Consider the following 141,636-nt stretch of genomic DNA (forward strand, 5'->3'; position numbering starts at 1 on the left):
CCTGGCCTGGAGCAGGAGCTCAGCCCCCAGAGGAAAGTCACTGTGTCCCCCGAGGCCTCCCCTGTCCCGTGTCCCTCTCACCGCTGTTCCCGTGTCCCTGTCCCGTGTCCCTGTCCCTCTCACCGCTGTTCCCGTGTCCCGTGTCCCTGTCCCGTGTCCCTCTCACCGCTGTTCCCGTGTCCCGTGTCCCTGTCCCGTGTCCCTGTCCCGTGTCCCTGTCCCTCTCACCGCTGTTCCCGTGTCCCGTGTCCCTGTCCCGTGTCCCTCTCACCGCTGTTCCCGTGTCCCGTGTCCCTGTCCCGTGTCCCTCTCACCGCTGTTCCCGTGTCCCGTGTCCCTGTCCCGTGTCCCTCTCACCGCTGTTCCCGTGTCCCGTGTCCCTGTCCCTGTCCCTCTCACCGCTGTTCCCGTGTCCCGTGTCCCTGTCCCGTGTCCCTGTCCCGTGTCTCTGTCCCTCTCACCGCTGTTCCCGGCCCATTCCCGGCCGGGCCCCGCTCCCGTTGCCACGGCAACCTCTGCCGACGCCGGCCGCACCCACCAGGCGCGGGCCCGTGGGGGGAGCTCGGTTCCCCCCCTCCCGCGGGCTCAATGGTAGCGCCCAAGCGGCCGCTTTCCACTGAAAAATGGAATTATTTCCATTGAAATGTGGAGTTGTCTCCATCGGAAAAAGGAATACGCAGGGGCTTTTATCTCATTCTCTATTAAAACTCCATTTTTCATCACGTTTTCGCGCCTCCAGTGAGAAATAATAGTACCGAATGAGTTTTACTTGATGAGATTCGTAGTGTCCGGTTCTGGGCTTCTCGGTGCAGGAAAGACAGGGAGGAACTGGAGGGGAAGAACTTCCTCCCATGGAGGTGGAACAGCTGCCCAGGGAGGTTCTGGATTCTCCAGAGCTCTCTGGAGCCACCCCAGCCCCACCTGGATGTGTCCCTGTCACTGCTCCAGGTGAGCCTGCCTGGCCAGGGGGGTTGTTCTGGGTGGTCTCCGGAGCTCCCCTCCCACCCCAACTATTCTGTGAGTCTGCAAATGACAAAAATCCTTGTAATTCACATTTCCTTTATTTTTTAGGGATTCGCTTTCACCCTTCTGGAGCAGGAAGTGTTCCTGTGAAGTCCTGGAGAACTCCCAGCTCTCCTGCTGCCCTCATTCCAGGATTTGGGCAGTCCCATGTGGAACATCCCCTTCACGTCTGAAGGCTTCACAGAATCATCAAAACATAGAATAATTTGGGTTGGATTTCTGTTTTGGGTTTCTTTTGTTTTTTTTTTTAATCCTTTGGACATCAGGCTGCTTCCCAGCTTGGTTAAAACCAGCTGGAAATCCAGGTTTGGGGTCACAGGGAGAAAATAAAAGTCACAGTTGGTTTGTAGCACCTGGGATTCCCTTCTCAGCCCCGTCGTCACGGAGGAGGTGACAAAATCAATCAGAAATATCTTCACTGGGGCCTGGATGTCTTCACAGGACTCTGATTGCTGCTGGGGTTGATGAGCTGTTTGTGGCAGTGGTTCATGAAACCCCTGAGGGTTCCAGGAGCACCAGTCCCATCTCCCTGTCCTGCTGGGTGACAAGAGCACCTCCAGGTGGCTTTGGGATGGAGCTCTTTGTCCCTTCTGCTCCTTGAAATCAAGATCCCTGAAAACTTGAATACAAATATCAGGAAACGGCAGTTTCCACAGTTACACATCTGTCTCCCTTCCACACTTAAACATTTCCTCACTTATTGCTGTGTTTTCATTGCCTGGATTCTTCTCTGGGTTTTCCAGATTCTTCTCTGGGGTTTCTAGATTCTTCTCTGGGGTTTCCACGTGTCCTTCTGTTACATATTGCATGTTGGATTTGGGATTTACACCTAAAACACAACAATTATTTATTAGGAATTATTAATGTCTTCTCTGGCCGCAGTCAGTAGCAATTGAATAAAACAAGAATTATTTATGTTAATTAAAGCTTTTTACCTGGTCCATTCTCCTCATGGCTTGGGCTGTCTTCGTTAGATCTGGATTTGTAACTCTCCAGTGTCTGCTCTGAAACATCATTTTCTGTGGAAAAAACAAATTTTATTAGGAGAACGAGATTGTTTTCCGCATTGCTCTTTCTCACCCTCTGCCTTAAGCATAAAAATCCTGAGAGAAGAGTTATTAAATATTATTAATTATTATTAAATACTATAAATAGGGTTATTAAAATAGCCTGACCACCTCAGGGATGGGCTCAAGGCCAGTCCTCACCTCTCTTCCACACCCCGTGGGCTTTCTTCAGCTTCGCCATGAAAAGCAGGACAATGATGAGCAGCACGAAAATCAGAGCAGCCACCAGGATGGGCAGCAGGAGATTCTTCTCCTTCTTGACGATGCTTTTGGATTCAGGATTTTGCTCTGTAACAGAGGTTTGTGTTGGTAAATGTCCTGTGGGTCTCTGGTAATTGAGAATGATTTCACTTGGATCAGTGTGGTGGGAGAGCAGAATTCTCCCAAGGAATTGTGAAAAATTCACCTTAATCACAAATTCATTAAGTTTTGGACTTAATTTTAGGATGTGAGGTCAAGTTATTTTATGGCATGAAGAAGAAAAACTGGACTCGGTGGCTTTGGCACAGCAAACAGTGAAATTTAGCTTCCATTTTTTTTGGATGATACAAATGGTTGTGTTTCTGTGGCATCCCCCAGGAGCAGAGGATTAATTAATCCTGTCAGAGGATTTGGAGGGGGTTTGTGCTCAGAGAGAATCAGAAAGGTTTGTAAACTCCTTCAAGTGTTCCTACCGAGGGTGAGGGTGGAAATCACTGTTATTTTTTCACGTGGTGGTGGCACCTCTGTCCTGGGAGGCTCCTCCTCGGTGCCATTTCCACTGGCTGCTGTTTCAGTCCCTGGAGGAAGGGAAAGGAGAACAAAATTTCTCTGAGGGGATGGTTAAGAAATTCTCATTTCCCCAGCAGCTTCAGGGCACCGGGGACTGCCCCTGAGATGAGGTCTGCGCTCACTTCCCTAACTCTGTGTTTAATTTTATTATTTTTATTTTATTATTTAAAATACTTTGCATTTTATAATTTAAAAGACTTTGTATTTTATTTTATTCACTATTTAATTTTATTTATATTTATTATATTTATTAACACATTGCTAGAGAAACAATTTACAGGCAAATCAAAACCAAGCTGAGCTTGGTCGTTTTGGAACTTTCCCTGTCCATTATTTTACTCCTCTTGCCTGAAAAACCAGCAAGGAGCCCAAATCCTTCTACTTACAGCAGATATTTTGGTATTCATGGCCTTGACTCCTCCTTTCCTGACAAGCCCTGTCCTTTGCCACCACCCCCAGTGTGTGATGAGGCAATTTCTTACCATTAAGCCCCCCAGAACTCGATGAACCTCCCAATTCTTCTGCTGCTGTTGTTTCTTCAGGCCCTGTGCAGACAGAGAGGTGAGCTCTGCTTTCAGACAATACGTCCTTTTGTATAATTACATATAAATATATCTAATCATTAACTTTGATTTGCAGTGCTGAAATGATGGTGTGTGCTGTGTGTACCAAAACTTTGCATTAATAAGAGATTTTCCTTTCCTTTTCACACCCAGTAAAAGCCACAGAATTCCAGCTTGGTTTGGGTTGGAAGGGACCTGAAAGCCCCTCTGGTTCCATCCCCTCTTAAGGAATTAAGGCTCTCTTTCCATGGATATTGTCCTGACACGTGTCAGGGTTTATCAGCCTGTATTTATCAGTTTTGAGCTGTTTGCAATTACTGATACATCACTTTTAAACCAACAGAAACGAAGAGTCCGGGCGTTCCTAAAGCAGCAGTTGATTTGTCACTGCAGGGCCTGGCGTGCTAAGCAGGCGCAAAATTCTTGGTGGGGTTTTGGGCGATTTATTTGGGCTGTGGAGCTTTTGATTGTGCTGGGAAAAAAATTCCCGAGTCCTGTGCAAGCACGGATGAAGAGTTGTTGCGCAGTGCCATCTAGTGCAGCCCATCCACAGCATCCCAGCCTGCTCCAAATCCAAGGAGAGGGATTTGGGCTGCTTGCACGGCTGGGAAACGCAGGGGAAAAAAAAGGGAATAAGCAGGAAATGCTGTGCTCTGTGTCCCAAACTCCTCTGTGAGATACCTGTAATTTCAGGTTTGATAAATTCAGGTGCCTGAGACCAAACTCACCCTTAGATGTGAAACCTGTGAGGTTTGGCTGAGCTGGTGTTGAGCTGGGAACTGCTGGATCTTTTGGGGATGCAGAAAAGCTGGAATCTTCTGAATTCTCTGGGGATGCAGAGGGGCTGGAAACTTCTGGATTCTCTGGGGATGCAGAAGAGCTGGAATCTTCTGGATTCTCTGGGGATGCAGAAGGGCTGGTCCCTGCTGGATTCTCTGGAGAACTGGAACCTGCTGGATTTTCTGAAGGGCTGGGAAATTCTGCATCCTCTGGAAGTCTGGTTGGTTGTTTGCAGCCTAAAGAAACCAACCCCAAAAAATGACAAAAATCAGAAGAGGCTTTGCCACCAAAAAGATCCTTGAAAATCTACCCTGCCCTGCTCCATGCTCTGGATTGTTTGGGTTTTCTGTCTGATCAAGGCTTTCCCTTTCAGCCCCATCCTCCCACCCTCAGCTTTCCTGTCCTCAGGATATATTTTCTGCTCTGAAATGGGGAACAAAATGAAACACTTTGCTGTGGGGAGCTTGGAGCAGGTGCTGCAGCTCAGATCTGCCACCAAGGAAGAACTCCAAACCCTTTTTGCCCCAGGTTTCTCATTTAAGAGCAGATCCCAGACGCAGGGACTCTGTGTTTATCTGCAGTACCCGTGCTGGGGAGGTCCTGGCAGTGGAAAGTTGCCATCAGCTTCTGTGCCCTGAGTGCAGGGTGCTGGATGATGCAGCTGGCTGTCGCTTTGGGGCTGCAGCTCAGCATCCTCAGGGTGCTGCTTGTGCTCCATTTCTTCCCATCAGCTCCCAGCTGGTGCCTGGTGTCACCTGCACGCCCGGTGGGAGAAAAAAGGTGAGGGCTTCTAGTGCAGAGCAATGAATAAAAGCATTTTTATCAGCCTGAAATGCTGTTCTCCATCGCTCCCACAGCGCAGGTTTGACCCTTCCCCTTTTCCAGCTGCTGGAAGTCAAACACGAGGATTCCTTGCCTAAGGGATTAGGGGGAGTTTGGTGTGATTCCCAGCCCTCCAGGTAATACTGATGACACAGAAAAATCAAGTTGTATTTGATGTGACCAGAGATGTGTTTGAACAGCCCTGCTGGAGCGGGAGGTGTTTCAGATGTTTACCTGAAGGCACAAATATTTCTGTTTATAGTGCAGAGGTTCTGATGCTCCCCCTTGCTCTGGTACCTTTAAATGAAAGAAATCCCATTTCCAAATGAACCTTTGCAGATCAGCATTTCTCAACCCTCTTTTCCATCCCCAGCAGGGCCAGGTAAGAGCTCCAAAAGGATTTCAGAGTGGTTTTGCTGGGAAGGAAATCATCTTTGTCAGCACCAGCTCAGTAATTACTGCTGGTTTGCCCCTGCTGAGCCCTGGTGCAACTGAGGTGTTGCCAGTAATTAAGATTTATTAACTATTTTCTGATTAGTGTAAATATTTGCAGGAAGTGATTAAAGCTGGGAATGGAAGGGGGAGGAAGGAGAGTTCCTCCAAGCCTTCAACCACTGGAGAAAAACACATGCAGAAATGTGAGAAATAGTGGATTAGGGCAATGATTCTTTATCTTTTAATTAAATTTGTGTCTCCCACCTCTTCACCAACCCAGCAGACACAGCTCAGGCCCTGGGGGCTTTCCTGGGAGGTGACAGCTCAGGTATTTCCTCTGCTCCAAAGGCAAGGAGGAGACCAAGATGAGGAGAGGTTTTTGTTAAAATATTGGAGAAATGCTGGTTTAAAGGAGGTGTTTAGTGTCTGAACTCTGCGTTGTGATGTCACAGATAATTCACTTTATCAGGGTGCTTTTGGGGAACCTCCTGGTTTTAGAAAAAACACTGAGAGAAACAGAGATAAAAAATCAGGGGGGACATACTGAGGATTTTATCACTTCCCAGCTGGTGTTCCCCAGGCCCTCACACACAGCCCAGCTCTTCCCAAACACAGGCAGGATTTAAAAACCTTCTTTTCCACCACCCATGCACTGCTCTAGAGCACCTTTTTTCCATTAATACCCGTGTATCCGCCAACCTGATTTATTTTTATTATTAACACTAATTTCTCTCTATATTCAGGCCAGAAAACTCAATTCTCTGCTGTTTTCTAGAGCTCTTATTTAAAAATAAATCACCTTGGGGAAGGGGAGGTTACAGGTTCAGCTTTAAATACGTTGCTTGGTGATGCAAAACACAAGTAAGAGCTTGTTGATGTGTGAAAGAAAAGACATTTGCATCTGTGAGTGTTTTTCTCACATTTTGATACAAATGTGCACTGGGGCTGATAGGCAGCGAATTTTAGAATAATGCTATTTCTAGCACTGTTAGAATGGCAGTTATTTGTAGCAGGCAGGTTAAAGGAGAAGAAAAAGCTGCTGGGGCTTTGCAAATCGAGGCTCCAGGGTTTTATCCCAGTGGAATTCGGTGCTGAGGTTCCAGGGGTTTGGGTTCATTTTATCCCAGTGGAATTCAGTGCTGAAATTCCAGAATTTTGGGTTTATTTTATCCCACTGGAGTTTCAGTGCTGAGGTCCCCAGTGGAATTCAGTGCTGAGGTTCCAGGGGTTTTGGCTCATTTTATCCCAGTGGAATTCAGTACTGAGATCCCAGGATTTTGGCTTTATTTTACCCCTCTGGAATTCTGTGCTGACTGCTCCCCAGACCTGCACCAAGTTGTAGGGATGAGTGGCAGACCCAGCTGATATTTCACCCTCCAGTGTCTTCAAACCACCCCAAAACTGCCAAAAAACCAAATTTTAGTGCTCAATCCCCAGTCTTTGAGCTCTTACCTGGGAGCTCTATCCCGTTGTCCAACAGCCAGGAAATCTGGGGCTGGGGTTTGCTGCCCTGGCTGTAGCAGGAGAGTTTGATGCCTCTTCCTTCGTCCTGGAATATTTCCAGCACTGGAGGGGAAGGAGCAGCTGCAGCAGGAAGATTTGGGATCAGTTTAGGGGAATTTTCTAATAGTATCTAATAATAATATAATAATATAATAAAATAATAATATAATAAATGTATATAATTAGAATTGTATATAATATATTATACAATAATATATAAATTAATTATATATTATAAATAATTATAATTATAACTATAATTATATAATATTAATATAATATATAATTATTATATAATTTTAATTCAATATAACATATTATACATATTATATTATATATTATATCTATAATATATTAATATATTATATATAATAATATAATATAGTGTAATAATTATAATATATTATAATTTTAGTATTAATATTAATACAATATATTATATAATAATATGTTATTATATGATAATGATTATAATGATGATAATGATAATGATAATAATAATAATTTCTAATAATATCTAATAATGTCCATCGTTTTTATGGGCATTATTGGAGGGGACTGAGCTAAAAGCAGAATGATGTGTTGAGCACCTTGGGAAAATGCAGGTGTGGATTTGAGGAGCTGCCTCTGTTCTGCTCCTCTGGAAAAAAAAAAACCAAACAAAGAGATGAGGGAACTTACCCAAAATCTCAACATTGTGGCTGTTGCTTTGGAAGTACCTGCTGTAGTAGAAGCAGCTGTAAATTCCCTCGTCCTGCACTGTCACGTTGGACAGCTGGATGGATAATTCATCCTTGGAATAACGGAGGAGTTTGTACCTCTGGTCTCTTAAAACTGCGAGGAAAAGAAAAGCCAGCACACCACAGGGGTTGGTACAGAAGTCAAAGCATGAGGAGAGTTTTTATTTTATGGCATTTTAAAATTTTAAGTTTTTAATGAAAGCATCTCCTAGAGCACCTCTACTCTCTCTCTCTCTTGATTTTCTAATCTTTAATTTTTTCCTCTTGCTGCAATAATTTACAGGAGCCCTCAGGGTCAGCCCAACAATGAACTTTTCCCACAGCTGCAGCACAGAAAATTCAACTTTCTGCCCTGGAGCTGATGCCTCAGGATTTCAGCTTTTCTGTTTGTCACACATTTGTAATCCTGCCATTCCTCAGTGTGGAACTCCAAACTCCACACACACTGGGAGCTGCTGCTTCCCCACTTTGGGCAGACACAACAATTCCTCTCCAGGCCTGGCAATCAAGGACACCTCACTGCCTCAGGCCCCCAGAGATGGAAACAAAAGGGAGTTGGGGGCAGCAAACTTGGGGGAAATTCCTTCATTCCCTGCAGCTGGAATTGGGAGATGAACCCCAATGTGCAAATGGAACAAACTTAGAAAAGTGTCAAACCATTTTTGGGTGAGTTTTGTCTGCCCTAAATGCACCTGAAGGCCCTTCAATAAATATAAATAAACTGCTTTTTATCCTCTTAATTTTATCTGGCCTCTGTTTTTAGGTTTTTAGCCCCAAAAGGGCTCAGTTTCTGGTGACCACAAAGTGCCAGAAGGATCTGAAGGATCCTCTGGACCGAGTAGGACCCAGCCACGGCCCCCCTGTGCCGGCACTTTGGGACTTTTGGGACAGCTGGGTGTCCCCAGCCCTGGTGGGAAGTGCCACCAAGCTGGGGTTTCACACTTACCCCTCTGGGTGTTGAGGAAAATGGTGAAACCGTGAGGGTTTAACCACTGCAGGGTAGAGTTGTTGTTGTTGTTGCTGGGGGTGCTGAAGGTGCAGTGAAGATTTAGGTTTTCTCCTTCCTTCAGAGTCACGGAGTCACCGGCAGCCCCTGGAAACCCCCCTGCCACGCAGCAGGGGGAAAAACAAGTTGGAAATTGTGACATGGAGCAAAGCACTCATGTTTTGCACAGGGTGAGGTGTTAATTTTCCTTTTTTTTCAATGTTTTTTTTTAATATTTCTACATCGCCAGTATGGTTGTAGGGGTATAAATAAATTAGTGACACTGGACACTGGCACTGTGTGACAAAGGTTTGGGATCTTCACCTGCCAGCACAGCCAGATTTAATTATTAAACCAGTTTTAGTTATTAGCCAAGAAAGAATTTCATTATTAGCCAATAAAGAACTGAAGCAGATCCATTTTGTACACTCTCTCCCTGCACTTAAACACAAACATACAATTTTCACTTATTTCATTATTGTAATTAAATAATACTTAAGGTCCCTTCCAATAAAACCATTCTCAAATTTTATGTCCCATTATGGAGCTGTTAAACCTGATTTGCTCAGTGTGTGAATAAGCAGTGAATGATTTTCCAACACTTCTAAAAATGAGGCTTTTTTATTCAGAAATTAAATGTATTTGGGAAAAAAAAAACCCAAACCTGGCCTGGCACAGGTTACTAAAATGAAATTTCGCTCTCTCTTCTCCCAGCCCATTTCACAGGCAGGCAGTAAAATGTATTTTTTCTCTCCAGACATTCTAAGGCAGATAAAACACTTTGTGAAAATATTTGATGACCTGGAATGAATTGCTTTCTCCAGACAAAAACCATGCCCTGGAGAATACTAAGATTGGTGCCTGGCTTGAAGTTAAGTAAATAGGCAGCAGAAGAGTTTTGTTTTTATTCCTGTTTTGTGTGTTTTGATTTGATTTTCCAGGTAGCTGTTGGCTGCCAGTTCTCACTGCATTTTGGGGAAATGAATCTTTCTGGGCTTCGGGGAAGATTTTCACTTTCTTAAAATGTTTAAATCGCTCAGAAATGAAGTTTTGTTTTTTGTCGGGAATTTTCCTGGAGCTGATTTTTGTCCCTCCAGAGTTGGCCCTGTAAGACAGCAGCTTGCCCTGGGGATTGTGGCTGTGCCTGTCCTTGAGAGGAGCTGTGGCAGGAGGTGAGAGCTGTTTAGAGGCAGCTGGGGGATGTCTGCGGTTTTGCACAGGCCCCTGGGGTATTTCTGTCCCCTGATGGTTTCCTGTCACCAGCAGCAGCAGCGTGGGGTCTGGCAGATCACACCTTTAGGGGTGACAGCGGCGAGAAGAGGTGAGGGTGTCACAAGCTTTTCCAAACCTGGGCAGAAATGTAATTTCCATGGGGGACCACTGGAAAATGGGTTTTATTCAGAGCATGACTCACAGGGCAGCTCTTCCCTGCACGGGGGCTCTGCTCTGCAGCCACTGAGGTCACTAAATGTGGGACACGTCCCCATGGCAGCTCCAGGGATGTTGTACCATGTGGATCCCACCTGGAAAAACCTCTCTGCCATCTACCAAGTGATAGATCCGCCTTCTTGGCAAGAAAGGGCAGCAATTTTGTGCTGGAAATCGCAGGATGCTCCGAGCAGAGGAGTTCTACTCTGGTTGCCATTCTTGGAGACCCCAGGAAGTGATTGAGAGCTCCTTGATCTGAGACTTGAACAGAGAGCATTGGTGCAGAGTTTTCTGTGAGGCTCTAACCCACAATCACCTGTTTAATGAGTTAGTTTTGGTGCAGTTTTCTGTGAGGCTCTAACCCACAATCACCCTGTTTAATGAGTTAGTTTTGGTGCAGTTTTCTGTGAGGCTCTAACCCACAATCACCCTGTTTAATGAGTTAGTTTTGGTGCAGTTTTCTGTGAGGCTCTAACCCACAATCACCCTGTTTAATGAGTTAGTTTTGGTGCCGTTTTCTGTGAGGCTCTAACCCACAATCACCTGTTTAATGAGTTAGTTTTGGTGCCGTTTTCTGTGAGGCTCTAACCCACAATCACCCTGTTTAATGAGTTAGTTTTGGTGCAGTTTTCTGTGAGGCTCTAACCCACAATCACCCTGTTTAATGAGTTAGTTTTGGTGCAGTTTTCTGTGAGGCTCTAACCCACAATCACCTGTTTAATGAGTTAGTTTTGTTGCAGTTTTCTGTGAGGCTCTAACCCACAATCACCCTGTTTAATGAGTTAGTTTTGGTGCAGTTTTCTGTGAGCCTGTAGCCCGCAGCCACCCCGTTTTATAATGAGTTGTTTTCTGTCCTGGCTGCTGACCTGTGAGCGGAGCTGAATTAATTCTGGAAGTTCAGGCAGCAGCTACAAATTCCTCCTGCAGGAGCCTGGCAAAACTGGGGAGAAGGGTTGTACTGAGAATTAGCAAATTGTCAAGAACAGCCCTGCAGTGGCTCCAGCGTCTGTCGAGGAGGGAGAGGGAATATTGCTCCAGTGCCAGGACCGTGCATCCATTTCTCCTGCAAAGGTCAGGAGTGAAGCCTGCAGGGTTCCTGGCCATGGATTGCTGCCTTGCTCCTTCCTTCCTTGGATCTTCTCTTAGATCCTTTGAGATCCTCTGACTGTTTGATGCAGTCAAATATGAACCTGCCACACTCTCCTGTGTCTGAGGAGATCTGAATACACTGCCTCCTCCAGCTGGAGCGAGGAGATTGAGCATCTAAAGCACTTCTCTTTTTCAAAGTACTTTGCAAGTTCTCCCTAAATTGCTCTGACTCCTGTCAGCCTCTCCTCACACAGAGCACGAACAAATGAACACTCAGATTTCTGATCCAGGCAAAGCAAGCAGTGATCTTTCCAAGGCTGGAAAGCCATCTGTCCAAATTGAAGGCAGAATCTTTTGATACCCCAATGCTGCTGGTAGACTTGACCTTACAGCTCCTGGGTTTAGGAGTCAGTGAGCTTTGGGAACAGGGTGATGATTTTGTTTCATCACCCACACAGCCCTGGGAGCAGCGTTTTCCCAGCTGGAAAGGAGAGCTGGAATGAGAGCATCCCCAAGCTTACCTTGCAGCAGGAGCACGGTGAGCAGCACCCGGGCCACGGTCATGCTGTGCTGAGCTGGGCTTGCCTTCCTCCCTCTGAGGGGCTGCTGTGCTCCTTTTGAACACATTCACCGTGACTTCCCTCCCCTCCTCTGCCCCACCTCGTGTTTCCCCTGCTCTGGGACATCCGTGACCTCACGGCTCCCTCCGAAGGAACCGGTGGGCGACAGCAGCGGGGGATTTCGGCTTTCAGCGCTGCAGCTCCGGGAGGGATGCTCGGGAGGGATGCTCGGGAGGGATGTTCGGGAGGGATGCTCCGGAGGGATGCTCGGGGAGGGATGCTCGGGAGGGATGCTCCGGAGGGATGCTCGGGAGGGATGCTCGGGAGGGATGCTCGGGGAGGGATGCTCCGGAGGGATGCTCGGGAGGGATGCTCGGGAGGGATGCTCGGGAGGGATGCTCCGGAGGGATGCTCGGGAGGGATGCTCGGGAGGGATGCTCCGGAGGGATGCTCCGGAGGGATGCTCGGGAGGGATGTTCGGGAGGGATGCTCCGGAGGGATGCTCCGGAGGGATGTTCGGGAGGGATGCTCGGGAGGGATGCTCGGGAGGGATGCTCGGGAGGGATGCTCGGGAGGGATGCTCCGGAGGGATGCTCGGGAGGGATGCTCGGGGAGGGATGCTCGGGAGGGATGCTCGGGAGGGATGCTCGGGAGGGATGCTCCGGAGGGATGTTCGGGAGGGATGCTCGGGAGGGATGTTCGGGAGGGATGTTCGGGAGGGATGCTCCGGAGGGATGCTCGGGAGGGATGCTCGGGGAGGGATGCTCGGGAGGGATGCTCCGGAGGGATGCTCCGGAGGGATGCTCCGGAGGGATGCTCCGGGAGGGAGAAGCTCAAAGCTCACAGAAATGCGGGTTTGGGCTCTGTGATGCCGCCTGGTTCCATCCCGAAGGTCAGGAGGCACCCGGGAAGGCGGCACTTGTTTGGTGGAGGTGGCAAGGCTGCTGGAAAACCCATTTTAAACCCCTGGATTGACACAATGTCACTTTGTGCCGCTGCGCTGTTGCCCCAGGAGGATTTTGGGACATCAGCAGCCCCCAGGGGACACAATTCAGGTTTCCCCTGTCCCCTTGCAGATCTGGATTATTCCAGCTTTGTGCCCCCCCAGGTGTGTGATAACCACTGACCTCACATTTATCCACGTCTATCTTATGATTTCTGATTTCCAAATAAGATTTTTGGCAGATCCTCTTCTGGCCCTCCTTTGCAACTGCTCAAAATTTGGTGTGGACAGCAATTACTGTCGAAATAAACTGAATTTAATGGGATAATTATGGTTTAAAACCTGTGTGTGCTCAAGTGAAGTGGATAAATTGATTATTTATAAACACATTGTGTGTTTAATTCCTGATTTATTAGGATCTGTTTCCATGAAACTTTCAGGTGCAGGGAATTGCATCGCTCAGTGGATATTTGGTTGATGAAAGCTGTGGCTTTTGTGTTCATCATCATTAATCAATTTTACTGGAAAACAGAGCTGCAGGTCACGAATTTAAAGCAGCTGGGTTGAAAAATAAAACTCTTGCTGGATTAAAAAATCCAGGTTAAGAAAGATGTATAGGAAAAGTAAGTTTGGTTTGAAAGTTGTGCCTTCAGTTCCACACATCCAAACCTGAGAGTGAAATAACTCCGGGGAAAATCTGATTCCAGAGGGAAAAGCCCATCCCTGAGCATGGAAAACAGGACTCCAGAGATTTTTGTGCCATCTGCTGTCAAGTGAATGAATTTCAGCCTCAGAAAAAGAGAAATGCAGCTCAGAATTCCACCACACTCCAGAGGAAATCTGGAATAGGAAGGGTGCTTGGCATCTTTATTAAATCACCTACGAGATATTTTTGTCTGACTTCTGAGAATTCCATTTAATGTGAGAAGCAAATTAAAATGCAGTGGTTGTTTTAACAGTTGTTAGCACTCAAAACTGGGATTAAAAACAACCACCCACCCCCCTGCCTGCCCCACTCCCAAAATAAAAAAATACAGATGTCACGGGTAATTACAGCTATTTTTGGCAATACAATTATTGGGTTTTTTTAAACAGCAAACATTTTTTTTTTCTTCTCAAATAAATACAATCTGCTCACACTAAATAAAAAACAAAAACCATTATAAACAGAATGATACAACAGGTTGAAAATGAAACAACAACAACAACAACAAAAAAAGGAGCTGTTGATAACATCAAATCTGAAGAGATGTCATGGAGAGAAAGAAAATACATTTCATACGTTCAGAAAATACATTTTAATGGGACACAATAAAGGAACTGGCTGAGTATTTTCTGTTGTGGGTCATGAAGATTCCCTGGGGAGCAAATTTGAGGAAGTGAGGAGCAGCAAGAAGTGATTTAGCAGCCAATCCCAGCCACCCTTAATGACATTTCTTTTGTTCATTTATCACCATCCCAAGCACTCCTATTTGTGACTTCAAAATCGTTTCCTTTGTGCTTCTTTTTAAAGAAACAAACCCAAACCACAAACCCAAGCCATTATTTAGGGATAAAAATGACGAATCTTATTAAATTCACTAGAATTTAATAGCAGAAGGAGTCTCCTGGCCTCAGTCAGCTTCTGGCTGAAACTGCTCAGTCCGAGTGAAAAGGGAAATACCAATTTTTTACTGAAGTTATCACGGTCTGGATCCTCATTTTGCATAAAAAGGCAAAGCTCTGTTGATTTGAGTGTAATGCTAATTTAATTCTTGTCTTTTTCTAAGCCATACATTGCGAATGATGAAAATAAACAATTTATTCTTGGCAGGTTTGCAGCTTTTTTCCTTAATTGTGGAGAGAAGGAAAAACCTGGGAAGAGCTGTTAGAATAAAACTTGGGGTCTTCCACAGCTCACAGTGAAGGAAAAGATTTTGGAGAGATCAGGTTTAATGTTCTGGGACAAAACACTGGAGAGACATTAAATCCACAGGAATGAGCAGCAGTGGGGTGAAATCCTTTTGTTTTCTTAACCTCTCAATTACAAATTTAAATGGAACAACTTTTTTCTCTTTCCTTCCCCCCCAAAAAGCCTTTTCAACACGAGACTGCTCAACACAAAACCCCCAAGAAAACTGAAAATTCTGAAGAAAATAAGATTTTTCTCCCTGTGATTCTTGACACTGAATTCGAGACAATACTACAATTGTCAAAATATTTCCCAAACATCCAAAAATATATATATATATATATTTAAAGAAGAGTATTTTAATATCTACCTCCTCAACCAGAACATTTTTTTCTCTATTACTATATCAAAGAGCAGCTAACACCACTCAAATTGTGCACTCAGCTTTTGCCCCCTCTCTGTTTCATGTTTAATGTGTTTAACTCCAGCAGGATCTGAGCAGCCTCCACTCTTTCTACAGGCAATAAATATTAGACTATAACAATATTTCTTGCCTCAATTTGCACCTTGCTGGCATGAAACAAAAAATCTGGAGAATTCACACGCCTCAGCAACCAAAATTTTTTGTGTGTGTGTTTGATTGTCAAATATTTAATTTAATTATTTTTTTTTTAAATATTTTTTTTTTCATGGAGGAAAACAAGCCAGAAACGCTCTTCAGAATGTCTGTACACAGCCAAAAAATAGTTTAAATGGCAATTAAAAATTAACCTGACAGCGATAAAACCACACAGGAGCAGGTTTTTTGGTGTTTTTTTTTTTTTCCCCTGCCCTGTCCTAAATTTTCTCCCTGACTTTTCAGTTCCATCCCTGCTCTAATAAAGCACCTACAAGTGGCCTAAGGTGTGTTACACAGTCCTAAAGGTAGAAATAATGGAATATTCCTATGGATTGTGGGAATATCTGGGATTCTGTGAATACAGACAGGATGTGCTCTGCTCTCCCTGGCGAGCTCAGAACTGAGCTCAGCCCCTTTGGATTTGCCCCATCCCAATTGTTTGGCCTCTTTTGGGAAGAGGGAATTGCAGTTTCTCACTCCTTGGTTGTTGTGGCAGCACCAGCCCTGCCCAAGGGGAAAATCCACCAAAACACCAGCCAAAAGTTGATTTTTCTATGGTTAATAAACATCAAATCTGGTCAGGGCTGACTTCTGTGCCTCTCACCCATTTCAAATGAGGGCGTTGAGCAGAGCTGGGCAAGGATTTCAGAGATCAGAAATGAAATCCTGCCCCACCTCAGCGTGCCCTGGTTGATGCTTTTTGTTTTAGTGTTTGGTGCTTTGCATTTGTTGCCCAGAGCAGCTGTGGCTGCCCCATCCCTGGAAATGTCCAGCCTGCTCTGTCCCATGGAACTGGATGAGCTTTCATGTCTTTTCCAAACCCAAACCATTCTGGGATGGTTCTGTTTGTGGGAACACTCAGACTTGCACCCAAACCAAGAAAGGAGTGTGCCTAAATCTCTTCCATCCCATTTAAACCCAGTTTTAAGTAGCTGCTGACAGCAAGCCTGCACTGCTGAAGTGCCTGCAGCTACTTTTTGACCCAAGGCTGATAATTTTAGGTAATTCTGATCCTAAAAATCCCTGCTCTGACGCCACTTCTTGTTATCAATACCCACTGTGGTGTATTTTGGGGTGCAGCTGCTTTGAGCATCCTGCAGGCTCTGGCACCAAGAGGATCCCCCTCGTGATCCCAAACATCCTGATAGAGATGGGAACCCTCCTCTCCCACTTTCCCCAGATCCCAACCCTTCCCTCCCTGGATAAACAGCATCAAATGTTGTTCCTAAATTGAAGTGTTCTGGGTTTTTTTAGACAGATGGCAGTAAGGAAGCAAAGCACTCAGAATTCCAGCTGAATTCCAGCAGCTTTTTCATCCCATCATTCCTGGATCAACCTGCTGGCTGCACAATCTCACCAGGGCTGCCAAAGGGACACAGAGCCACTCCTGGGTGAATGGCCAGCACAAAAATCCCAGTATAAAAGGGGAAACCCCTTTTCCAAAGCCTTTTGAAGGGAATTTCAACAGCACAAACCTTTTAGGCTGTGTCTGGGCACACAGGTGGATTTCAATAACCAAAGTAAGGGAATAAAAACCCAAATCTGAACTTCTTAAATCCCTCAGGTTTGGTTGGAAAAGGCTTCTTTTATCTCCACTTCAAAGAAATTCCTCTCAGCTTTTGTTGCACTGACTTTTGATGCTCAAACTTCACCTGTAACTGATGTGAAATTCGGAATTTTCCTCTGATTTGGAGATTTTCCTCAACATCAACCAATCTCCACACAATATCCAACACATTCTGGAGCGCTCCCACCTCTGTCTGCTCATTCAGAGGGAAGGAATACCCTGGTGCAGCCTGCAGAGGCAATGCTGGACTCATTTCCAGCCTTGGGGACGCGTTTTTATTTTTCTGGAAGGCTCTGAGGTTTTGGGGGCTGGGAGCAGAGCGAGCACGAGGTGCTGAACAAGCCTGCAGACACTTTGCAAAAATAGCAGTGAGAAAACAAGCCCAGCATCCTGCCTGACACAGGGCTCAGTGTTTCTACCATGGTGCAGTGAAAGTGTCACCAGAGCTCCCTTCAAGGTGGGGAAACCAACCCTCGAGGCTGTGCAAGAGCCTCAAGCTGTATTTTAATAACTTTTTCCCCCCTCAAATCAGCCCCTTTTGTTGTAAATGTTGTAAATTTTGTTTCTGCACGGCTGTGGCTGTGTGAGATGTGCTTTGAGTGAGCCACTGGACAGATGAAGAGGGTTTTTTTTTCCCGCTGCCAATAAAACACAAGGAAGAAGAGACATTCTCCAACGCTGGGAAAGGCCATGGGCTGTCCTTGCTGGGGTTTTCCCTACTCCTGCAGGAGGGTTTCTCTCCAGTTAAAGCCTCCAGTTGGTCCATGTGTGAGAGGGAGGATGGGAGGGTCTGTGAGCTGCCAAACACCAGTGTCCCCCAGTTCTTCGCAGGAGCAAAACCCCAGGTAGGGAATCTGTGAGGAGAGAGATGGGAATTAAGGCAAAAAGCAGGGACTGAGCTGGGCAATCCCAAGGGATGAATCCCTGCTCTGCTACTCCAGGATTTCACTTTTTTTTCTTTCTTTCCCTCTCCCAAATTCCACTCTTCAGAAAAATTCCATTTTTCATTTTTTTTGCCTGTGCAAAACACTGGGAAAAACCAGATTATACCCCTGGAATGTGGGTTTAAAAATGTACTTTGGAAAAAAATTTAAAAATGGAATGTAAGTTTAAACAGGGAGCAGCTCAAGACAAATGTGGTCCCAAACCAGCACAGCTTTGGGGGAAATGTGGATGTTCCTGCAGTTCAGGGGTTCCCAGATGAGCCCTGAATATCCCAGGGAGCCTCTGCAAGGCTGGCAGAGGGCAGGAAAGGAGAGGAAGTAAAAAACCCGTTCTAATTTCCAGCCTTTTGATGGTTAACATCTCTTTAGATGAGAAGGGGAAGTGCTGTAGGGCTGAAGTGCTCGGCTCGCTGTGCTGAAGGGATTTGGAATTCTCTGCACAGCCCCTGGTACCCACAAAACACCAAACAATCCCTCCAAACCCATCCAAGGAGGGCACTGACCCCACAAAACACCAAAGAATGCCTGCAGACACATCTCAGGAGGGCACTGACCCCACAAAAACACCAAACAGACCCTGCAATCCCATCCAAGGAGGGCACTGACCCCACAAAACACCAAACAATCCCCCCAAACCCAGCCCAGGAGGGCACAAAACACCAAACAATCCCTCCAAACCCATCTCAGATGGGCACTGACACCACAAAACACCAAAGAATGCCTGCAGACACATCTCAGGAGGGCACTGACCCCACAAAACACCAAACAATCCCTCCAAACCCATCCCAGGAGGGCACTGACCCCACACCCTGTCCCAGCCTCTCAAACCCTTCTCCTTCACCCTGCTGACTCCCAAAATGAGTAAAACTCAGAACAAAGCCTGCCCCAGCAAATTTGTTTTGTGTTTGCAGAGCCAGGGCTCTGCTCCTTGCTGGCATTTACCTTTCGGACCATCTGTACAAAATCCTTGGAGTTCTGAGGCGAGAGCCCTTGGAGCTGGCAGGTACAGGCCTCCAGGGAGGATGCATGAGCCACTATCAGGATGTTATTTCCTGAAATAAAATGAGAAACACAGGCTGAGAAGGGAGGAAAAGCCAGATTTAGGGGCTGGTGCCCGAGATCAAGCAGCCATTTAAAACACTTTATCAAATAATAACACGTCCAACTGTGAATTAAGGGGGAAATGTGATTTGTTAACACGTTTAGAGCGTTTCTCAATTTTCAGGGTAATGGTTAACTCACTCCTACTTGGTTTAAAAATGCTTTCTGGAGAAAACAAGAATTCCAGCAAGATTTCAGCTGCCTTGGGAAGCAGATGCTTTTTGCCTACGCAAAAATTAATTCCTGTTACAACAAACACTTTAATTTCACTTGCTGGCTTTCCACAGTGGCAGCTTTACATTTCCAGCTCCAGGATTCTTTACAACCAATGCCCCACTGTGCTTTTGAATTTTGTGTGCAAACTATTAAAATCAAAGCTTAAAATGCAGAGACAGGTCAGTGAGATGAAATCAGTGAAAACACCAGAGTTTAGGAATTCTCAGATTGCTGTGGATGAACAATAACAGCTAAGGGTTTTTTAAAAATTTCAATATTGTGTTTGGAGAAATGGTCTAAAGTTTTTATGGGAATAGAATTTGGAGGAGGAGCTTGGACAGGGGAGGGAAAATATCCCATTTAATGCTGGGAACACACATCAAAAGGCAAATAACTCATTTATTCCCTTGGGAAACATCTGCCATTGGGTTGGGGTCCCTAAAATCATTCTGCTATTTAACTTTATGGACCTCTCCTCTGAGAGTATCTGAAATAATAATTCTGGTGCAGGACTTTCCAATGATTCTGGGAGAGAGGATGAGAGATTCAGGTCTGGGAATTCCCTGAGAGGGGAAGATTGGTCAGGAATATTGGAATTCACATCCCAGCCCCTCTCTGCAGCACTCACCTTTGCCTTTACATTCACTGATGATCTCCTTTGTGACTTGGTAGCTTCTGCTTATGTAGGTATCGTAAGACTCAGAAACCACCAACTTGCTGACAGGAATATGAGGTCTGTGAGGAGAAAACCACATCCAGTAAATTGTAAAAATAAAGAATTGTAAGTGCAAGGCCTGTGAGCAGAAAAACACGTCCAGTAACTGATAAAGGAAGATACTCTAAGAGCAAGCTGTGATTCATCTGGAAGTACCTGTTCTTAAACTCAGTCCCCAAGGAGCTCCTTGGAAACCTGAAAGACCCCAGGAAAAGGAGTACTGGAAAGAAAACCTCCATGATCAGGAGGAACTGCCAGTTGATGTGGGAAATGGGGTTTACAATAAGCGAAATTTTATTTTATATATATATTTTATATATAATTTTCAGGTCATGTTCAGCCCAGCAGCCTCAAGCCTGCTCCAAGTTGATTTTGGGAACCTCAGCAGCTCTTCCAGTCAGTGCCTGAAGGTCAAAACTCAGCAGAGTTTGGTGTTAAATCTTGAAATGAGCGACCCCAGACCCTGTCAGCCCCTCTCTGTGCTACCTGTAGGTTGTATCAACGCTCAGAGTAGCTGCAGCTAAATCCACAGGGGGGATCCAGGCTGGCAGGGTGCTCCCAGACACCCACTTGGTCCACTCAAACAGGCCTGGCTCTATCCGGATTTTCAGGTTGTTCTCCTGTTGCATACCTGGAAAAGAGGGAGAGGAGGCCAGCTAGCAATGGAAGTAGCTGGGGAGGGTGAGAGAAGCTTTAATACTTCGGTTTGATTGTTAATTTATTTATTTTCTATGGGAAATTACGTATTTCATGTGTTTATTTAACGTATGACAGGGAATGTCAAGCTCTGGTGCAATTAGAAAAGAGTTCCTTATGGATTGTGTTAATAAAAAATATATTCCTATGGAAATCATAATTAGGTCCATGGTTTTTACCTGCTTGTCAGTGTTTTATGGAGAAAATGAGGAGAATTCAGCCTCTGCCCTGTGGGTTCTTACCTTTCAGGATGTTGTGAGCTGTCTGGACACACCGCAGGGACGGGGAGCTGTAGATGTAGTCTACAATGGTGTTTGTTTCTAGCAAAGCTTCACCTGCAAGAAAGTTTGGATCTTTGTGACTAAATCCAGGTAAATGGCACTGCAAGGAGCTGCTTCTCGTAGGTCTGGCCAAAAAGCAGCCAGAAAAATTGTAAAGGTCTTGGATTTCATTTCGTTTCATTTGTAAGGCGTAAATCAAATGCTTCAACACAACTCAAACCCAGGTTAATTCAATTGGCTGGGTTCTCTGCTAGCATAAATCACCATTTCATTACACAGGTGGGAGATCACTGCAAACGAGATAAGAATCAACTCCACTGTCAGGGTTGTTAATGTTCCTGCATCAGGGTTTTTAATATTCCTGCAGTGCCTGAGGGAAGCAAAGGAGAGCAAGCTCAGGCTTGCAGGGAGCGGCAGCCACGTTTTCCTCCTGTTGGGAGAGTGGCAGCAAGGAGGGGACATTGATCCTGACAGGGCTGTCACCATGGCAGGCTGACCTGGGAATGTCTTGAGAGAAGTGGGGTCATTTAGGAGAGGGACATCTACCTGCCCCCTGTGTCACAGGGAGCTGCTCACGGGCTTTGGTCATCACAGGGATTGTGATGAGGGAGGTGAGGTTTCCTTCGGAAGAGAGAAATAGCTGGGGAAGGTGAAGGGACTTGGCAAAGTTCCTTGAAAGATTTAAATCCCGTTAGTTCAGGGAATCCAATCCATTTTTTCCTGCCTTGACTTTTCCTTTCTCTGATGGGGGATGTGGGAGGAAGATAGAGGAGGTCACACGGTGCCACCAGAGCTGCAGCCGCATCCTTGGACCCTTGAATGCCAGAACATGTCCTTGGAACCTTTTAATGCCACCAGCAAAGTGTGTCCTCAGACCCTTTTAATGCCACAGAAAATGTGTCCTCAGACCCCTTGAATGCCACCAGCAAAGTGTCCTTGGACCCATTCATTGCCACCAGGAAAGTGTGTCCTCAGACCTCTTTAATTCCCCCCAAAGTGTGTCCTTGGACCCCTTTACTGCCACCAGCGAAATGTGTCCTCAAACCCTTTTAATGCCACCAGCAGTGTCCTCAGACCCCATTAAAGCCACCAGCAGTGTCCTTGGACCCTTGAATGCCACACAAAGTGTGTCCTTGGACCCCTTTAAGGCCACAAATTGTCCTTGGACCCCTTTGCTGCCGTTAACGAAGTGTGTCCTTGAAGCCCTGAATGCCACAGCAAAATGCGTCCTTGGACCTCCTCAAAGCCATCAGCAAATTGTCTTCAGAGCCCTTGAATGCCTCCAGGAAAGGGTTCCCACAGACCCCTCTAATGCCACCAGCAAAGTGTCCTTGGGGCTCTTCAAAGCCACCCAAAGTGTGTCCCTGGCCCCTGGATGCCACCAGCAGAGTGGGGTGCTGGCAGCCTCCCTCTGTCCTGTGCAGACTGCAAACCCTGCTGCCATGTGGCTGGGAGTCTGAGCATCCTCCTCCTCCTCCTGCTGCTGCTGCACAGTGATTTACTTGTGTTCCAAAAAGCCAGGATAATTTTAGCTGCCCTAGTTTGGATGTGACCAGCAAGGAGTGCTCGGAAGGATTTGAGGCTCAGGGCTGGAGCTGGTGTCTTTAAGGGGCTGGGCTCCCCTCGTCACAGCTCTCAAGATGTGCTCTTTGGCTGGCAAAGGATTTTCTGTCTGCACACAAACAGGCTCAGAAGCCAGGGATGAGGGTGGGGAGGGTGGGAGAACACTGGAAATGGTTTGGGCTGTGTTTGTGACAATGTAAATCCAGACAGGCTGATAAAAGGACACCGGTGTGGCAAACTGGATGGAAAAAGCACATTTTGCACGAGGTGACAGCCACACTGCTGCATTTCTCCCCAGCGTGGGTAATAACAAAATCTTCCCAAAGCACCCATCCTTTGAGGGCTCTGATTTCACCCCACGTCCCACATTTCTGCTTTGCCTTTTCCTCAGCTGCAGCAGCTGAAGGAGATGAGGTTTCCTGTGGAAGAGAGAAATTGCTGGGGGAGGTGAAGGGACTTGGCAAAGTTCCTTGAAAGATTTAAATCCCGTTAGCTCAGGGAATCCAATCAATTTTTTCCTGCCTTGACTTTTCCTTTCTCTGATGGGGGCTGTGGGAGGAAGATAGAGAAGCTTCCTGGGCAAGGTCTTCATGGAATGGTTTGGGTTGGAAAAAACCAAAAACCTCAAGGGCAGGGACACCTTCCAATACCCCAGGATGCTCCAAACCCTGTCCAACCTGGCCTTGGACTCTTCCATGGATGGAACCTGCACCACCCCGGCCTCCCCCCACTCACAGGGAACAAATCCTTCCCAAAACCCCACCCAAACCCCTTCTCCTTTCCCTGCTGAGCAGCACTTACCCACGAGCCTCGCCTGGGTGCAGCCCAGCACGGTGATGGGAGCGTCTTTTTCGTAATCCCTGAAACCACCACTCCTCTGAGGTAAGTTGTGAGGCATATTCAGGTTACTGCGCATGTACCTGCCTGCAGGGAGAGGTGCCAAGCTGGAATTATTCCCTCAGACAGAAGCAGGTACATCACCCCTGGTTTTCCCCTCTCCCACCACCTCGGCTGTGCTTTGCAGGTCCTGCCTAGACCTGGCTCTTGGGGCAGTTTTTTCCCATGTAAACCCATCAGGAATCTCATAAAATTAAATTAAACGCCTCTCACCAGCTCAAAAGCAGCACAGGATGTTGCTAAGGATCTGGATTTTTTTTTTTAGGACTGATTTCCCCAAAGAAAAGTCATTTCTATCCCACAGCAAACATTACACTTTTACAGGAGGCCGGAACATCAGAGCTCTTCTGCCAGAGTTTAGAAAGAAGAGAGTTGTGAAATCATCCTTTCACCACAAGGTTTTGGTGTTTTTCAATAGAACAAAGACTTTTAGGACACATTTCTGATCAGCTCTAAGGCCAACAGAGCCTAAAGTTATAATTTGTTCATTACAGTCTGAAACCTGAGCATAATACTGGGTTGAAAGCACCAATTTATGCCCCAAAACCCACTCTGAGCAGTGTTATTTTCATTTAGGACTGAGAGCCAGCAGTGCAAAATGTTTTCTTGATGGCAGAGAATGTTTTCACTGAACACTGACTACCAACATCATGGCTGCATTTTCTCTTTGGTGGTGCAACTGTGGAGTGTAATCACTCCTGCCATATTTTCCCAAATATTGGCAAATGGACTATTTCCTCCTTGGATGAATTTTTGCTGCTGGCTGCGCAAAAAGCATCATTTTATGTTAAAACCCACAGCTTCCACCAGGCAGTGGCCACTTCTCCTTCCTCCATCAAATCCTGGGATAGCCCCGGGCTCACCTTTGGCATCGAAGCACTGGGACAGCCAGTACTTCCCAAAAACCACATCCATCCTCTCGCCGTGCCTGCAGACGAACAGGCAGCGCTTCTGAGGGCCTGGCTGGCTGCTTATCCTCAGGGGCTGCAAAGGAAGGTGATGCCTTCAGTTTTATCTTTCACAGTTTCCAGGTTGTGCACTGGTCCCTAACTCTGAACTCCACACAAAGTGTCAGCGAGTTCTCCTCACAGCTCAGGCACACACAACAATCCTTCCCCAGCCCCACAACCAAGGGCAGCGCTGCAGCTCCAGGCCCAAAAAGCACAAGCAGCAGGGAATTGAGGAGAGCAATCTGGGAGGATGGGACTGCATCACCTGCAGCTGCAATTGCACAATTCACCCCGAGATGGAAATGGACCAGAACTGATCCAAGGGTGAAACTCCTGAGCTGGGGCCCATCTTGGGTGGAGCCACGGCCGGGCTCTTGCAGTGCCCAGGGTGATCCTTGGAAGGGCTTTTAATAAATCCCTGCTTTATTCCTTTAACTCTGGCCAGCCCCTGCTCCAGGAGCCTCCCCAGGCATCAAAGTGACAGCAGGTTTGACCTTCACCAGAGTGGAGAGACTCTGAGCAAGCCACAGGAGCCAGCACCAGCCTCCTCCTGCTTTGCCCTTGTGCAAACATTACAGGGAAGGCTGCAGGATTTATTGCTTTTATGGGTTTGGGTTTTTTCCCTTCTCTTTGGGAATTTATAATCCTGGTAAATTTATGGTGGTCTAAAGCTGCTGAAGGGGGCAGAGGCCTGGGCCCTGCTGAAGAGGCAGTTTGGGGACGAGGTTGTGTCATTCAAAAACTTTGTAACTTGTGCTGCAGGGAGTGACAAGATAAATTTTTGGGGAAAATCCATTCACTGGAAGCTGTCCCTAATGATTTCTGGCTGTGGGGTCCCTACCTGCACGTTCTGGCAGATGATGGTGAGCGGCCCAGCGTCCCCTGGCCCTTGGTCCTCCTGCTGCCTCCTCTCCAGAGCTCCATCAGCAAAGGCTTGAAAGGATGGGGAAGATGTGGTGTTCAGAATGGAGTAGGACCTGCCAAAAATAGAAAAATATTGTCTTTGGGCATGCTTTTTGTGCTCAGGCTGCTCTCAGGACCTTTCTGCGGCCTTCAGGAGGTGGTAATTACTGTTGTTTCATTATTATGAAACATTATTATGTTATTTCATTATTACTGGGTTTTAGTGCTGCCCAGAGAGCACAGTGCCAGGTGATGCACACACGTGAGGAGACAAATTCCATCTCCACAGGCTGTTTCCTTAGAAACTATTTACAGAACAATTCCCAAACTTTGGTTGGGGAGGCTCTCTCCACCCTGGAATATTGTCATGGAAAATGCCAGGACCTTCCTGAGCACCACAGGATGCTCACTAACATCGCCTGGGGACCAGTCCATATCACTGACCACAGACTTGTGGTCCCAAGTTTGGGAATTAATGGCTACAGGGAGTTTTCACTCACCTTTATAGCACAAGCTGTGGCTTCAGCAGAAAGCTGGGGCCTCTCCCTGGGCAGTTTTCAGAGTTCCTGTGCCCAAAACAGCTTCTACCCCTGCCAGGGACCTGGCACACTCAGCCCTGTTGTTCCTGCATTTTTCAGTGCCCACCTGCCTGGGAATTTATTCCCCCAGTGCTTCCTGTTAAGTGCAGCCAAAGGGATTTTACAGACCCCACTCTCCCTCGAGGGCCTTGCCTAATGAGGTCCCTCTGAATAAAGCTCTTATTCCCAGACATTCAAGGACTTTGACCAAAACCCTGGGGACCCAAGTGTGACAGGCAATTACAGAAGCTGCCTGACCCTCTGCTGACTCAGTTACCTCTGCTTAGTCATTTAAAAAAAAAATAAAGAACATTATCAGGTAATGGATGTGGTCATTTACTTTGACAGAAAGAGCCAGAGCTGGCACTTTTCAGTGCCTTAAATACATCAGGAGCTGCTTCCTGAAAGCAGGAATAGGATAAAATCTCAGAGGGGTTTCACAGCTGTTAGGGTAACCCCGAGTAACTCTGCCAGTGGGACAAAAATAGGTCACCTGTGTGGTTTATATGGTTTAAAGGAGGAAAAAAAACACTATGATGTTGGTCCTGGTCTATTATCTGGTGGAATTAGGGTGCAAGGATGACACTGAGTTCCCAACAAGGGCTGGCCCTGCCCTGAGGAATTGTTCCCCAAATTGCCCAAATGCTGGTGGAGCATTGGAGTCAGCACAGATCCATCCTCAGTGACCCCAGAACTTGAATATCTCAATGTGAACAGAACCTCAGTTCTTACTTAGGACCCATCTCTATTTCTGCTCAAAGTGAATTTTGTCCAGCTGTCAGCCCTTCCTCCCATTTAATCCCTTTCCTGCCTTGCCCCTATGATATTTTTTAGGGACACTGGTCTGGAGAATACCAAGGATGTTTTGGTTACCCCACTTCCCTTTGCCCCCAGGAGTTGCCACACAATTTCTGAGCTTTTCTTTCTCTCTAAGCCTTTTAACAAAGGCCACAAACGCTTCACCATCTATTTATAGATGACAGGACTTGCTGGGAATGGTGATGAGGCAGAGGCAAACTCTCTGTGTGCTTGGAGAAGAGCCACCAGCCTGTCTCCAGTGCTGCTGGAAAACACAAACTGCTGAGGCTGTTCCAGCTTAGTCATCTCCTAAGGACAGGTCATTGTTTGGAGGCTTTTCCCCAAAAATCCTGGTTCCATCTCCTGTCTGCTGGACGCTGCCTTGTGTCCCCTGCTCTGGCAGGGATAAATGGGGGGTAAATGGGTTCTGTTTAATGAATTCCCACCAAAAGCAAGAGGCATAGCCTTATTCAAAAGGTGAGGGCTGCATTCTCACTGAAGCCAACAGCAGGCTCCTAAAAACCTTGCTAAATATCCTAAGAAACTGATCCCAAGTCCTTTTCAGCAGGGAATGATGCAGGGAAGACGTCTCTTCCCAAATTAAAGCTCAAGTTTACACCTTGCTGATCCCAGGCCTGCCCCAGAGGTGCCTGCACAGCAGTGCCTCCAGCAGCCATCTGCTCCAGCCCCAGCAGCCCTGCGAGTCAGAGAGAGCTGCTGCAACATCTCAGCTAAAAAAAAATCAGCTTGTCCTCTAATCCCACGCTAGGGGAGAGCATCTGCTGCTCCTTGGCCGATGAGATGAGGCTCTGTGTGCCAGCTCCTTCCCCTCAGCGCCCTTCTCAGCATCCCTCCTCGCTTCCCCAGCTGAAATCCCGGCTGCTGAGCCCCTTTTTGCTGCCATGGGGCGGGGAGGGAGAGGCTTGACCTACCCGTGGAACACCCAGGTGCCACATTCATCCGCCTTGGTGATGTAGTTCTCAGGGAGCAGCCCCGAGCAGCCAGTGGCAAGGGAAATGCCATAAATCCAACCCTCACTCGTGCTGGTCTGCTCCACTGGGGACATGAAAATGAAATCCCCTGGGACCAGCTCCAGCTCGTCGTCGTTCTGGGGGGTGTAGGGGTAGATCACTTGCAGAGTCTGGGGGGTGAAAAGCACAGGAGGGTTGTTAATGGAAGGGGATCTCCAGCAGAGGGGTGATTTCCTGGGATGAAGCAAGCTCCAGAGCGTTACCTCGTGGTTGACGAAGCGAATGTCCCGGGAGAAGATCGCGGCCACCCAGTCACAGCCCAGCTTGACATCGATGCTCTGGGCCAGCTTCTCCAGCGTGGGCAGGTGGCTGCTCTGGAAGTGATAGGCCAGGGTCACATGGAGCTGCTTCTTGTGGGGCTCCACGTGGACATCTGCAATGGGGAGAGGAGGGTTACAAACCCCTTTCTGCCAGGTTAGGTGATGCCTGGGGAAGGCTGAGCTAGGGCAGAGGCTGGACAGATTTCAGGATAAAGCAGGGATTTATTGAAAGGCCCTAAAGGACACACCTTGGGCACTACAAGAGCCTGGCCAGGGCTGCACCCAAGATGGACCTAAAAATGGTCACAAAATGGATGATTGGTCATGAGATCTCACATTTTTATAAGTTTTGGTCCATCTGCATATTGGGGTGAATTGTCCAGTCCCAGCTGCAGGTTATGGAGTCCCACCCTTCTTGTTTTCTCTCTCCAGCCCAGCGCTGTTCCTGCTTTTGGGCCTGGAACTTGTAACGATTGTCCTTGGTATCGAGCTGGAAAATGAATTGTTTTGTCTGCCCACTCTGTGAAGAGAGCTCACTGACACCTCATGTGAGGCTCAGAGCTGCACACTGGGCTGGGCAGAATCTGAGAAATATGAAAGCTAAAACTTAATCAAGAGCCCACGGCCTCTAACAGGAGCTGCACTTGCAAAGATGCTCAAGTGGAACAAATTGGAGTTCAGTTGGAAATGTTGTGAGTGTGAGGTCTCAAAATTGCACCCCAGAACAAATGATCAGAGATTTGGGGTCTGATTCAGCCCTGAGTCACAGCAGAGGCATCCGACAAACAACAGGTGGTGTGACAACTGGTTTCCTGCCAAGAGACAAAAAAAAAAGACATTCTTCCAGGTAAGAAAATCCAGGAAAATTTCATGAGCAGCTTATTCCAAAATAAGCAGGTTAAAAAGCATAGTTTTTGCTCTCCCCTCATTGTTCTCTCTGCTGCAATAAATTACAAGTCCATGGAATTTGCAGGTTTGTGCAAGTTGATTAAATCTTTTCCCTGGAAATTAGTTGGATTATCAGTTTAGTCACTGAGGGTGAGGTATTCCCAAATTGTGGAAAGATAATAATGATTCAAAATGATCCCGCAGAAAAAAAAAGGACCTGCATCAGGAGATGATTCCAGGTGAAAATACATGAAATATTTGGGCTCTTCCAGTAGATGTGGAAATCATGGGATACATTGTTTGCATGTAATTTATTCCTGCTTATTCAACCAAAAATTGCAATTAAATCTGACTGATTATTCAGTCACAATTGCAGCTATTCAGAGGCTTGGCTCCAAGTGTCAGCCAGGGGCAGCTTTGCAAGCTCATCCATCTTTTTGTTGTTGTTGTTGTTGTTTTTCATCAGCAATAAAAAATATGTTCAAGATCTCTGAAAAACACCCCCGAGACTTTAATGTGATAACCTGACCAAGCTGTGTCTGCAATGCAGCAATTGCCTTCCCCTAAAAAACCCCAATTTGGCCTGAATTGGAGCGGTCTCAGGGGCAGAAGATTGTTGGAAGCCACCAGTGCTTCTTTCTTCTGGGTCACTGGGGTTTTCTTTTTTGATAAAAATTGCATTTTTGGCTGTGCTGGAGGGAAACACTGATCCCACTCTCACGTGGCTGCAGCGTCCTTGGACCCACCCAATGCCTGCCTTCCAAAACTTTCTTTTTAAAGATGAAATTCCCTCCCTCTTCTAAAGGGAAGGGAAGTTCTGGCAACACGTTCCAGAGGTTCTGGGCACTTCTGGCTCCCTCCTCTGGAGCAGGGATGGACTCACAGCATTCCTGCGTGGCTGTGGGGTGCCTGCCCAGCATGGAAACACACAGGAATGCAGAATTTGCTGCATCTTGATGTATTTAATCTCCAGGACAAGCCTGGGATAGGGAAGGACTAATCCAGTTGTGCTGTGGGCAGTCCAAGCTGAGCTCTCCAGTGAGTGAGGGTGGGAGGATTATCCAGGGAGATGTTACAGTGCTCCCAGGGTGTTTGGAGGACACTCAGCGAGGTTGTTGAGCAGTGGAGACCACGGGAGGTTCTGGTTCTTCCACCTCCAGAAGCAGGAGAGGATCAGACGGATCAGAGATGGACACAGAGATGGAGCACCGAGGTTGGCAAAGGCACCTGGGGTCTTCTCCCAGAGCCTTCTTCAGACCTCAGAAACGCAGTGGAGAAGCCACCACGGCCTTGAAACGGCCGGGGAAAGTTCCGTGGTGGTGGCTGGAGGCGGCGAGCGGGGCAGGAAACACCGAGCCTCGCTCAGAGCAGCTCTGTGAAAGGTGAAGGAACCAGCAAATGTCAGCTTCCCTTTCAGAAACAGCACTGGAAACTGAGGGTGAGACATCTCCCTGCTGAAAAGACAAAGCACCCAGTGGAGTGTTCCCCTCAGTTTTCACTTAAAAATCAGGGACTTGCTTTTGAGCTTTGCTTCTTGGTGGCATCAGAGCTCTGAGGTTCTGAAAAGGCCCAAACCGTGAGCTCTGGCAGCTGCTTTGCTTCCTCATGGCATCCAAACTTTGGTTTTTCTGACAATGCCCAGGCTGAGCTCCTTCATGACACAAAATTCGGGTTTTCTGGCAGTGGCCAAGCTGAATTCCTTCATTGCATCCAAACTTTGGATTTTCTGGCAGTGGTCACCCAGGAGCTCCTGGCAGCTGCCAGAGCAGTCACTCACCTGCTTTGGAAGCCGCCTCTGCAGCGAAGTCTGCTGCGAACTTCTTGAGCACCTCAGCGCTTTCCTCCTTGACGAAGAGCCCGATGAAGTTGGAGGAGGTGTAGAGCTCCAGGGGCAGCGGGGCAGGGAATTTGCATTTCCAGCGCATCACCGTGGCCTGCAGGGCTTCCGTGAGAGCATCCACCTTGCTGTCCTCGCACTGCCAAGGAAGCAGGACAGGCAAGGCTCAGGAAAGGAAAGGATGTGGGTGGGTGTCAATGGTCTGTCCTTCCCCTCATGCAGTGAGAAAAAGCACAGGGGCATGGGAAAAAAAAAAATAAAGCTATGTTTAGAAATCCTCGTCCCCTCCCTTGTCCTCAAAGCGGGATCAGCTATCCCCAAGTAACCTTCCCAACCTCCCCCCACCCATCCTCACGCTAAGGATCACTGGAGGGGATGAGAATTTGGTCTTCTGCTGCTGCTATTCCCTGAAAACAACGGCTTAAAAAACCAATTACCTCCTCCAGAAGCCCAGGCATGGGCAAAATCCCCCCAGCTCCCCCCTAAACCGGGATGAAGTCTCCAGGCTGAGCCTGGCAAGGAATGGCTAAAGGAGAGAGGGGAGAGAGGAGCAGAGCTTTACCATGAAGAACTGGCAAAGGGTGATGTGTGGGAAGATGTTGTGAGCTTTGTTCTTGCCACAGATCTGCTTTGACTGCTGCCAGAACTCCGAGAGCTTTTGCGCCAGGGGCCCGGTGGGGCGCAGGTACAGGACGTACTCCCGGGGCAGGGTGTCATCCAGGAACGGGTCACCCACGTGGGAGAAGAGCCTGGCAGGCAGAAAGAGCTCTTCAATTGAGAGATAATCACAGATTTTTTTCCCCCAACAGAACCAGTTTCCCCCTTGCTGGCTCATGTTTAGTGTCCCTTTGTGGGAGAAAGCAGCTCTGGTGGGTCAGGCAGAGCGGCGCTGCCTCACTTGCTGCCCATTAGCGCTGCTCAGTAATACAGAAAATTGGGTTTTACTTTCAGGCTGATGCTCTGAAGATCTAACCCAGGTCACTGCTTCTGCCTTTTCTGCCTTTCAGAGTGCAAAATACAGGGAGGAGAGTGCCAGGAATCGTTCCACATCTCTGAGAAGTCAGCTCACAGCTTTTCTGTTCCTTCTCTCACCTGTTCCTGCTTTTGCTGCAGATCACAAACCCTCTCAGACCAGGCTCATCTCTGGATTGTTTATTTCCAGCACTTCAACAGCACCTCACTAATTCTGCAGGTGCTTTCCAGACAACACCCCTGCTTAAACACTCTACACTCTAATGGCTGAAACCCTAAATTCACCATTTCTTCTACTTTTTAACATTTATTACTTCATACCAACCAGTCGCATGCTGCTTGAACACTCCTTCCACCTGTGGATGCCAGCGCTTTTTGTCTGCAGAGAGAGCAAAGTAAAAAGAGAATTTCAGTGCTGCTGGTTCCTACTGCTGTGGGTTTGGACCCTTTCCAATTCCCTCACCCTTTTATTTTTTTGGATGTGCCACCTGACAAATCCCCATAAACTGTTTGAAGGGTAAAGTCACATAACCAGCACAAAATCTGAAATATGGACCTCTGGGTTTTCCCATTTCCCCACATTTTCAGAGAAACAGCAGCATTTAATGGTCTCTTTGCTGGGAATTTCAGCATGAGAAAAAGATTTGGGTCTGAAAGTGCAGGAGTTGCGTTGAGGAGAAGTAAAATTCAACTGCCACGAGAGGGCAGAAAGAAGAGATTTTCCAGGTTAGAAAAGTTCCCTTTAGTCCTTGCTATACTCAAAGAGCTCTTTTGCTCCTTTCCCTTCAGGAATCCTCTAAATCCCTTTTGACTCCAGCTGGGAACACCCAGCTCTCCTGCTCAGCAAGTTTTCCAGAGCAGACCAGCACAAGTTAACAGCTTTAAATGTGGAATTGTGTTTTCCAAATCGTGTTTTCCAAACTGTGTTTCCCAAATTGTGTTACCCCCAGCCCTCAGCCATGTGCTGTTGACTCAGCTGTGCTTCAGCCCTGACCTTGTCTTCCCCACCCCTTGAACACATTTTTTCTCATTTGGAGGGTAAGAGGAAGGCAGAAAGATAATGCTGAAAAAATAAAATAAAATAAAATAAAATAAAATAAAATGAAATAAAATAAAATAAAATAAAATAAATAAAATATAATAAAGTAAATAAAATAAAATAAAAAATAAAAATAAAATAAAAATATAAAATAAAATAAAATAAAAAATAAAAATAAAATAAAAATATAAAATAAAATAAAATAAAATAAAATAAAATAAATAAAATAAAATAAAATATAATAAAGTAAATAAAATAAAATAAAATAAAAAAATATATAAAATAAAATAAAATAAAATAAAATAAAATAAAATAAATAAATTAAAATATAAAATATAATAAAGTAAATAAAATAAAATAAAATAAAAATAAAAATAAAATAAAAATATAAAATAAAATTTAAAAAATTAAAAAAATAAATAAAATAAAATAAAATAAAATAAAATAAAATAAAATAAAATAAAATAAAATAAAATAAAATAAAATGGCTGTGTTGCAAATGTGTGATGATGAAAATACTTCCTCCCCAAGCGGTTTTGCTGCCCTCATCTGCCAGCATTCCCTGGAGATCAGCAGAGTGCTGGGCCCAGCAGCTGCCCTCTGGGAGGAGGGATTTGGGGTGGGGAACACTGTGGGTTGGTGTTTCTGCCTTGCTGACCTCGCTCTGCTCTGGAAAATGTTCAGTGCAAAGCAGCCACTGCTTCCCTTCGGAAAGCAGCTCAGTCACAGGAGCTGATACGGGGGAACCTCTCTAAAAGATAAGGGGGACCTCTCTAAAAGATAAGGGGGACCTCTCTAAAAGATAAGGGGACTTCTCTAAAAGATAAGGGGAACCTCTCTGGGAGCAGTGCTTGGGGATTTTTCCTTCCCTGTTCCCCTCATTTGCTGTGCTGCCCTTGCTCAGTTCACCTCCCCTCCCCTCCCCTCCTGTCTGGGTTGTTTCTGCTCTTTAAAATGTGAGATGTGACTCTGCAAAACTCTCCCCTGACACCTGTGAGGGAAAACTGCCCTCCCAGAAAAGCTCTGGCTGTGCAGTGAGCAGTTTCTCTGGGATTTCCTCTGCCCAGAGCTCTGGAGGAGCTGTGCACAATCCAGGTTCTATCCCCCACCCCTGGGACTCTGCTCCTTCATGACCTGATGATTCCCTGGAACAAATCCCACTCTGCTGGAATTAACTGGGGACCACAAAGGGCGGCAGAGAGCTGAGGCTGGACCCACACTCTGATTTCTAGAGCTGCCTCCATCATCCACAGGGACAATCCACTCCCTTTTCAATTTCATTTTCAGTGTCAGGAGGAAATGCTGCATACAGCAAACAAAGCCAAAGGATATTTTTATCCCAGGACCTACAGCTGAGCAATTTCTTTCTATTTTTTTTCCCTTATTTTTTAATATAGTGCAAGGAATGGTGCACTGATAAATCTCTTCTTCCCTCCCAAAATCCCACCCTGGCCAAAACCTGGAGAGGACACATACCCCAGCTCCCAGGCCAAAATCAGTTTTTTAGAAGTTGAGTGCTCAAAACTGGCCACAGCCATGTGAAACTGGCCTGATTTTCACAACTGCTGAGTGCAGTGGGAGCTGGAAAACACATCCTGCTCCTGAGAAATTCAGGTCACTTAATTAGGTGACAAATTATGGCTTAGGTGCTCAGATTTCCTCATGCTGGGTAGCAAGAGTTGGCTGGAGCATTGCAGGAAAAAAAAAAAAAAAAAGTGACTCAGATGAACCAGAACAGAGGAAAAAGTAAGAAAATAACTTATTTTTCAGAATTTGCTATATGGTGCCACTGAGTAACCATTTCTGGTGATGCAAAATGGGTTTGGGTAGGGCACGAGGAGCTTTGTGCAGCATTTCTGGTCCCCTGAGCCACCCAATTCCTCCAGCTCTTGGCTTCTGCTGCCTCGGAGATGAAGTGCAGGGAAATCATTTAACAGCACCCAGCAACATGGAATAATCCCTTTGAACAGACAGAGGTTCTGTGCAACTGCAGGTCTGGAGAATTTGGGGAAAGGGAAAAAAAAATCCTAATAGCAATGTTTTCCAAATGCACAGCAGGAATTTTATTCACCAGGAAGAATTAAATGTGTTTGATTCTTTAACCTCAAAGGCCTCTCCGTGACACTCTTCAATGTCAAGGCCCAAGGAAAACCTTTCCCCACTCTGTCACTGGTTAAACAGGATGAAATATTCCCAGGAAACATCCCAGCTGACCCCTTGGTCCAAAATATTCCAGCAGAATTGGTGTTGCTGCCCTGGCCCACACATCAATGTGTAAATGGAGCCCATTTTAACCCCAGCTCAGCTGAGGGCAGGGCCCAGAGCTCTGAGTGCTGCTCTGAGAACTTCAATCCTCGCTGCTGAAGGAATTTTGGCTCCCTGACACTTCTGTATGGGTGGAAAAAAATAAGAGGAATGTCAATTCAGCTTGAAATATGTATCAATAAACATAAAATAAAATGGCCAAGCCCCATTTGCTTCAGAGGAAATGACTGTAATGGGGAACGAGGCATTAACCATAATGAGAACCTCTGACCTCAGAAGCACCACACAAAAATCCTCCCTCTGCTGAGTGCTCTGCCTTCTGCTTCTAGTCCAGTTTAAAAAGTGTTTGGCTTTATTCAAGCCCAGCTTAAAAAAGGAGGAGCTGCCAGTGGCAGTGAAGACAGTGGGGAAGCCACTGCAAACAGCAAGAGCAAGGCATGGGGGGAACTGTTCTGGGATAAAATATAATGGAGATATAGATACAGCATTAAAAAAGTGTGCAAAGTTCAGGGGGTTGATGCCCCAGCAGGGATTTCCACTGGCTCTTCTTTAGCTTCACTAATTGTGCCATCAGCAGAGCTCTGCCTGCCAGAGGGACCCGGATTTATCTGGAATTTCTGCTCTCAGAAGCTGCAGAAAATGCCAGCAGCAGCTCCTGCCTCAGCCCCAGCTCCACAGGCACCAAGGGATGGAGGAAAGAGAGGGAATGACCAACTCTGCCCTTTCATCCCATCCCTCAAGCCCACACAAACTCCTTCCCCCTGAGCAAATCCCCTCCGAGGGATGAACTCACCACCTGAGCCTTTGGCCCATCAAATATTTTGTACATGTAAATAAAGATTTATTTTTTTTTTTTTTAAATTATGATGGAAGTACTTGGCTCTCCTCATCAGGTCCTACTCACAGGCCTGCCTGGCAGGGTAAAATAGGAATTACAGCCCATAATTTATGCCAAATAAGTTTGAAAGAAGGATGCTGTCAAACAGAACATTTTTCCTCAGGAATACAAAATAGGCACCTTCATTTTTGCTTGTTTGTGCCTATAAAACATATTTATATAAACATATATTCAACTAGCTCTATGTATCTATTTAAAGCTTGGCTTTTTCCATCTCTGTTGGTTTCTGGTAAAAGAATAGAAAGCAAAATGCTGGCTGGCTCCAGGGAATGGGGAAAAAATAGGAATCTTCTGTCTGCAGCTGCTGTTTGGAGCAGATCTGTCAGAGCAGGTACAGGTCAGGAGCCCAATATTTAAATTTCTCCTTGCCTTATGTGTCAAAGTCATGGGCTGGGAGGTCCTGAATTCAAACTCTATAACCTACAGGAAAGCAGTTAAAAATTCTCCACAAACAGTAAAATTCCCAGTATTTTTTGTGTGGTTTATTTCCAATTTGCCCACTGAGTGACCTTTACAGATTCATGAATTTTTGCAGTTTTCCTCAATTGTTTATTAACAGCCCAACAAGGGAAATGTTTCAGGCTTTCATTAAACAATCACACATTGAGGAATAGTTTTGGCAGGAAAATTTCTGTGCATTGAATGATTTGGTTATGTGAAGTGGGGAAAAACACCCAAATTCCTGGGTGCCATGAAAATTCCTTAATTATTCTGCACACAAAACCAGCCACAGCTGTTCCTCCTAAAGGTGCTCTGCTCCTCTGAATTCTCAACATGCAGAAGTCACTCGGCCACCCCCAAAAAAAATCATATGATGCCACTTCTGTTCTTATTTGGGTGACCTTCCTGCTATAAATAGGCACAGGACAGGAAGATATCACCAGGGATCCAGTTCCTGTTTAGGCCAGGGGGTTGGGGATGTTCCTTTTCTGCATCTGTGAAGGAAAAAACAACAAAACCCCGCGGTGTTTTTGCGAGGAGAACGACTCTGGTACGAGGATAATTAATTTCTCTCCCTTCACTGAGTTTTACCTTAACTTCTCCCTCTGTTTTCCTGCCCAATGACAGAGATAAAACCCTGCTCATGTCGAATTCACTGACTTTAATTGCAGCCATGTCCCCCCCCGGAGCACCAGCTGGTTTTACACCCCGAGATTCCCTTTGGGAATGTTCCCAAGCACTGAGCTCCACCAGCAGATCCCATGGAAAACACCCAGGTCCTGCCTGGAATACAGGAACTTCCAGAGGGGAAGTTCTTGGGGACTGTGAGATCTCTGTGCTGCGTCCTGGAGGTCACGTAAATGTTTATGGAAGGTGCCTGGTGGGGCTGGAAATTCCCTTCCTCCCTCTTCCCAAGGGCTGGCTGCTTCTTCCCAGCTCTGGAAAAGCAAGCTCTGGTAGCAGGGAAGAGAGGGAAAGGGGAAATGCGGTCAGAAATAAATCTGGGAAACACGCTGCTGTGTGTTTGCAGCCTCCATAATTTCAAATTCTTTTTTTTTTTTTCAGAGGACCAGCAAGCTGCAGCCTGGCCACAGGAAGAGGAGGAGGAGGATGAGATGATGGTTTTTATGTGCAAGGAATGAGGGCCTGGGCACGTGTCTCTTGCTTTTTGGAGTTATGTAAGATTTTGAAGGCGGCTTTCTCTCCCCACATGTGCACCAAGTCATTCCCTAATCCCCTGCTCAGCCAGCTTGTTAAAGCACGAGGAGAGGGAAGTACAGGCTTGTAAAAAGTGGCCGGGATAAAGGCAGGAATGTAGCAGCCATTTACTGTTTTCAAAGAGATACAGGGTTTAAAGAGGAAGCAGGATATTCCTTTCCTCACAACAAGAGTGCAGCTTTTTATGAGGCGTGGGCTTGGCTGTCCAGCTCCTGCCAGCCCTGCAGGATGCAGGAGGAACAAGGCACAGGTTTCTGGGCTGATCTGAATCTGTCACACCCCATCAAAATTCCTCTGGCCTTTCATTCTCCCCTTCAGCTGCAAAGCCCTGTCATTAGGTTTGCTTATAATCCTGATATTGGTTTTCTTTTTAATTTCTGTTTTGGATGACATTTGCTGTCTGGCTTCCTGGTTCACTTCCTTCAGCTTCTTTCCCCATGTGCTAATCTAAAAGTGCTGCTCAAACAAGCTCTGAAAATAGCAGGAGGCCTGAAGCTGGGAATTTAAGAAAACGATGTCTCACAATTCCCTAATAAAACCCACAAAAATTGGCAGCACCTCAGCTGCCTGCTTCAGATTCCAAACTGTGATTGCAGGGCAATGGGGACTCGGCTGAGGAAGCAGAGAAATAACTGCTGCTGCTAAAGGTTTTGCAGAATTGTGACCATTAGCAAAACAGATAGAGCTAACACAAATAAATCCACACAGAACTGGAGCACATTCAGCAGGGGCTCGTCCCCTTCCAACACCTGATTTTAAGAGCGGTCAGAACACTGCAGAGTGACCACGAGTTCATCACTCACAGGGAGCAGCTTTCATCTCAGAGCTATTAATCCATTTTTAGCTAACCAGCAGGACAATGTCTTTGCAAGGAGCCAAGCTGGAGGTTTAAGGATGCTCCAATGCACCATCTGGAGGCTCAGTGATAGCCAGAAAAGGAAGCAGTTGTCACGCTGATTGGAAAGAAATGAAGTCCCTCGTTTTGAGGCAAACACAACGCTTTCCTCTCCCTAATTGCTCCTCTCCCTATCCAGGAATGAGATTTGGCACAGCTCTGCTTTGTTTCCAAGGTTCTCCTTGTTGCCACGGCCTCTTTCTCCCATCAGCAGTGGGGTCGAGGCTGGTGGAGCTGCCGGGGCCAGGTGGCTGCTGCTGGCACCCCACGGGTCCCCAACGTGCCACCTCGGCATCTCCTGCCTGTCCATCTGTCACAGCCCTTCTGCAGCTCCCAGCACAGCCCCCAGCCCCTGCTGAGCCCCCCACCCTCATTCAGAGAGGTGGAAAAGCTCCCTGTGCCCCCTTTCTGCCCCCCGTCCTCCGGGCAGCCCCACTTTACTCCTCTGTGCATCGAATTTTTTATAGATCTTTAGGAAGAGAAGGGGAAAAAAAAAAAAAAAGAAAAAGAAAAGCCACAAGTAGCACTTTAAAGTGCCAGTGTTAACATTTTCCAGCTTCTTGGGGTTTCAAAACAGGAAGTTTGGGGGCGGTGCAGTTGCACAATTTGGCAGAAAGCTGCGGTTCTCTGAAGCTGGTGACACGGGGCCGTACCAGGAACTGGAGCCCTGACGGCCACCAAGGATGTGACTTGCTGGGAATAACCCTCAGTAGGTTCTGATGTGCTGCTCCTGTGTGGAGGAGCCCTGGCTGAGCATCCCTTGGCTCACATGGAGAGCTGGTTTGTCCTCCAGAGTCTGAACAAAGCTGTGCTCAGGGGAGCTTTCCCAGGCTGAGAGAGGAAGAGAGCAGAGATATCGCAGCCCCAAGGCCAAAAGCAGAGCTGAGCTGAGCTTGGCTTGGATCTTGTGAGGAAACCTGGGATGCAAAACTCCTCCTGGGTGGGAGTCCAGGTCTTTGGACCTCAGAGGGGCAGCCAGGGTGTTGGGCTGAGCTTGCCTTGCTTGACAGAGACGGGATTTGGATTGAGGTGCAAACAACAGCTTTTGGTCAAAACTTTATCAGGGTGGGTTCTGCACAAGTAAATCACAGAACCCTGGGATGCTTTGGGTTGGAGGGGGCCTTGAAGATCACCTGGTTCCACCAGGGACACCTCCCACTGTCCCAGGCTGCTCCAAGCCCCATCCAACCTGGCCTTGGACACTGCCAGGGATCCAGGGGCAGCCACAGCTGCTCTGGGAAAGCTCTTCCAGAGCCTCAGCACCGTCATGGGGAAGAATTTCTTCCCTAAATCCATGCACTGTTTCAGTCCCTTTCTATCCAGTGGAGAAGGGAATATCCTGCGCTTGCCAAAACTGGGTGAGTTCAGCCACTCCCATCCTGCACTCAGCTTAACTTGATGTTTTGTGCCCTGATCATCCTTTGCATTATCCCCTGCAATGCTCATTCTGAGCCTTTATTTTCCCCTCAAGTGCTGATTTTCCCTTCTTTAGGGGCAGTGTCTCCCCGTCATGGGGACTCTCAGAGGTTCCGTGCGCTCGTGGGCTCGCAGCCCTGCTGAAAAGGCAAACCCTGGAGATGGAAAATGGGAAGTGGACGCCTGGCGAGAAGCTAAGCCTGCTCTCACACCTAAAATAGGCAAAGCAGCAAGAAGGAAGTCTAAGAAATTAAGGAAGGTGGAAGGAAGAAGAAGGGTGGGGTGCTGAAATAGTTGGGTCAAAGGCAAAAAAGAAGAGACCCAAAATAGCCTCCCGCTCTAGACAGCTCTGTTCAGGAAATTTTTGAAGCCTTGTTGTTTTCAGTAACACACGAAATTCACAATATCCCAAATTATTATTCCTCACTTTTATTTATTTATTTGGTTTTTTTTTGGCATCTAGAGAAGACCAATATTCATTATGTCAATATTCATTATCTCAATATTCACGATATTGATGATTCAATATATCAAATTCATGGGAGATCTGGCCAAGAAGCCCAGAATGCTGTAGGAAAAGGGCGGGGAAAAGAGGGTTAATGCAGCAGGTGACGAGGGACATTTGCCACTGACTGGAACACCCCCAGAACAGAACTGCGGCTGGGAGTCCCCTGTGAGCTCCATTTGGGTGAGAAACACTCACAGGGCTCAGCCTCCTGCCCCGGAGATTTTGCAGTGTGTGGTTACAGCTAAAGTCAAAGTTTCCATCGGGGGAAAGAGAAAACGAGTGAGGCAGCAAGCTCTGCTCTAAATTTCAGCTTGGGGAGCTGGATTTGGTCTCTTTCAGGTCAGTTTGGAGTCCTCAGGTGATAAAAAAGGAATAAAAATGTAGAATTATTTTGCTGTTATAATCATGGTAAGCTGTAAACTCGTGGCCAGACGTTAAAGTTTAATATCAAAATATTAAAAAAGACCCTGCAGTGTCTGGCTCAGTAATCTGGATTTTTTTACAGGGGGCTTAACCAAGAGACCCCAAAAAGTTTCAACAGGGGATACAAAAGAAGGGTTAAAAAAAACCTCACATTAAAAATAAACATGTTTGAAGCCTAAAAGGGAACAGGAAATGAAGAATTGTGATAAACTGAGAAACAATGAGATAAAGAAGGATCTAAGAATTTAATGAGAAAACTTTACCACAGACTGGGAAGATTTCCCTGCGTACTTTCCTGATTTTGTTCTGGCCTGTCAGCTCTATGTGTAGAGCCCTTTTATTCCTGCTTCTGATCCTGCAGAATATGTCAGTGAATTACAAAAAAAGCAAGAGGAAGACTTTAATGAGACCTGGATTTAGTAATTATCCCTACACCAAAGAGTATTTATGCATCTCTTTAACTCCAAGCGTGTCCTTACAGACTCCAGGCCTGCTCTTATGCAAAGCAGGTGCTGCAAGGTTATTGTAAATCAAGGCTTTGGGTCTCTTCTTCCTTCCAGCACAATTTCCAGGGATTTTAAAGCGAGTGTTTGCTGTGATAAAAGGAACTTTGTTCAGCTCCCTGAAAACCTGGGGATTTGATGCTGGCAAGAACACAGGGGTGTGTTTTTTTGCTGGAGTGTTTGCTCACAAAAATCCCCTCCAGCAGCAAAAGTCTGGCAAAACCCTCAGTCCATGCCCTGCATGGTCCCACTCCATCCCATCACCACAGGATCCTCCTTGACCCACTTCATGGCCTTTAATTAAAAACTCCCCAGTCCAGCAGGTATCACAAAGCACTCCAGGGCTTAATTCCTGTGTCTGTGGGGGGAAAACTTCACCTTCCCTAGCCCCCAAATGTCTGTTTAACACTAAAATTAAAAATTTAACACTAAAATGGTTCTGCAGCCGTGTCAGGGACCTCAACAGGGCACAGCCATAGTATAGATCATAAAACACCAGCTCAGCTGGGCTCTCCCTCCATCAATTCAGTCTCTGCTGAGCCACCTGGGTAAACACAAGTGGTTTTAAGTCCTAAAAAGTGCCCAGCACACGGTTTCATCCAACCACAGGGGATGGGAATTCCCAGGGCTCAAGCCCTGCTGAAATCCTGCCGGTTTTACAGCGCTGGCCATAAAGGTGTTCAACTCCACTTCTGTGCTTTTGTGTCCAGAATCAACATAATGTGGGTATTACAATCTAATTAAATCTCCTTTTTCCCCTCCTCTCACCATTATAAATTTAATTTTTGACACCTAAGAGGCAGCAGCAGTGGGGTGGGAATAGATAAGGACAGAATCCTCAATCCTTTTTCCTGACAAAACCTTGTTGTGTGTGAGGATCAGGGACACAGCCTGGCCTGACCTCTGCCTCCTTTATCCAGATCCTCAGCCAGAATTTCCATGGATCTTCCGTGGAATTGTCCCTGGATTGCTTGGCTACCTAAATAATGCGAGATCTGGGGCTTCCCTTCACTCCAGACCTTTTCCCGTGGGGATTCCGAGCTGAGCTCTGCTGCCTGAGCATGAAATGCCTCTTCCCATGGATTTTCCCCTCCTTTCCCAAGCACAGCTCACAGCTCATCCTAGCACCTCAGCGGCACTGGGGACACATTTCCCCCCAGTGCCAGGGCTGTGTGGGAGGCCAGGCCTTGGATGCTCGCCTCGGAGCCCTCGTTATCCGGGCTGAGCTCTGCGGGCAGGTATTGGCAGGCAGACAGACAGACAGACAGACAGACAGACAGACAGACACACCCGCCCCACCAGCAGCACCTCGTTTCCAGAGCGCAGCTCTCCCCCGCACCTCGCCGAGTGCTGCTGTGGGGGTGTGCTGCTAAAATTATCCACGGGGTTGGGGGGGAAGATAAAAAAACCGATTTACAACTGAGAGCTGAGCCCCATCTCCTCTGGGTTCTCGTGGTTCAGCCTGAGGAGCGCAGCTTTTCTTTCCCAAACACAGAAGGAGCCTCTTTTCCCATCTGCTGCGGCCTCTCTTTCCACCCTGCCCAGGGACCAGCCTGTCCTGGGATGGAATCACTGATCCAGGGACAATTCCAGCCAGCGCTGGCACCACCAGCAGCATCAGCGAGGAGGAGAGCACCTCGCAGTGCTGCTACTTCAAAATAATACCTGTGCTCCCCCCACCTGTCAGAGCCTTGTCTGGAAGAAGAAAAATAAATAGATAAAATGAAGGGTTGGTGGTAAAGATTTGGTTTTTAGAGATTAGTTTGCTCTGCAGGCTCCTGTGGTCATGGTGAAGGACCTGGACTGGTGGAAACTTCCCTTTTGGTAAATATTTAAGAGCTGCCTCGTGAAAAGCAGGCAAGAAAGGAGAATCTATCAGTTGGGAGGAATTCTTTGCAGTAAATTTCAGGGGCTGATACATCAAGGCATGCCTGGGAAGTTGCAGAATCATGGAGTCACAGACTAATTTGGATTGGGAGGGACCTTAAAAATCATTTCATTCATCCCCTGCCATGGCAGGGACACCTCCCACTGTCCCAGGGTGCTCCAAACCCCATCCAGCCTGGCCTTGGACACCTTTTAACCCTTTCTGTGCAGTGAGGCCTCTCTTAGGTCTGGGTCTGACAGGAGCTGAGGCTCACAGGACTGCGCTGCACCCCTGTGTGTGTCCCTGGGTCTCTCCAGCCTCCTACAACAACTCCTGAGCTCTTATCAGGGTGTTTAAACCCAGTGTGGCAGAGATGCAGAGCTGCCAAGGGTGTTCCATGTCTTACAGCTTCTGTACGATAGAAAATAAATAAAAATAGGTTCTTGGGTAGCTACAGGAGTGCCCCATCTGGAAAAGACTGGGAGGTTATCCTGGTTATCAGCTTCAGAGGACCCTGCCAGACACAATCACAGCATCACCAGGTTGGAAGAAACCTCTGAGATCATTGAGTCCATCCCAGCCCTGACACCTCAAGCACAGCACCGAGTGCCACATCCACTCCTTTTTAACACATCCAGGGATGGTGACTCCACCACCTCCCCAGGCAGGCCATTCCAACATTTTATCACTCCTTCTGTAAAAATCTCTTTCCTGATATCCAGCCCGTATTTCCCTTGGCAGAGCTCAGGACTGTGTCCTCTGCTTCTGTCAGCTCTGCCTGCAGAGAGAGACAAGCCCTAGGGCAGGCTGCAGCCACGGGAAAAGCATCAGCCCCCAGCCAGAACAAGGCTTTGGGAGTGGTCCTGGCATTCCCAGAGCTGCTGCTCACAGCCAGGGTGGGTTCAGGGGCTCCCCAGCAGCTCCCCACGTTCTCCTGCCCTGGGTCCAGCAGGGGAGGCAGGGCTGTGCTGCAGACTGGGCTCAAACCACACCAGCACCCAGCTCTGCTACAGCCACAGCTGCAGGAGGGATGTTTTGTGGGAAATGCTGTCCGGGGAAAGCCAGAGGAGCAGAATTTGTGTTTCAATGAGAAAAAAGTCTCAGGTCCCGCAGCTGAGGCTTTGAGAAGCCAGCCAGTAGTGCAGGTAAAGGGCTCCAGGTGAAGCTCTGCAGGACCCTGCCCTGCCAGGGCCAGCAGCTGCTGTTCAGGGTGTGCAGGGACACAGGAGAGAGCACAGCCCTTCCTCATCCTCCTCTCCCAGCCTGTTCTCGCTGCTCCCACCTCCACAGAACACCCCTGGCAAGCACAGATAAAGCAGCTTGCACCGAATGAGGGCTGCTGTGTGTGTGTGCAGGTGTCTCTCCTGTCTCCCCACATCCCTGGGGAAATGCAGATTTCAGGCTGCAGCTGGAACCAGACCCTTCTTTTCAGTGCAATCCTCTTTGTTCTGCAGTTTAACATTCCACATTGGCAAACAAGGTGCAAATAAATCACGTGGAGTGAGGCTGAAGTGAATTTTGGGGGCAAATTCTGTAGGCAGCAGACAGGCCTCGGTGCCATTTGGGGTTTTTCTGGATGCTGAGCCCAGCTCTGCCTGGATTCCCGTGTGGAAATGACTCCATCCTGCCAGGCAGGTGAGCGTGCAGCGTGCTGAGCTGCACAGAGACCACGAGGCTTTCACAAGAGCTCAGCATCAGCCTAATTTTGCTCCCAGTGGCATTGAATGAGGCAGAATTAGGCTGGAGCTGAGCTGCTGAAAGCTGTATCCTATCTTCCTCTTGCTGGAGTTGCCTAAAAATAAGGAGTCCAATTAAATCTACAGCAGTACAAAGTATGAGGGAATGTATAATTAATTTAAAAAATCAAAGGCTGCCTTACAGTGCTGATCAGCATTTAGCAATGCTGCCACCAGCTCTTACTCTCCTCATTCTTCCTTTTTAATCAGTGATTATTGTTGCATCTCCTGACAGTGTGATCACATATTCTGGTGGTATTTCAACAACTGCATTCCCTGGGAGCTGTAAACATACCCACAGGAGCAGAATGAGAGAGGGAAAAATTTATTACCCAGCCCAGCCCTGGTCCTGACATTTAACTGGAGCCCTGATAATGGTGAAGGATAAAAATTTGCTCGCTGTGATAGTCAAGGCTTTCATTTTCAGCACAGCCCTGACGAGAAACTAAAAGCTGAGAGAAGAAATTGCACGTCCAAGGTCACGTCCCAGAGTTATCGCTCTCCTTATTGCTGCTTTTCTGTAGCCAGCACTCCCAAAAACAAAAAGAGGTTTTATTTTGGTTTACCAAGAGATCATGAGGAGGCCACCTGTGAGCACAGGGCTTTGTCACCTCCCAAACAAGTGTTTCACACTTGCAGTCTCCCCATGCAGCTGGGAAGCTGCAGAGGATGTGCTCCTCGCACTTCTCCTGGCACCAGTCCCCAGGAGCTGCTCTGGATTCCCAGCAAAGCTGCAGTGACTCCATCTGGGCCCCCAGAGCAGAATCTGGCTTTTATTTTGGGTGCCAGCTGTTCACAGTGGCACAACAGCCAGGGTGGGTTTGTGTCACCCCTTCCTGGAGCCTCTTCCCTGGGTTGTGCCCAGATTTCCCCACTTTCCCCTTTTCTGGTGGCATTTCAGGCTGAATCCCTTCCTTTGTGGCACAGTCCAAAAGCCTCCTGCTACAGCAAGGACATCTCCTCTCTGCCTGGAGGAGATTCTGAGGGGAAATCACTCCCAAAGGCAGCAGTGGTGGCAGGGATTGTTCACTTGGGGAAGTGAGTGAGCCCTGTGGTGGTGGCTCCGTTCCCTCGGAACAGGGACCTGCTCCAGAGGCACCTCCAGGGCACCTCTGCTGCTCTCTGGGTGCCTTTTCAAAGAGTTCAGATGATTCACGGGCCTGGAAAAAGAGTGAGGTGCAATCCAGACCTGGAGATCACCCACTGCCACGTCAGGCTCTGTGAAATTCCTCCTCCCTCTGCCTTTTCCCTGCCTGTTGCTGTGCCCCATCCTCTTCTCCTGCATATTCAGCCCACGGATTCCCCCTGGCACTGCCAGTTCCTGATGGGTGATGTTATCCCAGGGCTCCTTCACAAAAATCACACTGCAAGGCTCTCCAGTTAGTACAGGCAGCCAGAAAAGAAACAATTCTGAGAAAGAAACCATTCCCAGCCTGGTCCCTGCACTCCCCAGGGGGAGGATCTCTCACCCCAAGCCAGGAAAGCAGCTTTTACATCAGACCCACCATTTCTCTATCCTCAACTAAATGCCTTCTGTAATAAAAAAAATTATCAGGGAAAGATCAGCCATCCCTAAGTGCAGTGAAATTCAGGAGAAATTCAGGAGGAAGCTCTGTCCCTGCTGTGGGTTGGTGCAGAGCAGCTCAAGGAGGACAAAAAGGGATCTCAGAGTTCTCAAGGGACTTTCATTTGTACAAACATCAGCCCCAGGCTCTGCTGGAGTTTTCTGTCTGCTAAACAGAAAAAAAAAAATAAACTTTTCTTTTCAGTTTGAAACATAATTTCCTGCATTATTTAATATTCTGTTCAGTGCATTTCTGAAGGATCACCCCTCCCAACAGATTCAGGGTTCCAGGATCCAGCTCTGCTGCTGTCAGATTTAAAAATAAAGATCTCTTCAAGAGTTTATTTTATGTAAGGAAGAGGAATTTTTACTTCTCTGCTGCCTTTGCTGACTGGGCACTGGTTTCCAGCTATAGGCTGCTGCTCTGAACTACGCATTTGAAGTTATTTTTGAAATGTGTTATTACCCCGAAGTTGCATCTCTGCCTTTTTGATGCATAATTTAGATTTTAGCCTCTCATAAATTACATGCCTAAGGAACTGCTGATGCTTCTGGGAAAGGGAATAAAAAAAAAAAAGAACTCAAACAACAATAATAAGACTGTACAAAGTATTCTTTGTGGAGACTGTTCTGGATATGAACACATTTATGCTTCCCTGAGTTTTCCCCTGTTTTTGTCTCTGGGATGTTTACACAAACACAGAACCTCTATTGTTGGCTGATTCACCAGGATCAGGGAGATCTCGTGAATTCTCCCATCATCTGCAGCATGAAATCACAGCTCTTCGTGGCACCCAGATGGATGGATGGGGCAGCAAAGAAAAGAAAGTAAATTTGCTTTTTCTCATGGAGGAGGTTCCTCCCTGCAGAGCAGCAAGGCCAGGCAGAGAATCTCAAGGAAAAACAGGATTATTAAAGTGGTGAGGGGGTTTGAGTAACTCAATCTCATGCTGGATTTGGTTCTGTTCTGCTGCTTGATGTTGACAAATCTATTTATTTTTGGGTGCATTTTATCCTCTGCTCAAAATAGAGGTAGGGAGGTCTTTGCCTGTTGCTGCTTTTCTTTAGGTTACCATAGAATTTCTTCCAAAAGCTGCTGAAAAAATTCCCAGTGGCTTCCAAATGTCTCTGGCCTTAACATTTCTAATTCAAGGTGTGGGTATTTTGGACAAGTGTATGAAATGCCACAGCTCCCTACTGAACCTGGCTTTAAATTTAAAAGTGAAGTTAGTTAAAATCAGGGAAAATAAACTTTCTCTTGCAAAACAAACTGAAGTTTTCTGAAGGCTCTGCACTGTACCTGAGTAATTGTAACCGAGTTCATCTGCTGAGCTTAAAAAGAGGGGGAAATAATTGCCTGAAATGATCTATCCAAAGAAAATGGGGATACAAGGAGGGATGGGAAAACAACAACAACAAAAAAAAAAGTAAAAAAAAGTAGGATGTTTTTCTAAGTATTGGAGGCAACATCAATAAAACATTGGAGGTTTTTAAGTGTGTAATTTATAAGGGAAGTGATTCAAATGAAATGAAGCACTTTAAAAAATCAGCAAAGTGTCGAGGACATAATAAGCTTTGAAGAATTTTAAAAGCCTTTTCACATTCGTGTTATTCGAGTTCCTCACTCCTGTAATTTCACCTTTTTTATTTTGTTGTTGTTGCTGATTTAATGGCACAGCTCCTAACATCAAGTGATTATTGCAGAATCAATGGGTTTCCTTAGAAAAATGTAAAGTCAATCCAAATCCTTCCTGTCTGGAAAGAAAACAACTTCAGTGTGCCCTAAATGCTTATAGGAAAAGAAAATAAATCTCAGGTTTTAATGTTCTGCTAATTAAATCTCACTGTCTTTAAGCCAGGCCCAGGATTCTGATCTCAGTCAAAGCCTGAGTTTTGCAGATTTCTGTTGGAGTAGGTACAAGGTGGAGAGAAAATAAAAAAAGCTCAAGCTCCAACCCTAAAACTTCGTGGCAGTTCCCCAAAATGATTAAAAATCATTTAAAGGTTTTTTTTTTAAAAAATCAGAAGTTTTTTGTGAGGATGTGGCTGATTTTCTGTGTCCCTCCCTGCCATTAACAAGGGAGCATTTTTGGGGCAATCCAGAACCACGTAAAAACCTCCTCATTAAAGTTCCCATCATTTCCCTCCTCTCAAATCAATGTGAATGGAATTATTTCAGACATTTCCCACACAGAAAAATCTTCCCTGAGGTTTTTCAAAGCCTTTGGCCTCCTGCAGCAGCTGCAGGACCTTTGCTAAATCCAGGAATACGAGATCCTGGATAAAAGCCAAACCAGCGACAGCCTCACACCTTCTACAAACCCCTGTGGATTCAGCACTTTATGCAGCTTGAAAAATCAGCTTTTTTCAACTGTCTGAGAGCTACACATCTCCAATCCCAACACCTGATTTTTGTCAGCGGGGAGAGGAGGTGAAATTTTCCAGCTGGGATTTATTTTTAGGGAGCATCATTTGTTTTGATGACAATAGAAAGTTCTGCTCGAGCCTTCTGCCGACCATTTCGGCCTCTCCTGAGCTCTGTGATGGAAATTTGGGTTTCCAGGAGGTCACCTGGAGGCAGGTTGGGTTTGTTATCCCCCAGGGGGAGAGAGGAAAGGTAAAACCTTTTTTGTTTGGCTGGAATTCGCTTCCAAAGGGACTCAAACAATAACATTTCTGTTATAAGTGCATATTATATCATTGGCTTTTCACAAATATTATAATGAATGTTATGTATAAGGTTAGAAAACTTTGTTGTACTGATATATTTTCTTTTATTTCTGTTATTGATGAAATTTAGAAATAGTGGTATAATACACATATATATGTTAGGCTATAACATGATATTAAAGCACAAACTATTTTTTGTTTATATAACCCAGAGACTGAAAAAATAGTCAGAGACCCTCCTGCATTCTTAAAATTATCTTGTCCTCCAAGATCTCCAAGAGAAGGATTCATTGCATCCTGATGGGAGAGTGGAAAACCCCTTGGCACCAAGAAAATTGATCTATTGGGAAGGGGGCAAGGTAAAAACTAAACAAAGGAACATCAAAAACTTCAGAGGAATGTCTGAATATGTGAGAATTTATGGATATGTGGTAGGGTTCTGTTTTTAAGGGTCAACCCTTTGACAGTGAGGTGAATGCAGAGACACCCGGCCGTACCTGTACACTTTATTTTCATCTCCTAATTATCTTTTTATTAAACTTTTAACTTCTATATATATTAAATAAAAAAATACGTGAACCTCGTTTTTCACACTTTCCGTGGATTCCATCACTTCCCGAGTCAACAGAACTCGATTCCCTCTCGGGTTTATCTGGGTGCCAAGTGCTGTGCCTGCACTACAATGGCTGCATTGTTCTCGCAGGCTGCCGGCTAAAATGTATTTTGGTAACTGCTGCTCTTTAGAACACAATTGTCTGCTGACAATTATTCCAGCCCAGCTTTAACTCCTTCCAGCCACAGGAACCTCTTCCAAGAAAGTTTTATTCTTTTTTTTCCCCCCTCAACGGAGAACAGAGAGGAACCTAAACCTGCGACTCTCAGTGTTAGATAACATGTAAATGATGGTGAGTCATAGTGGAAAATCGTAGATAAAAATTGCACAAAGGCTTATTTAAGCACCATCTCATGATTCCTTCCCTGTGCCTGAGCGTGTGAGATGTACTCACACACACACTCCAGAATAATGCTACTATTTGTCCATCCCTCTGCCCCGCAGCTGCCTTGGAAGAGATGAGATCCAGAATAAAAATGTACATTCGTATCCATATTCATGTTTTCACATCCATCTCGCATTCCCCAGCGAGGCACGAATGAACCCTGGACCAGCTTTAATCACAAACACCCCAATTATTCCCACACTTTCCTCATGGGAAAGCTTGCTGGCTTTTTACTGGGTGACCAATGGGATATTCCTAATTTACAGTCTGGAAAACAGGCAGCTGCTGGGTGATCCTACGAACCCAAAGACTGGGGATGGATTCCAAGGGATGCTTTCCCAGATTTCACTCCGAGAACCACACAAGAACTGCTTGGAAAGAAGGTCAGGACAGGCAGAAAATCTGACTTGTGGCAGGAAACACTGAGAACAAGGTGCTGGGTTTTTTTTTTTCCCTCTGTGCATGTGGTATTTCTGTAACTCAAGCTCCAGCAGCAGCCAAGCTCTGAAAACAAACTCAAAGGAAGAGCCAAATATGTCAGTAGGAGTTGGAGAGCAATTCCAGCAGTGCCTGAGAGTTTAAGGATGGGAGATATTCCTTTCTCCTGAATCAGAAACCTACGTGAAGTCCTCTGCTAAGGAAACAGCCAGAGAGGAGAGAGAAAACAGCTTGGCCAAAACAAAAAAAAAAAAGATTTCATTTCCTGAAGGACACAGGTTCACAAATAAGAGCCAGGAACCGTGGCTGGGTTTCTGGAGAAAGGCTGGAAAAGTGCATTTTAATGTAGAGAAGGAGTTTCCATCTTACTCATCCTGCCCAGTTCCCCACAGCCCAGAACTGTTCCCAGCAGGATCCTTTTATTTCCCTCTCCAGCTCAGCTCTGGGAGGCTGAAGGAACAGGGCCAGCCGACCTCACAATTAGAAATGTTCTTCCTAATGCTTCCCCGTAATTTGTCTGCTTATTTTCATGCATTAGGCTTTATGAGCTTCATGAGGCCACCTTAATTGCATTGCATTCCCTTCTGGCTGCTCAGGGAAGGGCTTTTTCTCTTCTCTTTTCTTTTTTTTTGCATGGATTGAAAGCAGGGTTTGGAGGCAGAGTTCTGGCAGCAGGGAGCTCTGGCAGGGACCATCATCATCATCATCCTCATCATCATCATCATCACTCGTGGGGAACAGCACTGGGTGTCAGTCCCACGTCCCAGGTCTGGGATCACAGCCCTGTCGCTCACACAATTCCCATTTTATCCCTCCCATTCCACTCCCCCAGGACAGCTCTGCACTTCCCTGCTCTGCCCACAGCTCCCTCCTGGAGCTGCCTCAGCCAAGTCATGGTGATTCTTTTCTCCCCTGAGCACCTCAGCTGGGATTTTCACCCAAATCCCCAAATCCCAAGCACCTTGCTTTGCCAAGCTCTGCCTCCTCTGAAAACCCCATCCCTGAAAGAATTCCTGGGGCAAAGCTCATCGATAGCATCCATGCTGGAATGGACTTCCAGTGACTTCCAGAGGGAAATAACCAGAGTTGTGTGTCACGAGGGCTCCTGTTCCTGGGTTTTTTAGGAATGTTATGGATGGGCAGGGAGCAGCCCTGCACTCCCACCTCTGGGCAGGATGAGGAAGCCCCGGTGCCTCTGGTGCTCCCATCCCCATCTTTCCTCACCGTGAAATTAACCCCTCCTGTCCTTGTGTGGAGGGGTTAATTTCAGCAGAGAGCAGCAATAAATGTCAGAGCAGAGCCCAGGAGCCTGTGACCTTGCTGGCAGAAGGAGGCTTCTCGGTTCTACCAGCGAATGCACTATGAATGCAAATATCAGAACGGGTTGTGAGGAACCAGAACTTTCCTCCTTTGTGCCGTGGAATGTCCAGGTCTGTGAGGATGGATCGAGCTGCTTTATTTGGATTTTAAGGTGCTAGAGCTCTTTGTAACACTGGCGTTTTCCAAATTTCAATAGATTTTCTAATTAACCTGACAAACTGCTTTCAAAACAATGAAGCATTTTGTATAATGAGGAAACAAACCCCGATTGTGGCCGTGCTGGATGGTTCCCCATCCTCAGCAGATTGTGGGGAAAGGCAGAAAATGTGTGCTGGGCTCGTTTTAGGCTTGAGGAGACAACTCATGACCAAATAAACCCCGAGAGCAGGGAATGACACGTGCAGCTCTCACAGTGACGTGGCTCTTCTTGGTGCAGGAGTCTCAGCTCCTCCTCAGCCCCAACCAAGCACAAATGGATTTTTCAATCCTCCAGGAACATTTCTGAGAGTTGTTTGTTTTTTTTTTTTAGCGTCTCATTGCTTTTTATCTATCATTGCTATTTGTCTGATTTTCTCTGGAATTAAATCCCACTCGTACTGAAGTGGCAAAATTTAGATCTTGGATTTGGTTGAGAATCCAAAAATCCCCAGGCTGGTTTGGGTTGGGAGGGACCTTAAAAATAATCTCATTCATCCCCTGCCATGGCCAGGGACACCTTCCACTATCCCAGGGTGCTCCAAACCCCATCCAAACCGGCCTTGGACACTTCCAGGGATGGAGCAACCACATCTGAGCACCAGAGCTTCACCATAAAGAATTTATTCCATATATCAAACCTAAATTTCCCCTCTTCCAATTAAAAAAAAAAAAAAAAAAAAAAAAGAGTCAAATTGTCTGCTAAGAATTTCTCCTAACAAATTTAACTCCCAACCATTTTTAGGAGAAGAAAAAGAAGATGAAGTAACGCGGCAAAATGGAAAGATCAGAACTGAGGTCTGTAATTTCCTCCTGCAGCAGGAAGGTTTGCAGTGCTGAGGTGGGTGATGGATGGGGAGAGAAACAGGCATTGGGTTCATTAAGGAGCTGTAATTCAGGCTCAGGAAGGATCTTTGAGTTTTGGCTGCAGCCAGATGAAGATTCATAGGGGACAAAAAGCCACGAGGATGCCACAGAAATGATCTGGTTTAATGCTTAAATGGAAAGTGGAGAAACAAGAGTCTGAGGAGCTGCCTGAGGGCTCTCACCATCATCTCCCCAGTGGGACAGGGCCAAGCTGCTCTTATTTTGTCACCAGTGCCATTTGCAGGGTGCCTGGCTTTGCTCAGGACCTCCTTCATTGTCTGCATCAGGCAGAGGAGCTGCAAAGAGCCCAAAAGTGCAGAGCAGGGGCAGAGGAGCTGCAAAGAGCCCAAAAGTGCAGAGCAGGGGCAGATGTAAAGGCTGAAGGCTGCTCTCACCACCAAGTATCAACTTCATCCCCCACCCGCCTCCCACACACAACCAGAAATAACCTGGAATAATTTATTTAAGTGTGTCTGTATTGCAGTTGCGTGTTTAATGACTTAAAGGGACGGCATTTCACTTCGGAGTCAAGGTGGATTTTCCCTGGTTTGAGGGGAAGCATTGCTGCTGCACCCGATTTCCTGAGTTTTTTTGGATGTTTTGCAGCACTCAGTGGATTAACTCCAGGCTGCTGTCTCAGGTAGTCATTACCCTCATTAACAGAGAGAAAACCACAGCACAAATGGGTTCAGCAGCTAAACTTAGCACACAGCAGTTCAGTGAGAGAACAAGGAATGAGATAATTCTCCCATCCTGCTTGCTGAATATTGGAAGGGAAAAAAAAAAAAAATACATCTCGTCTTCCTTCTGCTCCTGTTGTTTGCTGCCTCAGGCATTGTCTTTTTGTGGATAATAATACATTCAGGGCAAAGAGTTAAGCAGAAATGTTTATGGCAGAGTGCTGGGGACATCATTCAGAAAGGAGGAGTAGGAGGAAGCACATACAGGAAAATTTCATGTTGGAATTATCCAGGCTCACCGGGGATGGAAGCATCTGACTGAGTCACGTTGTGAATGTTCTTAACACAGTGAGGAGTTCAAACCCCTGGAATTGTCTCTCCTTTTCTCTAAAGACTTTTGCTGGGACAGCAGCCATAGTCTGGTCCAGCTGATTCCAGGAAAATCTGTTTTTCATGTGTTTAGCATATCAGTACCTTTGTACCATTAATTTGGGTTTTATCAGCAGAGGAACATCCTTGAACGTGTTTTGGCTTTGTTTTAGTGGGCTCCACTCGTTTTGACCTTGCAGATGGACAGGAGAGCTGATAAAATCAAGTTTTTGCTGTTTTTACCACTGCATCATGACTGAACTGCAGGAGAGAAAACGAGCTGAAAGAGCCCACAAACCTCTTTGGTGCTTTCTGTGCTCACAGCTTGGTAGGGACACGACACCCCCAAAAAAGGGAGAGGATTTCAGCTCATAATTTTGGCATCCTTTTCCCCATCCCCCTGAATCATTTAGGTTGGAAAAGACCTGTGAGATCCCCCAGTGCAATCCTGCCCCCAGAGCTGCCAGCCCACCACTGACCATGTCCCCACATCCACAGGGACTTCTCTAATTCCACCTGCTCCCTCCTCCTGCCTCCACCAGTGGATTAAAACCACGATTTAGTGCGTGGCATCCATCCAGGGGTTGGAACAAATGATCCTTCAGGCCTCTCCCAACCCAAAGCATGCCATGGTTCTGTGATTGTGGAGCAGGCAGGAGTCTGGGACGCACTGGGGGTGTCCCCATGTGAAAATAATTCCCCTCAGCCTCGTGTTCTGTGCCTGAGATGTGACATTTGGGGTGTCCTGCCCTGGGAGTGTTTCCTCCTTGCAGCTGAGTAGGAAACACTCAAAGAACCACTTCCTGTGCTGCCAGAGGGGCAAGATGAAAGCTGCTGGGAGTTTTGCATTTCTCTGAGCCCTGAAAGCCTCAGCAGAGAGCAAACAGCACGTGGCACTACCACTGTGGCACCAGAGGGAATCTCCTGATATTTAAAGCACCATTTCCCGCTGTTTACAGTGCAAAAAAACGCAATTACAGCCCCCAGGCTGACAATTCCCAACACCACAGCTCCCCAGACAAACCCCAGAGCTTCTCATTTCCGAGCAGTCACAGAAATGCTCTTTTAAAGGCACAACACCTGAACGGGGTGTCAGCTCGCTTTTCAGCTTGCCTGGAACAAAGCAGGAAGCAAGGAGGCAGTGAAGCCCTGGCAGCCTCTCAGCCTCATCCTGCTTCCATTCCCTTTCCTTGCTGGCAGATGGCAGCTTTGCAGGGGTGTTAAATCTGCTCACAACTAACGGGGTGTTGCTTCTTCGAATGCTCCATCCTTCTCCACAGGAACAAACCATCCCTCTTCACTAAAACACGGCACGACCCAACAGGCAAGAGACTCAAATGTGACTGGGGGCAAAAATAAAATGAAATAAGATGATGACGCCACCTACCTCCCCCAACCCCCTCTCAAATAGACAAATACAATAAAATTTATTGTATTTTCTCATGTCTTTTGCCGGTTTGAGAGCTGAACCCCGTGTGCTGTTCACAGCCAGGCTGCCCAGGAATGCTGAAATATGGGAGATGCCCTGACTTCCTTCGGGCCTGGAGCTGCTGTTTGTTCAGAGGATGAGGCACAATCCCTGCCCTGAAGTGCTCAAACAGAGGAGGGAATAAACAGTCCATGAGGATGGAATAAACCTCATGGTTCCAGAGGATGGAATAAACCATCTTTGGGACCTCTTAACTCCTAGCTGAGGTGGCTCAGATGTGTTGTGCAGGTCCCAGGTGTTGTTTTATTCAGTTTTCCACTCCCAAAGCAGCGTGGTTTCTGCAGCAGCACCATCATGTTGGATTCCCCCTTTGCCACGAGCTTGGCTGTGTCTGGGAGGGTCCAGCTGGCCGACAAACCACCAAGGAGGGAAATCCAGAATGGCTCCAGCTGCTGCTTGGAACCAAAAACCAAGCTGGAAGCAGGAGCTTGCAGCACTTGGGGACAGGAGGTGGGGATTTGGAGAGCCAGGACACCCCAAGGTGTCCCCTCACACCCTTACCATGCACTGCTGTGAAATGCCCTGAGGGGTTTTTTTTGCATAAAATGCTCTTTTTTTTTCAGTGGGATTGTTGTTTAAAATAAGTAGAGGGGTTTTCTGTGGCAAATACTGAGTTACACACACCCTGAGCCCAGGGTGTGCAGGATGTGTGACTGGGGGCTGGGTGAGGGGAGCCAGCGGTTATAAAATTGATATTTGGTCACTCACATGACTCTCAGCTTTGCTCCAGAACTGAAAATTGAGACCTGTTTGTGTGACTCTTTTTCCATCCCGTCAGCAGCTGAACCTGCTGTCAGCTCTGACCGCTGCACCTGCTCAGAGCAGAACCCCCAGAGCAGCCCTCAAACGCTGCTGAGCCTCCAATGGCCCGTGGGCAGATGAGATTCTGCCCTCCCAGGCCTGCAGGGAGAAGTTTTGGGTTTAATCCCAGCATCTGGTGTGCATTTGGTTGCAGAATAAAGGGTCACTCATCCTAAACATGCAGATCTTCACCATCAAAGTGCTTCTGCCCCAGCTCATCTGGGTGGAGCGCTCATCTCCGCAGTCCTGCTGCTGTCCCCGGATTTTTTGGCCTCTCATGCTTTTCCTACAAGCTGTGGTCAGGGAAAATCCTCTTGCAGTGGATCTGTTCTGGAGGAAGAGGGGCAGAAGGCAGCTGGCCATGAGCTGTGCTCACCTGGCTGCACGGAAGGAATTTCCCAGCCACGTAGCAGGTACAGCAACACCCTGATCTGCCACCAAGTGACAGCCCAGCTGTTCACTGCTCTCAGCCAGCCCTGGAGCCGTGACCTGACCTTCCAGGCTGGAGGAAACGGGCTGGGGCAGGGATCCCAGCCTGGCTCTGCCTCAGCTCTGGGCTCCATTCACTGCAGGGTTGGTTCTGGCCCTTGCAGCTCCTTGCTGTGCAGATGTCAGCTCATATCTCCTTTCTTCTGGAGAACGGGGCAGAATTCCCTCCCAATATTCCTCTATTGCTTCCCCTCCACTTCCAGTTCACTGTTATCACCCATCCAAGAGCAAGCTCAGCTAAGAATCCCTTGGATTTGCTTCTCATTTCCGAGCAGTCACAGAAATGCTCTTTTAAAGGCACGACACCTGAACGGGGTGTCACCAGAGCAGTGTTGTCACCAGGACAGTGCTGTCACCAGGACAGTGCTGTCACCAGGGCAGTGCTGTCACCAGAGCAGTGCTGTCACCAGGACACTGCTGTCACCAGGACAGTGCTGTCACCAGAGCACTGTTGTCACCAGAGCAGTGCTGTAGGCAGAGCTGACCCCAGAAATAACCACTGCTGGCAGATTTACAGCTCCACATTTCTGACCTTTGTTTCCTGCCCTGAGCAGGAACAGTTTCCTGCTGTGCTCCGGCCGACGCTCCCGGGAGAGGGAAGGGATGGAAAGCAAGCCAGGGATTGTTTCTGGGATGTGTTCAGTGCTCTGAGCCACCCCACCACAGGAATATGGGATTCTGCAAATGCAGAGACCCTGAAAAGGGAAAACATCTGTAGAAAAACCCCGGCAAAGCCGAGGAGCACGGCTGGGAAGCGTGAATGTGATGGGGAGGAAAGGTGGCCACGTGTTCCCAGTGATGCTGAATGACCTCCGTGGGGAGGGCTGTGCTCTGCAGCTGGCTGGGGGCTCACAGTGGCCATGGCCACCTCCACGTCTGCTCTTCTTGCTCCCCCAAACCTCTGCAAAGCTGCCCCTGGCACGGGAAGCCTCCTGGGTGACGGAGCTGGGTGCTCACAGGGATTCAGGAGCCTCCTGAAAGTCAGACCCAAAGTTAATTCAGTGCTCCCTGCGAACTTTAAGCAGTGCCAGCCAAGCACAGCACCCCTGAGAGCTGAAGGACCGTGTTTGTTTGGTGTCTGCTGTGTGGAACCATCCAGAACACGTGCAGAGCAGGGAAATGACTCTGCTCTTAACCAGGCTGTGCTCAGCTTGCTCAGGGAGGCAGAAACAAAATATTCCTTTACCTCAGTCCATGCCATTCACTGGGATCAATGGCATGTAAATATATGTTTAGGGCTTTCTTAAATCAGAACCTAAAAGTCCTTCTCTGCACGCCCCAAGAGATCCCATTCAGCCACCAGCACAGGAGATTCATTGTCACCAATTCCTGCAAACACTTCCACGTTCCCAGCCTGGCCTTCTGACCAGCTGAGGCCCTGCCAATCTCCTGGCCAGGCTTATCACATTTCCAGAGCTGACTGGGATATCAGCAGCACACAAAGCCAGGCAGGAAAATCAATGCTTCCAAAGGCTGCTGAATCCAAGGGAATGATTCCTCTTCAAGGCAGCGTGCTCTGAATGAGGCTGGACAAAACGAAGCTCTGACAGCGATTGATTTTTGAGGGAGAGGAGCTGCATCTTTGGCTGGGCTTGAAAATGAGTTGTTTAAAGGTAAAGGCAAAAAAAATATCCCTGCTGGCTCGGGGAAGGGGATTGTGGCTGTGCAGAGGGTGCAGGGATGAGGCTCCACCTCTAATGAGGAGAACTGAGAGGGGCTGTGCTGCAGAGGCAGAAGTGCTCTGCCGTGAGAAAGGAGACGGGGAGAGCTGATAACGAGAATGAAGAACTTCCTTTGATTATTGCCTCTCATTTCCTATAATGCAATCTACATCTTGAAAGAAAGCTCTTGTGTTCAGTGTTAGATCCCCCTGCCTCCTCCACCTGGTTAGAGGATCCTAAGCAGCAGCACTGAAAGATAAAGGTTAACCTGAGCGAGGTGGAATATAAACCTCTTTCTTGTTCTGAATTATGGGATGCAACGTAACACCACAGGTACCAGAGGAGCCAGCTCAGATATGCAGCCAAATCTGGCAGGCAGGAAAGTGCAGAGCTTGGCTGTGGGAGCAGCCAAGGTAGTGCTGAGAGAATCACCGAGACTGAACAGGAGGGGATGGAATTGTTGTCTGGATACTTTTTAAAATCCAGCCCTGAATCACCACTGAAAACAACGACTGAATTCCTAGGTGATGTCAGACATCCCACCCCAGGTTGTGTGCTCAAATCAGACCGGTGATTTGGCTTTGGACAAAGCACAGGCTCAGCTTGCCACGAGCAGGTGCAGATTTTGGATGTTCCCATTTTGGTTGTGGAAGGGTTTCTGAGGAGGGTGGGACGCACCTGGCAGCGCTCGCACACTCCTGCTTTGCCACGTTGGAACCCGAAAAACTGACAGCCAGTTTGGAAAACAGAAGCTTGATCCTTCTGTCCTTGCACTCCCCTCGCTGCCGAGGGGGGATGGAGATAACACTTATCACCCTGCTGATGGCAGAAAAGCTGCCAGAAATTTCTCTGCCTTCCTCAGCCCGCAGTGAGAGGCAGAACAGCCCCTCCAGGGCAATCCTGTGCTCCAAACCCTGTTCCTTCACAGGGAGATGAGGGCCATGGGCACAGCAGTGAGCAGAGCCAGGGGATGGAATTGCCCATTTCACACCAAACAGGATGCGCCAACACAGCAGGGAAAAACCCTCCTTGATCAACAGCCAAGAGGAAATGAAATTGGAGCCGCTAATCCAGATAAGCAAATGGGGCAGTTGTGGTGTGGGGTGGCTGTTGGTAGCACCAGCAGCAGAGCTCCACCCTGCACCAGACTGAACACCAGAATTGTCCCAAGGCCGTGCTCAGTAACCCCAGCTCAAACCAAAGAGCTGCTCATGTGTTTGAACTTGAGCAGAGCCTTTGAATCCCCTGCCAGGCTGGCACCAAAATCCATCCTGGGCTCTTCCCCCGAGGTGGGACCCGCATGTGGGGACCTGTGTGGCTGCTGTTCAAAGGGTGGCGTTCCCTCTGCCCAGCTTTGCCCTAAACTTCAATAACCACAGGAATGTTTATCCCTTCAACATCCCTCAGCAGCTCCCAAACCTGGCTGGGATGCTGCTGATATTCTCTGCTTGTTTTACCACCACCACCAGCACCAGGAAAGCCACAGTTTTCAGGAATTTTCATCGCAACCAAAAACTTGTCTCTGCTTTGACTCATACCTTGAAGCAAAGGGACAATTATCTAATCACAACACTCAATCCCGTTTTCGTAAGCTCATCTAAATTGTTCAACTGCTTCAGCTACTTCAGTGATTAGAGAGATATTCCACAAATAAACTGCCTGTGTGTTCCTGACACTCAGAACTAATGTGCTGCAAGCAAGGGGAGGAAAAAGCAGCATGGAAAAAGGATTCCTTCCTCACCATCGCTTACACCCAGCCTAAGATACCACAAAATTTCATGTCTATTACTGAAATGAAAGTCACATCAAAGGTCCTGCATGGTTTGGGGATGTGCTGCAGCAAAATTGAAATAATATCCAGTGGGTGGAAGGTTGAGGTGGAAGCCTGGAACAGCAGCTAATTTCCACCTAAGAGCACATTTTGGGGTTATTTATGGCCTGATGGCAAATCCAAATCACCCAGCTCCAAACCCAGTGCTGCCAGAGCCTCTCTTTGTGTCCTCAGGGAAAAACCTTAAAAAGCTTTCATGCTCAGGGACGTGCTTAATTTGCAGAGACACTGAGCATCCCTCAGCCAAGATTTCCCAGACTGGCTGCTGACTTCAGCTCATCCATTCTGGACTTCCAGAAAGGCCTTGGCTTCCACAGCAAGGCCCTCAGGTTTCATAATTAGTTCCTTTTCAGTGAATGAACCCAAACCCAGCAACACAACTTCCTCCCATGTGCTGCTAACTTAGGTTTTTAGGGGAATTTGCTTTTTGGCTTTTGGTGCTCTGAGGGGGAATCCTGCCCTTCTTGTGGTCCAGACACAACTCCTGTGCCCCATCACTGTCACAGCTGGCATCTTTGATGGATTTATCCTCCACACCACCCGTGAGACAGGGACTTACTGCATTCCTCAAGCCAAAAAGAGGCAGCACCCTGCACTTGGAGCTGGCTGTGGCTCCAGGAACCAAGGAAGATTCTTCTTCTGGGCTGGTGGCTCAGCTCTGTCGATCATTTCAGCTTCCTTGAGATCTGGGAAGGTTTTCAAGTGGCTTTTTGCTGTCAGAAAGGCTAAAGCTACCCCTGTGAGCGTCCTCCCTGCTCCCACAGAGGCACGAGGGGGTTTTGGGTGCTGGGTTTGGGCTGGGTGCTCTGGCACTCCCTGCTCTCATCCCTCCCTGTGCCTGCACAGCCCCCCTGGCTGCCAGGAGGGGCTGAGGTGACATCTCTGCCATCCTTCTCCCCCAAAACAAGCAAATATCCACTGATCTGTCATCCAGGGGAGTCCCACGACACCTCAACAAGCTCCTCTGCTTGGGAAGTGGCAGTGGCAGCAGCTACAGGGGAATTTTATCTCCATTTGTCATGGAGGTTGGTGGGGGGTGAGCAGAGGGAGGAGATAGGAAGACACAGCAAATCCTTTTCCCATGCTTTGTGATCCCAGAACCTACTTCCAAACCTAGCCCTGCCAACCTGGCCTCAGGCTCTTTGGGGATGACACATTTCTGTGGAAGATTCTTCACTTTCCCCCCTCCTGCTGTCACATTTTCTCCGAGCAGCCTTGGCCCTGCCCTTTGAACATTCCCTTTGCAGCAGATGGGCCTCTCTGAACACCCAGAACGAGCACAGAAATCAGCAGCTGCTCCCTGGAGCTGCCCAGCAGAAGATGAAAAGGATCTCAGCAGGCCCCGTGCCCTTGGCCAGGCTGAGACACAGCAGAAACCTGGCAGGACACAGGCAGGGTGAAGAGCACAGGGTGATGCACAAATTCCTCCCCGGGGGATGCGCTTCCAGAGGAGCTACAGGCTGTGCCAATAAAATCTGGCAAATTTTAGTGGGAATATGTGAGTCCAGCTGAATCCCAGGCACACTCTGCACTTCCAGCACGTTGTCCTTCGCCCTGGAATTCCCAGGGGTGGAAAGTCCTTTTGATCTCAGTGAGGATGAGCAGCTTTGGGGCAGGAAGAGGAGGGAGATGGGAAAGACGCACTGATCCCCAAAGTCAGGGTGTTTTGGGGAGTTCAGTCCCCTCTGTGACAGCATCTGATGGGCTTCTTTGGGCAGCTGGCTGGTGAAATGAGGGATCCTCGTATCGGCTGACCTCCCCATGCCAGCACACAATATTGGCTCGGGGAGAAAACAGGAAATTCCAGGGGGGAGCAGGTCATTTCCCCCCTGCAAATCACACTCTTCTCACCAAATCTTAGCAACACTTTAAAATCTCCACCCCCATGCAGCTCAGGTTGGTGTGAGGGGTTCTGATGGTGCAGCTCACCCCACACAGAGCTCAGAGAGGTGAAGTGATGGCTGAACAGGACAGATTCCCATGTTTGCTGTGACCTGGAAGCAAGCATCAGCTGCCCTGTGCCATCACAGCTCTGTGGGCCCTTCCTGACTCATCCTCTGCTGGGCTGATGTGTCTGAGACCCAAATAACCAGGGTTCCCATGGATCTAGCTGCCTGGAAAAGCAGGATTATGTGCCCCAGCTCCAGGCAGGGAGCTGGAGTCATTATTTATGCAATACCCCACTGCCCCAACACATAAATGTGCTGTGAAACACCTGAGCTTTATATTTTCCTTCCCAGAGGCTTTGGTGCTGACTCTTATTTATGCCCAGGCTTTTTTATTTTATTTTATTTTATTTTTTTGCATTCCCTGAATGGTATAAAATACCCATTTCTCTAAAGGAAACTTTGCTAGCAATGAAAGCTGGGTTATTTCTGGGGAAGATGCTCAGCTGCTGTGCGTTATTATTGCTCCAACAAAGGAAATGGTGCTGGGCTGATTTACACTGCTGGAAGGCTTTGCCCCTCAGAACATGAATGCATTTATGATACAGCTATGAAGAGACTGTAAAAGGAGCAGAAATGTGATTTGTAAGGTGCAGCTGTAAACCCCATTTACTCCCAGGCTTGCTCCTGCTGCCTGTGGACTGGTGTGAAAATGAACCAGCTCCAAATCTGGGTTAGGTGGAGGTTTCTCTGAATGGAGCCTTGGAGAACTGGCTTATCCCTGGCTAATATATTGTGATCTGACACTCGCTGGGGCCTGGCAGCTCCTCTCAGAAGGAAATATCGATTGTGAGGCAAAAATCCAATATAACTGTAGAACAAGGGAGCAGGACATCATTGACACCACTTAGGGCCTGCGGTTCTGGAGAGCCCTTTGTCTCCAGTGGAAGGAAAATGTTAATTAGGGTGCCCTCTCTGGCATCAGGAGCCTCCAGGAATGGTCTCAAGCTGCATTTTTCTGTCTGTAAAATGGGAGTGGTGCTCATCTGGGAGTAGCTGTTCCTCGTGCAGCTGTGGATTTACCCATCAATCCAACTCGCTGTATCCACTGGGGAAAAAGGGATTTTGGAGGCAATGCTGGGATCAGGGCCTGGCTTCTCCTTTCCTTCTCCCCATCCTCCCCTCTGGAGGCTCTTTCTGGCTCCTGTTTATTGTCAGCTCCTGGAGCAGGGAGGGTGTTTACCTTTCCTCCTCCAACAACAGGGCTGTGGTTCATAAAAACCGGGTTTCTGCTCACAGCGGGGAAATGACCACAGGGATTTCATCTCAGCACCAAGTCAGGGCTTCAAATTTGCATCACAAAACTGCAAATGGCTCTCGGTAAAATGGGGAACAGCTCAGAGGAAAAGGAGCACCACCTGATCGCTTTGGGGTCTTCCCAGTGCCACTTGATGCCTGCTTGGGTGGAAATGTTTGGGGCATCTTGGTCTCAGCCATTCCAGCATGAGGAGCTCTGAGGGGCTTGGCTGAATTAACCCATTAATGGGATGAGTCGTGGAAGAACCTGCTGGATTTCATTGAGCACAGGGGAAAGAAAATAGTCATTTTTACACATCAGGAGGTGAGAAATCTCCCTAAAACACCCCCAGCTCTACACTGGCAAATGATGTCACAGTCAGCAGCCCCCGATGATTAATTCTGCCCAATCCTGGAGAGCAGAGCATCACCAACACTTCCTGAAAGGGTGAAAAGTGGCACTCAGCTTGTGTTTGATAATGGCAGGGGGTGATGGGTGGGAGTGAAACACGCTTAGAACCTCTCTCCCATGGGCTGGGGGTGTCCATCAGAGCTCCCAATCTTTGGGAGGGCAGATCTCCCAAGATTTGCTCAGCCCTGTCCCTCCAGCAGCATTCCCCAGGTGTTCTGCTGACAGGGAGTGGCCTGTGAGGTGTTGGCAATGCCAGAATTCAGCCTCAAGGGCACAGATTTGGTGTCTGGGGAAAGCAGAGACATCAAACACATCTCCTCTCCCTCGTTCCAGGCTCAATTTATAATTACTGGTTCTCTGGTTAGATTTTATTCATGTCCTGACCATACCTGAAGGATTTTGTCATACCTGCACACACAGCTGTTTTCTTTTGGGAATCTTTGTGAGAAATGGGAATTCTGAGGCTTCCCAGGGAATGGAGGAGCGCTCCTGCTCCCCAGGTGTGTGAGGTTGGTGTCTCCTAGCTCTGTACCATGAGCTCTGGGTGTTCAGGAGAACCTCAAGCCCCACCTTTGGCTGCTGGGACTTGCTAAACCTCAGGAGAAATTTTTAGAGTGGTTTTGAAGGGACAGCACCTTATGAAGACAGACAAAAGATCCGAGGTGTCTCAAACGCTTTTTAGGCAGGCTGTCAGCTGCTTGGTCGCTGCAATTTCAGCAATTCCCCCAGTTCCTCACTGATTTCTTTTCTCCCTCCACTTTGCTGCTGTCCAGCCTCAGCCTTTGTGCTCAAGCAGGCAGCAGAGAGCGTGGTGGGGACAGAAAAGCACCCAGGACCCTTCTCTTTTGGGTTTGCAGGGGGTGTGAGCGAGCCCCAGCGTGGCAGCAGTGAACAAAGGCTGCAGAGAGCCTTGGTGCTGGAATCCAAAACGCTGTCAGCTGCTGAAACACAGCTCCTTTGATGACTCTGCTTGTTGAGGATAATTAGACTGGTGCAGCACAGACACACACACGGATGTCTCTATTCTTTTTGCAATTGCAGAGCACATGCTGTGAATCCACGATGAGCTCTTAGTTAAAACCCAGGGCAGCGTTTTCAACTCTGAGCAAAATCTGGGAGTCCAAATTCACTTTCAGAAGTGACTTAAAAACACAGAAGTGTCCTCAGGATAGGGTTAGCACGTGATATTTTAAAGCTCCACGTCTTCAGAGGTTTTTTAATTTATTTTTTTTCCTCATGATCTTTCAAAGAATGGAATTCCCCCCTGACTTCTGTGGCTCTCGAGGGCTTGCAGCATCCTCTGAGCACGGGCTGTTCCATTGGAAAGTGGCAGCAATAATCCAGGGATGAACTTCCAGAGGGCTTTACAAGAGGCAGAATTCTGCAGGAAGCAGCCCAGCATGCTGCCACTGCCCAGGGGGAAAGGAGAATCAGCATTTAATGCCAACAAGGCTCCGTTCAACCTCGCTGCATATCTGAAATCCTGAGTTCCTCCTGCCACTCTTTGTCTTGAGAATCTCACCAGTAAATTTAAACTGGCTCCTGACAGTGGTATGGGTCTGGAGATAGGTGAAGAGAAAGAAAAAGGGACAGAAAGATAACGCTGGTATCTGTGTCCCTCCAAGCTGATAGGAAGCTTGAAAGGGAATTACATCCTAAGGATCAGGTTTTTAACTGCTTGGGGCGTTGACACAGAAGGCATGGAGCAATTTTTCAGGCTCCCTCGGTGACATGTGAGGTCTGGGCTGCACTTTCTGAGCTCCTCTCCTTCCTAGAGCAGAGGGTAGGATCAAGTTCAGGACCTTGGCTCCAAGACAAGGAAATCACCAGAGGGACGGAAGCCCAAGGAAATGTTTTCTTGTCACCATGTAATTTTAATACCAAAACAAACCAAGTACTCAGGGACCAGGAAACCCTCTGACATCTCTGTCAGCGTTTGCCAAAGTCAGATAGCCTTGAAAACCACATCTCAGCAATGCAGGGAATGCTGGCTGCTGGCTGACCCGGGCCCTCACTGCACATGGTGATGCTCAAACACCCAAATACGAGATCCCAGTGAAGCGTGGGGTGTACAGGCACTGAAAGGAGTTTGCTTTTTGTTTTCCACCCTGAACACACACGAGCTCCTTCTCTGGGCCAGCAAGTCCTGCAGGGACTCCCTGACCTTGGCTGAGCAATCTTTGTGCTCTGTCCTTAAACTCTTTCCTCGACATTTGTGGCAGAAGCATTTTCTCTGTGGATATCAGCCCTGAATATCTGATTGCTCCACGGCTCCCAGCCATCAGATTTGATTAATGGCAGTTCTGTGTCCATTTGATTAATGGCAGTTCTGTGTCCATTTGATTAATGGCAGTTCTGTGTCCAGCATCCTGAATCACTGAGGTAACACCAAGCACTGCCACTTCATCATTTTACAGTGTGATCTTATCACAGGAATGACTCCTTCGCCTTTGATAAGAGCTCTCCCTCCCTCTGAAAATGTTGTACCATGTCATGGAAGTAGTTGTTCTACTCAGATCTGATCAAAGTCTTGTCATGAATGGACTGAAACTCTACAGATTCAGGTGCAAGTATCAGCCTGACTATAGATTTGATATCTAAGCTTCTCTGTGCCTCAGTTTTCAGAATACACTGTGGAAATTAAAAGCTCTCTGTGGTTTATAGCTTTAGATCTTTCAAGTAATCACAGAGATCCCCCCACCCCAAACACACTGGAGCCACTGGCACAGAACAACCTGGATCCTGCAGGAATCATCTCAGTCCCACAGCAGACATCTGCTGTAAAGCCAGTGGAAAAAAATGAAAATCCATGTGCAGAGCAGCCACGGGACTGAGTCCCAAATGGATGTTTCTGAAGCCTTTCTCCAGAGCACCTCCCTGGCAGCTGCTGCCTTGTCTCCCTGTGCCTGTCCTGCAGACCTGCTGGATGCAGATGGACAGAACTGTTCTGAGGCCTGAGCCAGGAATTGCAATGCACAAACCAGAGCAGTTCAGAGCTGCAGCTGCTCCAGTCTCACCCCCTAAACCCCAGCGTGGGCACAGAGCTGAGTGCAGGGAACCAGGGGCTTGTGCAGGTGACTTGCCAAAGTTCCACCTCCAGGACTTCTCCCTCTGTCACATTTGGAAGCAGGTCACAAACCCTTCCTAGGAAGCTCATGCTCCCAAATGTCCATGGGCAGGACTGGAAATGAAAGCATTTTGCTCAGCTGGTTTCTGTGCCACACAATCCACGGCTCCATCCAAGCCCCAGACTCCCTCCCTGGAGTGATCAGCACAGACAGAGCATCAGGGGAAGCTTTTCCCTAAACCCTTGTGGCCACAGCAACTGGGTTTTCCATTCAAGGGTTCAAGATTTCCTCCAGTGCTGCTAAACTGGGAAATCCCTTTCAATGGAGCCTCCCAAGCTGCTGCTTCCAGCAACATTTCTGTCCATCGGCTTCTTCCCTTGGGATGGGGTTTCCCTCCACACCCTGGGCCAGCACCAGTCACTGGGAATCAGGAAAATCCTTCAAGTGCTTGGGCTCAAGTTGGGGCTGGCTCTTTGTAGAAGGATGAATTTCAGCCAGGAGTATCTGCAGAAAACAAACACCCTGAAGGCAAAGCTGGGAAGGAAGGGAAACCACTTCGAAATTGAAAATTGTGAGCAGCACTTCGCTTCCACACAGCAATTTCCCAAATCCAGCTCCAACCCTTGAGGAAGGAGCGAGTCCCAGCCTTGCTGTGCTGAAATCCTGAGATGTTGCTAAGTCTGTTACTAAGCAAAACATGTCTTAGCAGGCTAAAATCCCTTTCAGAACACCAGAGAAGCTTTTAGTGTTTGTAAACTGGATCTGAGCTTCATTTCTCCGGCAATAATGAAACCTTTAATACTTGTGAATTCTCATCGTTTCTGAGAAGGCAAATCCAAACCAGACTGGTTTAATCCAGGTCCAGGGGAATTAACTCCTCCTCAGGCCATGGACACAAAGTTAAACCCTTTTCCAGGCCCAGATGAGGGGAAGGAACATCCATTTAGTTTTGGAAAGCTCTGCCACCTGTGTCATCTCTTCCTCTTATCAGAGACAGCAGAGTGACAGAAAAAGCACAATATCTCTAATTTAAGTGTTCTGGTTATGGGCAGTGATTTACCCAGCCTGAGTAATGGCAGGGACCAGGGAATTATCTTCATTTTCTTAGGCACGGATCTCTTCTGAAACAACATCTCAGAGCTGTGGCTTGAGTTCAGAGTCGTATGCAGCGTCTGAAACATCTTAAATTTTATACATTGATGTATCCATGCACATATGTGAAGCCAGAATTAAAACAAAGAGAGCAGGACTAATTCTTTTTCCTCACACTAGAATTTTAACTTTCTGGTTTTGAGGATCTTTTGCAGGAGTTTAAAGGCTGACATGAAACTTTTAAAACTTGCAGGTTCTGGAGCCGCATTGATTTCTGCACCATGCAGGATAAATAAGCTTCAATAATTCAAGTTTGGTCAAAGGTCTTCTTCCATCCTGAATGAAAATGCAGCCCATCACTAATTTTTTTTCAATTTTAGCCTTTTATAGACACATTATGGATTTATCTTTTTTAAAATTGCTTCTGCATGCATAGTAGTTTTAAGTGATCCCCTGTGGTTTTGAGGGCCTGTAAATTACTTTATGCTTTTCCTCTCTCACTCTCAGGGATATACAGGGATTATAAACCGTAGTGAGAGGTGCTGGCAGGCAGATTGGATGACAATTAGGTGGAACCACCGATGGGAGATTCGTAACAAGATGATAAATAATATTTTGGGGCAACTGGGAAAACAATATTTGTATGAAATCTCTTTCTGGAGGAATCCTCTTGTTGTGCTTAGGGGGTTTGATTAGGCCTTGGTGTGAACAAGAGTAAAATGGGAATTATAACATCACCTTTGCCTTCCTTGCTTGCTTCAATCAGAAACTCCTGGGGATAGGGACAGCCTGTGGGACCAGACAGTATGTAATCTAATGGGCTAATTGCAAAATAAAATAATAATAATAATAATAATAATAATAATAATAATAATAATAATAATAATAATAATAATGGCTGTGTGCTGGCAAGAGCCAGCAGGGCAGAACAGCAGCTCGTGGTGATGGTTCAAAGGGATGACACACTGCAGTGCTCTGGGCAGGTGCCAGGCTCAGGTGAAAGCTTCCAAAAGTGGTTTGAACATCACCCTGTGATTTAGAGGAGCCCTGAACTGAAGCTGGTGCTGGGAAGGAGGAAAACAGACAGACCTGTGCCAAAAAATCCTGTGGAGGGGGGAAGAGGGAAAACCTCAAAGGTGTCAGTGTGAGCTGTGAGGCACAGCAGCGCAGATCCATTAATTTCAGTAGTTTCTCAGTTAAGAAAGAAAGGACAAGTCCTTTGATGGGCCCTCCATGCCCAGTCCCCCATAAACCACCTGTAGGATGGACAAATAAAGGCTTTTTCAAGAACCCCTTGATGTGAAGCCAAGATCCAGGGCAGTTTTGCAGCTGCTACCTGACATCCTCTCTTGGCTCCTGCCTGGCTCAGCCCAACTTCTCTCCCCTTAACACCTGGAAATCACATTTAGCCTTTCACCCTGGATTGTTTTAACACCTGCAGGGTGAAGCTGGAAGTCAGGCAGTGCGAGTTCTGCCCAGGATCTCACTCCTCAATACCACCCTGGGAAATTCTGCTTGCAGCTCAGCCCTGTGCCTGTGACCCTGCCTGAGCTGAGCCTCTGTGTCCCCTGCCCCTTCAGTCCCCCCAGCTCTACCCAAGAGCCAGGAGGCCGCTGCTGCCAGCAGCCATGGTATTTTGTGACATGCCTGACAGACTTGTCTGACAACTTGGAGGTTTGTTTTGCATAAGCCACCCAAACAGATGGTCACCACTTTTAAGCACCAGCCTGGATCCTGTTTGCATGCAGAGCTGAAATCCCATTTCTCTGAATTCCCTGGCTCCTGCTGGAGCTGTGCCTTTGGGGCAGGAGACAGAGGTGGGAGAGTTTTGGGCGAAAACTCACCAGGGCTTTAAGGCTACTTCTCCATACAGCCTCTGGCAGGGAGATGATGTTTTTACCTCTCTGGCATCTTGGTATTTTCATTTCCACTTACAGAGAAATGCTGAGAGTTAAAAAGAATTCTCTGGACCTTTAGGGAATGTCCTTTTGCCATGCACTCCTTTCTCTCAAGCTCCCAAACTCCACATCCTACCCTTGGCGGCTTGGATTTTATTTGGTTTATTTCTGTTTTGCTTCTTGTCTGAACTTTAATGATGAATTATTTGTAGCATTTCAGTGCCTGTCCCAGCAGAGAGCTGAACTGTCACACAGGGTTATCCTGACAGCTTTACCCATCTGCCTGCTTGGATTCCCAATAGGTACTTTTTGCATTTAGGGATATTTTGCCCATTTTTCTGGCTTGCTCTCTGTGTTTAACCTTCTCTGCTTTGCGTGATGAAGCTCTGAGTGCACTTTAACAAATGTCACTGCTTTTTGGGCAGGAATGTGACCAATAGACACAATTCCTGAGTCAGGCAGGAGCAGGGCTGCCTGGCAGCCTTGATGGCACTGTTGTGCAGGTAAGAACCACTTTCATTCATAGGATCAAGCTGGGATTTTTTTTTTAATTCCAGCTCCACTGAAATACGCACATCTTTCCTTCCAACCATCTTTTCTTCCAACCGAGCTAAGCATGAAGTCACCGCTCTGCCCTGCTCTTGATTTGCATTCACTTTGCCTGAAAGCTGCCTGCTGATCTCAGGAGATAACTGACAGCCATAAGGAGTGCAAAGCAGCCCCGTGGAAAACAAAAATAAGATTTCCTGCATGTGCTGGTGGATCCCTGAATCCACAAGGAACATATGCCCTTAAACTGCATGTGCCTGTCTATATTTATATTAAAGAAAAAAAAACCTTGTGACAAGACAGGCTGCAAATCCCCGGAGTTCTGATTGGTATCAACAACAAACGGAAAACTTAAGGAGACCAAGGAACCGTCCCGATCCTCACGGTTTCATTTGCATCCCAAAACGAGCAGTCCCACTGTTCTTAACTTAATAATAATTAAGTTATCATTAGTTTCCTGCCTGATTAATTTAAAGCATAAGCACACGCAGGGAGATTACACCAGGGCATGAATTGGACAAGAAAAACCGAACCACTTCGGGCTAGGTATGGAAATTTACTTCTGTTGCTCCGTCGCTTTTAGGGTGACTTGTACCCGGTTTAAAGAAAATCCCCCGGGTGTCCGAGCTAAAGCAATTCCAGTCTGAGTGGCAAAATCTGCCTCTGGCGATCCCCACCCTCGGGACGATACGGGCGGGCTGCGGGGACGGGACCCGGAGTGCCCGGGGCTCCTGCGGCCGCCGGAGGATGCGAGCGGAGCATCCCGCGGGTCCTCCAGCATCCCCCTGCTCCGGGAGCGCATCCCCCGCTTCCCTGGCTGCTCCGAGAAGGCATCTCCGGGCCGCTCCGGGAGTGTATCCCCTCGCTCCGGGAGTGCATTTCCCCCTCCGAGAGAGCATCCCCCCGCTCCGGGAGCGCATTTCCCTCTCCGGGAGCGCATCCCCTTGCCCCGGCAGAGCATCCCCCTTCTCCGAGAGCGCATCTCCGAGAGCCGGGTCGCTCCGGCATAGCATCCTCCCTTTCCAGGAGTGCATCCTCCCTTTCCAGGAGTGCATCCTCCCTTTCCAGGAGTGCATCCTCCCTTTCCAGGAGTGCATCCTCCCTTTCCAGGAGTGCATCCTCCCTCTCCAGGAGTGCATCCCCCTCTCCGGCAGCTCATCCCCGCCTCCTCCCGGTTTGGATCCCCGGCTCCCCGGCGCTCCCTCCCCGCGTCCGGCCCCGCGCAGCTCCGGAGCAGCGCAGCCGAGCGGCGCCCGCCGCTTCTCTCTCTCTCTTTCCTCCGTAAAGCGAAAGAAAGGAGGCGAAAAGCCCCGCGGGGCAGCGACTTACGCCCGTGCCTTGGGGAAGCCCATGGAGAGCAGGATCTCCAGCGATGAGCCATGTTTGATGGTCCCGGCGCGGGGCTGGCGGTTCCGCCGGGGGATGACTTTGCTGTACAGCTCCTCTCTGGCAGCCATGGCGAGCTGGGCCATCAGCGCGGAGCCATCGCCGCCCGCGCAGGGCCATGCACGCCGCGGGCTCGGGGACAGCGCCGGGGACAGCCACACACGGCCGGGGAGCCGCGGCGACACCGCCCACACGGCCCGCGCAGCCAGGGAGGGAGGGATGGGGAGGGATGGGGAGGGATGGGGAGGGAGGGATGGGGAGGGAGGGATGGGGAGGGATGGGGAGGGAGGGATGGGGAGGGATGGGGAGGGAGGGATGGGGAGGGAGGGGGAGGGAGGGAGGGGGAGGGAGGGAGGGGGAGGGATGGGGAGGGAGGGATGGGGAGGGATGGGGAGGGAGGGATGGGAGGGATGGGGAGGGAGGGATGGGGAGGGATGGGGAGGGAGGGATGGGGAGGGATGGGGAGGGAGGGATGGGGGCAGCGCAGCCGGGATGCCCCCGCCCCGCGGAGGATGGGTGGGGGATGCGCGGGAGAGAGCAGGAGAAATGAAGGTTTCCTTTAATTAAAAAAAAAAAAAAAAAAGAAAGAAAAAAAAAAAGAAAAAAAGAAAGCACGTGCACGCGTGATTATTATTATTTTAAAAAAATATTTATTTATTACTTCTTTTTTGGCCTTTATTTATGATTTTTCATTTATTTATAGTTATATATTGATTGCTAGCTTATTAATATTCAAGTTATTTAGTTTATATTCAATGTTTATTGAATATATTGAATATATTGAATAGATATTCAGTGTTTAGTTATTTATTTGGGCTTGTGGGGTTTTTTGGGGGGTTTTTTTTGTTTTGTTCTTGTTTTTGTTTTTGGTTCGTTTTGCCTTTATCAGAAATCTTTTATTTATGCAATTATTTATTTATTTGTTTATTCCTGCTCCCTTTGCCTTTATTGTAATTTTTACATTTGTTTATTTATATATATAAATCCTCTTTCCTTCTTTCTCTCCTTTTTTTCCTTCTTTTTCTCTTTTCTTTGTTTCTTTCTTCTTTCCTCCTTTCTTTCCTTCTCCCCGTCTCTCTCTCCCTTTCATTCTTTTTTTTCAGGAAATCCTCTCTGTGATCCCGACCGAACTCCACAAAGAGCAGAGGGGAGGTCAGGACTCTCCAGGTCTCCCTCTGCCACTTCCACTGCCATGGAATGGGCTGGAATAACCCAAACTTAAATCCCATCCCACGGCAGGGACACCTTCCCCTGTCCCAGGCTGCTCCAAGCCCTGTCCAGCCTGGCCTTGGGCACTTCCAGGGATCCAGGGGCAGCCCCAGCTGCTTTGGGCACCCTGACAGGGAACAATTCCTGCTCAACATCCCATCCAGCCCTGCCCTCTGGCAGTGGGAGCCATTCCCTGTGTCCTGTCCCTCCATCCCTTGTCCCCAGTCCCTCTCCAGCTCTCCTGGAGCCCCTTTAGGCTCTGCAAGGAGCTCTGAGGTGTCCCTGGAGCTTCTCCTCTCCAGGTGAGCACCCCCAGCTCTCCCAGCCGGGCTCCAGCCCTGGAGCAGCTCCGTGGTTTCCTCTGGCCTGGCTCCAGCAGCTCCACTCGATGCTGTTCCTGGTTCAAGGCACAAGAGCTGCACTCCAAGATCCTCATCCTTGTGTTTGCAGCAGCTCTGCTCCCCTCCCTGCAGGTTCCTGTGGGACAGATATTCCTGCTTTCCTCCTCACTGCAGTTCAACTCATCCTTCTCATCCTTTGCCTTTTTTTTTTTTCCCCAACTTTCCCTTTCTTTCCACTTTTCCTTTCACTTTTAAGGACAGGCAGATCCTGCTGCTCCTGCCAGAGCAGGCCCAGTGGAGAGCAGCCTGAAATCCCAACCCTGCCAGCGAGTAAAAACCCATTAAGAGGCATTTTTAAAAATAGTTTATGTTGGGGAAGGAAATCAATCGTGGCAATGACAAATCTATCACTGCAGTTGGTGTTATTCGCATTAGGGAAAACCAACAGCCCATTTCCATTTTGTTCTATCAATGAAGGGGAAAAAATAATTCCCCTCACATCTCTCTGCTCATTCTCCTCCTGTGCCAGTTGATTTTCTGCCCCTTTATCCACAGGGAAAAGCCATCCCTGAAACGAGGATGCCACAGGAATTCCAGCTCCAGAAAGACATGGCACAAAAACCCAAAAACCAAACTAAAGAAGTGCTTCTTGTTCCTCTCTTAAAATCACTTTTAACCCCTCTGATGTTGCTGAAGTTCTTTAATTTGCCCCCACTGTTAATTGGCAAGGACTTCGTTAAAGCCAGAGGGTGAAACCAAGGAGTGTTTAATTGTGGATTTCAGGATCAGGCACCCAATCTACTCCATTTTCATTCAGGAGGAGAATTAATGGTATTAATAACCATATTTTCTATTCAATTTTTATGCAGAAAGATAATTAAGTGTGTTAATATCAATATTTATGCTGAAATTTGGATTGCTGGGGCCCCCAGAAGGGTTTGTCACCCATGAACTCATCCCAGCCATGCTGGGAGCACCACAAAGACACCAAAGAAGATAAAAAAATCCCAAATAAACTCTGATCCCACCTCCCCATCTCCCAGGCAGGCAATTCCCAGGGGAATGCAGGGACCTGCAGCCAGCAGAAAATGTTTGGACTTTTCTCCCTGGGCCTCCCTCCTGTGCTCCAGCTGAATTACTCAAGCAGGAAATAACAATAAAAATGAAATTTGCTATGGAAGCAGCTCCCAGGGACTTTGCCCAGATGGGAATCTCTTTCCTCTGGCTGTGACAGAGTCACACAGTGAATTAACAAATAAATAAATCCACATTAGAGAAGTTGCAATATTGAAGTTTGCTTGGTTGGATGAGTTGCTGCATCAAAAAAAAAAAGGAACAGAAAGAGGATTTATTTTTTTAGGTGAGAGTGGCTGGAAATTATTTTCCAAGCCATTTAATGTCCCTGCATTTGATCTGGCTCTGTTTCTTTTACATGGTAATCTTTTCTTTGGGAAAAAAAAAAAAAAAGGTTTCTTTTTCTACCCCCAGCTATCAAATGTGTGCCTGGAAATAAAGCTGCCACCCACCTTTTTTTCTTTTTTTTCCCTTTTTTTGATTGTAAGCTGAAAATGAAAGCTGTCACACTGATCAAATAGGGAAAGGGAAGAAAGTAAAAGTAGAAAGCAAATTTTTAAAAGGAGAACACCCAAAAAAAATGTGTTGCAGCTTCCAAAATTAACAATAATTTTAGAAAAAAATCGAAATTTTAGATAGAAATACAAAATGAATTGGCTATGTATGAAATCTGTGATATTCAGTTTATTTAAAGTGCTGTCAGATTTTCATAGAAAACCTTTCTGATTTGGTTTTTAGATTTGTTTTTTTCACATGGCTTTGTGTTGCTGGCTTGATCCCAGATATTTCTATGTGTGCCCACCTGTTGCTGCTCACCATTTTCCTGTTTAGGGCAACTTTTGGGTGCCCAAATCCAGAAAAATTCCTTCAACAAGAGCCTTGTCTGTGTCCTCCGTGAAATCCTACAATTTTCCTGAGTGAACTCCAAATCTTATCCCTTTACCTACAGGAAAATGCATTTTTAGGGGATTATTTTTATCTCTTCTTTTGGTACAACTCAGAATCGAGGGGGGAGTGTTTAAAAAAGCCACGCTGGACAGGGAAGGGGGAATTTCCATAGGAAAAACTGAGGCTCCTGAGGAATTTGAGCCAAATTTTGCCTTTTTCCCAGCCTGATTCTCCCTCCTGGTGCTGGCATGGGAATGCTTTGCTCCCTAAATGTGGGAATATTCTGAAATAAGCAGCACAGCAGCAGGAGATGGAGCAGGGGCTTTGCTTTTCCCCTTATCCCACATCCATCCTTGGCAAGTCCATCCTCTTCTTTAATTTCCAAGGGGTGGCGACACACCAGCGAGCATGTGCTAAATAATTAAAAATAAACTGAGATCAAAAATAAAACTCAGCCCACCCTCAGCATTTCCCCCCCTCTCACACCTCCTTTTATATTTTGTTTTCCCCCAATCTCCTGAATTTCCAAGTGTCAGGGGACGATTTATGGCTGAGGGGAATCAACAGCTGCCTCGCACTTGATTCAAAACAGCACAAAAACAGAGGGGAAATTATTATTTAGGAGTTTTGGTGAAGCTGAGAGCAAAGAAACAGCAAACCCCAGCCCATTTTCTGCTCTGTGGGCGCTGAGCCTCGGTGGAAGTGGAAGAACAACATTCCTGAGAGCAGCCTTGAGGAATAAATCACCTTTGTCCAGCTTTGGTACCTGTTGGGGCTGGATGGTGGAGCTGGAATCAGCATTTCTTCCCGGGCCCATCCCGCAGGGATAATTCCCTTCCTTCCCATCCATCTGCCAAGGTGCTTCCACCAGCCTCCCCCTCTCTCATCACTGCAATATTTGAGTCCCCCCAGAGTGTTTAAAAATAGAAAGAGCAGCTGGTTTATGGAGCAGGATCCTGTGCTCTGGCCAGAAAGCTGGGAAAGGACTTTTTTCCCCCCTGTTTCCCCCTCACCTCAAACCTCTGCCACGAAATTTGGGCTCTGGGAGAGTTATTAGGGCTTCAGGACTGGGGAATTTTTATCCATCTCCAGCTTTTATTGCTTTTGGGGCTGGGAATCCAAATTTGGCCGCAGATGTGGAATTGTGGGGTGAGTAAAGCACCATGAGCTTCATTAGAAGGGCATTGAGAATTTGCTTTTCTAGCTCAGATTTCCTTCAAGTTTGGAGTGTGTTTTCCTCGTTAAAATAATAAAAAAAAACCCCAAACCAAACCACTTTAATTTCATCATAACCCCTTCATTTGGGCTTAGACTTATGGAGCTGAGCAGGAATGAGTCAAGAGGCAAAGTGTCCTTCAGATGTTTCAGGGCAGGTGTAGCCTGAAATTAACAGAGAAATAAAAGAATAAATTTATTTTAAAAGGCTTTCAGCTATTTTTGGCTCGGCTGTGAGAGGAAGGACTTTGTTGCTGGGCACTGGTTCACTCCAGGGCTGGGTTCTGTGGGTCTGGGGAGGGTGGCCAGGGCAGGATTTGCTTTTCCTGGATCATTGAAACCCAAGAAAACCATGGATGTGGCAGCAGCAAGTGGCTGAGGCTTTGTAAAGCGAGGCTTTACCCTGTCCTAACAGGGCAGGGCTGGGTTCTTTCACCTACCTGGAAAAGAGCTGCATTCAGCAAATCTTTGTTTTAATTTCTCCAGCCTTGGCACAGCAGCTGGGGGAGCCCTGGACAGTGAGCTGGGACAAACCTTCCAGCCAAAACCGCTGGCAAATGAAAACATTGGTGTAAAATTCACTTTAATTGGTGTAAAATCCACTTTTATTGGTTTAAAACCCACTTTTTCTGAGCTGGAGAAGAAACTGGGCTGCTCCCTGCAGCCTCTGCTAGCGGGAGAAGAGTTGAGTAAATGAAATATTTCAAAGGCCCCCAACTTCCAGCCCATGTGCAGGAAACATCCTGATCCTTGGCTGTGTTATCTCCTGGATCCCCTGGCTGCACTGGGGTGAATCCAGTTTATTTCCAGCATCATTTATTTGCTGGGGACTGAGCCAAGAAATAACGTGGTACAATAGAAAGCTGCTGGGATTTCCCCAACTCCCCCACACAGCAAAATGTGCTGAGCAGCAGGAGGTTGTACAAAGTCTGCAAATCTCTTTCTTTAGGGGCTTTTGCTTTGCATGGAATTGTTTTTCTTTTATTTATTTAATTCCTTTTTTTTTTTTTGGTGGTGATTTGTTTATCTGCATTCCTGGGCCCTCGTCGGATTCCCTCGAGGAAAAAATGCTCTTGGTTTAACAGAATATTGGACAGGAAGGGGAGGGGGTGTTTGTGGACATTTGAAATCATCCTAAATCTTTGGTAAAACTGGTTGGAATTGTTGAATTGTTTGGAACAATATGAGAATATTATATGAGGATATTGAAATGAGGGATGATTTTATTTGATCTCAAAGACAGACAGTAACCAGCTCGAATCAATGGAGTGATGCTTTGGTCCCTCTCCTCATTTTTCCTTGGTTATTTTTGCTTTTTAACTTTCCTCTCTTTGTGCATAACAACAGCCTTTGAATGGAGAAGAGCCTGGAAGTGCTTCTGTGAAAATGCTCAGCCAAGTCTCACAAAGTGCACTGAAACAGAAATAATAAAACAGCACGGGGCAGTGATAAGCAAAACTTGAAAAGGAAATATTTCTAAACAGGCTTAGGGACATAGGAGACTGATTTTTAATGTTTATGATAAGAGTTTTATCAGGAAAACATCACTTTCCCAATGATTAGAGAAGAGGATTATTTTACACATATGTGTGTGTCCATTATAAACACATTTCTGTAGCTTGAGAGGAACTTAAAGCTGTAATTTCAATATGAATGAGCATCATCCAACATCCTGCTCCTGCTGGAAGTGTCTGCAATTTAGTTCATATTTAAATCTTCATTAGATGAGTGGCTAAAAGAGAGAGGCTGCTCTGTGTAAATTAAATTCCCCCGTCTGTGGCTCCATGTGTAACTCTTTGCAATCATTTACTCAAATGTTACATTCATCCTTTGGAGCATAAATTTCCATGGAGCTTTGATTTCAGCTGCTTCTCTCTTTCCCTGAGTGATGCACAGAATTAAACACTCTCAGTCCAAACTCTGATCTGGATTGATAATATTCAGCATAAACCTTGTTCTTGCCATCTGAAAAAAAAAAAAAAAAAAAAATAGGAATAAATGAAGTTTCCTGATTAAAACAGTCCTAAAAGGGCACACATATGTTTAATTTTACTACTCAGAGTATCCTTGTTGTATTCCCAGCAAGGAAATCATTCCCTGGATCTGCTGGGGCCCAAGGTAAGACTTGATGCCTTACTCAGCTCATCCCATCAGAAATAAATTTGTCAGTGTTCTGCAGCTCTGGCCTGGAGTCACTTGCAGTTGTTTTTCTCTGCTTGTGTTTCATGTTAGGATTTTCAGGGATAAACAAAACGAGGGAGGCAAAGAAGGGAAGAAAAGAGTTCCTGTTTGCAAATCGCCGCCCATCTGTTTCTCATTCTGCCTGGCTCCATTTCCAGGCTGTGCACATCCCATCTCACACAACACACCCTGGTTCAGCCCCGGAGCTCCTGCCCCCCAAACTGCACCCCCAGAGCCCGGCAGGAACCCGGGGAGGTGACAACAACCCTGAGCTGAGCTCTGAGGGGCTGCTGGGGCAGGAGATGCTCCTTCAGGAATGGGGAAAAGGAGGGAATGGAGGGATGGCAGCAGGGCTTGGTGGCCACCGACTAATCTGATGTCACATCATCATTTCCCTGCCTGGACTGATGTCTTTTTGGGGCTTACCTAGAAATTCAGACAAAATTCAGAGAATAAAAAGCAGTTCTATTTATTAAAGTGACTTCAGGTGCATTTAGGGCAGACAAAACTCACCCAAAAATGGACCATGGGTCATGGGTTTGACACTTTTCTAAGTTTGGTCCATTTGCACATTGGGGGTTCATCTCCCAATTCCAGCTTCAGGGAATGAAGGAATTTCCCCCAAGTTTGCTGCCCCCAACTCCCTTTTGTTTCCATCTCTGGGGCCTGAGGCAGTGAGGTGTCCTTGATTGCCAGGCCTGGAGAGGAATTGTTGTGTCTGCCCAAAGTGGGGAAGCAGCAGCTCCCAGTGTGTGTGGAGTTTGGAGTTCCACACTGAGGAACGGCAGGATTACAGATGTGTGAGAAACATAAAAAGTTAAAATCCTGAGGCATCAGGACAGAGGTGCTGCCTCAGTGCCAACAAAATATTGAAGCACAAAGATCTTTAATCTTCTGACAAAAGGTCTTCTGACACTTCCTAGAATCCCTAGAACACACTTCCCCTCTGAGATTTTTTTTGGAAACGCAAAAGCATCCTGCAAAAATCCTCTTTACACCCTGTAGATAAATAATTAATTTTTTTTAAAAAAAGGTTCTGTTCAGGAAGGTGGTTTTGAGTCATTCCATGGCATTGTTAAGATGGAGAGTTGTTGTGGCTGTGTCCAAAGTACAGCCTGGAAGCTCATTATCCCCATGAAATCTGGTAGGATTTCCTGTAACAGACTCTGAAACACTGGAGGAAAAGGTCCTGAAGTGGTTGGGTTCAGATTCCTGCTCTAGGTTTAGAAATGTTGCCATTTTAGGGGCACAGTGACAAAGAGCAGCTGATGGAACACCTGGATTTAGAGGAGAGAAAAGGTGGATAATTATAAATGTATCTTGATGCAGTCCAGTTGAACTTCAGCCTGGGTTTAAAGGACAACCTTTGCTTAAGGATTTGGAGTGAAATAAATGGGAGCAGCATCCCTCCAAGGGGAGGGGGGAAGGCTCCACCAGGGAATCTCCCAAATCTTTCCCACCCTGGGTGTGAACACAGACCCCCAAGCCCAGCCTGGATCCTGCTGCTCTTTCCCTGCCAAGGGCTGGATTTTGGTGCTGCACTTCCCTCTTGTGTTGGCTGCTCATACTGGATTTCCTCTGCCTCGAGTGTCCCCCCAAACCCTGCTGAATGCAGCTTTAATTTGTGATCCTCCCCTTCCCTCAGATTTCCTGGGATGACTGAATCATTCCCCACGCCATTTTTGGATTTTTTTTCCCCCCGTTTTTGTGCACTGAGAGAATTCTGCCCAGCAGCACTCAGCAGAGGCCACAAGAAGAGGAGTTGCCCTGGGATGGTGACATTTTGACTTTTTGGTGAACAAAAAGAGCAGATTTCTCCCAAAAGGGAAAGGCCCTGCCCATCCTTTCCCCCTCCAGCCCATGCAGTTCAAACCAGTGCCAAAACCAGGGGCTGTCCCACAGCTATTAAACCTAAAGTAGGGTTGTAGTCCCTGATTTTTTTTAGGAGTGATGAGTTTTTCCATCAGCTGTTGTGTCCCAGTCCTGGTTTCTAATTCATTTTGTAAAGAAAAATCATGGAGTAGTAGAAAAATGATTAAAATGGAAGCACAGTGACTCCAATTCATTCTTTTTCAGTGGGATGAAGAAAGAGGTTGAAGCTACCTAATACCAGTGTGACTAAAAGTGCCTTTTTTTCCTGGTTTTGCTGTTCCTAAGCTTTTTTTTCCCAGGAAATTAAGGCCTCAGAGAGGGATTTCAAAGCAAGGATCCACAATTTCACTTCATTCTGCACAACATTTGGGCAGTTTGGCAAATCCCAACCCTCCAACCAAGCCAAAGCCGTGGTTTTATGGCAGATGGGGTGTTCAGGAGCAGAACCCCTGCTGGCACATGCCTCAGCTCTGGATGTGACCCCATAAGGGAGGCAGGGTCGGCATCAGCTTCCCTCCCTCAGCCCTGCTGGAAGGGATTTCTCACCCTGAATATTGCATGGGAACGTTTTCCACTCGTGTCTGCCCAAGCCTGGGAGCTGAAATTCATCCCTCTCTGGGCTGGGATGCAGCTGCTGCTCCCCAGGCCTGAACTTTGCCCTCCAGGTGTTTTCTAGGAAGGTTTTGAGACAGGAGCATCCCAGGGTGTCAGGAACCTCGAGTTTCTCTTTGGGAGATCAGTGGGAGCTTCTCTGTAACTCTGATGCGTTTCTAAGACATTTTCCCTGCTCAGGGCCAGGTGAAAGTAGTGAAAGGAGCACCTGGGGAGTTTTTTAAACCAGAATATGGCTTTTTTGCCCCATCTAGTGGGTACAGAATGTACTGAGCCTGGAGCTCGTTGTATTTTAATCCCTGCACTGAGTTTTTCCAAGGCAGCCCACAGTCCCTGGTTTCTGTTTTGCCTTGTGGCTGCTTGGGCAGTAATTGTGTGTGGGAAATGCAGGGAGAGAGGGGGATCTCACCCAGAAATAACTCAGGAATTACTTACTGAGAGAAGTGAATAGGGCACATTTATCCCAAAAAAGAGCAGCTTGGAAAAGGTCAGGATTTTCTAGGTGAGGGCATGGGGGTTAAAGGAATGGCTGTTCAAAACTGGGAAAAAATAAAAAAAAATTATTGTTCAGCTCCATCCTTGCAGTCCCTGGGGTGGGAGAGCAGGATCAGCTGAGAGCTGAGCACAGAGAATTGCTGTGTTTCACAAGGCCCTGAGGAACAGCCAGCAGAACCTTTCTCATGGATGCTGTAGATCCCTAATTTTCTTTTTCTATTTTATCCTTGCAAATGAATGTGAAGAGGGGACAACAGCAGTAAAAAAAAAGAAAAAAAGAAAAAAGAAAAGGCAATTACAAAAAAAAGCTTTCCAGCTTCTTTTGTAATAGTTGGTATTTTTAAAAATTTTATATTCCCTGGATTTCCTTTGAGGTGGCAAGTTCAGTTTTCACCTGGTCTTCTCTTCCTGAGAAAATCCCTGGAGTCAAGGGCTGGGAGGATATCTCAGTACAAATCCTATTCCTTCCATGAAAACCCAATTATTTCCCTGTGCTGGGAGTTTGAGATAGGAAGGAAAATTTTCTTCTGTCCTAAGATTTTTGGAGCAGTAGCTGCTGGTCTGTGTGTGTTGGGATGTGTTAATAAACTGTGGGTGGAATTGTAAACCATCCTCTGCTGGAAAAGGTGGTGAGCTCTTCCTGGTGATGTGTATTCCTGGCTGGAATTCAAGAATGACAGGTTGCTTAAAAAAAAAAAACCCTGTGGTTTTATCACTTTCTTCCATCCAGATGTTGAGTCCAAGCTGTGATTTTTCAGGAAGTTTTCACAGGGAAATGAGATTCCTTGAGCAGAGCAGCTGCTGGCTCAGGGGGACCAAGTTCTCACCTGGGATGTGAAAGGCTCCTGTCTAAGCCCGGCTCAGAAAACAGAGCTGAGCCTAAACTTGGCATTGTCAGAGAATCCCAGAATGGTTTGGGTTGGAAGGAACCTTAAAGTTCATCCTGTTCCACACCCCTGCCATGGGCAGGGACACCTTCCACCATCCCAGGTTGCCCCAAACCCTTTCAGACCCAGCCTGAGTCCCAAGGGAATTTGGCTGGATGGGCTCCATGCTCCATCCTGTGCTTTGTTCCAACAGGGAATGTCCAACCCAACATCCCTCACAACTCTTTTTGTTGTTCTGGAAAAGTATTTCTCAATGGAAGTTGTAATAAAAAATTCAGCCCAGCTGCTGTGGTCCTGCCAGGCCCAAGTGGCCTTGCTGTGACAGGGACACAGCTGCTGACAGGAGAGGAAATAAATCCACCAGGGAGGGGAGGCTGAAGTGCTGATCTGCATTTCAGAACATTCTGGATCGGGACCAGCTCTCTCACATTGGTGGACAAAGGGATTCAGGTCATTCAAGAGCTCTGTTGGGATTTTCCAAGGATTTGGAGTGTGTTTTGTCCTTGTGGAGCTCCCAGCACTTGCAGGGGGCCTGAAACCAGAGAGCAGAGAAAGTTACAATAATAATAACAACACCTCTCCATTTCATGCTCTGATCAAACAAACAACACTCGAGGGATCTCCTTGGTCAAAGTTCAGCTCCTCACACTTCCAGACAGCTCTAGGACATGGGGGGAATTTAGAATATCTGCTCCACTCCTCATCAGGCACAAAATATCCAGTTACCCACTGGAGAGCTGCAGCAAAGGTGGGAAAAGTCACAATCGTAAAACACTGCTCTAAGAAATGGAAAGGAGAAGAGGAAATCAATGCTGTTGTTGTCAGTGTCCAGAGTTCTTGCCATGGCTGGTGTAGGCATTAATTCCCAAATTTCCACAAGGGTCTGAGAGGGAGAGATGTGATTAACACATTAGCAGAGTGCTGGGGGAGAATCTCTCTTGTCTGTCCAAGCAGCTGGGTGGAAACTTGCAGAAAACAAGAGAAACATAAAATAATAATAAAATAAAAATAAAATTAATAAAATAAAAAATAAAGTAATAAAATAAAAAAAAATAATTAAATTTAAAAAATAAAATAAAAAAATTAATTCCCTGCCTGAGAGCACAACAGATGGGTCACCTCTGCTGCAGGTCACTTCTCAGAGCTGCTGCCAGCGTGAAGCAGGCTCAGAAATGTCAGTGTGAGGTAGGTGGGAAGCTGTGGCGTGGGGGCACAGAGCCTTTTGTCACAAATGTTCCAGGTTTCCATCCTGTCAGCCCAGATCTGCTGTAGCAGGGCTCCTGGCAGGGAACAGCAGCAGGAATTGTCTGTTCTGGGGGAGCTGGGCAGAAGGGAAGGGCCAGCCCTCAGCTGCTGCTGGATGGGGGAGGGACACAGAGGTGGCTCAGGGCTGATGGAAAGATGGAGCTGCAGGTGCCCCTGAGGAATGGTGCCCTGGGATTTATTCAAGGTCGTGCAAGGAGTTTGTATCAGAGCCAGGACCTGCATCCAGCCCTCCCCAGCGTGATGCCTTAAGAATAAAGGCTATCTTTCATCTAAATTAAAACCCCACAATTTTACAGAAGCTTCAGGGCCTCTGTCTAATCTATTCACACAGCATTCATCACCATGGCATCTAGGTGCCACTCTCCTCATCCCTTAACCTTGCCAGAGCCTGTCATGAATATTCCCAGCATCTTTTATGGCTTTCCAAATGAGATGAACACACTCTTCCACTCTCTGCCTCCACCTCCACTCTGAACAGCCTGCCTGATAAACAACCCATCCGTTACAGCCACAAAAAATATTAAAAAAAATAAAAATAAAACACCAAGAGGATTTCCAATTAGCAAATCTTGCACTTGGCCATATTTTGGAGTGTCTCTGCTCCCCTCCCCATCCAAAGTTGGGCACTCCAACTACACGGCCTGTCACTGCTCAGCCTGCCAGCTGCATAAAAATCAAGGCATCAGGCTTTTTTTAATTGAATGCATAATGAGGTGACTGGCAGGTTTAATTAACAAAACTCATCCTGTGTATGCACCTGGAGGTGAAAATAAGTTTAATCAAGAGGAGTTGGCAAGTGCCAACAGCTCTGTCATGGTTGCTCCCCCTTGCTCCCCCCTCTTATTTTGGTTTGTTTCAGCCAGGCTTTATATTTGCAAAAATGGCTCTGGGTGTTGATTAATTATCTTTTGCCCAAGATTGATGAGTTGTTGCAGCCTGCCTCATAATAAGGCTCCTGGAAAAGCTGTGCTGCAAGCTTCAATAATCAGGCTGCCTTAGATAAACTACTGATGGCAAACACTGGAGGTGCCTGAATGGCAGTAACCCTTGAGGATCTCATCCATGAGAGGAAAACTTGTGCTGGAAATGTGCTGGCTGGCACCTTATCACCCAGGGAAGGTGGATTCCTGGGGAACAGGGTGGTGTAGAGCCTCCTCAGAAGTTAGGGATTGAGGGAGAAGCTGTGAGTGGTCTGAATTATTTCTGGTCTGAAATGGCATCATTGGAGGGGCGCTGGGTTGGTAAAAAGTGATGGATAGAGGGTAAAAAATTCCTGAATGCCATCCCTGCTCCTGAAGGCAAGGCAGGAGGTAATTCCCATGCGCCAGGACAACCTGTGCCATCACTCCCTGTCCCCACACCACATCCAGCATCCCCCTTGGCCCTCCTGAACCCAAAATCCACATCTGGTGGGGCGAAGCTGCACATCTGGAGGTGGCAGTGGGTGAGTGGGTGTCCCCTGCCCGGCCAGATTTGGTCAGCTGGTGGCTCTGGGGGTGCTGCTGGTCCCTCTCTGCACACCCAGCTGGGGAAGGTGTCTCCCAGGCCCTGTTCTGGCTCAGGTTGTGGGTGTTGCACGGGGAGGTTGATGCAGGCAGGCTGTCAAAATATTCTCCCTGCTTACTCCCACCTGCTCACCTCCCCTTTCCATGGGAAACAAAACTCACCCTCCCAGGTGCCTGATGTCAGATTGTCAGAGGCCTTTGGCACTCCAAGGACAGCAGGAGTTCTAGGTGGGGTCCAGGAGGAATCCTGCTCTGTTTGTAATTTTTGGAGGCAGAAACCTGATCACAACCACCAGGCCCCTGGGCATGAACGGTCACCCTTTTCCAGGGGAAAGAAAGCTCATCCCCCAGGTTCCTGATGTCAGCTTGTCAGAGGCGTTTGGCACACTAAAGGTAGCCCAAGTTCTAGGTAGGGGCAGCTTGGGGCTGGGAGGAATCCTGCTCTGTTCATCATTTTCAGAAGCCCAATCCCGGCCCCTGGACACAAACACCGCTGGCTCACCCACTTAACATGCCCTCTCTTTCTCTCCTCTGAAAAGGCATTTGCTATGGTATTCTAATACTTGGTCTGTGTTGGAGACGTTACTGACAGCTGTTGTATGACTGCAGGGAGGAAATGATGACTCCCTAATGATAACATGTCACGCTGTGTCTCACTGCCTTTCTTCTCCTGGAGCTGTACATTCCTCCTGCCAGCGCCTCGCTCCCCGCACACACGCACTCCCTTGTGGAGCCCTGGCGTGGGTACCGTGTGCTGAGAGAGGGGAAAAGGTTCTCAATGCTCCCACTGTTGTAAAGAACGTGGATAAATGTTCTCCTCCTCTGCTCCTGAGGCCCCTCCTGGGGTGCTGTGTCCAGCTCTGGTGGTGAAAGAAGGACATGGAAGAGTTGGGGCAAGGTCAGAGGAGGCCACGAGGCTGATAAGGGTGGGAGAGTTGGAGAAGTTTTTGTGAAGATCTCACAGCACCTTCCAGTGCCTGGAGAGTGCCCAAGGAAGCTGGAGAGGGGCTCTGCATCAGGAAATGTAAAGAGACAAAGGGGGATGGGTTCAAACTGAAATTTGGGGTAGGTTTTGGGGAGGCATTCCTCCCTGGGAGGGTGGGAAGCCCTGGCACAGGGTGCCCAGAGCAGCTGTGGCTGCCCCTGGATCCCTGGAAGTGCCCAAGGCCAGGCTGGAGAGACCTTTTCTAGTGGAAGCTGTCCCTGCCCATGGCAGGGGGTGGGATGAGATGAGTTTTAAGGTCTTTTCTGACCCAAACCACTCTGGGATTCCGTGGAGCTGTCAGAAGAGATGCCCTGTGTGGCAGCCTGACCTTTTGTACTTTGGGTTGCTTCATATCCCAGCATCCCACCCAGCTTTTTGTGGAGGTGCTGAAGCTCCAGCCTGCTCAGTTAAGGATCAGGCATTCAGGATAGTGAATAACTGCACTCAGGTGTCCTGCCAGTTTAATCTCTCATGGGACTGCTATGGCTTTTCCCTGATAAACTCTGGAAAATAGATATATAAATGGCTGAAAGCAGTGGAAGAAGGAGCTCACAGAGGTGTCTCTCCTTCTGGGCAACCACGAGCCCCTCTCTGCTGGGCTTCAGCTGTGATCTCACACCTCCAGCCTTTGCAGGGGATCTCATCACAAAAATCTAATAAGAAGCGACAAAAAAAAAATAGAAAAAAAAAAAAAGTCTTTTACATTTAAGGAGCTGACTGGAGTGACAAGTGTGTTTAACCTAGATTTCAATTCCCCTGGAGTGGGAAGGTTCCTGTGCCCAGGCAGAAGGCCCAGAAGGGTCATGCATCATTTACAACCCCGTGCTCCAAACGAGGGGCAAGACGGGGGCGGCGGGGAGTGGAAATGCAGGTTCAGAATCCTCAGCTCAGCAGGAGCCCCTGTTCTGTGCAGGGGCAGAACCCAGCTGATTAACAGCTTCTGGCAAGGGCAGGAGGGCTTGGTTCCCTCTTGCTGCCTGCTGGCACGACAGGGAAGGTGTCCTTTCCCCATGGCAAGTCACAGCTGCTGTCTGCTGTCCCCTCTGAGCAGCTCCCAAGCCATATCTGAGGGATTTTCACAGGTTTTGGGGTCCCCTAGAACCACCCAACAGGTAAAATCCCCCCTGTGTGATGTGCTGGTCCCTGTTGAACTCCTGTTTGTCTGTGAGGGGGGAGTGCTGCTGCTGTTCAGGGTAAAAATCTTCTAATTCTGGGTTATTTTAAAGAATCCTGAAATATTTGAAGCTAGGGAGGAGCAGCAGCACCAACAGGTGTTTGGTGATATCTGGAGATGGTTTGGAGAGTCAGACTGGGGCTGGGAATTTGCTGAGCATCCTTGAGAGCGTGGCTGAGCTGCTTGTGCTGTAGTCAGGTTTATCACAATCCTGGAAGGAGAAATTCCCAGAGGGATCTGCTGCCCGTTTCCTCCTGGGAGCCCTCTTCATCTTGGGATTTTGGAGATCTGAGGCACACATCTTACATATTTTTGGAGCAGGAGTTAGATTTTGGAAGTCTTTACCAAGTCTTTGGAACCACTTGAATATGTTGTGGGATCCCTTGTTTTTGTGGGATCCCTTGTTTTTGTGGGATCCCTTGTTTTTGTGGGATCCCTTGTTTTTGTGGGATCCCTTGTTTTTGTGGGATCCCTTGTTTTTGTGGGCTCTGGGCTGCAGAACAGGCCAGCAGGATTTCTCCTGGACAATCTGCCTTTGTCTCCCAGAAGGGATTTTCACATTGTCTCTGGTTTAAGAGCATCAGCTTGCAGGGAGGGAAAACACCCTGTGGAAGTTGTTTCAACACCTGGTGGCTGTGGAAACCACGAAAACCTGAGGAAGCCGCCCTCCCCCTCTGCTGTTCAGGGTGGTGGCTGTGGGAATTCCTGCACATCCTCGCTTCTCCAACATCCACAGGCAAGATCCCTTTTCTGCTTCAATTTAGGCATCTGTGAGAAAAAAAAAAACCAGAAATTTTTATCATTGCCATTGAACCAGGGGTGGAATCCACCTGTTTGCAGCAATTCCACAAGAACTCTGCAGAGCACACGCCTTGTTTTGTAGGAATACACAAAACAGGACGTTCAATGTCCTAAAAGTTGGTTTTCTTTTGGGATCGATGCTGGTAAAGGCATATTTCCCTTCATCCCCTTTCTGCTGGTGGACACACAGATGACAACACAAGTAGATGTGCACAAGGGGGGCTTTTTCAGGCTTTTTCCCCCTCCCAAAATAATCTAAAGATGGATCGGCTGGCTGGGAGAAGGGAAGAGGAGCTCTGGGGCAGGGCTGGGGAGCCGCAGCCACAGGAGGTCAGTGTTGCACTGTAGAAATGGCAGCGAAAAGTCAGCGTGGCCTTGGAGGAAAACTTGACCCAGGAGGGAGGTGAATTCCTCTCGGGCACTTCGGGGGAGTTTTCCAGGCTGTGCTCAGCAGAGCCGGGTGCTGGTGGAGGCTGTGATGCTGGAAGGAGAGGAGATGTGTTCCTGGTGGGGAAGGAGAAGGGCAGAAGGAGCGCGGTGTGGATTTGGGGGATGGAAAATGGCAAAGGGAGCGCAGTGTGGATTTCACACCTTGGGGAGCTGGGAGCTCGATGACTCCAAGCTGGGAACTTCAGGCTTTCCCCCCACCCCCACGTGCTGGCCCTGCTTTTGGCCCTGGTGTCCCCTTGAAGTTGTTTGATGGAGGAGCTTCAGCTCTTCATCCCGCGTCCAGCATCCCCGCGGTCGTGGCGCAGGTGGGTGGCTCGCCGGCAGCTCCGCTCCACTTATCAAGGCTTGAAAAGCCCTTCCATGGCTGATCCCAATCCCTCCTCCTGCGATTCCTCCTCCCAGGGTGGTCTGGGGGCAGGTTGGAGCAGGAGGCGTGAGGGATGCTCGCACGGCTGCTGTCGGGGCTGGCTGCTGAAAGGGGATTTGCATTCCAGGAGATTCCAAGGACTGTGTCCAGCCACTCTCTTCCCTCAGGGCTCTGAAATATGTTTTAAGGCCCATTCCCAGGGAGCTCTGGCAGCTGTTTGATGTGGTGGCAGCGCTTTTAGAGAATGGCTGGGCCGGTGACAGAAGTGAAACTCGAATATTCTCCAGTAGGCTCTGCGGTTCCTTCATTAAAAACAGACAGATAAACAAACAAATTACAGCCATTATGAGCGTGTCCTTCAGTTCCTCTTCAAACAGCTTTTTGCTGTTTTAAAAAGCCTTAAATAAGGACACAGCCTCCCCAGTCTTGGCCATAAACTGTTGGCTTTAAGCTTTCCCTGTGCCTCTGGATCCGTTGTCTTTGCTGTCTTCGGAGTGTCTGATGTGAGCTTTTAATTCGTTTGGCTTTTCCTGGTGAGAGGCTTCAGAACAAGATTCCTTGTGTGCAGCCTTTGATGTTACACCACAAAGAATCTCCCCCTTTTTCCAAATGCTCTGCTGAACCCCCATTAAAAACAAAGAAGAAAGAAGAGTTTCATGTAGCCAGGCTGAGAGGAAGTGGGGTGACCCATGGAAATGGTTTTTGTGTCCCTCACAAAGGCCCCAGTGCTACGGTGATGGGCTCAGCCAAAAGATCTGCACTCATTTGGGCAGGGCTGGGCTGAGTTGTCTTTGCAGGCTCGGAAACATCACGTGAAACACGCTGGGAAAATCCAGCCAGAATTTTTCCTCCTCCAAAAGTAGATAAAGACCTGTTTTGCTTCCTCTGACACGTAGTGGCTTCTGCTTTATTGGCACTAAGCCCCTGATGTCGGGACTCTCCTGCTCTCTCACATCTTTGCATTTGGGCACCTGGGATTGCTCCCACCCCTAAAGCTGAGGGAGAGGGAAAACCATTGTCTGCATCACAGATTGAATCAAAGCTCTCCATTTTCCCACCCTGTGGCTTTGCCTTTGGCTGGCTGAGGGGTTTTGGGACTATTTTGTCTGGGCCCCTGCTCGGAGATTTAACCCAGAACAGGTGCCTTGGGTGCAGGCTGTGAGTCCTCAGCTTGGTTAAAGGGCTTTGTTCCAAGTGCATTTCTGCAGAGGAGAAACCCAAGCACTGACCCTTTTCAGGAGAATCTGATGCATGCACCGTGATTAGAAAGAGTAGGGGAAGTTAAAAATAACCTGTGGAGGAGGCATTCTAATGAGCAATTATCATTCCTTTCCATTGACTTTTTGCAGCAAGACTCTCCATGTGTTTAGTCTTCTCCAAAGAACATGCCAGATGTTAGAGTGAGTGACTTGTTAAGTCCCTGAATTCTATTCTCACTGGTGTTCTGAACCATTGTCAGGTTCTTTTTTTTTTTTTTTTTGTAACTATTAAAATAATTGGGCCCTGAACATTCTGACCTGATAACGCAAAAGAATCTCGTCTGGCTTTCCTAAGGGTCAGGATTTGTGAATAGAAAACTTGGGGAGGGTTTGCCAGAACAAAGAAATGTTTCTGCATGCAAAGATCTTCAGTAAGTTAATCTGAGGTGGAATCATCTGGCTTCAGAAATCATGCCTCCTGGCAAAATCTGACTTTTGCATTTCAACTTTAGTCTCCAAGGAAGCTTTTGTGCTTGTGGGGCTCTGCTTTTCTCCCAAGAGAGAGCTCTTCCGAAATGATTGACGACGAGGCCGATTCCACCTTTGCAAAATTTTCATGTGGGGGGAAAGCAAGGAGGAAAAGCAAAGGTCCCTGTACAAAGCCACCAGAGCCCTTTGCCGTCCCCGTTCCCTCACAGGAATCTTAATTGGATTAAAATACAAATCTGTATATTGTGATTTTGCATGCCATGGATCCCACCCTCTTGTTTTTAGGCGCATTGGCCAAACTCAATGAAGTGCACGGTCAATGTTTGAGCTCTGCCTTTGGTGTCCCTCGGTTGGAGCTCATTAAGCATTCGGGGAATAATAATTCTGGGACTTGAACTTTGATCTGAGGAATCTGGGAAAGAAAGGGCCGGAAATTGCAGCAGCCTGATTAGCTACCCCAAGTTGATCAACTTTTCTGCCAGATGCAGGCAGAGCTCCCAGAGGCTCCGAGACAATGGTGGGGGTGAGGCAGAGCCGCGGCGGCCGTGTTGTGTCTGCGCTCCCATCACATCCCATTACTGTCTCCCGTGCAGATGGCACTTTGAACCACTCCACAGCCAACCAGAGCCTTTGTCCAAAAAAATTAATAATAATTTACCTAGATTTTTCTTTTCTGACCTTAAGTGTTTGTGGATTTTCACGCATTCGTGAGTTGCGCATTTGCCTTGGGGCTGGAAACATCAAATTATCCTGAGGAAACATTTCCCTCAGAGCTTTGCCTGAGCTTTTCTTGAGCCTGACTCTGAATCTGTGGCAACTTCAGTGGGACACTGAATTAAAGTGAGGCAAAACTGGGCTGGACTGTGGAGTTCTACATGAGCAGCACTTTACTCCCCAGAAGGAAATTTAGATCGGGGTATAAAACCTAAAATGTGTCGATGTAGAACAAGGCAGGGGTTGTCATGTATTTCCATTTCCCCCCAAAATATCAGGAGAATCTCAGCTGGAGCTCAAGCACATGTTGTGACAACCTAAACTCGATGAGGAACCAGATTTAGAGCTCTGCTGTGTCTGACTGGGGCTTTTCTGACCCTGGTGACTGAAAACTCCCAGCTGTAACTGAGACAGGAATGGAACAAAGCTGCTTCTCCCAGAGCAGAGCTGGAGACTTGGACATCTCCCTTCTTGGAAAGGAGATGTCCCTGCCACCACCAGAACACCTCGATAATACCGAAATTCTGAACTACTGACCCCTCCCATGGCTGGAAAACCTTCTTGATTGTTGTTGCTTTTCCTCAAAACTTCGTACAGTTTCTGTCAAGAGACGCATCAAACGTCTACCTCAATATCCAAGGGAAATAAATATCCACAAGCTCAGTGCCATGTTTCTGGATGCTTGGCCAGCTGGCAAAGCAGGAATGGGATGTGGAGCTTTTCCAGAAGGGCTTCTGATGAAGGCAAATTTTTTTTTTTTCTTATCCCTGCTAGAAATCAAATACTAAATATTGTCGTTGAAAACCCAAATGGTTTTGGTTCCAGCAATAAGACATCCTGGTGCCTTGTGATTGCAGAGCTGTTTGATCCCTCCTTGGTCCCTGTCCCAGGCTCAGGGGTGATGCAGTGGTCCTTCACATGGAAATGTGCTCAGGATGTTTTCCAGGAGGAAAATCACTGTCAGAGCAAATAATATTGTTTGAAAGAAAGTTTCCTTTTCAAATGAAAAAAACGTAATACGGTTTTGGCAGGCTCCCATCTGCCTCCCATTGCAGACACTCCGTGTTATGGTTGTGTGTAGCATCAGGAACTGTCTTTAATGTGATTTTGGAAATTCTGTGTTGAGTGGCTGGGTCTCAGTTTTCATGGTGGAGAGGTGTCTCCTTGTCAGAGCGCCAAACATTCTGTCAGATTCCGTGTTTTCTGTCCCTATATAAAGCCGAGCTTTGGTTCCAGGCTCGGTGACGGAGGAAGCTGACACTATTCCAATATGTTGTTCATATCCTGAAGTCTTTTAATTTCCCCTGGCTGCTGTTGCAACAGCCCCATTTCACTGAATAAATTAGTCACAACCTAAGATTTGTTGAATATGAAGCCTCAAAACCCAAGTTCCACTTGTGACTTGCAGAAAGCTGTTCCGGTGGGGTCGTTTGTCATTATTTTCCCCCCTCCATGGGTGAAATGGTTACAAGAACCTCTGCTATTGTTGCTAGAAAAAGTGGCTTCCTGTGATATAAAGTAATTTTTTCAAATAGGAAACATATGGCTGGTCCCTAACAACAAAGTAATATTCAGGTGCTGATAGCATATGCCTCCAGTCCTGTTACAGGAAGCTATCTTGGAAATCTGGTGGCAGAGGCTTTATCCACACTGATTTTCAGGAAGTGGGGTGGGGGGATGGAATCTGAGCCCAATATCAGAAATAAATACATTTACATTTTTAATTTGGTGGGGACTCCCTGCTTTAGGAGTCTCTGCAGTGCATCCCTTGTGAGCTGTGATAAACAAATCCTGTGTGAGGTCTGTGGCGCTCTGTTTAACACCCAGCTGAGGAATAAAAAACCCAGGAATTTCATAGTGAGAGCCCCTCTCAGGGTTTGGTGTCTCACATGAGGAGTGACAGGAAAAGGGGGGAGTGGCTGCAAACTGGAAGTCAGTAGGTTTGGGTTGGATATTGGGAAAAAAAATCTTGTGAGGGTCTCTGCCTGGAGAAGTTGGGGCTGCCCCATCCCTGGAAGTGTTCCCTGCCTCTTCCATGGCTTTTTGGGAGCTCCCAGAGCTGCTTTATTATTCTTTCTGAGTTACATTGCTCTTGTTGTGGTTCTCAACCTTAATACAGCCAGGGCTTTGACTGAACCGTAGTTGGGGGTTTTATTTTTATCCTCCACTGCTGGAATTTCTGCCTCTAATAATAAATAATATTTACCTTTTATTTCCTTTGTGAGCCAAGCTCCTTTTTCTCCTGGGTTCTGCCTGAAAACTTGAATTTTTACTTAAAAATTAAAGTGTTGTTCATCATAGCCCAGATATTCAGGTCGCTTCCCAGCTTGAGCTTGGGTTGGGCTTGCAGCCCAAAGCTCAGCAGGAGCTGATGGGGATCTGGGGATTTGCTGTCCCAGGGAGCTGGGCCAAACAAACCAGGGCAGTGTGGAATCAGCCCCACTGGCGTGGGAATCACACACCTTTGGTGCTGAGCTACCAAACTTCATTGTGGTTTATCTTCCTTGACGGAATCCTGCGTTTAGGGACGTTCAGAGTGCTGCAAACCCCGCTTCCCACCGTCCTTGCCTTCATTACTGCTCCCTTACCCAACTAGTGCTCTCACACCTGCAGCTTCTTCATCCACAAACACGCCGTGGCTTTAACCCTTTGGAGAGGCACAGCTGCAGAAATGTCAGGATTGGGGGGAGAAAAAAAATAAATCTCTGGATTTGGGGTGGCTTTTGTGTCAAGAAGAGAGCTCTGAGTTTGTTTCACCCCCATATTTCAGGAGCTGACACCAGGTGTGATTTCTGTTTTGGCAGCGAGCTCTCAGGAGCCAAATGGCCTTAACTTCCAGCATTAGGAAATAAACAGACAAGCAAGAACGCCAAGGTTTCCTTGTGGAGATCCTGAATCCTGGAGGAATCTTCTCCAGAGCTGCAGCAAGTTGCAAAGAGACACAAGAGCTCGGGGCAGGATTGATTAAGTGCCTGCAACTCTGCGTCTCTGATAGTGCTGCAATAAAAGTGACAAACGGGGGAGAAGAGTGGGGCTGCTGGAAACTTAGCATGGCTGAAGGAAAAAAAAAATGCACAGGGTAATTTATTGGCAATGAAGAACCATCAGCAGGAGAGAGGGAACCTAATTCAGCCTGGTTAATTAGGTATGGGACTGAAACCTTGGTCTTGCACAGCTCCAGCCACGGAGTCACGGGGGCTCTCGGAGGACTCTGCAAAACCTCAAAATGAATTTTAATTGTTGGTTCGAGTCTCTGCCAGAACAAAAAACCAGGAAAACCCCTCTAGATAGGCCTAGGGTGGGAATGCCACCATTATCAGCAGCTTCCAGAGGTTTCATCTGGGTGTTCTGAGTGTCCAGAGCTGTTTTAGCATCGGGGTTTTGAAGATTTTGTGCTGTTTAAAAGGGCGGTGTGGGGTGGCACAGCCTCATCCAGCTTTGTGTCACCTCTGTGTCATCTCCAGAGGTGCCTTCAGCCTCAGCTCTTCTGCGATTCTGTGTCCACCCAGACCCTCAGCAGAACCCCAAATTTTGGAGGTAGTTTAACACCCACGCTCCATAAACACAGCGCCCTGCTGCTAACAAAGAAATCTGGGGTCGTTCCCCAGGTAATTTTCCCTTCTCCCAAGCCTTAGGAAGCACTAAATCCATATGGATACGGTGGGATGGAGAGGGAGAAATGGCAACACCACCGAGAAAAAAAAACCAAAACAAAACAAATCTTCTGAGGGCTAAAGCACAAAGAAGATGTTTTTATGGGGCTGGGTGAGGCTGCTGTGCACAGAAGGGATCCCAGCACGCTGCTAAAAGGATAATTCCATGTGATGTCATTCCCAACACTCCACTGAGGCTCCAGGCACAGGCAGTGTGGTCAGCCTGAGGCTGGGGGGGAGCAGAGAGGAGGAGGAGGAGGAGGAGGAGGAGGAGGAGGAGGAGGAGGAGGGCATCCCAGAATGGGAATGTTTTCACAAATAAAGGACCAACAACAACAAAACCTCGCTCAGGCTCTTCCTCCCCGGCTCAGGGCCGGGCTCGGAGCTTGTCCTGCAGAAATGATTTGTTAGACAAGTCCAGCCGGGGATGGGAGCAGGGGGAGGTGGATGCGAGGAGCGGAGGGGGAGCCTTGGAATGGCTTCAGGAATGACTGATGGGCTCCGCTGAAAATTTCATCCGACTACTACCTTATGGGGAGGGGGGTGAGCGGGGGAAGGGGGAGAAGTGAGAAAAGGCAAATGGAGGAAGGCTGGGCTGTCTGCTCTCCAGCGTCGTGATATTTTATTTTTCACCGCTAAATGCAAAATTGATTTTTTTTTTGTGCATTAAAAAAAAAAAAAAAGAAAAAAAAAAAAAGAAAAAAGACAAGCAAGCAGCCTCTACCTCTCTCTTCTAATTCCCAGACAAAGGAAGCTGAAGCAGACACCCCAGACAATGGATAGTCCTGTCTCCCTTAAGCATTTGCCTTTCTCAGCAGTTAAGGTTAAAAAAAAAAAAAAAAAAAGAAAAACCAACCAGAAAACCCTAATTGAAGGAATGAATTAAAAAGATGACCCCGGAAAACGTGGCAGCCTTTTTATTTGATGAGGAATCAAGTTCACAGCGTGTCAGCAGAGGTGCTGCGCTCCGGGCTTTTATTTGTTTCCTGGCAATAAGAACATTCCTTTTCAGCCTGATATCATCCTCTCATCTTCTCCCTCCCTCTTTCCATCCCTCTCTTCCTCGTCTCGCATCCTTTTTCCTTCCTCCCTTTTTTCTCCCTCACCCCCTCGCCCTTTTTTCTCCTCGCTTGCCAGTTCAGGCATTCTCACATACATTACCCCTTCCTTTCATCTCCGGAATGACCTGAAATGACCTTTTGCCTGGCACTAGACGTGACTTAACTGATAATAGCAGATACTCGGGGGCCTCAAGCGGTGGCTTGTCTCGGCACGTAGAGGGAGGGGAAAGAAAGAAGAAGAAAAAAATCCATATATATATATATATATATATAATTTATTATTATATTTATTTTTTCTAGGGAAAGCACGGGGTTCTCTTTGTAGCAGCATTTCCTGCGAGCTAACAATTAATGACACTTCGTGCTGCTCGCTGCCCGTGAGATAAAAATCCTTCAAAAGCTTCCCTGGGAGTGTCGAGCCCGAAGCTGTCGAGGAGAGAAAGGAGAAGGGAGAAAAATCTGGTTAAAAACTCGGCATTTTGATGCCACTGGCTACGGGTGCTCTGCATTGCGTCTTCCCCGTCTTTGTGCTCCAAATACTTGTTGGAACAGCACAAATGTCCTTCTGTCTCCAATAATCGCCACTTTTAGGTGACTAATCTGGGCAAAAGGTTATTATTTGGCTTCTTAATGTCCCTTGAAGCCATCGCGGCAGAGATAAGATTGCAGCCGGCCCCGCTGGGGCTCCGATTTTTTAATTTTCGCTATTTATTTGGATACTCGGTGAGGCTGGGTGAGTTACCACAGCAACGACTGGGAGTCTTGAACATGAAAGGGCTCTTATTGTGCCATGTGGTGCCTCAGAGATACAGAGAAAGAAGGAGGCGGGGAGGAGAATTCCTCTTTAGAGAAACAATAGCCAGACATTATGTGAACTTTTGGGGCTTTATAATAAAGTTTGGAGCGGGGAGGGAGGGGGGAGAAGGAGCTATGAGAGTCTGCAGCGAAAAAAAAAAATAATAAAATGTGCTGACTTACAGAAGTTTGAGAAGAGAGGTGTGCGTGTGTTTATAGAAATATTAATTAATTAAGTGGGAAGTGAAAGCTTAACCTCTAATATTTGGATTTAGGTCTTTTCGCTGGCAGATCATGCAGCCCAGGCAGGTCAGAGGGTGGAACCCGAAGTGAGGGGTGGTTTTTTCCAGATTTTATTTTATTTTTTGAACTTTGTTGTGCCCTTCCTCTCGAGAGAAAGGGAGAGGGGTGGGTGTTAGGATGTGGAGGAAGGTACCAGAGTGCAGCCTGGCTTTCATTGTCCCGGATAACGCAGCCACTGCAGCCCCAGACAATGGGAAAACCTGGATAATGGGGTTACTAAAGGGTGCAGAGCGGTGAATGGCTGTGTGTGGGAGCAAGTTTGGTGCAGGGGAGCTCATTAATTCAGATTTTCTGCTCCCTCGGCTGGCTCCAGCGCCGCTCCAGTGTCCCTGTGCGGTGTCCCCATGTCCAGAGGGGTTTATTTGCTGCTGTGCCCCAATTTGGGTTTGGCTTTACCCTCCCTGAGGCCAGCTCAGGGTGTCCCTGCTCCGTGGCACGCTCAGCACCTTGCGAAAAACTGGGTGCCAAATTATCCCAAAATATCCAGGCATTAATCCAAATTCCAGGGTGGCAGCATTTGGTGGGGTTGCCATCCTGTTTTCTCCTCCCCAGAACCCATGAGTTCCGGCACCCTGACACCTGCTGTACCTCAGGGATACCCCATTTCCTTCCCAAACACCCATCTACAATTCAATTTGGATTTTTTCTCTCCCAGCTCCAGCTCCAGGCACGGCCAGAGTTTGGGGTGAGGTGGGAATGTGTGATGGGGGAGCAGGGATGGACCTGCTGGAGATGAGAACTGTGCTGGTTCAGCTTCCAGGGCTCAGCCTGAGGTGGCAGGGCGGTGTTATCCATAATATTTTGGTTTTCCAGGATGTGCTGGTGCTGGGCAATCCCCAAAACTCCCAGTGAAATTCATGCTTGGTGTCCTTTATTTGGGGTGACCCTGCAGTTTCCACCCCTCAGTCATCACAACTGAGCAAAGTTCTTGGAGTTCCCCTAAAATTTCAGGGAAATGTCAGCTTTTGATGAAGGAAAGGGGATTTCACTGGGATTTAGCTTTGCTCCAGAAACTTTGAAACAACCCTGAGTCATTTCTCCAGCGCTTCCCATTCCTCTCTGCCCTGTGACGTGCAAATCTTGGTGTATTAATTGTCAGTAAATTAACATCAGACATAAAGAGATAAAAGTATGGCTGAGTTAATATTGTGGGAGTAAGCATCTCTCTCTGGAGTCTCTGGAGTGTTTAATCTCATCAGCTGGCTCCAGGTTTGTCCATGTTTTCTGTGTACATTGAATATTTTTTATCCCAAAGTTCCTTTCCCCCCCCACCACTGCGTGTAGTTTAGGAACTTTAAATTTTGGGTGATATTATGTAACTACTTGAGGATTCCTTTCCCTCTCCAGCACAAGCTCAAACCTTTTCTTAATTAATTACCTGGGTTTCCAGCTCTTCTTTTAAGAAGCCCGTTGCTAAATTGAGTGAAGTGGATTAAATTACTGCTGCAGGTGGAGAACAAGGCCAATCAGGGTTTATTGCCTGAAAAGCATCAGTGCCTGAAGTGATGATGATTGTACATTCCCGAGGATGTGCCCGTGTCAGCTGTCTGAATGTCTCTGCAGCATAAAAGATTCCTGGTTCCTTTCATTTCTGGGATGCCTGGAAGTCAGGCTGAGATCCCTCAGGATAATATTGGCACTAAACCTCCCTCTAATTCTCCAGCTATGCACCAGGGTGAGATTAAGGGCGAAAAGTTGGGTTCAATCTCTAATCTCTTTATCAATAAGAAGAAAGGATGTGCTGGAGAAGCGATTTGGCTTTGATGGCTGAGGAGAAATGAGTCATAAACAGCATTTTTCTGACTGTTCCTATACCAGTGACACTTTAAATATGTTGTCATCATCCTGGTCTTCCCTGCTTTCCTGTGGTTGGACCAAAGGCCACCTCCAGTCACCAAAATCCTGGGGTTTCCTGCCTTTCTCTCGGCACAGCTTCTTCTGAACACCTGAAGAGGGAACACTGAGCAGAAAGTGGATCTGAGGCTGCTCCAAAACCTCCCAATCTGGTTTTAATTCTGTGTTTGCAGAGTGTCTCTCTCAGCAGGGCTGCAGACACCGCGCAAGAGGAGCTGTAACAGCACATAGGGTGTGGCAGAAATGGTTATAAGCAATAAATTGGCCTTTTTTTATTTAAAATATAAGGATGTGGCACCTTGAGGATGCAGTTTAGTGGTGGGCTCAGCAGTGCTGGGTTAAGGGTTGGACTGGATGATCTCAAAACCTGTAGTAGTTTAGGTTTGTTAATTTTGTTTCTTGGTTAATGTGCTAAATAAATGTTGTGATTTTAAAGTATTAGTTTAAAAATCACTAGAAAACATTAATTTCTTGTTGTGAGATATAGATTAGAAGACGAGCAAAACAGGCTTAAAACTTAAAAGGAATAAAGGAAATTTATTAATAAAATTACAAGAGTAAGAAAATAGAATAAAACTTTTAGAAACTTTTTTTTTTACTACCTATTCTTTTTGTTTACATGATAACATAGAGATAAAAAAAATGTTAAGAGTTGGACTGGATGATCTTGAAACTTGATAATTTTGAATCTAAATAATTTTATGATTTAATATTTTTAATGAGTTTTAATTATTTTTAATGATTTTCAATATAGAAAATATGTAGGAATGCACCAGCCACATACAAACTGCTCACACGTGTGGCTTTACAAATGGAGAAATCAAGGAGGAAATGAAATAAAAACAAATGAAATAAAATGAAATAAAAAGGAGCAGGGTCCCAGCAAAGTGACAGGAGCCACAAAAACCCTGCAGCTCAGTTCTGCCCTGACATGGAACCCACTCCATGCTCTGAGGTGTGGGAGCTCATTCTGTATCAGACACCCAGCAGTTGTTTCCTCTTTAATCAATTGCTAAACTCCTGCGAGTTAAAAACACCAACAAGACAGGATTTAGATAAGCTGGGGTTGTTTGGAAATCTCCTCAGAAACTCTGGAGTAAATCAAGCATGTGGAAATGGCTGTTAAAAGCATTTATATTGCTCAGCAATTTGAAAAGAGAGAAAGATGAAAAGGAAATGATGTCCAGGGCGAGTTGGGAGGGGGTTTGTGCATCTCAGGAGACGCAAACTGGAAACTGGAGCGTTGCTTGAGAGTCCTGACCCATGAAAAGTTGTGTCTCCTTCCAGCTGGCAGGAGAACAGCAGTAACTGTGTGAGTGCTGGCCCTGCCTCGCTCAGCTCCACAGCTTTTGGTAGAGAAAGGAGAGGAAAAGCTTTGAATCCTCTGCCTCTTCCCTTCCTGCCCGCATGGGATGCGATGTGGGTGCTGGAAGTTGGGATTCCTGGTGGATCATTTCCATTAATTGCCATCCACAACACCGAGCACAGAGCTGCAAACCCTCCCTGGTGAGTGGGAGCAGGGAGGTTTGGGCTGGCAGGAAGGGAAGGTTCCCTGTCCGTGCAGATCCCAAGCGGAGCGGTCCAGCTCCCAGCTGGGGCTGGCTGAGCAAGGGCAGAATGTGAGAACAGCCAGAGCAGCAGCTCAGGGGAGGCACAGGCAGCCAGGCTGAGCATCCCTGGGCCAGCAGCAGCAGCATCCCCACGTGCCTCACGCAAGCAGCTGGGGCTGGGAAGTGTTTGGGGAGCGCTGTGTGAGCTGAGGGCTGTGCAGCAGGATGGGATCTGCAAAGTGCAGGTTCAACCTCAGAGCAACACTTGGGCTGGACCTGAGCGCTCTGCATCCCTCTGGGCTGCATTAAACACCTGGGCACTGCTGAGACACCGGCATTCACCTGCAGGGAGCCTCCTCTGGGAACTATTTCCCCCTGGAAGTTGCAAACAGAAGGAAGATAAGCTGCTAATAGAGAGGGAAAGCAGAGATTCATCCTTGAATTTATTTTTCTTTGTTTTATTTAGGAATTATTTGCCTTGAGAGGCTGTTTGGAGTTGACTCCATGCTCTGTCTGTGGAGGTGCTGTGCTGTGCAGAGATTTGAAAGGTCACTAATCCAGGGAGAGGAGCTGAGTGCTGACACTCCCTTGGTGAGGGGGAATGCAGGTGCCAGTCCCTGCTCCAAGCACTTTCTCTTGGATTGCCCCATGGCTGTTTAATGCAAAGTAAAAAGAAAAACTGTTGAAATAAACCTGTTGTGCTTCCAAATATAGAAGAGATAAATACCTGTCTGGAAAGATGCTGCATTCAAAATGTGCATTCATGCTTTGTTACGAATTTCTGCTGCAGTTCATAACAGAAATCTGCTTTAAATCCCACTTGGCCGCTTATTTTTGCTTTCTTTGGCACATTTTCTCTGTCTGAGGTACCTGAGGTGCTTTGATGGCTCAGCAGAGAGATAAATGCAGCATCTCCTTGTGCATGGAACAGGAGTGGCAGAGCAGCATCCATTGCTCCTGCTTTGTTCAAATCGCATCTGAGATAGCTGGGCTTTTTCTCCTGATGTATAGGTTATATTCATTAATGATTTTAATTTAATTACATGAATTCCTTGCATGCTGGCAGGGGAACAAGCCCCCAGCAGAAGTGTGTGAAGCAGTCTGGAGTGATTTTAGCTCTCCTGCTCCAGGTATTATTATTTGTTTCTCTAAACCTTGTTTGTTTGTAATTGTTTGTTTAAAGGTTAAAATAAAAAAAATCTACAAACACTTTACCACGAGGTGTAGCACCCAATTCCAAGAGTTTTAGTCCTGCTGACTCTTTTACAATTAGGGGTTTATGGCAGGAACACATCTGAGAGTGGTTTCCAAGTAAACACCAGACAAAGTTCTGCTTGGAGATGTTGTGGGTCTTTATTGCATTCACCTCTGCAACAAATGAAAAGCTTTCACTCCTCCGGTAGGAAGAGTTACTCTGAGGTCTGTGGTGATCTGGAGCCGTGTGAATTCACCCAGACACCTTAAAAACTTTAAAATCACTGAAAGAGCCTATAAAAGAAATTTAAAAACAAGGTATTGTGTGCAGTTAAGGAGGTGATGCAGCCACAGGGACAACAGCATTTGCAGGACAAGGGACTTTTAAATTCATGGGACATAAGACAAACATCCCCTGACATTTGCTCTGACCCTGCAAACTACTTAAATGGGATAAGCCAAGTTACCAACAGGCAAAGAAAGGATAAGGGAGATATTGAGAAGAAAGGAGAGTTCTTGGAATAAATCAACGACCAGGCAGCGGCTTGAAAAGGCAGGGAGTGTGTGTGTGATGGAAAAAAATCCCAAAAAAGGAGTAGATGCACTCAGGTGAGAGTTAAAAATCAATTGGTGCAAGGTAAAGCTGTTTAGGAAAGTCTGGATATAGGAATTTCCGTAGTGCAGTGTCAATATATCCAAAATGGAAGCGTTCATCTCGGTTGTAATGACGTTTTCCATGAGCTCTTTCAGGTGGGATGAGAAAGAATCCCGCTTTCTTCTTCCTCTTATCACACAGGATGTTGTCACAGCGTATCAAGGCCGTTCAGATTAGGGTGGTCACGTTTAAAATGCTCCCCCTTGGCTCATGGGGGTGCTGGGTGGCCCCTGCAGAGCTGCAAGGCTTGGGGACCCCCTAAATCTCCTTGGGGCCGGGCTGTTGGCTCTGTGCTGCTTCTGCAGGTGATTTTTGTGGGTGTTCAGCCAGCATCAACCCACCACAGACTCCCACATCGTCCCAAATCTTTGCAATGTGCTTTAGGAACCCCTAGCAAAGGCAAGGCTTTACAACCCTGGAGGTGTGGAAACTTCAGCCAAATCTCACTCCAAAAACGCCGCCCCGGCTCTGTTCCTGTAAATCTCCAAAACAAAGGGAGGAAATTCCGCCGTCGCCTTTCCCCTCCTCGGACTGCTAGGAGTTAAACACCACCTTCCATTTAAATTTCTGCCTACAAGCAGAAATCCAATAGAAAACCCAGAGGGAGAGCTCAGCAATTCTCCCAGTGCTGCAGAACTTGCTTTATAAAGAAGAACTTGCTCTCACCTCGAGCCCTGTGCGCGCTGGCAGCCAGGGCTCCTTTTGTTGCGGAGCCAAAGTTGAACGCAGCAGCGACTTGGAGTGGAAAAACTGAAATGGATCCACTCTGTTCTCAGGGATGATGAGCTTCCTGTGAAGAGCTCTCGGAGCTGGGATTTCAGGCAGGCTGTGCTGACTCGGGGATGATTAAGGAGATGGATTTTATTGCCTCTTTCATGCCTCAGCTCTGCTGCGGTGCCCATGGACAGCTGGCGTTTTCCTCTTGCAGACCTGCCCGTGCTGCCAGCTCCTGGGAAGTGCTAAGTCTGGAATTTTGCATGTGGGAATTCCAGGTTGATGGCCAGATTCTGGCCAGTCACGGTGTAGGTGTTTCTTTTTAAATAAATCTTCCATCTTTGCTAAGGTTGTAAGATCAAGGAGGCCAGAAAATCAAATTCCTCATCTGACCCGGGTTTTGTTGAGCTGATTAGATTTAGGCTCCAGCCTCATTCCTGTGCCACTGTGATGGCTGAAAAATCCTGCATTTTCATGCTCCTTGTGGTTGTTTTCTGCTCTAAACTTCATGTTCAGCCCTGATATTCTCTGTGCTCTCAGCTGAGGCATCTCTACCAGGCTGGGATTAGGCACCAGAAAACTCTTGAATCCTGTAGGGATTGATACACAGCAAGTCCTTTTATGCTGGCAAAAACACATCCAACCCCCTCACTGCAATAAAATGGCTTTTAGCTCTACTTGCTCAGAAGCAAAACCCAAAACCTTTTTTCCTTATATCAGAAATTATGAACAAATCTTGATTTTTTTCCCCCCCGCCTTTTTTTTTTCCCCTTTCTTCTCTTCAATTCTCTTTTCAAGTATCATGTCTTATTGAAGTCGAGCTGTTTTCAGGTTAGACACGCAGCACAAATGATGCAGCTCAGCTCCTTCAGAAGAATTGCACTTCAGCATCTCTCCACGAGTATTTATCACATGTACCTGTGCACACAAAACATTTAGCCTTGAGACAGCTCTCTCCTGAGAGAGGAGAAAAATTAAATTCCCTGAGCTCAACGCTGCTGCTTGTGCAGTTTGTCTTTTTCTCCTCCTTCCATCAACTTTATTTTGCCTGGAATGTAAAACCAGAGGTTGTCAGAGGTAAATGCCTGCTGTCATTTATTACCCTACAACAAGACACTGAAAAAATCGTTAATCTAATTTTTTAAACTGAGTTGAGTCCCCTGGAATTCTGTGGCTGTAACTTTTCCTGCATTATTTGCTGTCTCAGCTTTATCACAGCAACCTTTGGTTACTTTTAATCAGGGATGTGAAGGCCTGGCCCAAAATTGTGTGGGAGATGAGGGGATGCTGGTACAGCCTTGGGAGCTGCTGTGCTTCCTGCTCTGTCCTTGCACCATCTTCAAATTCAACTTTCTTGTGATTTAACATTAAACACATCTGGATTAACGGCTGCACACCAGCTACTCTTATTTAGTGCTCCATCAAATTAATACAGTACATTCCTCTTTATTTCATAGTTCCCAAAGTTGGAAGAGACCTATCATTTGGGAAATTTTTGTACACATCACACGCTTTTCTGCTCCACTTCTTCCCTCTGATTCTGCCTATTGGGGGTTTGGTCAAAGAAGCTCTTTAGCAGGATTTACAATCTTAATTTCCTTAACTGAATTCCCAACAGAAACAGCCCCAAAGTCCCTTTGGGTCAGACTTTGCTTTGCCTCTGGTAGGCAAAGCAAAGTCTGGAGGTCCATCCTTGGCTCTCTTATCTGGTCCATCTGATCTCTTGGAGCCTTCTCTCTCAGGGACATCTGGGGACACAGCATTATCTAAAATCTGGCTGGGTTCTTTGTAGGAATAAAATCTCCAGGGTCACTTTTTCTCTCAGTGCAAGGTTGGGATAAGCTTTGCTGGAGCAGCAGGGCCAGCTCCACCCTCCCCAACAGGCTCCAAAAGTCACCCCACTTATATCCCAACCCAAACAGCCTGAGCCTCTCCCAGGGCTGTCAAATGTCCCTGGAAAAGCCAGGATGTTTCTCCAGGACACTCACATGCAGAACATGCTTTTTGCAGCTCCAGCAGGAGCCCAGGAGCCCAACTCCCACTGAAAACTGTGAGATTTGAGACTTCTGAGTCACTGAAAGCCTTTGAAAAGCTCTTCAGTGGCCAAAAGCGAGCATGACAGTTCAGAAGACCAAAAACCGAGCCCCGCCCTTCAGAGCCTTGCTTTAATTTGTCCTTTCCCACCAAGAATTGAAGGATGGATGCAACTGAGCGCTGAGAACAATGGGGATGCAGACAGAATTCCTGGGGAAATCCAGTTTTTTTCCCTCTGTAGTGCTTCCAGCAGCCACAAGGCAGCCTGGACAGGTAGGGCCGAGCTCCCTGTGCTGGCACATGCAGCAGTGCCTGCTGCTTGCATATGGTGGAAAAATCGGGATGCGTCTCCAATCCCTCCGGGCAAAGAAGAAGCTGTAAATAGCATGGCCACGTTTCAAGCTCTAGCAGCACAATGGGAAGCAATCCAGGCTTTTCTGGTGTCAGGAAGGAGAGCAGGAACGCGTTTTATGCGTCCTGAGGGGGAAAAGACGGAGGCAAAGCTGTCCCAGCTGGAGCTGTTGGCTCCGGAGAGGCGGAGGTTTGGCGCTCATTCAAAGTGGCAGATCTGAAGGAACAATGGTCCTCTCCTGGATGTGGTGGCCATGCCTTGATGGGCTCTGGGATCGCCCTGGCAAGGCTGTTCCAGGTCTGTGCTCCAGGGGTTCAACACAACCTGTGGCCAGCAGCCCAAACCCCGAGCAATCCTCTGCCCCAGGCTTGTGCAGCTCTCTGGGGGCTTTTCAGCCACGCTTCCCCCAGCCCTGCTCCTGGAGGAGGCTGTGTTCTCCTCTTGCTGTCCATCTAACAGCTTCTAAACATGGGGAATGTCCCTTTTTTCCCTGCTCTTTTCCATCCTGCCCCACTTTCTGCCATTTATTTCAGAGCCTAAAGGGTGTTTAAGCATCTCAGGCATTGAATGGAGTTACCTGTCCCAGCTGCAGAGTCACAGGTAGGACTGAGCTCTGTGTGAAATGAAATTCCTCTCAAAAACATGTCATTTGTGTGTCAGAACAGAATATATATATTTAATATATAAAAATAATATATGAAAAATACATTAAAAATATATTTACTTTCAGATGGAGATACAGATAGATTTCTGAGCTCCTTCCGAGGTGCAGCCACCCTAACTTTGGTTAGTGATCCATACAATTTCTCCTACATCACTGCAGAGAAGAGTTTTGTGGCCTCGGATGCCCTGGCTGGTTTTCCTTTCAGCAGGAAAACGGGAGGGAGCGTGTTTTCCACTTGGACACGGGACCTGTCTGAGAGCTGGGCCAGCGCTGTGCTAAATAAATCATCGTGCCAGGCGCTCCTGGGTAATTAGGCATGAAGGGAATCAGCAGTCTGCTCCCCCCGGTGTGACACACACGGCACATTTGCCATGGGCCTGCAGCTCCCAGGCCTGGGCAGCCACCAGGAAAATGCAGCCAGCAGCCCTGGGGAGCTGTGGGGGCAACAGCGTGGGCTTTGGGATTGGTGAAGGGGGGATTTGGGGTTTGTGAGGGTTGGGTTTGGGGTTTGTGAGGGTTGGATTTGGGGTTTGTGAGGGTGGGGTATGGGGTTTGTGAGGGTTGGGTTTGTGAGGGTGGGATTTGGCATTGGTGAGGGTGGGAGTTCAGTGAGTGCGGGGGGGATTTGGGGTTTGTGAGGGTGGGGTTTGGGATTTGTGAGGGTTGGGTTTGTGAGGGTGGGATTTGGGATTGGTGAGGTTGGGGTTTCAGGTTGTGAGGGGGGGATTTGGGGTTTGTGAGGGTGGGGTTTGGGATTTGTGAGGGTTGGATTTGGGGTTTGTGAGGGTGGGATTTGGGATTGGTGAGGGTGGGATTTGGGGTTTGTGAGGGTTGGGTTTGTGAGGGTGGGATTTGGGATTGGTGAGGGTGGGGTTGAGGTTGGGGTTTCAGGTTGTGAGGGTGGGGTTTGGGGTTTGTGAGGGTTGGGTTTGTGAGGGTGGGATTTGGGGTTTGTGAGGGTTGGGTTTGGGGTTTGTGGGTGCAGCTGGAATGTTTTACACAGCTCTAGTGTGAGTGGCAGGAGGGCTGGCACGCTTCAGCTCTGGGCTCTGGGCTCATGTCGTGCTGTCCCCTCAGCAGGTGCCACCCCGGTGTCACAGCGCGGTGCTCCAAAGGTGCTTCACTGCTGTGTCCCGCTCCTGGTGGCACCTCAAGCTTAAGGTGTGCCCTGTTCATCAGCTGGGCTGCAGGAATGGGAATTCCTTACTCAGAGGGTGGGCAGGCCCAGCACAGGGTGCCCAGAGCAGCTGTGGCTGCCCCTGGATCCCTGGAAGTGCCCAAGGCCAGGCTGGATGAGGTTTGGAGCAGCCTGGGACGGTGGAAGGTGTCCCTGCCGTGGCAGGGGGTGGAATGGGATGAGATTTAAGTTCCCTTCCAACCCAAACCATTTCAGGGCTCTTTGAACAGCTGAGGGCCATGAGGATGTCTGAAATCAGCACTCTGTGTTTAAGCCTTGGGTCCCTTCAGAGTTCTGGGTAAATCCTTTCAGCCCCTGTCCCCCTGCTCCCCATGAACATCAAAGAACACTCTTGGCACATCCCAGAAAAGCTCCTGAGATGGTCCAGGGGAGATAAAATTCCAATTTAGGTAAGTCTGTTAGGAAAGTCCCCTGTTAGGGGCTTTATCCATCCAAAGGGAACCAGGGACTTTCCTTCCTGACCAAAGGAAAGCTTTGGGATGTGCGGTGGAAATAAGAAAGAAGAAAAGCTTTTTGGTTACTGCATTTGGGTTTAATTAGCCAGCCATTGCTGCTTCTCCAAAGCAGCCAAAAACTTTCTCTGGGGGTTTCCAAAACCTCTGTAAGCTCTGTGCACTGGAAATGCAGCACAGCTTGGTTTTGTCATGTTGGATTTGGACTTTTATGATCCTGAAGGAAACAAGGGAGACCAGGGATGTGTGGGCAAGGAAACAATTTTTTAAAGAAATGACATCACTTGGCTGGCCTTAGGAGCGAAGCGGTTCTGAAATGGATTTGTGTGAATATATTCCCACTGTGCACTGTCAGAATGTGCAGGCTAAATTGGGTCTATGTTCTCAAGGTCTGGGCCATTTGGACTCCAGAAATTTGATTTCTGTCATGGTTTGTCCTGCTCACATCAGGACCTGCAGCCCTGTGGAGCCTGGCTTTGCTCAGACACTGAGGTCACAATGAGTTTTAACCTATTTTGAAATTTAGAGGCCTCAGAGTGTAATGTCCCATGCAGCTGTGATTGGGATTACTGTTCCTTACCCTGACAATATTATGGCCTGTGTTATTTCATTTTAATTCTTGCACTTGGCTTTTTCCTGAAGGCTGTGACGGGGCAGTCAGGGAGAGACTCCAGGACAATAAAGCTCCATTTCTACTCCTCTTGTGGAGGATTGAGACGTGAGAGCAAAGTGAAACCTCCAGGAAAAACCAGAAATACAATGAAAAGCTTTAAAAACAACCCATGCAGTTTTGCAAAATTGCTTCTCTTCAGCAATTCCCTGTGAATTTGGGGAAGGACAGGGGGGGTTTGCTGCCGCGCAGGGTTCAGGCACAGCAATGGTATAAATTGCAAATTGAAGTGCCAAAACCAGTCTGGCCTGTGCAGGTCACTGGAGTAGGCACAGCTCTTGCCTGAAAGCATTTGTAACCTAAAACCCCTGCACTATTCCCACTGGAGGTAATGACAAAACTCCATGTGATTGCAAACGGAACAGGATTAGACCCTAACTAAATAAAAGGAGCTTTTTTTTTGTTGTTGTTTTTTTTTTTAAGTCACCAGATACTCCTTCCCTACTACAAATTCAAACAGCTTTTGTTCAGGAGTCCAAGAACCCAGTTTAGTCTGGGGATAAAAAAAAAAAAAAAAAAGCACAACTTCTTTCCTCACTTTCAAGCAGGTTTGGAAAGACAAGATTTGAAAGAGAATTCCCATCTGTTATTGGAGCATTTAATCATTCTCTAAAAGCCAGCACAGTTTTATTTTCTCTGGGGAGCGAGCAGCATTAGCTGAGGCATAAAGCAAACTCCACCAAGTGTAGAAAAAACTCAGCCTGATGTCCTGTTTGACAAACTGACCTGCGGGTCACAACCTGAGTTTATTGATCCGTGGGGCCTTGTCTGGGTGCCGGGCATGTTTTCTGGACTTTGGTTTCAGCTGCATTCCTCACTTCTCAAAGAGGGGGTGTGGATTTCTGCTCGGAGTAACCACTGGGAAGGAAGTAATGTTCATTAAGTGTGCAGGCAGTGCAGGACGAAGCATGCTCAGTGCAAAAAGCTTCTCTCCCCTGCCTGTCAAGCCTGAGGTTTGAACTCGTTCCAGAATGCCGGATTTACTTTTCAGGAAGAAACAGCACCTGGCTGGGCTGCGCTTTTCCCTTCCCTCCTCCTCCTCCTCCTCGGAGTGCAAATAATGTTCTTTTGATGCTTTCCTGCCAGTGGGAATCTCGCCCTGGAGAAGGAGACAAAACTTTGCTACCTGTGAAACGAAGACTGCTTAGGTCAGTACGAGGGGGCGCAGAGGAACTTTGCGAGCAGCTTTTGTGACTTTTGAACTCCCCTGTTTCTGCTCTCCTCTATCCCTTCCCATCTTGAGCAGAGCTGGACTTTTGGGGGGAAAAAAAAAAGGAAAAAAAAAAAAAAAAAGAAAAAAAAAGTTCAGCAGTTCTCTGCTTGTTCATTCTCTCTGCTGAAGGTAAACTCGGTTTAAGTGAAAACAGCCTGAATTTGCTGGGAGCTGAGCTTAACTTTTGCAAAGTCGACTTGCTGCTAGAGATTTCTTTTCTTTACTTTTTCTTCTCTTTCTTCTTTTTTCCTACAAATGCAATCCTGGGCTTCCAGCGTGTGCTTTAAAAGTCTGTTCCCCCCTTTCTCTCCCCGCCCTCTGCCTCAGAGCTGAAAATGAGACTCGTTCTTGAATAATAAACTCTGTGTTATCAAGCAAATCTTGTGGCTTGTTCATGTGATTGTTCCCAGTCCCAGCATCGATGTTTTTTGCCTTTAATACATTTTCCAGTTCTTTCTGGAAAAGGAATTGCAAAACTGCTAAAAGAGAGGTGAGAGAAAGCAATTTTAGTTGATAACTAAATTTTACTCAGTGGCTGAATTTTTAAGCTTTTCTATTTTTATGTGCTTTTTACTTTTTGCTTTTAAAAGCATACTTAGAACTCCTGTCTCTCAAGGATTCAAAATATTCTCAACCTTAGAAGTGGGAAAGAGAATTTTTCTTCTTTTTGTGAGACTTTTTGCTGCCTAATAGAGATTTTTTCTCAGCATACGCCAAATGGCCAAGGAACAAAATGACCACTGAATAAGAAGTGAACTTAAATGGACTTAAATAATTAGAAACTGCCTGTAGTTAATGATTGTTTGAAGTGGGCCAGAAACATTTGGCAGGTTCTGGTGTTAAATTTTGTCCTCGGATATACTTGGGAATAGTTATGTGGCTTATCAAAAGTTGGGATTTAAGTTTGTGTGTTTGAGGAGTGGCTACAGCCTTGGATAATTGAGTTGTAGAAATTGACAAAATGACTTAAACACGTGCAAATGTGAAATCCTTGTGTTCAAAAGCTGTGTGTTTATTATTTGGCTGTTCTAAACTGGGAGTTATCCAAAGCAGAGGATCTCAGGAGGGAAAAATGGGATAGCAGGTATGATAATAACTCTTAGCTGGAGGATTAGGAGTGGAAAATACCTTTGCAAACTCCACGAATTTTGCTAAAAAACCTCTGCACAACCTCCTCTGTGCAGATGGGGAGAGGAGAAGTGGGTTTTGCTGGATTCCCACTGGGATTACCTGCCCCCTGCCCGGGGAGGGATGGGGAGCAGCCAGGCCAGGCAGAAGGAATCTGCAGATACCCAAAGCTGCAGCTCTCTGATCTTTCCCCAGGTTCACCCCTGAGATCCGAGGGGGTTTTTGGCGAGGGAAGGCTGGGGAAATGTCTTTGCCTTTTGATTTGGGGGCCTGCTGGGGATGGTGGTGCTGCAGATGGACACGGTGTGGCCACGGGTCTCTCCCCCCTGTGCATTCCAGCTCTCCATTTCCTGGGAAATGGGGAGGGTCTTTGGCGAGACACTTTGCATATTTATGGGAGAAAGAAATGCCTTGTGCTTTGAGAGATGAATAAAACCAGGCTGCAAAGCTGCACATCCTCGTCTGACTTTTGAACACGGACTTTTGGTGCCTGAGATTTATCCCAGATCCAGTGGCCATGGAGAGGCAAAGCATTGTCCTCATCCAGGCACAAACAACGTGGCCTCCCCCATTGTTCCTTTGCAGGTATCCAAATTGCACAAATCCAGCTTGTAGAAACCCACTTCATCTGTAAAATTATCATTTGGGACAGGAAATATTTTGCAATTATTTAATTTCCCTCCCTAGGGTTGAAATTTTACAATTTGTAGGTTTGCAAAAGTTGAAAGTGGAAAAAACTCTTGGTCCACGGAGTCCAGACTTTCACCTGTGATGTGGAATACTCAGATCCATTAAATGTGGATTAGCCAGATTTTGGCCAATAAACCATTTGGTTTCCTGTCCTTCTTTGTTTCCATCCTTAAATGCTGATAGATTTCTTCCTTCACCTACCCAGGTATTCCCAAGGCAAGTCTGCTCCTGTTTGTTGGTTGCATTTAAATCCTTCTTTATTTCCAAACCAAGGGAGGGGAATTCCACAGTTCCTGGAAAGGCCCAGGTCTTTCTAAGGTTTCATTTACCGATTTCTAAGCTTTCATTTACCTCCAGAGTGGAGCAAACCATTGCAAATGTGCTTAACCTCATTTTCTGTCTTCCATTTTTTCTGTGCTGAATCCTGTTTTTTTTTTAACAATTTAAATAGGGGGGAAAAAAATCTTAATGTGTCTCTCTGAAGTTCCATGTATGGTTTTGCTCTTTGAAGTGGAGATGTCTCCATCTGAATCCAGCCACAATCAAGAGGCAGAGGTGAAATTTGGATGGAGGAAGCAGGAGGAGAGGAGTGGGCTGGATCCCATCCCCTTGAGCTGTGGGGATGAGCAGAGCAGGAATTTGGTGCTCTTGGAATTCTGGAGCACTTCAGGCACCTCCCAGTGCTCACACATCCTTTTTTTTTGAAGATGGGGATTTCTCAGAGCGTTTTGAGGATCTGGAATGTCAAGATCCATCTGAAACACCCTGGCTAAATCTCTTGGGAAAGAGAGGCAGCTGGGATGAGGGCAGCAGCCCCCACATGGGGGTATCGCTGATGGGTCATTCCTAAATGTGATTTAGGAAAGATCACATTCCTAAACGGGTTCTGTGCAGATAAAGGACCCTTTATGGACACCACTCTCCATATGGGAGAGCACAGGGAAGTGGGAAACAAGGGATGATTTATTTTCGAGGAAGCTGCACTAGATGAGGACATGGAATCTCTTTGGAGGAGGCATTAAAAACGGTGTTTTTTCATGTCTAGTGCAGAAGTGTAAGGGGAAAACTGCAAATGGTGCCTCAGGCAGTGTTTGAGGTATCTCAGGCAGAAATGTGCATTATCATCTCCCTCTTGTCCTTGAGAAGAACCAGGGAACAGCAGGACAAGCCACTGGGGGCTCTTCTGCCTGATGTTTGCCCAGGATCCTGCGGCTGGAAACGCCCCTGGGAACATCCAGAATGTGCTTCTTTCCCCACCTTCCCTGTCCCCAGGACGAGCACATGGAAGTTGCTGCAGGGAAAGAGCCATGGAGGAGTTGGAAACCTCTTTACAAGTTCATAATAAAACCTTTTCCCTCAAGGTGTTGAACTGACCCCGATTCTTCCTAAAAGGCAGAGAGGTGTTGCAGGTGTTGCTGCATCATTTGAGACATGGGGCAGTGACTGTGAGCAAAAGACAATTCCTGGTGTTAATGGTGAATTCCTCCCTTTATTTTTGCAGGTAGCAGTGGAAATGAAAGCAATTCTATTTCCCACACAGGCTCCACAAATGTAAGTACAAATACAATTTATTTTGCCATAGGTGGAAGCGTGAGTCTAACAATGAAAGCACAAGGCACGTGTTAACGTTGTGTGGGGCTTCTAAAAAAGCAAACAAACAAGGAGGTCAGGGGAAAGTTACTTATTTGACATTTTCCTGCTGGCTTTGCAGAAAATCAGGGTTCATTTGGATTTAGATCCAGCTGCATTTGGGCCAAAGTTGTCTCTGGAGAAGTCTGGGAGGGACAGGAGACGAGAAAAGCTTTTAGCTCTGTCTATTGAGAAACCTCCTGGGCAGCAATTTCAGAAACTCCTGCGGGACTGAGAAGTTTAACTCCTATTTTTAGAAGTATTGTGGGAGCTTAAATCAGGCTTCAAAGCTTTTAGGAACCTGGAAAGGCAGGTGGGAACCCCGTGGGATCTGTGGAGTGTCTGAACAGGTTCTGAGCCTCACTTTGAGAGTTAATACTTAACCCACCACAGGGACATTAGCAAAACCCACTTGACTCCTGCCTCAATCTTCACATATCCAAATCCTTGTAAATCTTCTATCTCCTGATTTCAGAGGAACTGGCATTCAGAAATTCTGAGTTTGAGGCTCTCAGTGGTTTTGAATGTATTATCAATTGCTTTCAAATCACAAATTAAAATAATGAGTGCAACATGTATTTCTGCATCTGTTGGTGCCTCGTTTTGGAGTTCACCGAAGTTCAGGGGAGTTTTTGGTTTTTTGGTTTGAGGCAATCCCCTGAGAGGCTGGAGAGTGCTGAAAAATTTAAGCTGAAGTTCAGTGCAGATTCTGCTCTCTGCAAAAAAAAAAAAAACCAAAACCTTCAGAGTTGCAACCTGGGCCAGAGTTCAGCATCTGAATCCCCTTCCCCGGGCAGAGGTGCAAAGAAATCGAGATGCAAATTCTCCATAGAAATGGGGCTTTTCTGAGCTGCTCTTGGGGTTCAGGTGGTTGAAAAAATGAGCTTTGTGTTCCCGAGGCAGCAGGGACCGGGGTTTCTCCAAAGTGCCTTTGTCTGGGGATGTGTAAAGCCCTCAATGCGTCATTCTTTCTGCTTCAGCTGTTAGAGACTCCCATCTCCTCTATTGATTTTACCCAGAGTTCTGCCTGCCCTTGAAGGTGTGACCTGTACCTCAGGCTAATTTATTTCTGTCATGGCTGCAGCATATTTTAGAGGGCAGCAGGGGTAGGAGGGAGAACAATGAATTCAACATGGAATATAAATCCCAAGGCTGTAGCCCTCAGACATTCCAGCACATAGGCCATTCTCCCTCTTGGCATTCTGCACGGTCTTGGATTAAAAAGGGGGAAAGAAAAAAAGAAAAAAAAGAAGGAAAAAAAAAAAAAAAGGCGGGCATTTGTATAACTAATCAGGTGAGCCATTGTGGGTAATCCCTTTGGTCACACACGCTGGCATGGATATTAAAATTTGCTGGGCTTCTAAACTACTTACAATGACATCTTAGTTTGGGAACCTGAATGAAAAAGCCTCACCTTGATGGCCTAGGAGTGTTTTTAGAGCTCAGCACTGGAAATTTGTGTTGTGGATGGGCAAAGGGCTTGGTTTTGTGCTGAAAACTCATTTTGGTGGGCAGGGCGATGGATTATTTTTTAATTTAAATTTTATCTTACATTGTATCACATTTTCCTTCCTGTTCAGCTTTTTTATAGACTTAAATATAACCTTAAATGAGGTTTAAACTCTGCAAGTGCTGAGCTGAAGCACTTGGCCCCTCTCATTATTCTCTGGGGCTCTGTGGGGTTTGCTCTGGTGCCCTGCAGCCTTTCCCTCTGCCCCAGGCAGCTCAGCAGCTGGAATTCTCCAGGGAAAAACTTGTTGCTCCCGAGTTTCCTTGGAGGAAAGCTGGCTGGAGGAGAGCTCTGCTGCAAAGCTCGGTATCTTTGGGATGCAGGGAGCGCTGGGATGGCTGCAGTGATCCCTCCTCCCGCCTGCCTTGAGGTTTTGGATGAAATCAGTCACTCCTGGCTCCCCAGCCTGGCGATTTTGGGGTGATTTCCTGCACTTGAGACCGCTCAGGTCAGAGCTCTGCAGCACCAGGAGCGCCTTTATCAAAACATGAGTTCACATAATTCCAATTTAGCGTCTTCCCTGGAAATGCAGGCTCATCCTTCAGAAGGGCTGAGCCAGGAGTCGCTGCCCTGGGGTTTCTGCAGTGGCTCAGGGCAGAGGGGCCAGCAGGGAAGGTCAGGATTCACAGGGATGCACACAGCTCTGGAGCTGCCTATATTTAATTTCCAGGTGATTTTCTCAGAGCTGCTGCCACAGAAAGCACTGAATTAGCTTGGAATAGCTGAATGTAGTGAAACCTCAACCACCCTGGCCTGGATTTAAAGTTTGTAGTTAAATCTGGTTAATTTCTGTGGGATTTGGGTTTGAGTGGGTCTGTGTCCCACAGCTGTAAATGTTTGGTTTTCTTACCCCAAAGGTTTTGTGCAGAAATATTTTGGTAGCACCTGTAGAGGGGAAAAAGCAGAACAGGAGGTGTCAACTCAGAGTGGAAATGTGAATAAAAAGTAGATGATAAATAATATAAATATAAATATAAATATAAATATAAATATAAATATAAATATAAATATAAATATAAATATAAATATAAATATAAATATAAATATAAATATAAATATAAATATAAATATAAATATAAACAGAAACATAAACAATATAAATATAAATATAATATGAATATGAACATATATAAATATAAATATAATATAAATCTAAATATATGTATATATATATGTATATACAATATATACTATATATAATATAAATAAATGTAAATATAAATAATCATATATAAATATAATATATAAATATATAAATATAGTGTATAAATATATCAATATACTATATAAATATATAAATATAAATATACATTATGTAAAATGTAATAAATAATAAAAAAGAAATGTGAATAAAGAGAAGGTTTAGGATTTATGGAAGGGGCACAGGGATATAATAGGAAATTAAAGGGTATCTTTTTGCACCTCCACTTTCCTCATATGTATTTACAGATGATCTCTGCCAATATATTGATTATTCCTAGGGAATAAAGCAGCCAGAGCTGCAGCCTCCAGGTATCTTGGCATCTTTGTGTTTATGGGTCTCACCCTTTTCACTTGGCCCCCAGCAGCAATAAAATCAGCCAAGATCCGGCCTTTTCAGAGCATTTCCACTCTCCTAAAACAGAGGGAGGGAGGGAATGAGAAGCAGCTCCAGCACAGAAAATACCCTGGGTGCTTCTGGGAGTGATTTTTTGGACTTCCAAGGAAAACATGAAAGAAAGAGGCAGAAATATGAATCCTTAACTGATACATGGCATCAGCCCAGGGCTGGGGGTTCAACAGCTCTCTGAGACACCCAGACTCAGTTCTGGCTAGAACCCACCCCATGGGGTTTTTTGGGAGCATTTCACTGGAGAAAAGTTGCCCAAAATGTTATTTCCCTGATTTTAACTCGAGGAAAATTTTTAGTTGAAGTGGGAAAATAATGGGCAGTTGATAAGCTGGAGTGGAACCTGAAGTTCTCAGTGTTTCTCCCTCTCTTGTGCCACCTCTACAAAAAGCTTTTGTGCTTTGCTTATGAATTGAATTTTGCAGCTTGGTGATTTTTGTGATTCCCTCCCTGAAATCCAGGTTTTGGCAGAGGTTTCAGCTCTTGTGGAGAGGGTGGTGTGGGACAGAGGGAAAGTTTCTGCTCTGCCCACTTTGGCTCCTTCTGAGACTCAGCTTCATCTCCACATCATCCTGGCCTTTCATTTCATTGATATTTTCCTCCCTGCATCCACTGGGCAGCTTTGGGAATTCAGGAAGGAAAAACAGAATAATTAAAATGTTTGACACCCTCAAAGGAGCCCCAGAGCCCTCCCCAGGAGCTCCTGTGCAGTGGGAATTCTCCTCCTGCAGACCCCTCGGAGCTGTCAGCACTGAAGATGTGAATCCAGTTCATGTTTCCTTGCTGTTCTGGAGGTTTGGGGATTGTTTTTTCTCCTTTCCTGGTTTGGGCATTATTTTTCCTCCTTTCCTGGGTGTCCTGGAAAGGTGTTTGAGTGCTCAGGTTAACCCCAGAGGCAGCTGAGAGTCAGCGAGGGGAGAAACGAGTCCCAGGGCTGATGGCAGGAACAGAGGGTACCAGCACATCAAAACCCTCTAGATAAGATCCCTAAGGTGTAGTGGGGGATTTTTGTGACTGAAAAACATCCCAGTAATGCAGCTGAGATTTTATGAATGAATATCTTATAAACTCAAAACATCACTCTCTCTTTTTTTTTTTTTTTTTTTTTTTGGTAGCAAAATGAAGGAGAAAAAAAAAAAACATCCAGAGCTGGGTCTGAGAGGGATGGTTGCAAAATAATTTAATAGCTGAGGTGGTCTCTCATGTGCTCCCCAGATGTGCAGTCCCAAATGTCTGTTCTGTGAGGATTGTGGAATACATGCATTTAGAGCTGGGAGCAAAGGGAGCATTGATTTCTTTCTGGAGTGGCTGTTGCTGCGTTGGAGATAATTAAACATTAAAACTGAAGCAGAACTGAGCTGAAAAAGGAGCATTATTGCACCTCTAGGTGTAAAGAACTGTAGGGTTGTCTGCACTGGGGTGGGCAGAAGTTGATTTTTATTAATTTTTATTAATTTTTATTAATTTTTATTAATTTTTATTAATTTTATTAATTTTTATTAATTTTTATTACAATTTTATGTATTTAAATGTTATTTTTATCAAAGTGGTGATGCGCAGATCAAGTGCTTTAAAGGGCACTGAGCCCCTTTGTGGTCGTTCCTGTTCTTGGTGGAAGTGATCTCATGGAAACTTGATTTGGTTCCAAACTAAATTTAGTGAAACCAAATTCAATCCACTCTGATTGTCAGGTATGAAGGCTAAACAGGGTTTTAAGCAGTGCTCAACTAACTCACCTCAAAAATGAATATAGTTTAATTATCTTGAGTGCTCTGGTGCAGATGCTCAAAGTCCACTTTTGATTTTATCATTCACTCCTTGCAGTATTTGGGGTTGTTTTTGCTCTTCAGACTCCAAGATAATGTGCTAATTTCAGTTTTCACAAGAAAAAAAAAAGATGTTACAGAGAACATCTTTGAGAGTATGAACCCCAAAGGTGTCAATATCTGAATTCAGGTAACTTTAGGCTGATTTTAAAGGCGTTCTTGCTTTTGAAAGTTGGGATTTGTAAATGCTGGGGTTTATTCTGTGCCCTGGAGGCAGTGATGGAATTTTAGTTGGTGTCATAACCAGGAATCTGATTTCTGTAAAGTCCAGCTCGTGGCTTAGCACTGGATTATCCCATCCAGGGAGGGAAAGCAGCCTGGCTGAGGGATACCCGTGGTCAGGATGAAACAAAGAATGTCAGGATGGGTTGGGAGGGACCTTAAAGCTCATCCAGTCCCAGTCCAGGGACACCTCCCACCGTCCCAGGCTGCTCCAAGCCCTGTCCAGCCTGGCCTTGGGCACTTCCAGGGATCCAGGGGCAGCTCCAGCTGTGCCACCCTCCCAGCCCAGAATTCCTGCCCAATATCCCATCCATCCCAGCCCTCTGGCCCTGGAAGCCGTTCCTGCATCCTCTCCCTCCATCCCTTGTCCCTCTGCAGCTCTCAGGTGCCAGCACAGCCTGGAGGCTCCCAGGACAGGGTGACGAGAGTTCCTCAGCTGCAATTAAACCCCAGAAATGTGCAAACCCCTGTGGTGGACACCTAAAATTTTGCTGTTGCTCTGTTTTAGGAGTGGAGGCATTTCCCAAACCTGTGATGGGTTGAGGAATGATGATGCTATAGAGATTGGGACCAAGAAAAGCCTGGTGGGTTTTATTTCCCCTTGTGCTGCTGCAATTTTGGGGGGCAAGTAATTGAAGAGTTCTGTGTCTCAGTTTCCTCACGTGTCAGTGGGGGAATTGCTTCACAGGGGACTGGAAATATCATTACAGTGATCCTTGGAATGTGCTTTCATATGCTGGGAAGGAGAGTGGGAGCGTTCACATGTACCAGAGAAAAGGGAAAAAAGTAGGTTAGGCCTGTCTGAGCTTGTCATGCTTCTCCTGTGTCAGCAAACTCGGGGAGACAAGAGAAAGGAGAGGAAGAGAGATCAAAGGAATACATTAAATTAAAAGGTAAACAGGGGAAGTTAAACTTAAAGCAGCAAGGAGGGAGCTGCACGGGGCCTGTGCTTGGCTTGCATTCATCTGGATTTTCCAGATCCAAGATCTTGGGCATCAGCAAAAATCCCAAGGAAATCCCTGTGTGGGCATGAGCTGGGGGTGCTCTGCATGTGAGCAGAGGCCTGTGGAGGAAATCTGGGGGGATTTTCCCCTGGTGATGGAAAAAGCAGGGACCTGGCAGAGCTGAGATGCTCAGAGTGGTTTTTGTGGCTCCCTGGGTGTGATGGCAGAGAAGGAAAGAGTTGTCACACCTGGGCTTTGCCCTGTGCCTGGTGGCTGGCAGGGGTGAGAGGCAAAAACTAGTTATAAATTTTTATATTTATATATTTATATATATTTTTAAAATATATTTTTATATATTTTTATATTTTTAGGTCTTCCCAGCTCTTGGCAAACTGGGTTTTAGGGACTTCCTAAAGCACGAGCTGCAGCTGGAGCAGCTAAGCTGAACTTTAATGTTGAATTTGAGCTAATCTAAGGTCCAGGCCGTGCTGGACAGGGCTTGGACAACCTGGCCTAGTGGAAGATGTCCCTGCCCAAGGCATGAGATGAGCTTTAAGGTCCTTTCCAGCCCAAACCATCGCAGGATTCTGTGAGCAGACAGAGTTCTGAGCTGTGCTTATGTTCTGTTCACTTTAATCTCTTCTGTCTGCTCATGAAATAGGCCAAGGAGGCTTTAAATGCAGATCTATATGGTAAATTTTCCATATAAAGTAGAGGGAGGAGAACAAAAAGCACATGGGGGAAAATTCCTGACAGTCAATATATGGAGGGTTAGTTATATTTTTACAGAATGATAGGTCAAACACTAGGCTGCCAAAAGCAATCATACCAGTTGTAATCTTCTTTAACTGTATCCAGTCAGAAAAGATGAAAAAATTGTTTTTCTGCCTTTGAAGAATGGAAATATCTTTTCCCATTCCCACCCTGACCTGTTTTACTCTAAGAGATTCTGGATCCACTCAGCTAAATCATCATAAGCAGAGTGTGATGGAAACAAATTGAACCATAAAGCTTGTCCTAAAACTCTGCCTTTTGTAACTTCAGCAGCTGAGGAGATTTTTTATTTTTGTTTTTGAAGAAAAGTTTCTTGATTTGCATGCTGAGCCTCCTCCATCTGCCTTATCTGTGGCAAAGCTGGGCCACTTGGAGGCCAGCTTTGTGTGGTATAATCTTATTTTTGCACGTGGTGAGGCTGTTTGGCCGTGTGGCGTGTCAAGCCTTCCTCTTGGGGAGCCTCCGCTCACCGCGGGTTTCCTCCGAGGGGCTGAGCTCTGAAACGGGCTCGAGGAGCAGTGGGATGGAGCAGAAACCTCTTGGAAAAGCAAAAAAGGGGAAGATTCCCCAGGCAGCTGAAGTGGTGTGAGCGGCCTGTGCTGGGGTAACGCTGCCCAAAATCAGGTGAGGCCAGCGCGAGGAACGCGGAGGGCAGGACTTGAGGCACTCCCAGCAGCAGCAGAGCATTTTGTGAGCTGCAAAATCCCTGCAGCAGGAACACCCAGCTGCTGTGTCACTGGAGAGGGAACAGGGCACGGAAACGTAAGGAAATCTCTGTATTTGCGTTTTAATTAAAATTAAATGTGGGGTAGCAAAACCACCTTGGATGTATTTTAGCAGATCGGTGCTGTGGTGGGGCTGAGCGTCTGGGAAAGTCTGCAGGGAGGTGGTGATGAAGTTTCGTCTTTCAAACCTTGCAAAAAGAGGTTATCTTGTAAAATAAACACCAACTTTTTGGGAGGTGTGGGACAGCCTGAGGATTTTGTGTGCGATTTTTGTGTGTTGGACTCACAGGAGAGATTATCTGCAAGGACAGGGTGGAAAAGCTTCAAACTGACTGAGAAAAGGTTGAAATTGGATATTCAGGAAGAAATTCTGCTCTGTGAGGGTGGTGAGGCCCTGGCACAGGATGCCCAGAGAAGTTCTGGATACCCAAAATAGCCAAGGCCAGGCTGGGCAGGGCTTGGAGCACCCTGGGCTAGGGGAAGGTGTCCCTGGAAGATTCCATGACCTGATGAAGGTCACCATCCTCACCACCAGTGAGACAGAAGCTGAGTTTGTGGTAAAATATTTCCCCCAGGGCTGTCAACAATCACTGGAGGCAGCTTTAACCCAACCCAAAATCTGGTGCTGCTGCAGTGCAGTTTTTGATGGAAAACCCACTTGAATAGTTTTAATTGCTGCCTGCACATAGAAAAAAAATTGCAATATTCTGGTGTATTTGCAGAATAGAGTAACCCAGAACCAGCTTAGGCTTCCTCAGCAGGGTAAGCAAATTTCAGGTGAGGTTTGTAACTCTTGCTTTGAGGTTTAATGCAAATCTGAGTTATACCAGAAAAGAATATTTAGCTTTTAATTCAGTGGCAAGTGGTATCTACTGCAGAAAAAAATTTGGGTTTTCAGATGCTCTCCAAACCTCTTCACCTTTTGATGCCAGTCCTCAGAGTCAGCTTAGCTGGTTGATTTAGTGATGCCATAAAATAGGATGCAAATACCATCTCTGGTACCTGTTTTTGTGGTTCCCTGATGGTGCTTAAATCTTCTTACCCCTCGTGCCACCTTCTGAGAGTGTAAGGCCATCACCACTTGCACAGCCTGGTTCTTGTTGCTCTTTAAATCCTATTTTTTTTTTGCTTTTTTTGCAAACCCAACAGCAGCCACTTTTGCTTGTCCCAGGAGTCCCTAAGCAGTGAGGAAGGCTGGCCACTGGCCAATTCATTTAAACCTCTGGAATAATAGTTTGCTCTCTAATGAATAGTCTGGCTTTAAATCTCTCCATTCAAGGGTGGTGGCACTCCTGAAGTTGACAGGTACTTATGAGACACCGAGGAAAGGTCATTTCTTGGGTGTTACCTTCATTGATCTGTCCAGAAAACCTCCTGGTCATTCCTCCCTGCTCCTTGAAGGCAATAAAAAGAGGCAAAAAGCAGGCAGAAAATCTATTCATTTTCTCATATTTGCTTCAGGAGCCACAAATAACCCATTTTAAGTCAGCAGTTTCCTATTTAAATGTCACCAAATTCGGCCTCAGAGTTGGCATCACCTTATTCTGATCAGGGAAACTGAGGCACAGAGCAGGGGGATTTTTTATTCCTGGACATCAGGTGTTAATCCTGGGCTGGAATCTGGGAGCTCCTTGCTCTGGCTTGCAGAGGGCTGGAGGAACACCACAGTTGGGAGATTTATTGCTCATTTCATCCTTCTTCCCCTGTACCCATAAATCAAATGCTACCATTTTCTTCCTGAAGTTGGAGTTTAATGAACCTAAAAGCAATCTGAGGAAGTAGCACAAAAACCTGGCTGTGCTAAAGCCCTGGTCCATTTACAATTGAGCATTGGTAAAGTTATTTTTACAGTAACTTGAGTTTACTTTCCACAGGAGTTGCCAGACACACATTTCAAGGCCTGGCTTCTTGATGCCCAGGAGAATAAAGAGACTTTGACATCCCTTAAACCAGGCTGGGAGAGAATGGCTCCTACCTGGATTAAGGATTGGACTCCATGGGCTTTTCCAACCTTCATGATTCTCTTCTATTATCTGCTTGAAGTGGACAAGAATGGGCTTAAATCTCACCCTTTTTGACCTAATTCTGACTTTTTTCTGTGTAAAATTTTAGTGTTTAGAGGACATAAACACGATTGGTGTTTGTGCAGGACTCTCAGCATGCTGTGGAAACCTTGTGGATGTGAAGCTCCAGCTCACAAGTCACTGGAATTCTTCTTGAAAAGCTGAATTTGTGTGAGGAGTGCCTGGTGAACTGTTAAAAATTAATCCCTTCAGAATTAAACACGAATAAAAAACTCCTTTACTGGGAGAGGTCACCGCAACAGAGAGATCTGTGGGTCTTGGGAGAGGATGTTGGTACAGAAGATATGGAAATTGGGGTAGGAAAAGGGGCAAAAAGGGTTTTGGCATTGCAGGGTGAGAGCTGAAGTCAGAGGGAGGAGGAAGCCGCTCCCATGGGGTGTGTGAGGAAGGCTGAATCCCAAGGATGAGGCAGGAGAACCTCGTGGAGCTGTGGGAAGAGCAGAGTCTGGCAGGAAAGGAAGGCAGGAATGAAGTGAAGCGTGGGCCCCCACCATCACTTGGGCTGATATTTAATATTTTAACCTTTAAAAGTGGAGGGAACTGTGCAGGAGCACCTCTTGAAGAGGAAGGAGCAGAGTCCCCAGTGATGGACTCTGCATCCTCCGTGACTTCTGTTCAGAGTGATCTCAGCAAATCAGCTTAGGCTGAAAAAACCCATCTGGATCGATGCTTTCCAGTTGATTCTCAAGCCCTAATTGCTCCTTCTCTCCACATTTTGCTTGGTTTTGTGGCAGTCAAGGATGGCAGAGCGTGATCAGAAGCAAAATAGTGCCTGGTTTGGGTTTTCCTGGAGCAGTTTCATTTCCTAGAGGACCAAATCTTCTGTGTTATCCCTGGCTGACAGAGGGGGGTGGAGCACTGGGGAAAGGAGCTCACCCAGAAAAATGATGGTTTAGCCAAAAATGAAAGCAAGGTCTGCTCTTGATGGAAGAATTGGTGAGACTTTGTGTTTTCTCCAGGGTACAGGATGGGAAATCTGCTTCAGAAATTGGCCATTTTGTACATCAGAAAATGAAGGTTATTTGGTAAAGAGACAAAGTGTTGATCCAAAGGTGACTGGAGTCCCTGGAATTCTTTCCACGGGAGCAGATCTTTGTTTAACAGTGGTTGGTAAAGACAGGACAACACCCCAGGAGCTGTTTCCCATCTCAAGCTCTGCAATAAATACTCCTCACTTAGAGCACAGTCAGCTCTTGCATTCCCCTATGGAAAACAGTCCCTGTTGGTGATGAACACTGCTGGTGATGACTCCCATTTTTTAACTCTGTGTTAAACTCTATAAACTCTATAAACCCCTGAATTCTTTCACAAGGTCGATTGACTTCTGTTTGGAGGAGGAGGCAAGAAAGAAATTGAGGTAAATTGCAGCAACAAAAGTGAAAGAGAGAGGAAGCAGAAGGTATTTACTTCTCACCTGCTACAAATTACCCTGCAGCAGAAAGCAGGGAGGAGGAGGAGGAGGAGGAGTGGGATGGTGCAGGAACAAAAGGCTTTTCTGCCTCGAAATGCACCAAGGTGGGAGCTCTGCGTTTCTCAGGAGTTTGGTTTCACCAGCCAGACACATCCTTGGGAAGGCTGGCCCACGGCTCTGGGGGCTCTTTTTTGCTCCCTAATGACACTCAGGCTTTGTCCCCTGGCCGGGCAGCGTTTTGCTCGCAGGCTAAAGTTACAGTTGTAGCAGAACTCGTTCCATATTGGCGTTTGATCCTGGGAGAAGGGGAAAAATCTGGTCAATGAGGTTCTCATTAGCCAAAAAAAGCCGTAACATGCTGGAGTCATTAGTAGTTTGTTGATTGAGTTAACCGTGCAAGGCGGGCTGCAATTGATCATCTGCATTCTCATTAAATATGCCGCAGTCTCGGGGAGGTTGTTACGGAACTGCTCGGAAGGCAGGCAGGAGGAATCTTGGTTTCAGCCCAGAGCACCAGTTTTAAAATCTCTTTTGACTCCAGGCTCGAAGTGTATAATTAATATCAGAGATGGGACTGAGGTGTGACATAAAAATAATCTTTCAGCGGAGTGTTACTGCGCAGGGTCGTGTTTCAGCTTGAAACAGCGAGGGAGATGGAGGCTGAAACTTGAATCCAAATCTAAACTTTCTTGGTGCTGCAAGAGGCGAAGGGAAGTGGTGAGGGGTCTGTGGCTGCAGGATTTCCACTTGGCCCTCTCTAGTAGGTATTTGAAGGAAGGAAGCGTTGCTGTGCTTCATTTAAAGATAATGAGGTCTAATAAAACCTAACCAAAAGTCAAATTCGCTTCATCTTTGCCTCGCTCATAAGTGAGTCAATAAGTGAAAAAGATCTATACAGAGAGAGGTGATAGAATTTCACTTTCAAGAAATGGGTGAACAGGAGTTGCTGAAGAGGGTTACCTTGAAAATATATCATGATCACTTTAAACCTTGTCTATGTCTTTCAGCTTTTGAAATGCTGAAGATCACATCTTGAGGGAATTTGTTGGAGCCTTTGAAGTATTTTTATGTTAGGCCCCTATGGCAGAAGATTGTACAGATCAAGAAAGTACCGAGTAGATTTATTCACAGAAAATGCATTTAAATTACCCAGCTATACGGGCACACATTCTTCATTTATAGCCTGGTGGCTGGGCTCTGAAATCCTCCCAAGAACTGAGGTCATAGAATTGGAAAATGAGCTTCTGTACACCATCCTTCTGGCCTTTTGCATGTAATGGAGTCTGCACTGTGTGGTAAATTGGACGGAATTCAGAGAAGAGCAACAAAAACAATTAAGGGAGGAGAGGAACTGACTTACATGGAAAGATTAAAGCGTTACAAATTTGCGGCTTGGTGAAGCAGAGACTACTGCGAGTCATTGGAAGTTTCTGGAGACAGGAATGCGGCTTCAAAACCCCTGGTCTTGTCTGAGCATGGTTTTGTTTGTGTGTTTGTTTTAAAGGAAAATCTTTTCCGAGCAATATCCTCATCTGGTGTAGCTTACCCCAGTGCCAGTGAAAACAATGGAGCCGGGGGATCTGGGCCAAATTATACTGTCTAAAAATGTGGCCCTTGCACTCTTTTAAAACTGGCACAGCAGGGGTGGAAGTGGTAGTTTAGGGAGGCAACTGGTGTTTTAACTCCTGCAAGGTAATTCCTGGTGTATCCAGAGCGCAGAGTGGTTAAATGGGGAAGATTTTTGGACATCTTCCTTCTATAGCACCTCTGCAAAACGCTGGCAACAGCCACCAAGCTTAAAATGTTGAATTCCTCAGCTGAATATTGGCAAATAATGGACAGAGAGGGCATTTCTGTGACCTCATTCTTCACATGCTCTTGCAGAAATACAGCTTTTGAACCAGCAAAGTCTGGAGCAGGGGCAGAAAATGTGGGATGTTGCCATGGGAAGTTGTGAGGGGCTGCAGGTGTAACCCAGCCCTGCGTGTGCGTGGCACCTCCCCAGAGCAGCAGTCCATGAGGAGCCCAGGAACTGGAGCTGGCTGGGACAGGCACAGCAGATTTCCAGCCCCAGAAGCCCTGAGTTGTGTCCTCGCTCAGGGGATGGGGCTGGTGGCTGCTCTGCAGACACAAGGCACAGATTGTTCCCCGTGGTGTGCAGGGACTGAGTTTAGGTGGGGCTGAGGGATGAAAACCTGCGCTGGCTCTGAGGAAAATGGAGTGTGAAGCCCATTGGATTGTGAACCAACCTCAGAAGGGAGCTGATGGAGGCCCTGGTGCTTGGGAAGTGGGACTTGTCCTGAGGATGGAGTGCTAATTGAAGCATCGTGGTCAAATTTTAAGCGAGAGGTTCATTCCTGGCTCCCTGGCCTGCTCCCTGTTCCAGCTGGGCAGGGAGTGATTCCATCCCAGGGCTGAAGCCTGGTGTGCTTGGCTGCACGGGGAGTTGAGAAGCTGCCACCTTTCCCATAAGTAATTGCTTTTATGGGATGGGTGAAGCTGCCAGGGAGAAGAAAGAGGAGATGGAACGGTGGCAGCTTCTGTGTGGAAGTTGCTATAAATATCAGTTTCCTTTGTAAGTCGTGGTTTTCACTGAGGGGTGAAAGGGGCCAGATGATTATGGTTAGGACTAATTTTGATTCTTGCACCAAAACAGCAAAACCCTAAAGAGATTGTGTTGCCATCCTGATTCCTCTGGGTCAGGAGTGGGGAGCAGTGAGTGCCCCATTCCTGCTCATCCCAGAATTGGGGAGCAGTGAGTGCCCCATTCCTGCTCATCCCAGGGGTGAGGAGCAGTGAGTGCCCCATTCCTGCTCATCCCAGAATTGGGGAGCAGTGAGTGCCCCATTCCTGCTCATCCCAGAATTGGGGAGCAGTGAGTGCCCCATTCCTGCTCATCCCAGGAGTGAGGAGCAGTGAGTGCCCCATTCCTGCTCATCCCAGGAGTGAGGAGCAGTGAGTGCCCCATTCCTGTTCATCCCAGGAGTGAGGAGCAGTGGCTGCTCCATTCCTGCTCATCCCAGCACTGCCCAGCTCACTGGGTGAGCAGGAGGGAGCAGCAGACATCACCCTCCTGAGATGAGTGTTTGGAGAACAGGGATTTTGAGTGTGAGAAGGAGGCAGCCAGACAGGAATACCGAATGTGGACTGAGGATGCCGGGGGAATTGTTTCCATAGAAACCCAACCATGGAGGCTCACACTGCTCCCCCATCTCGGACTTACAAATTCATGTGATTGCCTTCATGGTCAACAAAATGCTTGGAGAGGAGGTGGGTGATTAGGAAAGTTTGAGTTTGCTGCAGATGTGGGAGCGTTGTGCTGGATTCCCTGTCTGAGGGAACTCGGAGTGGCTCCTGTGCTGGGATGTGCTGCAGTAAATCAGGATTAACTCCTGGGCACTGAATGGTGCCCTACTGGTGTCAAACAAAGGGAATCAGGCCTAGTTTCTTTTAGTTAAATGAAGGGAAAAAAAGGTTTTATTTGTTTCTTGCTGCATTGTTCTCCCACCTTTGTTGGCCAGGCCTTTAGCAGCCGTCACTTCTGCCTGTAAATCCACAGCATTCAGAAATGCCTCGGGAAATGTTGTTCTGAAATGTCCTCTGTGGGAGCACAGGCCTCTCCTTGCCAGAATTTATGAGGGGCCCTGGGAGCCTGTTTCCTTCATTTGTTCCTGGAAAGATTTCTTCTTGGAAAATCCAAGATGTTTAGGACTAATTTATGTTCCTCCAGCCCCCACCTACAAGAGCTCCCATTAAACCCCCAAATGCAACCCACACATACAGGAGTCAAATTTTGTGTGGCAGAAGAGGCTAAAGGAGGTCAGAGAACCCCAAATGAAATGTGGGGGTGCCAAGGTTCAGTGCAGATGTGAGGGTTGAGTTCCTCTGACCATCTCCTGGAGTTTGATTTGGGCTCAGCTGATTGGGTCTCTCTGGTTTTTTAAAGCAGCCAAGCTTCACAATCCACAAACTTCATCTTTTATCCTCTTTTTAGAAGAGACTCTGGGTGTGGATGGGAGAGGAGAGCAGGAAGTGGAGATTTGGACAATTTTGGATGTGATTTTCCCACTCTCCTGTTCTCCTAGGAATGGCTCCACAACAGAAATTGATGTGATGTTATTTTTCTGGCTGTACATGGAGGGGAAAGGAAAATAAAGGCTGAAATTCTGGGAGAAATTACTCCCATCTCTCCTCCTGGTTTCCCCAACCTCTCAAAAAGATCCTGGAGACCCTGAAAGCCTTAAGAGTAATCCAGCTGTGGGCTGGTCTCTTGACAAGCACAGATAATGCTCCTGCAGCTCCAAGAGGAAAACATCTGAGTTTGGGAAGGACCAAGGGATGACAAAAAAAAAAGGCTACAAATATGCAGGGACATCAAAGAGCTGCAGGGTTCCACTTAGGAGAGAGGAGAGCCCGAGAGACAGCCCCAAACCAGGATTTACAGGAGGAGATGCCCGGAGAGGAGCACTTTTCCTCTCAGATTTGTGTGAGCTCAGCGTTAAACCTGACCCATGTTTCAGTTGCTTTGTGTTGGAAATGTTTTCCCTTGGACTCAAGGCTGAGATTGTTCTTCCAGGGCTCCTCAGCTGCCTGTTTTTGTGGTGAATTGAGCAATATTTGATATTTTCCTTGAGGACTTGGATTGTAGAGTGAGAGGGGAGTGTGTCTGTAGCGTTGAGGTGCCTTAATTTCAGCTGAAACCCCTGTGTGATGCTAAAATTAAAATTTTGGCTGCATTAGAGTTAATTTCCCTCATAGAAGCCAGCTCAGGGCTGTGTTTTGGATTTGTGCTGACAACAGTGCTGATAACACAGGGATGTTTTAGTTCCAGATGAGCAGGGCTTGCACAGAGCCCTTTTTTTTGCACCTCACCCCACTAACCAGGGTGCACAGGGGAGCCAGGACAAGTGACCCCAAGTGACCACAGGGATGTCCCAGACCATGCTCAACATGAGCAGCCACTCTGGATTTCCCAAAACAGGGAGAGTAAAGGTGCAGCCTGTCCCCAAACCCTGTCTCTGAGCAAACATCCTCTCTGTCACTGTTGGAAGGAAAAAATTGTTCATTTACTGGTGGGTTTTTTTTTTTTTTCCCCATCAAGGAGAGCAGCTTGGCCCAACTTTGTCAGGCTTTTAATCTGGGCAGGCTTTTTGCTGAGCTGCCTCTGCATATGAAATTGGTTCCATTTTCCACTTCCCTCAGCCATCTCCAAAGCTGCTTCCTTTGATTGTGCTGGTTGATCTTTGTGGAATTATTCCTTGACTTTTATCTGAAATCCATTGGTAATGGTTATTTAAGCTTTTTCTGTGCTCTCCAGTTGTTTTAATTTCAGGGAGTCCATCGAGGAGTTTAAGTATGTATTAGTTATCATATTGATGAATCAGCCAAGCAAGGAGCATTTGGAAATGCACATATTCCTGTTCCATTGACCTGTGATATTTGAAGGATAAGGCTCTGCATGCCATTAGCAGTTGGAGCATCCATAAACATTCCTGGGCAGGTTTTGATTTGGGTTTGGGATATTTTCAACGTGAGCGTGGAGATTTTTTTGTTTCCATTAATCCATCCAAGGGTATTAATTGGTTTGTTTGCCATTTATTTAACGTTTTCCCCTAAAGGGGTATTGAGTTAGTTTGTGTTTAGCAGGCTCAGGGCTCTGCTCCTGCTAAATCAACCCCGTTGTTGCCAAATTTGGTGGGAAATAAATCCCACTGGAGGCACAAACAGCATCAATACCTTGCTTGTGAGTCTGCTTGGGGTTGATACAAGGAAAAAGAAGAAACTGTGGCCAAAATTTGCTTTCCATGATCAGCTGTGCTCTCAGTTTAGTGTGTGAAGATTTTTGACAGATTGGGATTTTTCTACTGCTTCACCTAAACTTCTTTCAGATGTAACTCTGCTAAAATAAGTAGAAACTGGTTAAAACTTGGTGACTTGATGATGCTTGATCCAAGGAGATCTCCCCAATCTTTAATTCAGGGGATCCAGATGTGGAATCAATATTTACACCCTCTCTGGGAGTGTTTGGAGGCTGAATTCACTCAAGTGTGGAAATCACTTTGTGATCCCTGGATTAAAAATATAAAATGCACGAGCACAGGCTGCGGGAGCACTAAAGAATATTCTCTTTAAAATTCCACGTGCCTCTAAGGCCTCTCCCACAGTGCCTCTCCAGAGTCCTGGTGACTGCACCAGGAGTTAGATCTGGTCCTTAGGCAGAGAATTAATCTGGATTATTCTTACAAAACCCATCTCAAGTGAAACTTTTGCCGATATTTTTCCCAGAAGATTCTTCTCTTTCAGTCCAGAATTTTATCAGTGATTCTTATGCTAACAGGGGTCAGGAGATGAGATGTTTCTCACGTTACACTTGAAGCTTCTCATGAATAATGGCCTGTATCACCTCTATTGTCTGTCCAAAACATAAGCAACCAGACATAAGGCCAGAGGAGAAATTTAAAGAGTGCTGAATAAGCCAGCAGGACGGACCAAGAGCTGAGATAGTCGGGGAGTGAAACAAATACAAGGTGGAGCAGATGGTTATTTGGGGAAATACCCGAGCAGATTAACTACCAGGAGCTGGAGAATGAGCCAGGCTCCAGTTCAGAAGTCCCCTGAAATCTTCAGAGCGAGATTAACAGGAGCACAGATGAACATCACTGTAGCCAAAATAAATTAGAGGTCATTATTCCCCAGTGAATTTTCTTAAGTGTTAAGTAGAGCACATCAGGCTTTTCACAGAAATCTGAGGGGGGCTGCCATGCTTAAGTCCATCACTTGCTCCTGTGCAAGGGCAATCTGTCCACTTGAAAACTATTTTTATTGTCCTTCTCTCCTTTCCCTAATTATTTTCTCTGCCTTTTTTGTTCTTGTGTATCTGTGTGTGTGCATTGTGTAAAAAACAGAAAATAACTTCAGTTTGAGCAGGATGAGAATCCCCAAAATACGTGCCACTGGAAATTCCCATCGTGGAAATTTTAGTTCCCCCCAGGCCCTTCAATCTTTTTCTTCAGCAAGACTGCAGCTGCCATCTGATTTGTATTTATATATGCTCTTTATAGATATTAATGCAATAACAGATTAAACCTAAAGTAACTGTTACTACACAGAGACATCTCAGGGGTCTGATCTTGCAAACATTAATGCCTCTGAATAACTTTAATCTTGTGCATTGTGTATTTGAATTTAATGGGGACTCTTGCATGCCAAAGTTTCTCACATTTGCGAATGTTTGCTGCAACTTCAGACTTCCCCCATATGTTGATGTCAATTTGTTTTTGCAACCTCAATACGGTTTAGAAACCTCAGCCTCTGATCACGGTTTGTGGATGGCTGTTTTTTCATTCTGCTGCATTCATTGGGCCACATTTCCAGTGGGAAAAATGGGATAAATGGGTTAAACCCTCACTGCTGACCCCAGCTACTCAAACCAGGCTAAATTTCCCTCTCAAGGGCTTCTCCAGGCATTTTTTTGTTTTTAGCAAGCTCACAGGTAGCGAGAGTTATGATGTTGCAATGCTGTTTCTTCCCAAACATCTTTCTGAAGGTGAGTTCCTGAAAGAAACTGGATTGAAAATCTTGGGAAATATCCCAGTGGTGCTGGATAAAGAGCTGGAGTGCCCAGGACACGAGGGAGCCCCAATGCACTTGGCCTCTGCTCCCTGAGGAAGGGCTCAGGGCGAACACAAGAGTTCAGACCCTCTGTTGGATCATCTATTCTGGGTTTTTAGATTACAAGAACTGCTTAGAGGATGTTCTTTTCATTGGATTTTTACTAAATATAAGGTTTTGATAAAAGCCTTAAATAGGGTTGATCTGGGAATATTTTGATGGGTGACCAAAAAATCTTGGCCTCTGCTACACAGGTGCTGAAGCTCCTGCACATCCTCCAGCAAGCCCAAACAGTTTGAATTCCTCATCTTCTGCCTCTGGAGCTCTGAATCCCTTCCAGAGCACGCTCAGCCAGTTGTAATCCACTGCTGAAAAGCAGCACTCACTTCAGAGTTCAATAATAATGGTAATTTTACAGCCTGGTGTCAGGGTAATAAACTCTTCCACCAGGCAACTACTGTGACCACCAGGAAAGTTTTATTTCTCGAGGTTCAACAGTTTCCCTGTGACTAATGTACCCTTGGAGGAGAGGTGACTTCCCTCGAAAAAGAGCACAGATGTGTCTGTGTTTGCAGTTAAGGCTCACTAACCACTGGCATCAATCTGATAAGCATCTGATAGGGCCCAATTATGCCATTTCTCAGCTTTGGAGTGAATAAAATTTATTTTCTAGCCCACAGGAATGTGAATAGATTGGTTTTAGTCCTGTATCCCAGCATTATTTAAGATTAAGCTCCTTTTTTCTGAGAGTTATCACCATATCCGCCAAGAGCAAATCTATTTGTGTGTTATGTTTAAAAGTGTAGCAGAGGGAGAAGAACAATGAGAGGGTGAGAACCAAGAAAGAGAAGGAAATCATTACACACTTGAATTAATGAGGTATTTGCTTACCTAGCACAAATAACATTGTCCATGAGCACTGTCTCCCAAGCTCACACTGCTGGGAAATTCAAGGAATGCACAAAACTGACTGGCAAAAAATTGTTAAAATACTGGCCAAGGCTTTGGAAATTGATTATTTTCAAACATCAGAGGAAATTCAAGAAGTTTTATCAGTTTTTGGCTGCCACAGCTCTGTAGGAATTCCTAATGTTCCTCATCCAAGGGCTGCACACTTGGAGAGGTCTAGATGTAAATAAAAAAGTTGAAATTAATTAAAAGTTAGGAATGCTGCAGCCAGGATCTCTTTAGCCAGTGAAGAGAAGGGGGCAAGTCCAGAGATGGAACAATCTGAAATGAGAAATGAGTTTCTTGGAAGTGTTTCCACTTGTGCAGGGAGACTCCCTCAATTATTTTGCCTCAAAAATGACAAGTACAGTGTCAGCCCTAAACGTGTGATGCTCAGAATTTAAAGGTTTAGTAGTTGGAAGGTGCAGATAAAGACCCAGAGGTTGATTGGGGATTTTTGTGTGTTTTTGATCAGAGCCCATCATTCTGAAAATCTTTACAGCATCTCTAGGCACAACTCTTGAAAGAAAAAAAAAAAAAGTAAAAATATTCTTTTTGAAACCAATTTGTCACCACTAAAATATTTTTGTTAATTAAGTGACTGAGGGCACACTGCTGATGAGGGAACAGGAGCTAATTGCTGCTGTCTGGCTGGTGATGGGCTCTGAGGGCTGTGCAGGGTTTTGGTTCCTGCTCTCAGCTCTGGAGCAGCCTCCAAATTTCATTTGGAATCCTGCTATGGGTCAGTTTTCCACACCTCCAGAAGGAGAAATAAATCCACTGGATTATCATCCACCCTGTGGCTCTGAGCAGAGATCCCAGCAGGGAGACTGAGAGAGGGAAATTAATGAACTCCTTCCTGAGCTTCTCCCTCCCCTTGAGTGTGTCCTTATCCCGTTCCAGATGGGCCTGAGGAGCTGAGAGTGTCCTGGAACAGCTCAGGGGAGGGTGTTCCAGGCTGGGAGATGCATTTTGGTATAAACTGGGAGCAGAAGTGGCTCCCAGAGATCCTTCGGGCCTGGGCTGGGAAAAACAAACCTGGGAGCTGCCAATATTGGTGGGTGTGATTCCATTGTTTTATCAGAGGGTGAGGGCAGGCTGTGGAGAGCCCAGACCAGAATTTATGGGATTTTTTTTATTTCATGGCATGTCATGGTGAGGAATGGGAAGCTGGGATCACCCCTACCCCATCCTGGGCTTTGACTCCTCCGTGCACACATTGTCCTTTTTAAAGGGTCCCCCTGTCTCATTGGGGTGCCTAAAAACACAGAATTGTCCTAATATATGTTCCTCTCTTTATTTAAGAACTTAAACCATGTCCAACCTCTTCCAGCCTTGTAATTCCATGCACATCCTCCAAATATTTTAGCACCTGGATGATTCTGAAGGTCCCTTTCAACCCAACCCATCCTTTAATTCTGTGATCTCACCCACCTTCAGTTTCCCCTCTCATTTTCAATAACATTGGTGCTGTCAGATAATTATTTGCAAAAGGCAGATATTGAAATAGTTCTGTTTGGATGGAAAGGGATGATTGCAGCACTCTGGGTTTGGAGCAAGCTGAGGTTGGATTCCCAGATAAGGAGGCACCAGGGACATTTTACAGGTGCTGGCTGAGGAGCAGCGCCCTTGTTGCATTGATTGCTTTAATGATGACCTGTAATTGTTGTATTAATCACAGGCAGGAGCGTGGAGAAAATGTTGTTTTAGTGGAAGGAAAGGAAAACTAAAGGAAAATTTTTAGTGGAAAAAAGGAATAATGACTATTGCAATGCTGGGATTGCACCTTGGCAGCCGAATTCCCAGGGCTGGCTCCCAAAGCTTGGGTTTGGCCATGGATTTGGACAGTCCAGGTGGGGATTTCTTGCCTGTCTGTCCAGAAACAGGGAGGTACCTGGCTCTGCTGGCAGCGTCCCCACAGTTTTTGCAGACAGATGCTCCCCCACCAGCCCAGATGCTGCCTTTGCCCCAGCCCTGAACAAGGCAAACAGAGAAGCCTTCTCTTCATCAAATTCATTTGCAGTGATCGGTCCCCAAGCTCCTTTGAGAGAGAGGAGGAGAAGGAGCCTGAGAAAGCCTCCCAAAATCTTATGCAAACCTATTATAAAAGCAAAAAAAAAATTAGAAAATAGCAGTGTGCAAGTCTGTCTGCAGCTACAGCAGAGGGAAGCAGATGCAAGCAAGGCTGCCCATGCCTTGTGAAGCTCTGTGAGCTCCTGGAAGGCAGCCAGGGCTGAAATCATGGCTGGAGGCAGCAGCACCCTTTTCTCCCCTCTGCCTGAGCTGCTCGCTGACATTTGTGCTTTATTGTACATTTGTACTTTATTGTACATTTGTGCTTTATTTTACATTTGTGCTTTATTATACATTTGTGCTTTATTGAGGCACGGAGCACAAACTGTGCCCAGCAGTGGACAGGGCACTGCTCAGAGCTGGAGATCTCCGGGCATGGATGAGCTGTGGGAATCCTGTAAGGGCAGGAACAGCCCCCCAGCCCCTGGGATTGAAGACATCCCCCTGTGTGGAGCTGCTGACACCCTCAAACCACTCAGGGTTGTTTTGCTGTGGGTCAGGAGAGGTGGTGTGGCTGTTCCTTGGGGGTCACTGAGGTCCAAAACCTGCTCCTCCAAAATACTGGGGGGTCCTGACACACCTACAGCTGTGTCTTTGTGTCCCCTACAGCAGAGGACAAGATGTGGTGATGTGCAATACAAATATTTTGCATTTTCTTTCCTATTCCAAGTCTCTTTCAGCCTCGCCCCTCCTCATCCCACATTTCATTTTTTCAGATTTCTTTAGCCGGCATTCAGCTCTCCTGTTTTACTGCAGAGGGATTGTCTCTGCTCCGACATGATTTATTTATTTATTGTTCTTTGTCTGGGCACCTCAGACTGTGCTTGAGTTGCAGTTATTTTGCAAGTCAGCTCATGGGCACCGTCCCATTTCGCTGGAGTTTTCAGTTCCCATCCTGGGTGCTCAGCCTGTGTCTGGCTCCCTGTGTGTGGCATGGATGGGCACATTCAGCTGCAGCACTCACAAAGCTTTCTTCTTTTCTTCTTCTTTTCTTTTCTTCTTCTCTTCTTTTCTTCTTTTATTTTCTTTTGTTTTTTAATTTTTTTAAGAGGCTGCTGAAATTTGAAATTGCTGAAATTTGAAATTGCTGAAATTTGAAATTGCTGAAACTTGACCATAAAAGATGTCAAGAGAAAAAGCCAGAAATGATCCTTTAAGGGCACTCTTTGATATTTGGGCAAGTGAACCTTGAAAACCTCCCTTGTTTCCTGTTGTTCCATTCCTTGTTTTCTCTCATAAAGTTGTTTGGTTTTGGTTTTATTTTTCCCTTTTCTGAAGACTTCCAGAGTACACAAACCTCCCTGAAAGTCTATTGCTCCCAAAAGAAGGTTTTTCTGAAGGTTTTGACCCAGGTCCATCTCCTGTCCCAGCTGCAGCTCCTTTTCCTTTGAGGTGAAGCCAATGCTGCTGAAATTCATGGCAGTGCTGGAGGCTGGAGAATTATCCAGCCCAGAGGAGGGGCTGGGGTTGGTGGGGACACTTCACCTCCAGTTTCCCGTCCAGGGCAACACAAGGGGATCCTTCTGGAGCCAAAATTTGTCTCTCACCACCGGTGATCCACCCTTGTCTCCTCCAAATCACTCCTTCCCTCCACGGTGGAGAAACCTCTTGGTTTGAGTTCGGTTTTCAGAGGCAATATTTCATAAGATGGGCATTTTAAAGCACAAAATCTACCTTTTAAAAGGAAAAATTTTCAAATTATCTCCTTTTAATCATGCCTATGTTCTGGTGAGCTGCACTTTTCCCTTGCCTGCAGCTCTCTGCTTCTCCAAACAATCCCCCAACGCCTGCAGGAAGGGAATTGAAATGTGCTTGGCAGCTCCCTTCTGCAAAGCCTCGATAATTTTTTGTCATCGATCCAAAATATCTTATGCCACTTCACCGACGTGAGGTCACCCTAATTTCATCCCAGGCCTGCTGGTAGAGTTTTTTTTTTTTTTTATGTGTGTGTGTGTCCTGACTGCCCTCACCCCCTCCCCAGCTCGTTTTGTTGGAGGTTCAGTCGCTGCGTGAGGTAGCTCCATCCTCGGCGTGTGTTGTGATCCGGGAATTTGGTGGCTAATTACTGCCTCTGCCTGCAAAACAGGCTGCACATCCTGCCCTGGGACACCCCTGACCGGCCTGCAAGAAAAACAAGCTCCTCTTTAGAGTTTCTCCCTAGAAAATCCTTGGTTAGCAGCAGAAAATACCTGTCTGCAAGAGAGAGGCTGTGCTGCTTTCAAACAGCAAAAAACCCAAACCTGTGATATTTCTGCTCTGAGCAGGGCTTGGGGTGACACCCAGCCTTGTCCAGAGTGGCTTCAACATCCCCCAAAATCTCGCCAGGAGGATGAAATTTTCTTTTCTCTTCCCTTTCTGGTCACGTTTTACCACTGGAGTTACTCAGCGAATTAATAGGTATAGAAATGCAAAGCTCTTTTCTTATTACACGCCATCGATCTGATTGCAGTGTCATTAATTGAAAGACTCGGGAAATGTGATGGATGGTTCAGTTCAGGATTCCACATTCGTTTTGGCATAGCCCTGCAGGAGAAAAGCTGCATGAAGCTGATTGAAGGGCTCTTTTTGTCTGACATGAATTATTCTTTCATTGTCAAACCTTGTAACAGCATTCAGACATAGGGAGATTTACAATGTGAAATCCTAAATGGGGTCTATTCTTAAAATAAAATTAGAAAAAAAAAAAAAGAGAGAGCTTTATCTTGCAACGTTGAAAATAGCTATGTTTAAAAAAAAAAAAAAGACAACCCCACAACTATTCCTCCAAATTAAATATCTTCTGCAAAACCCAAGGGGCTGATGTTTCTCACTTAATTTTAAATTATTCCGATGGTGAGGCCTTAAATGAATAAAACAATTGCTTTAATCACATAACGGTTGTCAACATTTTTATTACATTCAAATATATTTGTTTGTCTGAGAGGGTTTGTTTGTTCTCCCCACTGCTGTCATTCCCCCAGCAGAACGATTTGTCCGATTAGCTGGGAATCCTGCTCGTCCTGGAAAATTACACCAGGCTTTCCCTTCTCTTTGGGGAAAACCTAGGTGGACGCTGCCGAAATGTTTATTCAAGGAAATCATTCTGCATTTTAGAAAACATTAAAAAAAACAAACAAACCAAACAACAGCAAACCCCGCCAGCTCTCTGTGCAAAGATTTCACCTTTTCCCAGCTGCTGGCTGCGGGCAGATCTTATCAAATGAGCTTTGGTGGGATTTGGGTTTATTTTATTTTTTATTTTATTTTTTTGCTGTTGATCCCAGGCAGTTCTGTGGTTAAATTCTTTTGTCTGTATAAAAATTTGTGCCAGGCTCTGAGGGTTGGGAGACGAAACCATTGAAAAGCAGCGGAGAGGAGCAGCCCCGCTCCTCTTTACACCCCCAGATCGCTGTGCAAAGTTGATGAAGAGTTTGGAATGCCAAGCAGCCACCCAACTTGTAGGCTCATTTAAGAATAAAACACTGAAATAACATTATCCGAGATGGGAATCAATGTCATGCCTGTTACAAATGCTGGAGCTGGGAGAATAGCGAGATTACACAGAGCAGGCAGATTAGATGAAGAAGAGTATTCGATTACATTACATCTGATTAGTGCTGTCTATTCATCTGTGTGGGGCTTTTTTTAATCTTAAAGAAAGCTGGCTTATTTTATGGGAATGGGCTGTGGTGAGAAAGCTGAAAGCTGGAAGAATTAGATGTAAAATAGTGTTGGGAATAGGCAGCTCTCTGTTTTAGCCACCTTCCTCCCTCAGCTCCTTTCCCATCCCCGGATCTGCGTGCCCAAGTGTTTTAGCAGACAGATCACCAGAGAAATGACATTTTTTACTATTATTTAACCACTTCTCACCCCCAGAAAGGCATCACTTTCTGCCTGACCCCCTAAACAAATGCCCCTTCCCACCTGAGCTGGACATTTGCAGTGAGACCGGCCCGAGGAACGAGATGAGAAATTCCCATTAAAGTGGGGAAAGAGCCTTTTTTCCCGAGACTAAGGAATAAACGGCATTGATGGGAAATGTTGTCCTCATCCCCCGCCCCCTCCCCCTGCCTATCTGCACGGAATACCCTCCCGAACGTGGATTTTAGAAGGTCTCATTGTTCAGGGAGAGGGTTGAGATTATTTTGGTGGGGTTTTTTTTTGGGGGGGGAGGTTTTTTGGGAGGGTTTTCCCTGCCCTGGGAGCGGAGCTGGTCCTGCCAGGGATGCAGAGCCCGGCCGCTGCAGGTGCTGCTCCTGACTGGGGATCTCCAGTTCTCCTGCAATTCCCAAGTTTGGGAGTGGATGGTGGGTCAGAGCACAACACCCACCCAGCAGCGGGGTTTTTCCAGCCCGTTCCTGCTTTATTTTCAGGCTCAGCTCTGGGATGCTCCCAGCCAGGGCTTCTCGGGGCAAAGCTGTTCCTGCAGCTCTCCTTTAATCTTGAGCACCTTCAGTGTCGTTAGCAGCTCCAACCTTCCAGCCACTGGCTGTTCCTAAAAGGTGAGGGAGCTGGGGAGGGGTTGCTTTCATCAGTTATTTGAAATTGAAGATGATTTAATTTAATTTTTTTAATTTTTTTTTTAAATTTTTTTTTTTCCTTTATGCTGTCTCAAGCTAAATAAACTCAGTTCCTCCGAGCCCAAAAGCAGCGAGGATATTTTGCCTTTGGTGTCACTAATTAGCCTCCCACGGAAGCTGAGATCAGGAGAAAGGGAGATAACGAGAGAGTTTGTGCAGCCTTGCAGGACTCTGAGCTTATTTTACAGGAGGGGGGGATAAAAATGATGCTTATTCTCATCCCCAAACTCTGTGGAACCGCTTCGTTTTCGGAGTTCCCCGCACTCCGAAATGCGGGCTGGATAATTTCTGCAAATTCAATTAGAGTTTGGAGCCCGTGGCCGCTCTGATCAAATCTGTGTAAATAACATTGTCCCCAGCCTGTGTTGTCACCTCTGAAATGCTCTCTGGATCGCAGCCTAGCTCTGTCTTTTCTTGTGGTGGAGTCAGGGTGGTGCTGGATTTCGGAGCTTTTTGCATTTTATTGCTTTTGATTTTGTTCAGGGCTATTTTTTTTTTTATTTTTTTAAAATTTAATTTTTTTTAGGGTTTTTTGGGGGGGTTTTTCTTTAGCCCGTTTTGACTCTGACAGTTTTTAAAGGTGAGGCTCATTTTTTTGTGAGGTTAAGAAGAAGGAGAGAGTGAAAGGTACCGTATCTTTCTTCTTAATTGTTTGGCTTAAGTCTAAAACATCTGAAAAAAAAACACCCTTAAAATGATCTTAGAAGTAACAGTCGCTTAATTAATAAAAAAAATAGTAACAGATTTAGCTTACCCTCTTTATGGACTTAACTTCAGGAAATTAGGCATCCACTCTGTCTCCTCTGCAATAATCAGTTTCTTATCTAACAGATATGAAACGACCAAATACATCTTACATCATTCGCATCCTTTAACTCAAAACAATTGCTCAAAAAAATAAAAATAAAAAATAAAATAAAATGGAAGCACTGTAACAGCTCAGAGCATCTTTTACTTTAAACCCTTTTAAGTCCCCCATTTATTCCCATCCCAGCTCGGCTTAATTCCCTTTTATTGTGTCGTTGGGCTGAAAATAGACAGTGCCATGCCTAATTGTGCTGCTATTCCACATTAATAACCTGGAACTTTGCATCCCAGCGAGCGAGGAGCACGGAAAAAAAGGCAGAAACAGATGCAATTATTTGTTGCTGGCTAAGTTACTGTACGTGACCCAGGTGCTGGAGGACTATTTGCATGTGTTTCTCACCTTTGTTCACCCAGACACATGGGGATCTGGAGCTATTGCTGACTAATTGATAGTTGTAGTAACTGCTATAGGCTCCTTAGATTAGAAATGCATGCAGACGTGTGTCTTGATTCAAACATTAAGGAACACACACACTCTCACTTACTTACACGGGCAGAAAGTCTTCATACTATTAGAGGTGTGTGATGGAGATAGCAGGACATAAAACAGAAGAGAGAGAGACACAGGGAGAGAGAGAGAGACAGAGACAGAGAGATGGCATGCAGCATATATACCCCTACAAATAGTTCTAAAATGCGTTTGCAAATGCAGAAGTCTTCAGAACCATCCAACAGTTCAGCACAACCCTTTTTATCTCTTCTCTGCGGGACGTCTCCATCCAGATTACTCGAAAAAAGCGGAAAAGGTGAGAGCTCTGCCATCTTAGCTCTGAATTCATCTGATTTCCCCCCTTTTTTTTTTTTTATATATATATATATATATATATATATATTCCCCCCCTTCTCCCTTGTATTCCTCATGCCATTGTCCATTCTTATGATGGCAGCCGCCCTTGCTCTTGAATGCAAGTGTCACAGCGGGAGCAAAAAGGGTTCAGGGCTGCATTGTCAAAGCCATGGTTGCCTATTGTTTCTTAGCCTTTCACTGCTCTGCTTTTCCGAGCCTCTTTCCCTATCAGTGGCCCCTGTCAAGGGGAGGAGTAGGGAGAAAATTGCAAGAGTTAGTCGTCCTTTTTATTGCACACTGTTATGATAAACAGCCCCAGCAATACATCCCACAAAATTAGGAATTATAACGGCGGGACGGGGGGAAAAAAGAAATTTCTTTGTAGGTTTGCGTTTGGCGCTGCCCTTATGTCAAAAGCTTGGTTTTCTTAGGAAAGACTTTTGTATTGGTGGTTTTTTTGGGTTTTTTTTTTGTTGTTTTTTTGTTGTTGTTGTTGGTTTTTTTTTTTTTTGCCCAGCAAAAAATAGAGGCAGCTGCAAAGTGAACAGTGAGCTATTTAGCCACAAGGT

General features: G+C 46.7%; 2 protein-coding genes across 3 annotated transcripts; both read right to left on the reverse strand.

The window, feature by feature from the left end:
• Window positions 1-1,054: 1,054 nt before the first annotated feature.
• On the reverse strand, window positions 1,055-11,823 carry CRTAM (cytotoxic and regulatory T cell molecule). Its single transcript, XM_014257314.2, has 11 exons — window positions 11,728-11,823; window positions 8,651-8,809; window positions 7,646-7,798; window positions 6,914-7,045; window positions 4,789-4,959; window positions 4,153-4,440; window positions 3,344-3,406; window positions 2,765-2,869; window positions 2,232-2,378; window positions 1,959-2,042; window positions 1,055-1,852 (listed from the first exon to the last, which is right to left on the reverse strand). Exons 1-11 carry the CDS (start codon window positions 11,768-11,770, stop codon window positions 1,680-1,682), a joined length of 1,518 nt encoding a protein of 505 aa, XP_014112789.2. The 5' UTR covers window positions 11,771-11,823; the 3' UTR covers window positions 1,055-1,679.
• A 1,776-nt stretch (window positions 11,824-13,599) lies between these two features.
• On the reverse strand, window positions 13,600-71,803 carry UBASH3B (ubiquitin associated and SH3 domain containing B). 2 transcript variants are annotated; one of them, XM_005528474.3, is made up of 14 exons: window positions 71,528-71,803; window positions 31,742-31,795; window positions 31,007-31,193; window positions 30,385-30,583; window positions 27,663-27,832; window positions 27,361-27,569; window positions 24,991-25,126; window positions 24,063-24,183; window positions 23,104-23,226; window positions 20,701-20,793; window positions 20,249-20,393; window positions 19,676-19,782; window positions 18,673-18,782; window positions 13,600-17,640 (listed from the first exon to the last, which is right to left on the reverse strand). In XM_005528474.3, the coding sequence occupies exons 1-14, from the start codon at window positions 71,668-71,670 to the stop codon at window positions 17,503-17,505; spliced, it is 1,935 nt and encodes a 644-aa protein (XP_005528531.2). In that variant the 5' UTR covers window positions 71,671-71,803; the 3' UTR covers window positions 13,600-17,502. The 2 variants fall into 2 exon arrangements, with proteins under 2 accessions (XP_005528531.2, XP_087922976.1); XM_088066850.1 differs by having other exon boundaries at window positions 31,738-31,795; window positions 71,528-71,748.
• Between the last annotated feature and the right edge of the window lie 69,833 nt (window positions 71,804-141,636).

Source organism: Pseudopodoces humilis, chromosome 25 (genome assembly GCF_049639895.1).
Source record: "Pseudopodoces humilis isolate 2021_Gansu_Grassland_sample_001 chromosome 25, ASM4963989v1, whole genome shotgun sequence".
Taxonomy (NCBI): domain Eukaryota; kingdom Metazoa; phylum Chordata; class Aves; order Passeriformes; family Paridae; genus Pseudopodoces; species Pseudopodoces humilis.

Bases quoted from the DNA above. Each gene is read 5' to 3' on its own strand.
- CRTAM (XM_014257314.2), bottom strand. From the start codon at position 11,770: ATGACCGTGGCCCGGGTGCTGCTCACCGTGCTCCTGCTGCAAG. The intron at 4,441-4,788 runs GTACTGCAGATA...TGGTTTCTTTAG, and splicing joins CCAGGACCTCCCCAGCACGG to GCTGCAAACAACCAACCAGA. The intron at 2,043-2,231 runs GTGAGGACTGGC...TTTTTTCCACAG, and splicing joins CCACGGGGTGTGGAAGAGAG to AAAATGATGTTTCAGAGCAG.
- UBASH3B (XM_005528474.3), bottom strand. From the start codon at position 71,670: ATGGCCCAGCTCGCCATGGCTGCCAGAGAGGAGCTGTACAGCAAAGTC. The intron at 27,833-30,384 runs GTGAGTGACTGC...TCCCCATTGCAG, and splicing joins AGAGGCGGCTTCCAAAGCAG to ATGTCCACGTGGAGCCCCAC. The intron at 25,127-27,360 runs GTAGGTCAAGCC...TATTTTTGGCAG, and splicing joins GGCACCTGGGTGTTCCACGG to GTCCTACTCCATTCTGAACA.